This window comes from Chlorocebus sabaeus, chromosome 1, assembly GCF_047675955.1.
Source record: "Chlorocebus sabaeus isolate Y175 chromosome 1, mChlSab1.0.hap1, whole genome shotgun sequence".
Lineage (NCBI taxonomy): Eukaryota > Metazoa > Chordata > Mammalia > Primates > Cercopithecidae > Chlorocebus > Chlorocebus sabaeus.
In genome coordinates this window covers 1,298,674-1,437,688 of record NC_132904.1, presented here as the reverse complement: position 1 = coordinate 1,437,688, position 139,015 = coordinate 1,298,674, and the positions used below count along the sequence as shown (strand labels likewise).

Sequence of the window (139,015 nt, the reverse complement as noted above, 5' to 3'; positions counted from 1 at the left end):
GGGATTACAGGCATGTGCCACCACGCCTGGCTAATATTAAGACTTTCCATCCATGAACATGATATGTTTCTCCACTTATCCAGGTCTTCTTTTATTTATTTATTTTTTTGAGATGGAGTCTCACTCTGTTGCACAGGTTGGAGTGCAGTGGCAAGATCTCAGCTCACTGCAACCTCCACCTCCCAGGTTCAAGCCATTCTCCTGCCTCAGCCTCCCAAGTAGCTGGGATTACAGGCGTGCGCCACCACGCCCAGCTAATTTTTGTATTTTTAGTAGAGACGGGGTTTCACCATATTGGCCAGGCTGGTCTCAAACTCCTGGCCTCAGGTGATCCGCCCACCTCAGCCTCCCAAAGTGCAGGGATTACAGGTGTGAGCCACTGTGCCTGGCCAGATTGTGGACTTTTAAATGGACAAACTATATGATATGTGCATTTCATCTCAATAAAACTGTTTAAAAAAAAAAAAAAAGATATATGGGGGCCGGGAGCAGAGGCTCACGCCTGCAATCCCAGCACTTTGGGCAGCTGAGGCAGGCAGATCATGAGGTCAGGAGTTTGAAACCACCCTCCAGCACGGTGAAACCCTTTCTCTACTAAAAATGCAAAAACCTTAGCCAGGCGTGGTGATGGGCGCCTGTAATCCCAGCTACTCGGGAGGCTGAGGTAGAAGAATTGCTTGACCCTGGGAGGCGGAGGTTGGAGTGAGCTGAGATCTTATCACTGCACTCCAGCCTGGGCAACAGAACGAGGCTCCATCTCAAAAAATAAAAACTAAATAAATAAAAGACACATGGGGACATGTAGTAGATTTGACATTTGTCCAACTAGAGCTGAGAGAGACTCAGGAGAGGTGAGACTGGAAGAGTCTCCCAAGGTGGAAACTGGAACCCTTGGTCCAAGAAGGACGTGGCGTGAAGCAGGTGGAAGAATCAAATGTGCAAGCCAGCTTCCACAGCAGACATGGAAGGCCAGAGACTCAAGCTTCCACAACGGGCACGGAAGGCCAGGGACTCCAGCTTCCACAGCAGACACAGAAGGCCAGGGACTCCAGCTTCCACAACGGGCACGGAAGGCCAGGGACTCCAGCTTCCACAACGGGCACGGAAGGCCAGGGACTCCAGCTTCCACAGCGGGCACGGAAGGCCAGGGACTCCAGCTTCCACAGTGGACACGGAAGGCCAGGGACTCCAGCTTCCACAGTGGACACGGAAGGCCAGGGACTCCAGCTTCCACAGTGGACACGGAAGGCCAGGGACTCCAGCTTCCACAGCGGACTCAGAAGGCTGGGGACTCCAGCAGAGGGGCAGAGAAACTGATGGCAGCAACAGACGAAACAGTCGCTGGTGACGTCTTTCAAGCACTGAGGAATTTTGTGCCCAACCAAAGCATTATTCAAAAGTGAGGGCAGGCCAGGAGTAGTGGCTCACGCCTGTAATCCCAGCACTTTGGGAGGCCAAGGCAGGAGGGTTGCTTGAGCCCAAGAACTCAAGACCAGCCTGGGCAACTTAGAGAGACCCCATCTCTACACAGAAATTAAAATTAGCTGAGCGTGGTGCTTTTGTGGTCCCAGCTACTGGGGAGGCTGAGGAGAGAGGACGGCTTGAGCCCAGCAGCAGGAAACAAGCCACTTCCATGTGAAACCGCAGGCTGTCCACTGATGAATGCTTGAGACGGAACTTCCAGAGGATGTTTTCAGGAAGAAGGAAGTTGAGCCCGGAAGGAAGAAGAATGGTGTAAGCAAGAACCACGCCTAGAGTTGATAGTGGCTGTGTGGTGAGTTTATGCAAACACTGATTGTAAATAAACAATAATGAGCAATGTAGGAGGAGCTAAGACGCTAGAGAAACGCCCACAGCTGAGGTCGCAGGAGCTGGGCAGGGAAGGAGCTGTCCCAGCTCCCTGCAAGACTCTCAGCAGAGGAGGAAGAGAGGGCCATCACGTGTAGACAATGTTTTACTTAAAAATACACATGAAATGTATAAGGTTGCTGCTTAAAATGGGAATAGAGTATATAACTTCTAAGTCAGTCAAAGCAAAACAAAACAAAAACAAAAACAGAAGCTTAATAACTCCATCTGGCCAGGCGCGGTGGCTCACGCCTGTAATCCCAGCACTTTGGGAGGCCGAGGCAGGCAGATCACAAGGTCAGGAGATCGAGACCACAGTGAAACCCCGTCTCTACTAAAAATACAAAAAATGAGCCGGGCGCAGTGGCGGGCGCCTGTAGTCCCAGCTACTCGGGAGGCTGAGGCAGGAGAATGGCGGGAACCCAGGAGGCGGAGCTTGCAGTGAGCCGAAATCACGCCACTGCACTCCAGCCTGGGAGACAGAGTGAGACCGCATCTCAAAAAAAAAAATTAAAAAAATTAAAAAATTAAAAAAATAAAAACTCCATCTAAGAGGGGAAGGAATCTCTACCACAGGACGGTGAAATGCAAAGGGTGGTGGGGAGCAGCCCACATATGTCAAAAATCACAGCAAACCCCAGGGGCTTAGCGCATCAGGTAAAGCACAGAGACTCCAAAATATGGGAGCTTTTAAAGCAGCCCCACAGTAGTCACAAGACACAGCCCTCACCTGAAAGCATGAAGAAAGGCTGAAAGAAGCTGGATGAAAATGACTGCAGGAAAGGGAGGGAGGGAAGGAAGGAGGGAGAGACAGGAAGCCCGGATGGTAGCGACTCCCTATCCCACGCCTCCTGGCCTGACCCCACGTCCAGCAGACAGTCACGCACCCCGACACTCACAATGTTGAGAAAGTACAAAAAGAACAATGGAGAAAATAAAGATATGAGCAGAACTAAATAAAAATGTTTAACACACACAACAAAGAGAATCAACAATACCAAAATCTGGTCTTTTAAAAGACAAAAAAAATCAACAATATTTAGCAAAACTGATGAGAAAAAAAAGGGCTGGGCAGGAGAACGAGCATGTATAACACGAAGCAGGGATGAAAAATGGCAAATAGGCTGGGCACAGTGGCTCACGCCTATAATCCCAGCACTTTGGGAGGCCGAGGTAGGTGGATCACCTGAGGTCAGGAGTTCGAGACCAGCCTGACCAACATGGCAAAACCCTGTCTCCACTAAAAATACAAAAATTAGCCAGGCAAGGTAGCAGGTGCCTATAATCCCAGCTACTCGGGAGGCTGAGGCAGGAGAATTGCTTGAACCCGGGAGGCAGAGGTTGCAGTGAGCCGAGATCACATCACTATACTCCAGCCTGGGTGACAGAGCGAGACTCTGTCAAAAAAAAAAGAAAGAAAGAAAAGAAAAGAAAGCAAATAATGACAAATTTAGCAGCTATTAAAAATAACTAACAGGCTACTAAGCCGGGCGTGGTGGCACACGGTAGGGATTTATAGTAGTCAAATGTGTTAATTTGTAGTAGTCCCAGCTACTTCAGAGGCCAAGGATCGCTTGAGGCTAGAAGTGAGTTCAAGACTGCAGTGACCTATGATGCTGCCTGTGAATGGCCACTGCACCCCAGCCTGGACAACATAGCAAGATCCCATCTCCAAAAACAGAGGCAACTATGAAAAGTACATCCCAATACATTTGAAAAACTTAGAATAAATGACATCTATGTTAAGAAGAAACAGAAGGCCAGGTGCTGTGGCTCTCACCTGTAATCCCAGCACCTTGGGAGGCCAAGGTGGGCAGATCACCTGAGGTCAGGAGTTCAAGACTAGCCTGGCCAACACGGTGAAACCCCGTCTCTACTAAAAATACAAAAATTAGCTGGGCGTGGTGGCATGTGCCTGTAATCCCAGTTACTTGGGAGACTGAAGCAGGAGAATCACTCAAACCGGGGAGATGGAGGTTGCAGTGAGCTGAGATCACGCCACCGCACTCCAGCCTGGCAACAGAGCAAGACTCCATCAAAAAAAAAAAAAATCCAGAAAATTCAAAGAACTTCGGACACCAATAAAAATAATAATGATCTCGGCCAGGCGCGGTGGCTCTCGCCTGTAATCCCAGCACTTTGGGAGGCCGAGCCAGGTGGATCACCTGAGGTCAGGAGTTTGAGACCAGCCTGGCCAACATGGTGAAACCTCGTCTCTACTAAAAATACAAAAATTATCTGGGCGTGGTAGCACATGTCCGTAATACCAGCTACTTGGGAGGCTGAGGCAGAAGAACTGCTTAAGCCTGAAAGGCGGAGGTTGCAGTGAGCCAAAATCATACCACAGCACTACAGCCTGGGAGACAGAGCAAAACTCTCCATCTCAAAATTTAATAATAATGATAATAACAACTATCTCAATTTTGTAAAGTGGGCCAAGGACATTAAATAACGAGACTCGAACGCCGGGTGACCATATGGAAAGAGGGACGGCATCGCTAGTAACCACGAAGAGGGAGGATTAACCACAGTGACACACCCACATTAAGGGTGTAAGTTGACAGTTGCAAGTTTGTGTGGAGGTGCCAGGAAACAGGAGCTCTCTGGCAATGCTGGTTGGACAGCACCTGGCTGGGAGGACCCCTTGGGAGGACAGCTTGGTCACAAGAACCTTCTAACTTTCGGGCACCCACACCCCCAGGAGGCGCTTTGGGCAAGAAAGTTGCAGTTTGCTTGAAATAGCAACAAAAAGGAAACAAAATGTCCATCAAGTAAATAGGTAAGTAAATGTATATTTGGAGATGGGAGAAAATGAACTAGAACCATATGTATCCCCTAGAGAAAATCTCTTCAGCCTAGCACCTATTTTTTTCAAAAGCAATTTACAGAAAGAGAAATACAGCGTGATACCCATTACATAAAGTCTTCAGCATGTAAAACTTTTTTTTTTTTTTTTTTTTTTTTTTTTTTTTTTGGTGAGATACTGTCTTGGTGTGTCGCCAAGGCTCGAGTGCAATGGTGCGATCTCAGCTCACTGAAACCACTGCCTCCCAGGTTCAAGCGATAATCCTGCCTCAGCCTCCCGAATAGCTGGGATTACAGGCACACGCCACCATGCCTGGCTAATTTTTGTATTTTTAGTAAAGACGAGGTTTCACCATGTTGGTGAGGCTGGTCTCGAACTCCCGGACTCAATTGGTCCGCCCACCTCAGCCTCCCAAAGTGCTGAAATTACAGGCATGAGCCACCGCGCCTGGCCACAAAACATTTTTAAAGGAACATACATATTGAGTAGGAGTGTGAAGACCTTCATGAGACTAGTAAATTCCAAATTCACGAAATTAGGGCGGGACAGAAATAATATGGAAAGATGGATGAACGGAGACTTCATTTATTTACGCCATTTTTCCCACGTTGAGTGGGTTTATTCTTACTTTTTTTTTTTTTTTTGAGACGGAGTCTCGCTCTGTCGCGCAGGCTGGAGTGCAGTGGCTGGATCTCAGCTCACAGCAAGCTCCGCCTCCCGGGTTCACGCCATTCTCCTGCCTCAGCCTCCCGAGTAGCTGGGACTACAGGCGCCCACCGCCTCGCTCAGCTAGTTTTTTTGTATTTTTTAGTAGAGACGGGGTTTCACCGTGTTAGCCAGGATGGTCTTGATCTCCTGACCTTGTGATCTGCCCATCTTGGCCTCCCAAAGTGCTGGGATTACAGGCTTGAGCCAGCGCGCCCGGCCACATTTTTAAAATACATTACTCTTTATACCATCTGTTCAACTAAAATAGATGACTTTTTTTTTTTTTTTTTTTTTTTGAGACAGAGTCCTGCTCTGTTGCCCAGGCTAGAGTGCAGAGGTGTGATCTCTGCTCATGGCAACCTCACCTCCTGGGTTCAAGCGATTCTCCCACCTCAGCCTCCCAAGTAGCTGGAGTTACAAGCATGCACCACCACACCTGGTTAATTTTTGTATTTTTAGTAGAGATGGGGTTTTGCCATGTTGGGCAGGCTGGTCTTGAACTCCTGACCTCAAGTGATCTGCCTGCCTCGGTCTCCCAAAGTGCTGGTATTACAGATGTGAACCACCACACCCAGTTAATTTGTGTGTTTTTAGTAGACATGAGATTTCACCATTTTGGCCAGGCTGCTCTGCAATCCCTGACCTCAATTGATCCATCTGCCTCGGCCTCCCAAAGTGTTGAGATTACAGGTGTGAGCACCATGCCTGGCCTAAAACAGATGCTTTTGTAAATCCGATGTGACAGGGAGAGGCTAGACCCTTGGGGGCCTCCTTTAAGTCTGGACACAGATTCAGCAAGAGAGCTGAGGCCTGCTGAGCAGTCCATACACCAAGAGGCGGATTTCTAGGGGAAACAAGAAAAAGGGGCCCTAAAAATGGCACAAACAGGAACCAGGAAGTGACCATGTGCCCAGCCTCACACGTGACCCTGGGCAGGGATATAAAGAGCCCAGGCTCAGGGAGCTCCACACCTGCACCTGCCTCTCACCTGCTCCACCCTCAATCCACCAGAACCATGGGCTGTTGTGGCTGCTCTGGAGGCTGCGGCTCCGGCTGTGGGGGCTGTGGTTCCAGCTGTGGGGGCTGTGGCTCCGGCTGTGGGGGCTGTGGCTCTGGCTGTTGTGTGCCTGTCTGCTGCTGCAAGCCTGTGTGTTGCTGTGTCCCAGCCTATTCCTGCTCCAGCTGTGGCTCTTGTGGGGGTTCTAAGGGAGGCTGTGGGTCATCCTGCTGCCAGTCCAGTTGCTGTAAGCCCTGCTGTTCCCAGTCCAGCTGCTGCAAGCCCTGCTGCTGCTCCTCAGGTTGTGGGTCATCCTGCTGCCAGTCCAGCTGCTGCAAGCCCTGCTGCTCCCAGTCCAGCTGCTGCAAGCCCTGCTGCTCCCAGTCCAGCTGCTGCAAACCCTGCTGCTCCCAGTCCAGCTGCTGCAAGCCCTGTTGCTCCTCAGGCTGTGGGTCATCCTGCTGCCAGTCCAGCTGCTGCAAACCCTGCTGCTCCCAGTCCAGCTGCTGTGTTCCCGTGTGCTGCCAGTGTAAGATCTGATTTTGGTTTTGCAGGACTCTTACCATGGCCATTCCTGGTCAGGAGCCAGGGGTTCCTGCCCAGCCTTTACCTCCTTTTCCTGGCACCTAGTGAGCCAGACTCTCCTTCCCCACCCGCTGCCCTATCTCCCACCCTCCTGCCTTGCCAAGCATGAATACTTCTCTTTGACCTTCTACCAAGAAATGCCATGGGCCTCTGCATCCAAGAAGAATGACTTTCAAGGCCTCTCTTCCAGGCATCTGGAGACCAGCCCCTCCCTCCCCCCACCCGACACCTGCAGCAAATGCCTGTCCCCAAGCCCTGCCTGCTGGCACCGCATCCAGCATGGACATCCCTGCAGGACAACTCAGGGTGCTTGCTCACTCTGCAGTCACTAGGAGTTCAGATCTCTGTCCTTTAAACATCCAATAAACCGCTCAACCCAGCACCCCGTAGCTGTCTTGGTATATTTATCTGTTTATTTCCCTCTCGAGAAAGGTGGGGGGCATCTGTGGCTGCACTGGGTCCCCTGGGAACCATACACACCTGCCCTGAACCAGACTGGAGCTGCAAGTGGGTGCCCTGGCCAGCAGGGATCCTGGACACATGGTGGTGGTCAGAGGCAGGAGCACCAGCAGCCACCTGGCTCAGTCCCTCGCCATGCAGCCTCTACCACACCCTCCCAGCATCTGGCTCAGGGCGGGGGTGCCTTGCCTTGATCAGGCAAAAGCAATCACTGGGGGGTCATCATGGCCTGTTACCATGTGGTCTTATTCTCTTTGGGCTGATGTAACAGAACACCATGGACTGGCATGTACAACAGAAGTGTATTTATTTCTCAGGGTTCTGGAAGCTGGCAGTCTGAATTAAAGATACTGGCAGCCGGGTGCGGTGGCTCGTGCCTGTAATTCCAGCACTTTGGGAGGCTGAGGCGGGTGGATCACGAGGTCAGAAGATCAAGACCATTCTGGCTAACACGGTGAAACCCCGTCTCTATTGAAAACACAAAAAATTAGCCGGGCATGGTGGTGGGCGCCTGTAGTCCCAGCTACTCAGGAGGCTGAGGCAGGAGAATGGTGTGAACCTGGGAGGTGGAGGCTGCAGTGAGCTGACATCACACCACTGCACTCCAGACTGGGCTACAGAGTGAGATTCTGTCTCAAAAAAAAAAAAGAAAGAAAAGAAAAAGAAAAAAGAAGCCAGAAGAATGTAAATATGACATTCCAGAGGGGATGTATATGGAAGCAACCAGAGAAGGCCACATTAATTACAGAACTCAGATGGTAAAATTAAATAAATAAATAAATAAATAAATAACCTCAGGAAATCCTACCATATGTATCTTACCACAGTTTTTTGTTTTGTTTTGTTTTTTTGACATGGAGTCTCACTCACTCTGTTGCCCAGGCTGGAGTGCAGTGGCACGATCTCCGCTCACTGCAACCTCTGCCTCCTGGGTTCAAGCTATTCTCCTGCCTCAGCCTCCTGAGTCGTTGGGACCACAGGCATAAGCCACCACACCCAGCTAATTTGGTTTTGTTTTGTTTTGTTTTTTGCTTGTATTTTCAGTAGAGACGGGGTTTCACCATGTTGGCCAGGCTGGTCTCAAACTCCTGACCTCAGGTGATCTGCCTGCCTCACCCTCCCAAACTGCTGGGATTGATTATAGGCGTGAGCCACCGCGTCCAGCCCACAATTTTTAAATACTAGAAAAATGTATCTATAAAAAAGACACTGGAGAACTGTAGAAGCAACAAGAACCAGATGAAAACATTCAAAGAGAGACCTTCCAAGATGAACTGAATGTCAGCTTTTCTCCCTTTAGGGAATTAACCAGTGCTGAGTATGAGCTGAGCCTCGGTCCGACGGGGGAAGAGGAATTCTATTGGGAGAAATACCCAGCAGGGCTCTTGGCAATCACAGGGGCTGGGGTAGAAAACTGGGACATCTGCACATTTCTGGGGAGGCTAGGAAGTGAGGTCTGAGGCCTCCGCAGATGCACTGAAGTCTCGTGTAGCCTTGTGGAGCTTAGAACACAAAGCTTTTCTAGAGGAAGGGGTCTTGCCTCAGGCACAGGTTAATCTGGCCCTTAAGACATTTTCCAGATTTTGAAGCTGCCTGAGCAGACCACTAAAGAGCTAAGCCTGCAATAGCTCAGGGGAAGAAGTGGCTCTCTGACAGCCGCTCAGGGACGAGAAGACACGGACTGGCCAGACTCTTAACCAAAACTCCAGGAGAGTCACACAGAGGGACGAGTGACTGCAGTGGCCCAATTCCTAACCAGGTGGGCAGACGAAATGTTCAGCTCCTCTCCCTGTCTGCACTAGAGAGGGGGGCCACCCACTCGCTGTTGGAAGAGAGCAGCTAGAGCCCCATGGTCCTTAGATAGACTCCCACAGTCCTGAGATATAGACCTCCATGGTCCCTAGATAAAGACCCCCAGGGCCCTGAGATATAGACCCCCACGGTCCTGAGATACAGACCCCCACGGTCCTGAGATACAGATCCCCACAGTCTTGAGATACAGACCCCCACAGTCCTGAGATATAGATCCCCCATGGTCTGCTGAGGCATACCTCTGACAGTCAGGAAGCATAAGATATAGACCCCCACGGTCCTTAGATAGACCCCCACAGTCCTGAGATACAGACCCCCACAGTCCTTAGATATAGACCCCCACGGTCCTTAGATACAGACCCCCACGTTCCCAGATATAGACCCCCACGGTCCTGAGATATAGACCCCCATGGTCCTTAGATATAGACCCCCACAGTCCTGAGACACAGACCCCCATGGTCCCTAGATATAGACCCCCCCACAGTCCTTAGACATAGACCCCAACAGTCCTTTGAGGCATACCTCTGACAGTCAGAGAGCACGAGATACAGGACACAGCAGGAAACAGTGATCAATAACCATGCAAAAAGCTAACAGTCAAAGCAGAATACATATAAGCCACATATTGGAGTTAGGAAACAAGGGCTTTAAAATAACTATGATTGGGCTAGGCATGGTGGCTCACACTTGTAATCCCAGCGCTTTGGGAGGCCAAGGAGGGCGGATAACCTGAGGTCAGGAGTTCGAGACCAGACTGGCCAACATGGTGAAACCCTGTCTGTATTAAAAATATAAAAAGTAGCCAAGGGCTGGATGCAGTGGCTCACGCCTATAATCCCAGCACTTTGGGAGGTCGAGGCAGGCAGATCACGAGGCCAGGAGATCGAGACCAGCCTGGCCAACATGGTAAAACCCCATCTCAACTAAAAATACAAAGTATTAGCCGAGTGTGGTGGCAGGCGCCTGTAGTCCCAGCTACCCGAGATCATGCCATTGCACTCCAGCCTGGGTGACGGAGTGAGACTCTGTCTCAAAAAAAATAAAAAAGGAAAAAAAAAAAGAAGAAAACAGAGACAAGTTAAATAAAATGCATGCTGTTTAGAAAAAACAAACCCTAAATATCAAGATCCAGGAAGACAGAAAGAAAAAGAATAAAAAAAAAAAGGGTGAGGCAGGAGAATCGCTTGAACCCGGGAGGTGGAGGTTGCAGTGAGCCGAGATCGTGCCACTGCACTCCAGTCTGGGCAACAAGAGTAAGACTCCATCTCAAAAAAGAAAAAAAAAGTATCTGGGCATGGTGGCGGGCGCCTGTAATCCCAGCTACTCAGGAGGCTGAGACAGGAGAATTGCTTGAACCTGGGAGGCAGAGGTTGCAGTCAGCCGAGATCGCACCATTGCACTCCAGCCTGGGCAACAGAACAAGACTCTGTCTCTAAATAAATAAATAAATAAATAAAATATTTAATGTCCCGTAAAATTTTTTAACTTTGTGGAAGTGAAATGTATGACAACAGCATGGAAGTCAGGAAAGGGATACACAGAATGAAATAGTTGTAAGGTTCTTTCCTTGTTTACGAAGACACGAGATTGTTAACTGATAATATGTTATCGTAAGTGAAGATAAAAGGCATAATCTCTGGATGGGTACAGAAGCTCATGCCTGTAGTCCCAGCACTTTGGGAGGCCAAGACAGATGATTGCTCAAGACCAGGAGTTCAAAACCAGCCTGGGCAACATGGCGAAACCCCGTTTCTACCAAAAATACAGAAATTAGCCGGGTGTACTGGCAGGTGCCTATAGTCCTAGCTACTCAGGAGGCTAAGGTGGGAGGATCACCTGAGCCTGGGAGGTCGAGTCTGCAGCGAGCTGTGATTGTGCCACTGCACTCCAGCTTGGATAACAGAGACCCCATCTCAAATAAATAAATAAATAAATAAATAAAACCATCTCTAAGGTAGCCATTAAAGGATAATGAATACATAACCCGGAAGCTAACAGACGACAGAAATAAGGCCAGGCATGGTGGCTCATGCCTGTAATCCCAGCACTTTGGGAGGCCAAGGCAGGCTGATCCCTTGAGGTCAGGAGTTTGAGATCAGCCTGGCCAACATGCTGAAACCTCGTCTCTACTAAAAATACAAAAAATTAGCTAGGTGTGGTGGCACGTGCCCATAATTCCAGCTACTCTGGAGGCTGAGGCACAAGAATTGCTTGAATCTGGGAGGCGGAAGTTGCAGTGAGTCGAGATCATGCCATTGCACTCCAGCCTGGGTGACGGAGTGAGACTCTGTCTCAAAAAAAATAAAAAAGGAAAAAAAAAAAGAAGAAAACAGAGACAAATTAAATAAAATGCATGCTGTTTAGAAAAAACAAACCCTAAATATCAAGATCCAGGAAGACAGAAAGAAAAAGAATAAAAAAAAAAAGATATATTAGACAAACATGAATATTTTCAGAAACCTGGTATAATGATAGTAAGATCAGACAAAGTGGACTTTGAAACAAAACTATTATTAGAGATAACATTTCATGATGACAGGAGAGTTCCTGCAACCAAACAGAAAACAGTCCTGAACTTCCATGTGCCAAATAACAGAGCTTTAAAACATATAAAGCAAACATCAATGAAACTACCAGAAGAAATAGATAAATCCACAAATACAACTGGGACTATAATTGGGAATGTATAGGAATAATTGGGAATTTTAATGAATCTCTCTCTCTCACTAATATAACAAGGAGATAAAGCAAGTCAGTCAAGCTATGGAAGATCTGAACATCATGATTAACCAGCTTGACCTAACTCACATATATTAAAATCTTACAGAGTAAGGGCCTTGACATAGCGGAATCAAATTATTATTAGTAAGCGATAAGAGAAAGAAATGTTTTTAAAATCTCCAAATGTGAGAAAATTAAGTCATAGACTTCTAAATAACTCCTAAGTTGAACAAGAAATTATAGCAGAAATTTTTGAGTCCAGGTCCAGTGGCTCATGTCTGTAATTCCAGCTCTTTGGGGAGCCAAGGCAGGAGGATTGCTTGAGGCAGGACTGCATCTCTACAAAAAATAAAAGTAAAAGCCCGGGTGAGGTGGCTCACGCCTGTAATCCCAGCACTTTGAGAGGAAGAGGCGGGTGGATCACCTGAGGTCAGACGTTCAAGGCCAGCCTGGTCAACATGGTGAAACCCTGTCTCTACTAAAAATATAAAATTACTCAGGTGTAGTGGCAGGTGCCTGTAGTCCCAGCTACTTGGGAGGCTGAGACAGGAGAATCACTTGAACCCAGGAGGCAGAGGTTGCAGTGAGTTGAGATCACGCCCCTGCACTCCAGCCTGGGCAACAGAATGAGACTCCACCTCAAAAAAAAAAAAAAAAGAAAGAAAGAAAGAAAATATATTTTCCAAACATTTCATGAGTAAATGTAAAAATCTAAGAAAATTCAGCAAATATATCATGACCAGGGACGAAAGATTGATGGCACATTCAAAATCCAGTCCATGCAAGTTACCGACTCACAGAACAAAGGAGGGAAAATGCATGCCCATCTCAGTAAATGGAGGAAAAGCACTTCCAAAACCAACAACTCAGTACAAAACGGAAACAGAAATACAGCTGAGCTAACATCACGTGCTGCAGAGCTCCCTGACAGCCTGTAAAGAATGCCCCCACTGGCCGGGCGCTGTGGCTCATGCCTGTAATCCCAGCACTTTGGGAGGCTGAGGCAGGAGAATCGCTTGAATCCAAGAGGCAGAGGTTGCAGTGAGCCAAGATCGCACCACTGCACTCCAGCCTGAGCAATGAGAGAGACTCTGTCTTAAACTTAAAAATAAATTAAAAAAAAAAAAAAAAAAAGGCCCGGCGCAGTGACTCACACCTGTAATCCCAGCACTTTGGGAGGCCGAGGCAGGCAGATCACGAGGTCAGGAGATTGAGACCATCCTGGCTAACACGGTGAAACCCTGTCTCTACTAAAAATACAAAAAATTAGCCGGGCGCAGTGGCGGGCGCCTGTAGTCCCAGATACTCTGGAGGCTGAGGCGGGAGAATGGCGTGAACCCGGGAGGCGGAGCTTGCAGTGAGCCGAGATCACGCCACTGCATTCCAGCCTGGGCGACAGAGCGAGACTTGTCTCAAAAAAAAAAAAAAAAAAAAAGAAGCAGAGGCCCTGGGGGACCCCATAGATGGAGACTTAGAGAGAGGAGGAGAGGAGGGACCCAGCCACCCAAGTCAACACAGAGGGTGGCGACGGTCTGGGCACTGGGGCAGGGGCAACTGGTCATGCTCCCAGAGTCAGGGGCCACAGCCAGGTGGCTCCCACAGGCCCTCCATGCTCCACCCTGCTCTGCACCCTTGCTGTGTGGATTTCTACTCTGACAGCCACAGTACGGCCTGGCCGTGAGCCACTCCCAGGGCTGATGGAACCCAGGGACTGCTGTCTGCCGGGGAGAGCTGTCCCAAGCCTGCGGGTGCGGTTCTTCCCCTCTGGCCATGTCAGGGCACTCTGAGAGCTGGAGAGCGAGCCCTCACCCAAAGAAAGGCTGAGTGCTATCAGGACCCACCTCTTCAGAGAAGAGGACTCCACCGCCTCCCTTCTTAGTGCCCAGAGGCCCCGAGCCAGAGGCCACAATGATCCGGGGTCTAAAGACACCCTGGATGAAGCTAGAGCCCCCCAAAACCAAAGTCTCCACAACGCCAGACAAAACCAACCACAGGGAAGACAGATGCTCTCCGAGCGACCCGGCCACACTCCACTGTGGAGGTGCTACTAAACAGGGGCCCCCAAAGATGAGATGGGTGGGGCAAGCACCCGGGGAATCCAGCTCCCATGTGGCTATGGGAAGTAGCCAATGGCTACTCAGTGTCCTTTGAGACCAAAAGCTCCTCAGTGGTGCCAGACCCTTGTGGAGCGGGCGGCTGCCTTAGAACCGACTCCTCCTGGGCACCCCCCACGCACCGGCACCCCCACTGTGCTGCCCACACCCCTGTGTCCTGATCTAATGGCCCTGGGGAGAAGCACGAGGCTGGGGTATAACTCCCCAATGCGGGGTGCAGTGGCGGGGACAGGGACTGCGACTTCTATGGCTATTTGCATGCATGCTCCAGCGAGCCACCCAGGTGACAGCTTTGGGGCCAGGCCTGGAGAGCAACTTCTTCAAGCTGGGAAACTCTAGAATATTCCCTCTGAAGTCAGGAACAGAACAGAGATCCACTGTACAGACCCCACTTGCGTGTCTCATTTGCTTGGTCCTACGTGCTCCAGCCTTAGTCCCTTGCCTTGCTGCCCAGGGAGCGCCAGCCTGCAATTTGAACATCACATTCCTGCAGCAACCGGAGCTCCAGAAGCTTCTGCACAATGCTGCAGCTTACCCAAACCCTCAGACGCTCTGGCCTGCCCAGCAGCTGCCAAGAGGGGCCAGTAACACCACCCAAAGGTACAGGGAAATTAATTCTCTGGGAGAGCAACTCTGACCTATGACAGCAGAAGACAGGAAGGAGCTTGCAGAGAAGCTGTTCTCCCTTCCTCCTCCCTGTGGACTGTTCTGAGGTGCAGCATCGCTGTAAGGTCTTGTGGGAGAGGGTGTGCAGACACGGTCAGCTGAGCTGCAACTTCCAGAAAAGCCGCAACAGCTGAGTAAGAAGCAGCCTCGCCTCAGCTTCACCTCCTCCCTGGCTCGCTGTGTTCCTCCCTCACTCTTGCATCCCTAGGATTCACCCTTCCAGAAAACGTGTGCACTAAGCCTTGCATCTGGCTATTTTCTGGGGAACGGAGGCTGATTCCCACCATCACCCCGTCCACTTAGCATTAGAATGGTGATCCCAGACGGTGCAATACAACAAGGAAAAGAAACAAGCAATGTGAGGTCTGGAAAGAAACAGAAGTGATGATTCATAGATGATACGGCCGTCTACCTGGGAAATCCAAGTGAACCTACAGTCCTGCTTAAAGGAGTAAGAGAAGTCAGAGAGGGTGATCCACAGCCAGCCCACGACAGACAACAACACGTCAGAAATCGTGGCTTTTATAAGAGGCCTTTCACAACGCAACCAAAATCATAAGCTCAGGAGTAATCTACGCAATGGGAAGACCATAGGGCCTCCCTGGGAAAGATTATAAAGCAATACAGAAGGACATCTTCAAACTAAATACGGAGTCTGCATGAGAAGACACTCCAGTGCCCTCCTAGTCAGTCCATCAAGTAATGTAGCTATAATCAAAATGCATAAAATCCCAAGTGTTGGCATGGGTTTTATTGTATTTTATTTTGAGACAGAGTTTTGCCCTTGTCGCCCAAGCTGGAGTGCAATGGCACAATCACAGTTCACCACAACCTCCGCCTCCTGGGTTCAAGGGATTCTCCTGCCTCAGCCTCCTAAGTAGCTGGGATCACAGGCGCCCACCACCATACCCGGCTAAATTTTGTATCTTTTAGTAGAGATGGGGTTTCACCATGTTGGCCAGGCTGGTCTCGAACTCCTGACCTCCCACCCACCTCAACCTCCCAAAGTGCTGGGATTACAGGTGTGACACCATGCCCGGCCCTCTGCTGGCGAGGTATTAGAATTCCCCACTCAGGGCAACTTTGCAATATCTGGGGACACGGAAGGTGGGGGCAGAGGGCACTGTGGCTCACGCCTGTCATCCCAACACTTTGGGAGACCGAGGCGGGCAGATCACCTGAAGTCAGGAGTTCGAGACCAGCCTGGCCAACATGGTGAAACAAACTACAAAAATTAGCTAGGCGTGGTGGCAGGCGCCTGTAATCCCAGCTACTTGGGAGGCTGAGGCAGGAGAATTGCTTGAACCTGGGAGGTGGGGGTTGCAGTGAGCTCCGATCACATCAGTGTACTCCAGCCTGGGCAACAGAGCGAGATGCCATCTAAATACAACAACAACAACAACAACTAGGAAAGAAAATGATCCTGTAATCCCAGCATTTTGGAAGGCAGAAGGCTGAGACAGGAGGATTGCTTGAGCCCAGGAATTTGACACCAGCCTTGGGAACATAGTGAGACCTCATCTCTACCAAAAAAAAAAAAAAAAAAAAAAAAAACTTATGCTTTTTTTCTGAGATGGAGTTTCATTCTGTCGCCCAGGCTGGAGTGCAGTTGCATGATCTTGGCTCACTGCAAGCTCCGCATCCCAGGTTCAAGCAATTCTGGTGTCTCAGCCTCCCGAGTAGCTGGGATTACGGGCAGGCACCGCCACATGTGGCCAAAAAAAACCTTTTTTAATTAGCTGAACATGCTGGCACACGCCTGTAGTGCCGGCTACTCACGAGGCTGCGATGGGAGGATCCCTTGAGCTCAGGAGGTTGAGACTGCAGTGAGCTGTATTTCCACCAGTGCACTCGGTCTGGGTGACACAGTGAGAGCCTGTCAAGAAAGAGAAGGAAGACAGGAAGGACAGAAGGACGGAACGAAGGAATGGAGGAAATGGAGGAGAAAGAGAAGGAGAAAAGAAAGAAAGATAATCTGAGAAGTGTGTTATAAACATGTAAGAGTTGGGTGTGGTGGCACATGTCTATAATCCCAGCTACAGGGAGCTTGAAGCAGGAGGATCATTTGGGCCCAGGAAGAGTTCAGTCCAGCCTGGATAAAATAGTGAGACCCCATATCTTTTTTTAAAGCATATATAATAGGATGCTATCTGCTGCAGGTTTGTTTGTTTTTTGTTTTGTTTTGTTTTGTTTTTTGAGATGGAGTCTCGTTCTGTCGCCGAGGCTGGAGTGCAGTGGTGCGATCTCGGCTCACTGCAACCTCTGCCTCCTGGGTTCAAGCGATTCTCCTGCTTCAGCCTCCCAAGTAACTGGGACTATAGGCACCTGCCACCACACCCGGCTACTTTTTTGGATTTTTAGTAGAGATGGGGTTTCCATCATGTTAGCCAGGATGGTCACGATCTCCAGACCTCATGATCCACCCCGCCTCAGCCTCCCAAAATGCTGGGATTACAGGCATGAGCCACCGCGCCCGGCCTGCTGCAGTTTTTTATAGCCCAGATATGAAAAAATAATCTAATATGTAAAAAATAAAGAATTGGTTCAACTCTTGACATACACCCATGAAATACAGAACCACACAGACATTATCATCAGGTTGCGGGAAAGTAGCAATGTGGACGAATCTCAAAAGTAATTCCTTAAGGCCAGGCAAGGTGGCTCACGCCTGTAATCCCAGCACTTTGGGAGGCCGAGGTGGGCAGATCACCTGAGGTCAGGAGTTCGAGATGAGCCTGGCCAACGTGGTGAAACCTCATCTCCACTAAAAAATACAAAAATTAGATGGGTGTGGTGGTGGGTGCCTGTAGTCCCAGCTACTTGGGAGGCTGAGGCTGGAGAATCGCTTGAACCCGGGAGATAGAGGTTGCAGTGAGCTGAGATCGCGCCACTGCACTCCAGTCTGGGGGACAAAGACACCCTGTCTAAAAAAAAAAAGTATTTCCTTGAGTGAAAGATGCCAGGGGCAAAAGTCCTCTGTTTGTTTCCACTGTTTCCATTTCTATGAAGTGTACGAACAGACAGCAGTAACTCACAGCGATAGGTCAGAGGGTGAGGACGGGGCACCAGGGAACTTCCTGGGGTAATAAAGTTTCAAGGTCTCACAATGGTGGTGATAAAACTATGTATGTGGTTGTCAAAACCCATCTACTGGCTGGGTGCGGTGGCTCACGCCTGTAATCCCAGCACTTTGGGAGAACGAGGTGGGAGAATCACTTGAAGTCAGGAATTCGAGACCATCCTGGCCAACGTGGCCAAACCCATCTCTACTAAAAATACAAAAATTAGCCGGGCATGTTAGTGGCTGGCTGTAATTCCAGCTACTTGGGAGGCTGAAGCAGGAGAATCACTTGAACCTGGGAGATGGAGATTGCAGTGAGCTGAGATTGCACCACTGCCCTCCAGCCTGGGTGAGAAGAAGGAGACTCCGTAAAAAACAAAAAACAAAAAAAATCTACTTGAAATAATGGGTGCCAAGGGCTGGGGAGGGGGTTGGGAAGTTGGTGTCTAATGAGGACAGAGTAGAATTCCAGTTTTGCAAGAGTAAAACTCCAGAGATGGGTAGGGGTGAAGGTTACACACGAAGTGAATGTACTTAATGCACCAAATTCACCTTAAGATAGTTCATATGGTACATCGTATGTTACTACATGCTATTGTATTTTACCACTATAAAAAATAATAAGGTTTTTAAAGAAATAACTGGAGAGAAAGCCTACTTGAACAGTTGGGATGGGCATTTTATTGAGTTAGCTATGCCTTGACTTAAAAAAGGTTGGGAAAATAGTGGCATGGAGGTTTGCCACACATAATTAGTTGCAACAATTATATGCACATTAGCGAGAAAAGTGAACCCCGCTGTTCCTTCTGCACAACAAGGATGCTTTAAGAAACGACCTTGGACATCCTCCCTGCGGCAAGACGAGCTTCAGGCGGCAGAGCCTGCGCCGCGGCCTGCGGACGGCAGAGGGCGCGCGCGAACCGCCGGGCCGGCCCCTCTCGGCCTCCACCTGCCCTGCGCGGAGCGCGCGTCCAGCCCCAGGCTGCTGGACGCCGCCAGACCCTTGCCGCTGCCTTGGAGCCTGCCTGGCCCCTCGCAGGATCCTCCCCAGCCCCAGAGACCCCCGAGGCGGCGTCTACAGGCCCGGGCCGGGACTGACACGGCAGCCCCCTCCCTGGGTCGCGCCTCCCACCCCAGTCCACACCTGTGCCAGGAGGCGGTGCGGCCGCCGAGCTGAGCTGACCTGGTCGGACACCCAGGCCCCTGCGCCCACCGCCCGGGCCGGCACCTGCTGGGTGTAAAGGCAACGTGGAACCAAGCAGCGGGGCTGCAGAAAAGCCACCGTCCTCTCCGGGGTGCCACCTCCCTAGCCCTCCACCCTGGTTGGGGGCAGAACCGAACGCTCTCAGTGCTTATTTGCATGAAAATGACCACGAGGATTATAACAATCGCCGCCGAGGGCACTCCGCTCCCCAGGGACAGTCCAGGCCCTGCAGGGGAAGCTGTATTCCCCTCCAAACCATCCCCTAACAGCCTCCAGGAAGGGCTCAAGGTCGCTGCCTGCCACCTGCTCCAGCCTGGCCAGTAGCTGCCCAGGGTATAACCAGAGCTCTTAGGGGACAATGGGCACTCCCAGGCCACAGGCAGATGCTGGCCACATCCCACCTGGGCAGAAGACACGCCCGTCCTTTTCCCATCCGGCTCACCTGTGCCTGGCAGGGGGACAAGCCAGGTGAGGCTTCTCCCCAGGAGACAGCCCCTCTATCTAATGGCCAACAGCTGCCACGCCTGCGGATCCCAGGCCCTTCCAGGCCCGTGTGCCTCCTCAAGGACCTCCTTTGCCCCCTCCGGGTCTCAGCCTGAATCCTCCTGCCCCTCCCAGGGCCAAGCCTCCGCCACTTTTCAAACCCAGCAAGGCTGCATCCCGCAGCCTTACTCACCTGGCCCCGCATCCGGGTCTGGCACCTCCAGCCTCAGGATCCCCCTCCAGCCAGGGCCTCCCTTCTCGCAGGGCCCTCCCGCTTTGGGGCGCAGTCCCAACCCCAACAACCCCTAGGCTCCCAGGGCTTCCTTCCGGGACAGCCCCACTCCTGCCAAGGGGTTCGTTTGTGCTGTGTGCCAGCTCTGTGCCAGGAACGCACTCCACCGCCACCCCATCCCATATGGGCCACTGCCGCTCCCCTCAGGCTGGCCAGGGAGGGAAGCTGCAAGCGCTTATTAATCGCCAACTGTGTACTCAGCTCTGAGGCTGGCAGGAAGACTGAGTAAGGGGGAGCCCCGAACCCCGCTCAGCACCCCCTGTTGCCCACAGTCCTCCCCACCCCCAGCCATCACCATTCGCACCCTGAGCTCCGGGGTCCTGGCGCCGACTGAGGGTTCTGCGGTCGTTGCGCCGGTTTCATTTTCTGTGGCCCTTCATTCAACCAGCGACCGAAGCCCCCTTCAGAGCCCCAGGGTGACCCTGGGGGGTCCAGGCTGGTTGGGGTATCGGGGTCAGAAGGTGGATCCCCCACGCTCCCTGTCCACCAGGCAGCGGGGAGGAGGCCTTTTAGAAATGCCTGGGGTGTCTGGTGATACCCCTACCAAAAAAATCATTACCTTCAAAGACTCCCAGGCTCCTGGGCAGGGGTCTTTGTCCCCTTCCTCCGGAACAGCGAGGCCTCCCCGCCCTCCCCCTGCAGCGCGAGTCTGACCCCCTTGCTCCCGCCCAACACCTGCCCAAGGTGCAATTACCCGTGCGTTCTTCCTGCCACTGACTCGCCGCGTCCCGCCGCACGCGCGGAGGTGTTCCCACAGCTGTCGGCGGAGGACGGCCCCTCAACAACCCGCACGGGGGTCGTCGGGGCGGCTTTCCACGGAAGCGGGAGGGCGGGGGTCGTGGGAGCGGCGGCGTCCTGGGGAGCCCGTCCCCGGAGTTCGCGGATGTGTGACCCGAGGCAGCCGGCTCGCCTCTGAGGGTCCCCGGTCCGCCCAGGTGCAGGGGGCTCCGGCTCCGTCCTGCGGGGGTCGCGGCGGGGCGAGCGCAGCCGCTGCAGGTAAAACGCCGCGCCCGGGTCTGGGGAGGGCTCCCCCGCGGCGGCCCCGCGCCAACAAAGGCCGGGCGAAGTGGGGAGCGGCGCCGGCGCCTGCCCGGGCCGGGGGGAAGGACGTCGCGCCCGGGGTCGCTCGGCTGGACCGTCCGGGGTCTGTGCGACGCGGCTGGGGGCCCGGGTGACGCGGAGCGCGGGGCCGGGAGGGCTTCCTGGAGGCGGGGTCCCGGACGCCGCGTGGTCCCTTTAAGAGCCGGTCCCGGGGTGAGGACGGAAGGCGGCGGCAGCGCGACCCACCCGCACCCTGCACCCCGCCCCCCCGCGGCCACCGCCTCGGCTTCACCCTGAGCCCGGGCTCCGCTGACGTCACCTGCCCCCGAGCCGCGCGAGCTGATTGGCTGCAGGTGACGTCAGGGGCTTTTTTCGCTCGGCATGACCTCATCCCCGCCGGCGGCCCCGCCCTCCGCCCCGGGCCTGTCACTCGCGGCCGAGCGCGGCGGCCGAGCCGGCTCCCCCCAACACCGCCCCGCCGGACGCCGGACGCCCGAGCCCGAGCCCGAGCCCGAGCCGCGCCGGAACCGCCCGGCCGCGCCCGCCGAGTCGCGGGGCTGGGATGCGCGCCGCGAGCGCGCGTGCCCGCCCGCAGTGCGCGCGCCCCGGCCCGAGCGAGCGCTCCCCGCGGCGTTGGCGGCGGCGACGGCGGCGACGGCGACGCGGCCCGCGCGCTCCCCCGGCCCCTGCCCCGGCTGCGCGGGCCCCCGCCGGGCCCATGGACGGCGCAGCCGAGCGGGCGCCCTGAGCGCGGCGCGGGTCCCCGGAGCGCCCCCGAGGCGAGCGCGAGCGAGGTGAGCGGAGGCGCCGGCGGGGCGGGGGCGGGGGCAGGCGCCGGGGACTGGGTTCACCGGCCCGGGCCGGGGGGCGGAGGGCGCAGCGTCGGGGGCGCTGGGGCAGCGGCACCCGGCGGGCGCCCGGGAGGAGGAGGCGGCCCCGGAGTGAGCGGCCCCGGCCGGCCAGGACGCCCGGGACAGGGAGGCCCCTTCCGCGCCTTCCGCAGCGCCCGGCGGACCCGGGCCCAGCCCACGCCCGCCCGCCGCGTTGCCGTCCTTCTCCACGCAGCTCCTTCTTTGGGTGTGGAACGGGGGGAACAAAAATCCGGGACCCACCAGGGCCACCTGAGATCCAGCGCGGATCTGCGCGAGCCCCCGACGTCCCGAACGGCACCCCCGCGGGGGCCAGAACCGGAGCAGGCGGACCCTGGCCCGGAGCCGGTCCGGGAGGTGTGGAGCCTCGGCCGTGGGAGGGACGCGACGGCCTCTGGCGTGGGACACCCGAGAAGGGGCCGTCCCCTGTCGCAGAGGAGGGCTGCAGATCCATACCCCCAAATGTCCAGGCCGCCCCGCACCCCCATCCCGGGGTGCCCAGCCGGCCCTTGAGGGATAAAGCCCCTGCGCCCTTCCGCCTGCTGCAGAGGCAGCCGCGGCGCTGGGGGAGGGGCTGGCACAGCCAGGCTGCTGCAGCCACCTCGCTAGGCCCAGCTGCCCAGCCTGGGATGCGGAGCAGACCAGGTGGGGGTACCTAACAGTCTGGCTTGGAGGGGAGGGGGCAACAATAGGCCCAGCCCCAACAGGGTCACCCCTTCTGGGAGAATCTGCTTCCGTCTCCCTGCTCCGGGGTGTGTGTACGGGCCTCTGCTAAGGGGAATAGGGGCTCTGTGCTGCAGTGATGGGGGGCGGGGACGTTGTGGGATGGAGGAGAGGGTGGCAGGATGTAGTGTGGCTCCGCAGTGCTCTTGCTATGCAGCTTGGGGTGGGGGTGGGGTGCTGCAGGCCAGGGAAGCTCCTTTTGTGCCCCTGCGGGGGTTCCGAGGGGAGGTCCAAGCCCGGGCACTCTCCCTTGCCTCCCTTCTGGCACAGCCCACCCAGAGACACTGTTGCAGCTAGGCGGTGCAGGGGTGAATGTAGCACCCCAGGCCCCCAGCCCTCCACCAGGAGGACAGTCCCATGCATTCACTGCTAATAAGTATTGGATGCGGATGGCGGATCATATGACCCCAGCTGGAAGTTCATCCTGAAGTCTCGCTGAAATACCTCCTGCTTCAGCCAGCCTGGGGCTGCAGGAGTGTGGCTGGGCAGGTTCTATTCCCCTGGTGCCCTCTGTCTTCGGGGAGGTTTCTGGGAATAAAGTCCCATGAACAGAGGTACAGAAAGAAGCTTAGAGTCAGTCTCTGCTCCAGGACCTCTCTCTTCTCAGGCTGGGGCTGAAGTCAGGGCCTAGAGGCTGCCACTGGGAAGGTGTCTCGAAGGGCCTTTGGCTGGGGCCTGGTGAGACCTAGGTGTCACTTCTTGCAGAAGGCAAGGAAAGGGGCAGGCCCACAGCGAGAGAGGTGGTTCTGGACATGAGAACTGCACCGGCTGAGGCCCCCTCTGCTGGAGCTGCTCAGGGCAGTGAACCTTGGAAGCCCCAGGCTGGTCCTGGTGTTTAGCGTATGGCACAGTGACCAGGAGGAGGGACACAGGCCCAGTGGGAAGGGAGGGACCCTGGATATGTCCTCACGGCCCCCTGTGCCAAGCCCTCCCATCCCCTGCCCTACCCGGACCCTGTTCCTGGGATCGGAGGGAGCCCCCAGCCCTACCCCACTTTCTCCCAGGTCCACAGCTTCCCCAGGCCAGAGAAACAGAGTGCAGGCCAGCTTGGGTCCTGCACCACTAGCCCAGAGAGCTGAGGGGATGCAGGGATGAGGACATTTGGGGGAGCCCAATGAGGAAAGAGAGCTGACCTGCATGAGTGCAGGGTCCCTGCCTCCCAGAGTCGCCACCCACCAGTCTCTCCCCAACCTCCTTATTGTGACGATTTCTGCCTCCAGAGGCATCCGTGGGTGACAGTGAGCCAGACAGCTCAAAAAGCCTGCCTAGGTGTAAGGGGGAGACACAGTCCCATCCCCCCATGCTTGACAGTCCTGGCAGCTGTCTCTGAAGGTCATGAGTCCCCATTTCTAGGTGCTGAGCAGAAGGTAACGTGGCGAGGATGCTGTCAGTTGAGAGTTGGGGGTGGCCTGGGACTCCCTGGTCCCATCTGTGCTCAGGAATGTGCTGTGTAGAGGCGCTGGGAGTGGGAGTTCGTGTGTAAGGAGTCTGGAGCTGGCCCCCGGGGTACCGGAGTCCTGGGGTTCTCAGGGGATTCTGCATACAGAGAGCAAGGATGTGCGTGTATTCTAGTGTATGTCCAGCACCACGTGTGTGCACACATTCACGCGTGGGTACTTGCACACAGGACAGGTGGGTTGCGGGTAAGGGGCACCAGCCCAGTGTGTGTGGAGTGGGTGTGCAAAGGGGTGTGTTCTGGCACACCTAGAGGGCAGTGTGCACGCAGCACCGGAGCAGAGCCAGGCGTGCTGTGTCCCAGGGGAGGGTGGCTGCCTGATGCCTCCTGGAAGGTGTGGGCCTGGGAGGAGCCTTCTTGTGACTTTGGACTTGGAAACTGCTTCCTCCTGGGCTCAAAGACCTTTGAAGAGGGTGTATGGGGCTGTGCCAGGGGGCATCCTGTCCCCAGCCCTGCCTCACACCCCCCAGCCCCTAGGCACTGGAAGAGTAGGGCCACAGGTACTCAGGAGGGCTTGACATGTGGGGCCGTGAAAGGAGAGGCGTGGGACCAACACCATTCACGTTTCCTTACCTCTGTTCCCACATGGCCAGTGCTGGCCCCACTGATCTGCACCAGGCTGTCCTTAGTGTCTCTGTTCCCCACCCCACCCAACCTGCCCCATCCCTGGCATAGCTGGGCCCCGATCCTTAGCATCTGGGGAACCAGAGGTGAGGGACATGCCCCTGGGAGCTGTAGGTCCAAGGAGACCCTGTGAGGATGCTCTCCCGGAGGCCAGCACAGCACGGAGGCTTGCTGCAGGAGGGGGCACCTGGTCAACCCTTCACAGTACAGAAGGCCTCCGAGGGGGTGGGGAGTCAGTGAGCTGCAGGGATCATGCTGGGCACAGCAGGTACTGGGAGTGGGAAGGAAGGTTAGGACCAGGTAGGGCAGAGGAGCAGAGGGGCTGAGGACTGGGCTCTGCGCTGCCGGGCACCTGCCAGGGTGGGTGGAAGAGAGCAGGGAGGGGCGCGTGCCCACTCTGCAGAGGAGCCTGCTCCATGGTGGTGGCTGCCGCAGGAGCAGCGGTTGCCTGGCACCTCTGCCGTTGCCATGACGACAGTGGAGGTGCTAACTTGCTAATGAGTCCCCTTCGGCTGCAAATAACAATACTATTGTGGGTGATAGGCCCAGCTCCAGCTCAGGGTTGCTTGGGAGACAGAGCAGGGACAGGTAAAGGCCGGGACCCATCCTCCCGTCCCTCCCGCCCCTCCAGCCCCTGCAGCTGGACTTGCTGTCCTCCCTCCCCTCCCTCTGGGTCTCAGGCCTAGCTGGCTGCACCGAGTTTCTCATGGCAGTGTCAGGACTCAAGGCTGTATGAAGCCTAGGCCCTGGCTGCAGGGAGGGCGAGGGCCTCTTCTCACATCTGCCCTCCTCCCTGCACTGGGCGGTGTTTGCTTCCGTTGTTTTCAGTGACAGAGAATCCACCCCCACTTAACGGATGAGGACATTGAGGCCGGGGCAGCTCCTCGAAGGACCCCCAGCCCAGGCGTCCTGCTACTGTGGCCTTCTCGGGGTGCTGGGCCTCTGAGCTGGGCCCTTGGGTGTCGTATGGGGCACGTGGAGCCGCTGTCTCCCCAGGACCACACATCTGGGCCCTCGCCTCTCACCACCTGTGCAAGGCTCAGGTAGAACTCAGGAAGGACAAACAGCTCGTTGAGGCTCTTCCGTAGGCAGTCAGGGACCCCCTTGGCAGGCAGAGACCCTCCACAGCAGGCAGGCAGCAGGCTCTTTTGCTGTTGAACTTGCTGGGTCTGGCCCTGGGGAGGGTTCCCCACCCTGTGGTGGAGGCTGGAGCACCAGCCCAGGAACGGCATCTGAGTGGGATCCTGAGGCCCGGCTGACCAGGTGCCACCGCAGTCCCTGGTGTCAGCTGTGGGGTCAGCTGAGGCTGCCCGTCCACAGCCGGGTGTTTCGCTGGCCTCTGGCAGCAGGATGGGTGGTGGGAATGCACAGAGGCCTGGGCCTAGTGGAGGCGGGAGCGGCCAGGCAGGGGCCAAGCTTGCAGTGTCTGGAGAAGGAGAGTGAGTGTGAGGCTAGGGCTCCTGGGCAGGTATGAGCTGGGACCTGCCCCTCAGTGTGGAGTCGGGGCTGGGCCAGGGACGAGGTCCACACCAGCCTTGCACCTGCTGCTCTGTGAACTCTCCCATTGGCCCCCGCCAGTCTAGTAGCTGACCTGGAGAGTCCAGAAATGGTGATGGCCTCTGTCCCCAGCCTGCTGTTGGCAGTGCATGGGTGTCCTCAGGGTGGCTGCCCCCAGTTCCCCCTGTGGCTGTGGGCTGGGGGTCTGAATTGCTAAGGGTCCACTGCCCACCGTAACCCGCTCTGCACAGGGCCCAGGGTGCACCCATCTCCCAGCCTTCCCTCACTCCTGAGCTGGGTGGAGTGAACTTCCTGACTGGCTGGCAGCCGTGGGGGCACAAGGGAGATGACCTTGCAGGAACACCCAGTGCCCATCTGTGTGTGACCCAGGTGTGGCCCAGGTCCCACCTTTGCCGCAAGCCTCAGTTTCCCCATAGTTGAAGCAAACTCATCGTCCTTACACTGTGTGCCTCCTAAGGGCTGGGAGTCTAAAGTGGACCCAGAGGAAGGCCAGTCTTGACAGGTGACAGGGAGATGGGGCCCGGCAGTGGGGCAGTGACAGAGGCTTGTCACCAAGCCTGCAGGAGGGGCTTCCAGAGGCTCCATCCTCAAACATCCCTACTCCCCCTGCCCACCTGGCAGTCTGCCTTTGCAGGCCATGCCAAGGGCCTGGTCCCTGCAGGGTCCCCGTCACTGACCTTCCTCCTAGGACTGCCCCACCCCTCCCATCCTGGGTCCCATCAGCCCCTGAAGGGGCTCCCTAGACCCCAGGCTCCACTGGGGGAGGGGCACTCTGTGGGTGTGACACACCCCTGCAGGAGCTGGGCACTCACCCCCAGCAGGCACGCAGCGTGCACTAAACCTCAGCCTGCAGGCCAGGAGGGCAGCAGTGGCAAAGGAGTTGTGCCTCCGTGCTGGAGCCCCTCCCGCACCCTCCTGCCATCCAGCTGCCCCCCGGGAGCCCACTCTCCAGTGGAGGCAGCCCCAAGGCCACCATGCACCAGGGGCTGGATTATCGGCTTATGGAGCTGCCCTGGAGTCAAGTCTGCAGGGATTGGATTCCCTGGGGAGTCCAGGGAGGGAGGGGCAGGTGTGAAGACAGCAAGCCCGGTGGAGGGCAGAGAGCTGGACCATGAGGGAGGGTGAGGCGCCGTCCAGACCCCTGACTTGCTGGGGGTCCTGTGGTGGAAAAGATGCAGAGGTCACAGCAGGGAGATGCCTGTGTCCCAGGGATGAGATGGAATGTTCTGGAATGCCTAAGGGTGGGTGAACCCCAGGGCCCACAGGAAGAACCCCTGGCCTCGTCCAGCCCTCAGACCCTTTCCTGTGGGGCCCATTTGCCCCCCTCTGCCTTGTTGCATCCTGCTGCTGGCCTTGTGACCTCAACGGGGTCTCACCAGAGGGAAAAGGGTCCCCACGGGCACACGTTGGGCTCAGATGTCCTGGTGGGCGCAGGTCCCAGCTCCGATCTGTCCTGGGGAGCTTCTGGGTGCCACCCCGGGAACTGCAGCGCTGCTGACCGTCCCCCTGTCCCTGCAGGTCCGGCACCATGTGCTAGGTCACTCCCAGCGCAAGGCCACACCTGGGCCGTCGGAGCAGCCCCCCCTCACTTCAGGGGTCACCCTCCCCAGCACCCATTGCCCCACCATGGCCGGGGACCGGCTCCCGAGGAAGGTTATGGACGCCAAGAAGCTGGCCAGCCTGCTGCGGGGCGGGCCTGGGGGGCCGCTGGTCATCGACAGCCGCTCCTTCGTGGAGTACAACAGCTGGCATGTGCTCAGCTCCGTCAACATCTGCTGCTCCAAGCTGGTGAAGCGGCGGCTGCAGCAGGGCAAGGTGACCATTGCGGAACTCATCCAGCCGGCTGCACGCAGCCAGGTACCCAGCCCACTGCCCGCCAGGCGTGCACCACCTCCAGGGTCCATGGCTAAGGGGCCCTCAGCTCGGGCAGCACCCCCTCCTCTGCCCTCCGGTCCAAATTCGGCTCCTTGGGGTCATAGCCGGGGGCATGTGGAGCAGCCCCCCGGCACTTGCCTCTCACCATTGCCTGTTGCCCCTGCTCAGGGCACCCCCCCACATACCCCCGCAGCACCCCTCCCTACCCTCCCTCCAGGGCCTCCTCGCTCAGCTCCTACACGGAGATGCCGGGCCCTCCCCACGCAGATAGGACTGTGTGGCCGGGGCCGGCCCGGGTTCACAGAGGGGAGCCGTGAACAGAAGAGCAAGGTGTGACCACATGGCAGTGGGAGCAGCCCAGCTGGCCTACACGGGACAGGGACAGCTGTGTGGTCCACTCCCCTTGCTGTGAGGACAGGAGGGGTGGTCAAAAGGCACACGTGAGCAGTCGGTGTCCCTGTCCCACAGCTCCCCCCAGCCCGCAGAGTATTCGGGGACCCAGAATTCTCTCTGTGGCCCCCCAGGAATATCCTTCTGGGGAAGGACAGCTCATTCCGCCCAGGACCATCAGGTGCAGCTGGGGAGGGGCCAGCGGGGCTGTTGACCTGTGAAGGTGGCGGCACCTCCTCTTTCCACTGCCTTGCAGGGGGACGAGGGAGACAAGCTCTTGGCACTGGAGGCTTTGAGAGGGGTCTGGGTGGCTGATATGCCCTGTTCGGAGCTGGGACATGGGAGGACTCAAGTGGGATGGCCACTGGCCAGGAGTCCGCCTGCCCCAAGGCCAGAAACAGCTCCCTTTGGCTTCCAACAAGGGGAATCCAGTGATTAATGACCCCCAGCGAGGACTCCAGGCAGAGTGCGATCCCATTGGCTGCCGATGACGTCACCCCAGCCTGGGGTTGGCGGCTCAGCTGGCTTAAGGGCTGAGCGTGCTTTCAGGGCGGGGGCACCAGTGCTGTCTGAGCAAAAGCCGCTCAACATCTGGGCCGGCCCTTGGCGTGGGGGAGGAGGGCAGGAGGAACCCAGCTTCCAGCTACTGCCTCCGGAATTGGTGCAGGGGCCTGGGGTCCTGCTGCAGCCCTCTGTTTCTCCGCTGGGGGTTGGGGAGAGGATAGGGTGGGGAGCAGAATTGCTGGCTGCAGAGTTAGCCCCACTGAGAGCCCACACCCAAAGGCATCTGTCTCTGGAATCCCTGAAATGGGCCGAGCTTCCCTGTCCCTCCACCGTCCCAGGAACCCAGCCAGGTCCTATACTGGGCTCCCATTGCACTCACCTGTGTCTCCTCCACACGGGCCTGGCCCATAGTACCCGTGCCCTTCACCCGTGTGCATGGCATGGGGGCACAGCTGCGCAGGGCAGGAGCTCATCCCTCCCGGTCCCCATGGCCTGTGTGGTGTGGGTGTGTGCACCTGGGCATCTGGCAGATGGAGAGTGTGTGAGGTGTGTGTCCGCACCTGCCCTCCCCTCCAGGCAGCAAGGTGACAGCTGCCTGCCTCCCATCATCTGATGCCCTTACTATTCCCTTGGGCCAGTGCGGCTGGGACAGGGCCAGGGCATTGAGAGGTGGAGGCGGCATGCTGACCTCTGCCCCATGGCCCCCAGGTGGAGGCCACAGAGCCACAGGACGTGGTGGTCTATGACCAGAGCACGCGGGACGCCAGCGTGCTGGCCGCAGACAGCTTCCTCTCCATCCTGCTGAGCAAGCTGGACGGCTGCTTCGACAGCGTGGCCATCCTCACGGGTGAGTCTGGGACCCACGCCTCCCTGAGGCACTCGCTCGGCCAGCAGTGGGGCTGGGGCCAGGGAGGCGTCTGCTGGGCACAGGGGCATCTCCATCATACATCTGTGGTCCTTTTTTTTTTTTTTTTTTTTTTTTTTTTTGAGACGGAGTCTCGCTCTGTCGCCCAGGCTGGAGTGCAGTGGCGTGATCTCAGCTCACTGCAAGCTCTGCCTCCCGGGTTTCCGCCATTCTTCTGCCTCAGCCTCGAGAGTAGCTGGGACTACAGGAGCCCGCCACCATGCCCGGCTAATTTTTTGTATTTTTAGTAGAGACGGGGTTTCACCAGGTTGGTCTCGATCTCCTGACCTCGTGATCCGCCCGCCTCGGCCTCCCAAAGTGCTGGGATTATAGGTGTGAGCCACCATGCCTGGCCACATCTGTGGTTCTTGAGGCTCCACCATCCTCTCCCCAGGACCCCCACACTTCAGGACCCACCAATGAGTCTATCCTCAACACAGAAGGAAACCTCACAGTACAGCTGGGCTCCGGAGGTGTAGGACAAGGCATGCAGGCTGGGAGCCCATCCCCCTCCCGGGGCTCCTGTCAGAAGTGGGAGGCAGACGCCCCATCCTCTGGAAACTCTGTGGAGCCCTGGGGTCCTGAGGAAGTCTCCCACCCCCAAAAGCCCAGCTAAGTGCAGGTTGCCTGGCAACAGCCTGGCATCAAGGCTGCTGCCGGGGTCCCAGCAGCCTCCCTCCAGGGATCCCTGTGGCCCAAAAGCAGCCTGGGCAACTGGCCCTAAGCCCTGGAGGCAGGGAAGCCACCTCCCTACATACTGATGCACACGCGCACACACACTCATAACTCGCATACACTCACACACACACACAATACACTTACACAGACTCTCACACACACACACTCACACTCACAATACACTCACACACATACACACATACACACAGATACACATACACACAACTCTCACATACACATACACACTCACACTCATACACATACACTCATACACATACGCATACAAACACGCACACATATACATGCACACTCATACACACTCAACTCACGTACACTCACACATACACACACATACACACATACACATACAGTCACACACACTCATACACTCACACACTCATAACTCGCATACACACACACAATACACACACACACAGACTCACATACACACACACACTCACGCACTCACAATACAGTCACACAGATACACACATACACAACTCTCACATACACACACATACACACAACTCTCACATACACACACACATACACACTCACACTCACACTCATACACACACACATACACTCATACACATATGCATACACATGCACACTCATATACACACTCACATACACATACACTCAACTCACGTACACTCACACATACACACACACATACACATACAGTCACACACACACTCATACACTCACATACACATAACTCGCATACACACACAATACACTCACACATACACACACAGACTCACACATACACTCACGTACTCACACAATACAGTCACACAGATACACACACACAAACTCTCACATACACACAACTCACATACACACACATACACACTCACATACACTCACACTCATACACATACACATGCATACACACACGCACACTCATACACATGCACACATATACACACTCACATACACACACATACACTCAAAACACTCAACTCACGTACACTCACACACACACACATAGTCACACAACACACTCGTACACTCACACACATACACACACGCTCACACACATTCACATACACACTCACACTCACACATACACTCTCATACTCGCACACTCACATACACTCAGTCACACACATACTCATACACTCACACACACATACACATGCATACTCATATACACACACACACATACTGACACACACTCACACACACATACTCACACTCACACTCTCACACTCACACACTCAGAGGGCTCTTTCTTCCCTTGGGCTGTGACCTCTGGGCTTGGTCCCAGAGGGCTCTTTCTTCCCTTGGGCTGTGACCGAGGGTGTGTCTGTAGAATCCACTTCCTGGGGATGGCCCAGGTCCCAGAGCCGGGTGGAGCTGGCCTGTCCCAGGGACGTGCACCCTCCCCCACCCAGGTCTGGGGTCATTGTCTAGGTTCCTGCCACCTGGCCTGGGCTACCAGGGGCTGTGCCAGGCAAGCAGAGGGCATGGGGGACTGTGGGGTACAGGCGCGGTGGGGTGGGGAGTGGGCAGCCAAGCCAGGCCCTTGGCCCTGCGTCCAATGGAAGCAGGTGCCTTCAACCCAGCCTGAGGGTGGCTGTAGGCAGATGAGGGGGTAACAGCCACTTTGACCAGGCTGACCTCCCGAGATGCCATGTCCTGGGACCTTAAGGGCACCTGGAGGCTCGAGAGTGGTCCAGTGTCCTGGGCAAGAGCATTGAGGCCAGGCTCCCTCCCCACCTGTGTGTGAGTCCAGCACCCTGCACTGCTCTGTGGTCCTGGTCATGGTCAGAGGGTGTCTGTGCATCTGTACATGACGCTGGGCATCTGGTGACCAGCATGTCTCTGCGTGTGTGTATGAGAGCCTGTGTGTGCAAGTATGTGTGTGCATGTATGTGTGTACATGTACGTCTGTGCATGTGTGCGTGTGCATGTGTATATGCATGCATGTACATGTATGTACATGCAGGTGTCTTTGTGTATGTACTCACCTGTGCCTGTCGGGGTGAGATTTGGTTTTTGTATACATATGTGTGAACTCTCAGAACCAGAAGCCATAGAATGACGCACTCTGATCCAACCTTCATCCCCTAGGTTAAGTTTGAGGGCGGAACTGGTGGGGAGGGGAGGGGAGAGAGAGTAGTTTGGGGCTTTTTACAGCTCACCAGGTGTAACAGGACCCCTCCCAAGGGCCAGTTTGCTGCCCTAGCCAGGAATGGGAGCCAGGAGGCCCTTCTCGGAGGTTGCGAAGGGTCCCAGAGTGGCACCTCCCTACCCCCAGGCGAATCCCAGGAAAGTCCCGAGCCTGGAAGGGCCTGTCTCCCTCGAGGCCAGAGTGGGATGGTTTGCGGGGTGGGGCCCTCACCCAGCACTGGTGGGTGGGACAGCATGGCTGTGCAGGTGGATGTGGGTGTGAGTGTGGGTGTGGGCATGGGAGGGGCCGGGCCTGGGCTGGGATTTGCCAGGAGGGCACTCCCAGGGCCTGGTCATGCCCGCCCACTCTTGGGACCCTCTGAGCTGCCTTTCTGTGCTGACATCTGCCCTGCAAGGTTGTGGCCGTGTCCGCTTTTCTCCAAAAGCGCAGCTGCCAAGGAGCCCCAGGCCCCATGGTGTCGTGTGGGTTCATGGCAGCACCCAAGCCGGCCCGCGGGCTGTGCCCTCAGACTCCCTCCCTCCCTGTGGTGGGCACAGCCCCTGCTCTGGCTGGCTCTTCGAAGAACCAGGGAGAGTGGGAAAGAATATATTGGGTGGGGCAGGGGTGCTGCCCCTCACCCAGGAGAAAGGACGTTCCGGGATCCCGCAGCACAGGTGACAGAGTTCCGTGGCCCATTTGCGGGGACAGTAGAGGCCGGAACGTGAGGAACAAGCCTCTGTCCTCCCCACAACAGGGCAGGTTTGCGGGAAGCGGGAGAGAGTTGTGGGACAGGCTGTGCTGGGGTCCCAGGACTGCTGTGAACCCCACCTCCCCCTGCCACTCCTCTTCCCCCACTCCAGCTGTGCTGCTCACGATGCTGGGGGGCAAGCGGCACGGGATGGGAGAGGGGCCTGACCCTTTAAGCAGCAGCCCGCAGTCGGCCTTGGACCCTCAGCCGGGCAACTGCACTGCAAGTGGGTGCGGTGGCGGCCCCCGCCCTGGCGGGGAGTCCGGGGGTCACGGAGGTGGCGGGCAGAAGCGTGTCTGTAACTGTGGCCATAGGCGCTTGCAGGATCTCCCAGGTGGCATGGGGCGGGCACATGTCCTGGTACACATGCCTTTTTTCAAGTCTGGGATTTCATTGTGAGTAGCAGGTGAACTGCAGGCACCACCCCAGCAACCCCCGAGTCAGGGAGCAGGGATGCTGGGAAGGTGCCTTTGGAGATGCCTGGGGGTAGGGGTGCCTCCCCAGGGCCCAAAGAGTGCTGGGACCTACAAAGGGTCCACTGAACCCCAACACCCCTCACTTATTACTCACCCCCCAGAGCCTGGGTGGTTCTGACATCCCTGAAGCCTCGGTCCCTGCTAGGCCTGGCGTCCACAGTGGGGTCTGTAGGGACATCCACACTGCCTGCTCCACCTGGGGAAGTCCTGGGAAGCTTCCCGGGGAATTGCTGCCACAGCTGTCAGGTCTCTGCACCTGTCCAGAGACTTCCCTGCCTTTACCTCCTTTGGGAGAGGTGGGAGGGTTCTGATGGAATCCCCACCACCACCACCACCACCACCACCTCCTCTGGCCAGGCCCTGGAGAAAGCAGAGTAAGGCACAAAATCCCTGGGAGAGGCACGGGGAGGAGCAGAGGCAGCAGGTGCCAGAGGAGTCTGCAGGGAAGTGGTGCAGCCCCTCCCCCTCCCTGGGGCTGTCGTGCAGCAGGAACATCCAGGGCTCCCCCAGCTCAGAACAGTGAGTGGAAGCTACAGCGCCCAGCCCGGCCTCTGCTCAGGGGAACCTGCAAGCTGGGGTGTCGTTGGTGACAAATCACCTACCTGCTTCCCCCTGTCCAGCCAGCAGATTCCCACAGAAGGGACTGTTCCTCCAAGGCTGCTGCCTCAACCCACCCAGCCTGGAGCTTCTCCAGGCCCCAGCCCAGCTGCCTCAGGCTCTGCACAAGCAGGAGCTGGCTTGCCATGGGGCTCGTATCCTGGGAAGTGTCCCCGGGGTGGCGCTGGGCCGTGCTGGCACCACCCTCCCAAGAGCTGGCAGCCAGCAGGTGGGTACTGCCCAGTTTCTGGTCCACATTGGTGGTCACCCCAGCCAGGTCCATTCTCACCATGTGTCTTCGTGCTTATTATCTTCTTGGAGCCGCACGATGCCGTGCGGCAGGCAGGAGGAGGAAGCAGAGACCAGAGCCAAGGTGTGCACTGCCCATGGTCACTGAGTCAGACATCCAGGGATTCACACTTCAGTCTTTCCAGCTGGTGCGGGGCAGAGGATTTCCTCCCACCAGCCTACGGCCTCGGACTTGGACGTGTGTGGAAGGCAGCAGCACACGCCGGTCACATGTGCAGTGGGTGCCCACTGCCTGCCCCGCGTGCCCCCAGTGCCTAGGGCTCCTCCACTCTCCGTTCTCCCCTGCTGGGTGGAGTAGAGCCATAACCAGATGGCAAATGCCCCCAGGGCTGTGCCAGGGTGATGTCATGCCTGGGGGGGGGGAGGGCCTCTCAGAAGCCCTGGCCTCCTGGTCCTGGCACCTAAGCCCAGGCCTGGGGCTCCCAGCCAGCTGGAGGCAGGGAGGCATTGCATCAGCGCAGGGGAGGAGGAAGGCCCAGCTTGGCTCCAGGCCGTGGGTATGGGAGATGGGGGTGCTCACGAGGGCCTCTCCTCTGGGCTGTGTGACCCACACCCTCGGCAGGAGACTCCTGTGACCTCTGAGCCTGCCCCTGCCTGGGTCCAGCGCCTGCTGCGCTGGCCAGCCACCTCAACCCCACCTTTACCGGCATCATAGCAGCGTCCTCAGCTGGGTCAGGTCCTAATTAGCGTGAGGAGGAATGTGGGTGTAGGTGTGGGCTGTAAATGTGTGGCAGCACCCCCTCCCCCACCGCGGCCAGAGCAGGTGCGCTGCCAGAGGCTTGCTGGCTGGGCTCAGGTCTGAGCTGGGTGTGACTGATCCTCAGCAGTAGATGGGGTGACCTAGGTGGACAGGGCACCCTAGGCGGATGGGGAGGCCTAGGTGTTCTCTCAACCCACCTGACGGGCCTCCTCCTACAGGGGGCTTTGCCACCTTCTCCTCCTGCTTCCCCGGCCTCTGCGAGGGCAAGCCTGCTGCCCTGCTACCCATGAGCCTCTCCCAGCCCTGCCTGCCCGTGCCCAGCGTGGGCCTGACCCGCATCCTGCCTCACCTCTACCTGGGCTCGCAGAAAGACGTGCTGAACAAGGTGTGTGTGCAGTGGAGTTGGGGGGGTGGTCAATGGGAAAGGGGCAGGAGCTCCAGAGGCAGCTTGGCAGCAGAGTGGGGGATGAGGGAGGAAAGGAACTGAAGGCAGTGGATGAGCTGGGTGTGGGAGAAGCATGGGGGGGCCCAGCAGAACCCCAGGTTCCCCACCTCTGCCCCCGGCAGGACCACAGCAGGGCTTGGGGGAGGAGCGGGAAGCTGGCATGCCAAGCTTCGGATGTCACTGGGCCCCCGTCCAACTCTGAAAGAATCCCGTGTTTTAAAAATGGTGACGAGGGAAAAGGGTAAAAGCCACCACCCAGGCAACCATAAAATTCCTAGGAGCCCACCACCGGCCATGGGTGGGGCCTGCAGATGGAGGCCAGCCATGCCCCCACCCCCCACATAGGCCCAGGGTGCCAGGGTGGACCAGAGAGGCCTCCTGGGCCCGCCCCTGGATACACTGGGATCCGGGACAGGTTCCAAGGCTCCCAGGACCACCCCAGGATTCTAAAGGCCCTCCTGACGGCAGGGCAGGAAAAGCCTCCGCCTTCACTCCCACCCCAAGCTTCTCCCACCCCTTTCCAACCCGTCCTCCCGCTCCTCCAGGATCTGATGACGCAGAATGGAATAAGCTACGTCCTCAACGCCAGCAACTCCTGCCCCAAGCCTGACTTCATCTGCGAGAGCCGCTTCATGAGGGTCCCCATCAATGACAACTACTGTGAAAAACTGCTGCCCTGGCTGGACAAGTCCATCGAGTTCATCGGTGAGTCTGCCGTGGGCGGAGGGCGGGGGCCTGGCTAGAGGAAGGCTAGAGCTGGGCGTGGCCACAGGCACAGGAGGGGTCCCGGGGAAGTAGCCTGAGCTGTTGGCAGTCGGGCAGGTGGGGTCCCCTCCCTGGGCCAGGGAGACGCTGTGCAGGCTTAGCCCTCACCTGGCCCCCATGGCCCACCTGCTCAGATAAAGCCAAGCTCTCCAGCTGCCAAGTCATCGTCCACTGTCTGGCCGGCATCTCCCGTTCTGCCACCATCGCCATTGCCTACATCATGAAGACCATGGGCATGTCCTCCGACGACGCCTACAGGTACCGCCTTCCCCAGTCACGCACTTGTGACTCACTGCGTCACCTCCCTTCCCTCGGCTGCCCAGTTTCACCAGAATGGCCCCACCGTCCAGGACCCCTGGCAAGGGAGGAGGGCCTGAGACCAGCCTGGCGCACATGAGCTCATGGGTGCCCAGCAGGTGGCGTCAGGTGGGCAGCCTGGCCCTGGCGGGCGCCTGGGACTAAACCTCTCTCCCCCTACCCCACGCAGGTTCGTGAAGGACAGGCGCCCATCCATCTCGCCCAACTTCAACTTCCTGGGCCAGCTGCTGGAGTACGAGCGCAGCCTGAAGCTGCTGGCCGCCCTGCAGAGCGACGCGGGCACCCCCTCAGGGACGCCGGAGCCTCCGCCCAGCCCTGCCGCCGGGGCCCCACTGCCACGGCTGCCACCACCTACCTCAGAGAGCGCTGCCACCGGGAATGCGGCTGCCAGGGAGGGCGGCCTGAGCACGGGCGGGGAGCCTCCCGCGCCCCCCACGCCCCCCACGCCCCCGGCCACCAGCGCGCTGCAGCAGGGTCTGCGGGGCCTGCACCTCTCCTCGGACCGCCTGCAGGACACCAACCGCCTCAAGCGCTCCTTCTCGCTGGACATCAAGTCGGCCTACGCCCCCAGCAGGCGGCCTGACGGCCCCGGGCCCCCCGACCCCGGCGAGGCCCCGAAACTTTGCAAGCTGGACAGCCCATCGGGGACCGCGCTGGGCCTGCCCTCTCCCAGCCCGGACAGCCCAGACTCCGCACCCGAGGCGCGCCCACGGCCTCGCCGGCGACCGCGGCCCCCCGCCGGCTCCCCCGCACGCTCCCCCGCGCACAGCCTCGGCCTGAACTTTGGCGACGCGGCCCGGCAGACTCCGCGGCACGGCCTCTCCGCCCTGTCGGCGCCCGGGCTGCCCGGTCCTGGCCAGCCAGCCGGCCCTGGGGCTTGGGCACCGCCGCTCGACTCCCCGGGCACGCCGTCGCCCGACGGGCCCTGGTGCTTCAGCCCCGAGGGCGCGCAGGGGGCGGGCGGGGTGCTGTTTGCGCCCTTCGGCCGGGTGGGCGCCCCGGGACCGGGCGGCGGCAGCAGCGACCTGCGGCACCGGGAGGCAGCGAGGGCTGAGCCCCGGGACGCGCGGACCGGCTGGCCGGACGAGCCGGCCCCGGAGACGCAGTTCAAGCGCCGCAGCTGCCAGATGGAGTTCGAGGAGGGCATGGTGGAGGGGCGTGCGCGCGGCGAGGAGCTGGCCGCCCTGGGCAAGCAGGCGAGCTTCTCGGGCAGCGTGGAGGTCATCGAGGTGTCCTGACCCCTCCGCTGCCCTCCACTCCGCCCCCCGCAGCCGGGCCCGTTATAAATATATATTATATATAATGCAAAGAAAGGTAAATGGTTTTACTGGGATTTTTATCGAGAAGTAAATATTTCGATTTTTTATTTATTTAAGCTGTTCATTCTGGCAATGATTTGGCAACAGTGCGGGTGGTCCTCGAGCTCTATTTTTACTGTCTGGTATTTAAACTGAAACACACGTTTCTAAGCAATACGAGGCCACCTTCAGTCGCAAGCTGGGTGCCAGGCCTGGGGCCCTTCCCAGTTCCCCCGCCCCAGGAAACTCTGCTGACCTTTGCAAAAGCTGCCAAGCTTTCGTGCACTTTTTACATAAGAAAAAGGTGAAAAAAAGGAAAAAAAAAAAAAAAACTTCTTTGCCACAAACTGAGCCGCAGAACCTCCCTTCTTCCCCCACCCACCTCTCCTGCTCTCTCCCTTCTCTGCGCCAGCCTAGGGCTCTGCACCAAAGCCATAGGTTGGAGGAGCAGGAGCTGGTGTGCTCCGGAGCGGTGCGGCCAACCCTCCACCAGCTCCAGACGCCAAATCTTGGTGGCAGGGAGGGCACCCCACTGCCTGTTGCCCCAGAGCTGTTCCCTGGCAGGGGAGGACAGGCATTAGGCCCCATGGTGCCGGGGTGTTCAGAGAGGCTGAGGAATAGAACAGTGTGTGTAGGGGCTTGGGGCAGCGGGTTCTGGAGTGTCAGATGAGGTGGAGGACAGGGGAGGACAGGGGTGTTAGTGCCCCCACTTCCTGCCAGGGCCCCAGTCCAGCCACAGAGTGGCTCAGAAAGGCCATTAAGAGGGCTGCGGCCCTCCCTTCTCCCTTGCCCGTGCCCCTAGAGCTGCCTCTCGGGCAGGGCGGCACCACTGCAGCAGAGGAGCCTGGCCTCTGGGAGTCAGGCAGGAGGGGCCTGGCTAGCCAGTGCTGGCTCCACTGGGCAGGGAGCCCTGGACCCCCAGGTATGAGGAGGGGGTGGGCTTAGGGTCCTGTTCCAGGTCCGTCCCCCACCTATCAAGGCCCGAGGCAGAACTTGGAATTCAGGCTCACCTGCAGGCCGAGGGGTTCCCCAAGCAGGTGCTGCTCACACAGGGAGTTCAGGCGCCAGCCAAGCCCCTGTCCTTCTGTGGTAGGCCTGCTTCACTTAGGGAGCGCTGCCTCAAGGCAGATAAAGCTCCCTTGTTTGCCCCTACACCCATGGGGGCCTCTCGAGAGAGAAACTCCCGTTCACCCCTTTCCCAGGGCACTCACTCTCTAGGTGGCATGCCAGCCCCCACACACAGGTGGCTTTTGGGCCCAGGTGGGTCTGCCTGCTGCCCCTGCCCTGTACCCTCTCAGGCCGTTGGGACCCCTGCCCTTCAGACGTCCAAGGGTCTAGGAGTGGGGCCAGTCACCATGGGAAGAGGCCAGGGGCTTGGCAGGAGAGGCGGCCCAGGTAGGACCCAGTCCTGAGTCCAGAGCAGGGCCAGGGAGGCGCCCACCCCGCCCCGGCCAGCCGCCCTCTCTGTTGTTTCTTCTATTTGTTGTTCTTTTCACCCACAGCCCTGTGTTCCTGTCATCCCTCCTTTCAGCAAAAGTCCTGTTCCCGTTCCCTCTGTCCCCACCCACTCCTGTTCCCCAAGAAAATAAGCTATCGTTGTTGTATTTGCAATCTATGGATTAGAGGTTTAAGTATTTATTATTATTGGTTAATTATTATTAATTATGTAAATTTGCCTCCTGTCTGTCTGTTGCATTGGGTTTCTGAGGAGACCCTGGGTGAGGAGGATGCACTGGCTCCCCGCTTCTCGCCCCCCACCCCTGTGCTGTCCAGGAGGCAGTGGTCTGGGGCCACTGGTTGGGCCCCCCTCCTCCCCTTCCCTTGTCCCTTCTCCAGGCTGTGGGAGGGGGGGAGTCCTGTCTGTCTCAGTCTGTCTCTGCTCCCACTCTTGAGGCACTGGTCACCCCAAAGTGAGCTGCCAGGGTGGGGAAGAAGGTCCTGTGTTGACCACTGCCTCCTCCAGTGCTGCGGGAGGCGGGCTGGGGCCCCACCTGGTGGCTTTCTCCCCACTGGGCCCTGAGTCCTCTCCAAGCCTCTCCCTACCCCTCTCACCCGGCCACTGCCTGGCTTTGGGATCGCCCCACAATGGACCCGGCCCCTCCTGTTATTTGCTGGGAAGTCCAGCGGAGGAGAGGGTGCAGGTCCCCCGCCGAGCCTCCAGTCTCTGTGGACTGGGCTGCCGGCCCTTCCGCACCCCCTTAGAGCCCCTCCCGCCGCGGCTGCACCTTCCGCTCCGGGCCCCTCCCTTTGTATTTGGAGACAATGTGTTGTAATAAAGCTTAAAGTGGATGTTTTCCCCACGACTCCCTGCCTCTTCCTTCAGACTGGCGGTGGGCAGGGTGGGGGCAGAGGCTGCTGGGAGGCAGGCCTGAGGCCAGGAGCTTGTGTGTTGGGCCTGGAAACTTGCCCCAGGCTCACACCGTGGGTGGGCTCAGAATAGTCCCTGAGGGCCAGGCATGGGCACAGGTCCTCAGCTGCACCCTTAGGGTGTAAAACACACTTTTTTGGTTGTTACATGCTACTAAAAGCTTAAATAACTTGAAACAATATAAAATCTCAGTGTTACCCACAACTCCCCTCACTCCCACAGTCCCAGTGTGAACAGCTAGAGGCTTCCCTCCCGGCCCCTCCATGTGTGCTGTGTGCATGTGTGTGGGTGCATGTACGTACCAGCAGAAATAGGGGTCTAGTTACGTTTAGTGTCTCCAACCAGCGTTTTTTTGTTTTGTTTTGTTTTGTTTTTAGATGGAGTCTCGTTCTGTGATCCAGGCTGGAGTGCAGTGGCGCGATCTCCACCTCCCGGGTTCAAGCAATTCTCATGCCTCAGACTCCCAAGTAGCTGGGATTACAGGCATGTGCCACTACACCTGGCTAATTTTTGTATTTTACTTTAGTAGAGATGGGGTTGCACCATGTTGGCCAGGCTGGTCTCAATCTCCTGACCTCAAGTGATCTGCTTGCTTTGGCCTCCCAAAGTGCTGGGATTACAGGTGGGAGCCACTGTGCCTGGCATCCAACTAGCTTTTCAAATCTTAAGTAATGTGCACATCATACAAGGATCAAAAGGACACCAGGGTATGTGGTAGAAAGTACTGGTTTGTCTCCCCCAGGCTTGTCCCCAGCCTCCAGGGTCCTCTCCCTGGAGGCAGCCCCAGCCAGACCTGCAGAGCCCCCCACCCCGAGGGCAGACCTGGCTGCTGCAGGTGCCACAGGCTGCAAAGATTCACAGTGTGCGTGCAGCCTGGAGTGAGGCTTGTCTACACTGCCGTGGAGGATACCAGATATGTCCTCACCACACAGACCTCTGGTTCATGCAGCTTCTTCCAGGTTTAGTATACCTATCCCAGGGACCCCTCCCAACGAGTGACGTTGTCCAAACCATGTGTGTGTGAGCGCTCATGAGATGGGAAGAAGAGGAAGCAAGACAGGGGAAGAGGAGGGGACCAGCCCCTCCTTGGGGGCTGCAGGAGGAGGTAGGGTCCTTGAATCCTGCATCTTTAAGAGTCCTCAAAAAGGAGGAAAGCTAGAAACATAGTCTGATGCTCCCACAAGGCTATTTTTGGCTCAAGAACATCTATTTATAACTCTGGCAGCCCCTAGCAGTCAATAAAACCGAGGCCTGGAAAGAGCTGATGGCTGACTCAAGCGGCACTGAGGTGCTCCCCTACCCCTTGTGCACAGGAGCACCTGCAGCTCCAGGAGGTGGGTGACAGGGCCTCTCCTAGGATGCCCATCTGGGGCACATAGGTCTCAGGACCCTGGGGGCAGTGTAAGACTCCAGATGGAAGGAGGGGTCTCATTTACCAACTCAATCAGGCTCCTAGAGGTCCAAGAGCTGCCCAAAGTAGGTGGTAAAGCAAGAGTGAACACTGGTGGACAGCCTCCAATTGCTACAGAGTCCCCTAAAGGCTTGATGCCCTGTCTGCACTTGTGTCTCCCCCCAGGACAAGAGCTTTAGTTGCTGGATAGGTCTTGGATGGGTAGGTAGATGGGTGGATGAGGGAGGGAGACATGGATGGATGGATAGGTGAATTTATGGATGGGCAGATGGATGAATGGTGGATGAATGGATGGATGGGTGGATGGATTATGGATGGATGGCAAATGGATGAATGGGTAGAGGGATGAGGATGGGTGGGTAGATGGGCAGATGGATGAATGGGTAGAGGGATGAGTGAGGTGGGTGGGTGGGTAGACGGATGGATGGATCGATGAATGGGTGGATGGGTGGGCAGATGGATGAATGGGTAGATGGATGAGTGGGGTGGGTGGATGAATGGATCAACAGGTGGGGGGATAAGTGGGATGGATGGATGGATGGATGGATGGATGGATGGATGGGCAGATAGATGAATGGGTGGAGGGATGAGTGGGGTGGCTGGGTGAGTGGATGGATGGATGGATGGATGGATTATGGATGGATGGATGGATGGATTATGGATGGATGGATGGATGGATGGATGGATTATGGATGGATGGCAAATGGATGAATGGGTAGAGGGATGAGGATGGATGGATGGATGAATACATAAATGGGTATTTATAAATAGACAAGTGGATGGGTGGCTAGTGAGTAGAAGGACAGGAAGGTGGACAGATGGATGGATGGGTGGATAAGTGCGTGGATAGGAGGTGGATGGATGGGTAAATGAGAGGGAGGGAGGGAGCGAAGGTGGGTGGGTAATAATATTGCATTAGTTGCACTTCTGTTAGTCTTATATTAAAGCTGTGTGCTCCATTCTCCACTGGACTGCAGACGGCCACCTGGTCTTTGCATACAGAAGGCAGTGAATGTCCAATGAATAAGCCACATAAGCCACATACTAACTGTCTTGGAGCGGGACATCAGAGGAGAGACTCTCTCCAAGGCCCAGGGAGAGGAACAGGCTTGGTCAATGTCCCTTAGAGGGTCACGGGCCACGTTGGGGCTGGGCTTGGTTCCTGGTCTCTCAGGCACCATTCCTCTGCCTGCCGAGCAGTCCCTGGAAGTGAGCTGGAGGCTGGTCTCAGTGGCACCCCTGCCAGCTGCCACTGTACTCCTGTGGATGGACTTATCAAGGCCCTTCCAGGGCTCAGAACTGAAGAGACTCTGAGCAGGAGAAAGGGCTGAGGGCCAGTTCTCAGGAAGACTTCCAGGAGGAGAGAGAGTTTTGGCCTCTGAAGGCCAGGTTGTGTTTGGAGGGGCTGGGGGCAGGTGGGGCAGGAGGACGTTGCAAAGGTCCACAGCGTGGGAGAAAGGGCAGAGGTAGGAGCACCCTGCGGGGAGCCAGGCAGAAGCTGAAGGCCTCTGGCCAAGGCAAGGCCTGATGGGAAGAGGGTGCAGCTCGATGGAGCTCTGAATGGCAGGTAGGCCGCGGGAGTGTCTGAGATGAGTGGTTCTTTGGGGGCAAGATGAAGGGAGGACTTGCTATTAAGGGGAAGCTATGGAGTCTTTGAGGGGCCTATACAATGGACACCAGCAGAGGGTGCCCCTACCTCCCCGGAAGGGCACAGGGCACGGGGCAGGACCTGGACAGAGGGTGGGAGAGGAGGGACTGATTAGGAGCCTCTCAGCAGAGCTTCACAACAAACGCCTTGTATCGGTGGTGGGAGCACATGGGGAAACTCAATTATCCCTGCAGGCAGCTGGGGCTCCGGGGCGCAGTCCCTCCAGATAAAGCACAGCCTTCTGGTCCGGGGTGAGGGCCAGAAAAAGCTACATACTATCTTGGAGTGGGACATCACAGGAGAGACCCTCTCCAAGGCCCAGGGAGAGGAACAGGTTTGGTCAATGTCCCTTAGAGGGTCAGGGGCCAAGCTGGGACTGGGCTTGGTTCCTGGTCTCTCAGGCACCATTCCTCTAGACCTCTAAGGCAGCCCACAGTCCCAGGCCCCACTCCTGTCCCTGAGAATAGGGCTCCTGGCTTAGGAGCCTCTGTGGAAGACACTAGGCCCTGAAGGTGTGATGACGGCTTGTGAAACGAGCGGACCCTGACTGTGAGGACCAGAGCTTAGAGGGGATCCTGGTGGGTTGAGGGGAACATGCGTGTGCCTCCCACCCCCAAGCAGGGTGATGCCAGGGCAGGACTTCGCCAAACACTAGGCAGGTGCATGGATGGACGCCCTTGGGTCCTTCCAAACTGAGCAGGGAGACTTCTTGCTTCAGAACCTTTCAATGTTCCCCTCCAGAGGGGCTGAGATGGGGGTGGCCTCAGGCAGGGAAGGGGTATGGGAGCTGAACTGGAGTTGAGTGAGAAGGCTGGGGAGACAGAGGCCTCAGTAGGGGGTTGAGAGGAGAGGAACTCAGTGAAGGACCTTCATTCTGGAAAGTGGGGGGCAGGGGACGGGTGCTAGGCCCAGGGGCATCTCTCCCAGTCTTTGCAGACACCACCGTGAAACCAAGGAATAGTGGCCTGTCCCCAGGGAGCTCCCAAAAGGAAGCTCTGGGAAGGAAAGGGGAAGACGCACTTACCCCTTCCCCGCCAGGAATTCTGCTCTCCCCACCAAGTCCAGTGCCCTCCCACTTTGCCCCAGCACCTGCACCCTCAAGCCTGAGAGCACCTGCAGAAGGCACTCCGGCCCCCCACACACCTGGGGCCTCCGACCAGGACCTCGCAGGGCAGGTGACTGCCCGGGAAGGGTAGGGGGATGTGGGGGGACTGGTGGCACCGATGGCATCGCCAGTCGAAGCCTGCCCCTGACTGATGCAATTGCCTGACCGTCGCAGCTATAAATAGCCAAGAAGAGCTGGAAATAGAAGCCAGGGAAGGGCCAGAGGCGGGTGGAGGGAGGAGCTTGGACTTGAGCACCTGATGCCAGAGGAAGAAAACAAAACTCCATTCTAGGGCCCCCCTCCCCCATCCCGCCCCAGCCTAGAGGGGCGTTTGCACCCGGAAACGTTTGGGGAAGCAGGGTGAAGTCAAGAACCTGCCCGACAGTGGGCGGGGCCTCCCTGCCGCGAGGGTCGGGGCGGGTGGAGCCCGCCCTGGCCACAACCACCAGTCTTCTGCTCTGGGTCATCTGCAGGGCAGTGGCCCCTCCTGATGTCCGCCCGCCCCCTCCCCCAAGCAGAAAGAGATGCCGGTGCCTCTCCAGCCTCCCCACCCCACTCCCTCCGTCAAGCTCCTGGCCCAGGAGACCCCTGACAGCCCTGGAGCACAGGCCCGATTGGCGAGATCAGTGGACACTAGGCCTGCCCAGCGCCTGGCCGGTGGGGGCGGCGTCCTGGGGCAGGAGGAGGGCTTGTGGGGCAGTTTTTGTGTCTTTCTCGCCCAACCCGACCCTCCGGCCAGCAGCGGGAATGGGGCTCAGAGACTTTGCCGCCCTGGGACAGGGTGCACTGCAGCCAGTGTGGAAGCCAGACTGGGCCCCGGTGCCTGGTTCTGCTGGTCACCTCTTGCCCACCTACCCAGCGGGTGCTCACAGGCTGGGGGTCCAAAAGAGGAACAGAAAACCACAGGACTGGGGGCGCTTTGAGGCTGAAGGGCGCAGGCTCTTCGCGGACACCCCTGAGCCCTCCACCCTGAGCCCCCAGCCGCGCCAGGGAGTGACTTCAGTCCGGATTCCCACTGTGGAGCCTCCCCCTCTGACAGCGCATTAGGGCTGGCAAGGCGCGGCCGATAGGGCCCTTCGCCTGTGTGGACCCTAACAGGAAACTCGAGGAGGGGCAGGACTGAGGGCAGTAGGAAGGGGTTGGAGTGGGCGAAGGGAGGTTTGGGTCCCCCCACCTCTCCGTACAACTGGTGGCGCCCCGCCCTCCCTGAGGACAAGGACCCCGCAGCCGCGAGGACGGCGGCTGCCGGCCAGTGTGGGGTGGGCACGGTCCCATTAGCGGGCGCGGGGTCCGCCAGGTTGGGCGGTGAGGTCGGCCCCGACGTAGGGGGCCCAGAGCATCGCTGGGTGGCGCGGGTGGCGCTGGCATCTGGGCCGCCAACCCCGCAAGAAGCGCCCAGTCACAATCCCGCCCCAGGGCTCCCCCCCGCCCCGCCACCTGGAGCCCAGAACCTGCCCAACCTGCGGGCGCAGCCGGGGGCTCCGAGGACCGAGAGGCAGGCGCGGTGGGTGCGCCCGCTGCTCGCGATGACCTCACGCCCGGCGGGGCCGCGCCCACTCCCAGACCGCCCTCCGCGGCGCTCTCCATCCTCAAAGCGCCGCTGCTCCTCGGCTCCCGAGTCCTGCGCGCCCCTCGCGGGTCCGGGTCCCCAGGCACTGCTGGCGTGGAGGGCGGGCGCGGGGAGCACCTGCTCCGCTCCGAGCACTTGGGCAGCGCGGCTCCGGGTCCGGGGCCCGGGTGGGCAAATACCTGTCCCGCAGGGGCGGGGCGAGCGCCCCTCCGGAGCCTGCCTGCCCCGCCCGGGGGCCGTAGTGTGCGCTCTTCTCCCGCCTCGGGCTCCGACCTGGGCTCGCCGGCCACCCCCAACCGACGCTCCCCGAACCCGAGGCGGAGCGCAGCCCGGCAGCGCCATCTGCTGCCCACGCCCGCCGAGGCTGGGGCCGGTTCTCTGGCTTGGGGCCCTGCACGCACGCCCACCCGTTGGGGACCCACCTGCTGGGAGGAAGGCACAGCCCTGTCTCCACCCTGCGGCCCCCGCCCATCCTACTTCTAAGGCCCTCCCCTTGGTCCGTCGGCTGCTTCAGCTGTACCCACAAACTGCACCTGCTCTGGGCCTGCCGGTCCCGCAGGAAGGTCGCCCACACCGCGGCCCCAGGGACGCACGCAGTCAGTGACCAGATGTGTCTCCAGCCAGGTGTCCTCCCTGTCCTCCAGACCGGGCAATGCCAAGCTGCAGCGGCCACCTGCATCTGGCTGGGCCCCCATCCCAACGCCTCCAACCCCCTTCGCGGCCACCCCTCCTCCTCAGGTAAGCAGCTCACCTAGCTGCTGTTCTTGGCTCTCCCGCCGCCCACCCTCACCTGGATGGTTCCGCCAGACCCCGCAGGCCCCTTAGTCCGCCCTACCCACCTGTCTGCAAAGAGCATTCCTGGAAGGGCCCCTCCCTGCTCTGCGGATGTGCTCTGCGCTCCTTCCCCAGCCCAGGTGCAGGGCGGGACTCTGAATCCCCTACCTTGCAGAGGGCAGGTTCACCTCGACCCTTGACTTCCCAGCAGGGCCTGGCGTTGAGGGTGCCGCCCTGGGATATTGTGTGTGGCCTGAGGCTGCTGGAGCCAAGCACCGAAAACCAGGCGGCTTCAACAGAAACCTCTCTCCAGCCCAGCGCAGTGGCTCACGCCTAGAATTGCAGCACTTTGGGAGGCTGAGGCAGGCGGATCACCTGAGGTGAGGAGTAAGACATCAGCCTGGTCAACATGGTGAAACCTGGTCTCTACTAAAACTACAAAAATAAGCTGGGCGTGGTGGCAGGCACCTGTTATCCCAGCTACTCAGGAGGCTAAGGCAGGAGAATCCCTTGAATTCGGGAGGTGGAGGTTGCAGTGAGCTGAGATCACACCACTGCACTCCAGCCTTTGTGACAGAGCAAAACTCTGTCTCAAAACAAAACAGAAAAAGAAAGGAAGAAAGAAGGAAAGAAAGAAAAGAAAGAAAGAAAAGAAAGGAAAGAAAGAAAGAAAAAGAAAGAAAGAAAAGAAAGGAAAGAAAGAAAGAAAAAGAAAGAAAGAAAGAAAGAAAGAGAGAAAGAAAGAAAGAAAGGAAGGAAGGAAGGAAGGAAGGAAGGAAGGAAGGAAGGAAGGAAGGAAGAAAGAAAGAAAGAAAGAAAGAAAGAAAGAAAGAAAGAAAGAAAGAAAGAAAGAAAGAAAGAAAGAAAGAAAGAAAAGGAAAGAAAGAGAGAGAGAAAATAAAAAGAAAAGAAAAGTCTCTCCAAGGTCTGGAAGCCACGAGTCCAAGATCCAGGTGTAGGCAGGTGGGCCCCTCCCTGTGGCCTCTTACAAGGCCATCCACCCACCCTACTCCAGTGTGGCCTCATCTTAACTAGGTTCATCTGCAGTGACCCTAGTTCCAAATAATGAGGTTACATTCTGAGGTACTGGCGGTCAGGACATTGACATACGAATGTGTGAGGCTCGACCCCACCCATAACAGGTATCGGTGGGAGAAGGAGGCGTGCACACTCTGTGGCCACCACCGAGAGCCCTTCAGACTGCCCTCACCACACTGCAGGCAACCAGTCCTGGAAACGGGCTCCCTATCGGTAAGTCTGCAGAGCCGGCGTCCCAGGAGGCGAGGGCCTGCATGGGTTTGAAGAGCAAAAGCTGTCAGGCTGTCAGGGTTTATCTGGTCCGGGGATTCCCACCCTCCTGCCCTTCAGCATTGCCTGGGGGGGATCTTTAAATGCAGGTCCCTGGGCCCTGCCCAGACCTATACAGCCAGCCTCTGTGGGGGCAGGTCTCAGGGATCTATATTTCCAAAGTTTCCCTAGGGAGTCTGCTGCACCTGTTGATGAGACATGTACATTTGGGGACCTGTAATCTAGGGGTCCCTACCCAGTGGATGGAGGGGACAATAGTGAACCCCAGCTGGCTGGAGACAGAGCCAGGAGGAAGGCTGAGCCTCCTGGCCTCCATCTGTAGTTTCTGTATGGGTGCATCCTCAAGAGGCTGAGGCCCTGCTCCTTCACTGCTCCCTGACCCTCCACGCCTCCAGGCCATGCTTTGGTCATGTGCACTGCCCACCCTACCTCCCAGAGCATGGGCTCCCGCAGGGACAACTTCTCCCACACTCCAATCTAGCTCCAGGCTCTGCATGGCTTGTGGGGGCAGCCACAGCTCCCACTGTACCCTGGAGGGCAGAGCTGTCCTGCCAATACCGCGCCTGTGTCATGGGCCTCAGTGTCCCCATCCAGGAGAGGGAGCTGGAGCAGTCCTGGTGCCTCCTTCCCATAGGGAGATGGGGAGCCTGTGCACAGGCTGGCTCTGTGGGGGCCAGTTCCACACTGTGCTGCACCCACTGGGCCCTCTGGGGCCTCTGGGTCTTGTCTGCAAAATGGGAACTGGGGAGGGGTGGAATGTCAGTAACTTACTTTCCTGTTCCTGCTTTTTGTGGATTTTTTTCCATTAACATGTATGGAAGCCTTCTGTCTGGTGCTGGGGATGGCCCCAGGAGCCCCAGCGCATGGGAAACAAGCCTTTGTTGTCACTCTGAGATCAGCAGTTTATGTGACAGGTATATACAAGAGGTGGCCACCACTCAGGAAGAGGGCGGCACAAAGGCTGCCAGGAGGAAGGGGGCAGCAGGAAGGCTGCCTGGAGGAAGCGGCATGTGAGAGAGGCCTTGAGTGACAAGCAGTTCTTGCAGAGGAGCTCCTCCTTCCCAACAACAGCAGCACGTTTGAAGCCCCCACAGTGCAGGACAGCCCACAACTGCAGCCACGGGAGCCCCTGACGGACCACACACCCACCCTGGGCTGGGCGCTCTGCCGAGTGCATGGGATGGAGACGGACCACGCACCCAGCCTGGTCCTGGCGCTCTGCCAAGTGCACAGGATGAAGTAGTTCCTAGAGGTGGGGAGGGGGCAGGGAACGGTCAGCTCCCAAGGATCTCAGACTCTGTCCCCAGGGCGAGGGGAGCAAACCTGCAGGTCCTGCCTAAAAGGGTGGTTTGTTAGGGGCTGGCACCACTGGCCGTAAGGGTGGTTGGAAGGATCCCGGTTGGGTGGGGGTGGCAGAAAGGGTGGTCACTGGGGACAAAAAGGGCAAGTTCCCAACTCCCCAGGTCAGTCATCTCTTTGCTTCAAGGAATGGCCTGCAGGTGACCCTGGGTGTCAGGGCTTCAAGGAGCAACCCACAGCAGCCTGGACCCTGTCTGCCCTGAGCGCTCTCTGCCCAGGTCTGGACGAGAACTCTGCCCACCCTGCACTCACCGGCTGGCAGGTGGCCTGCGTCCCAGCCTCAGGCCTCATCTGCATTTGCAGATCACCGGCACCTCTCAAGAATGATTCCCATGGGAGATGAGGGTGAAGAGCGATGGAGGTTGGGACCTCAAGTCCTGGTTTTGCATGGGGAACTCTCCCTCTCTTGCCACCACCTTCCTGAGTTGCAGGATCCAGGTTTTCCCCTGGGGTCCCCATCCCTCCCCAAGCCTGCTACCTCTGGCCACTGTGCCAGGCAGCAACTACTGGAAGGGTTCTGCTGGGATGGGCACCTCCTTCCCCAGGTCACCCCTACCCCCTCCTGGGAATGGAAAACAGGAGCCCCTTCCCGTCACTCTCCTGCCCCCTCCTTCTCTCTGCAATGGGTGGGGCCCCAGAAGAGGGGGGCAGGAAGGCCCCTTGGGGACTTGGGCTATACGAAAGTGCCCTCCGCAGGCCTGTCAGGCCCCACGCCCCTTCCAGCTCAGCTGGGAGTTCCAGCGCGGCTCCCCCTGCCTGAACTCTGGTCTGGAATGGGGGTCCCAAGACCAGGGCAGATGCTTGTGAGGGAGAGGAGCTTTGGGCATCACCGTGGCTCTGAAGTGGGCGTCTCTGTGAATTTTGCACCCTCCTTGAGACTCATTAACAGCTCCATTCGAAATCCAGCTTCACCCAAGTGCCAGCCTGTGCCGGGCCCAGGGAGCTGTCCTGTGTACCGGAGCACAAGGCCTTGAGCCTGCCCCCTCCAGTCCGTGCTGGGGACACGCAGGCAGCCAGGAGCTGGAGCACGCTGGCAATGCTGCACAAATGGCTGTGTATTCACCTTCTTCTGAGGAACAAGCAGATCTGGGGACACTGAACCTGGGCCCTGCAGGGATAGCCAGCAGGAGACCATTCTGCCCTGGGTTGCCTTCTGATGACGGGACGCACAGGCCCCACTCTCAGTGCTCATCCACTCACCTCCTGTCCTCCAGCACCCTACAGACATCTGTGTGTGAGGGCCTAGAGCAGGAGGAACTTAGCTTCCTACCGTGCCAGGCTCGAGAGCTGACAGCCAGCAGAGCCGACCATGCAGCAGAAAATGTCCCCTTCTGTGCTCGAGAAAACCCACCCATGACCTTTGAGGCCCATCCCAGTAGGTGAAGGCCCCCTCTCCCCTCTGCTGTAGGAAAGCCAAGGAAGCAGCAGTGAAGCCCAAATGAGGGCTGAGGTTAGCAAAACTTTTGAAAATGGCCTCTGAAGATTCACACGGGTGGAGTCCACCCAGCTGGGGATGGGTGAGAAACAGAAAGCTCTGCCTTAGGAGTTACCTCCTCCTGAGAGAAGCCTGAGCTACCATTCGGGAAGCCAGGGTTTAGTTAACACCAAGTCATGGTGAGCCCAACAACTCAGGGAGGATCGATAGCTGAAACTCGGGATTCAGGGAGCCCTGTCTCAGCCTCAGGAAAAGCACACCCCTAGGCGCTTTGAATCATGTGGCTGGTAAATGCACCTGTTACAAGTTGAATTGTGTGCCCCAAAAAGATATATTCAGAGACGGGGCGCAGTGGCTCATGCCTGTAATCCCAGGACTTTGAGAGGCCAACACAGGAGGATCATTTGTGCACCCAGGAGGTTGAGGCTGCAGTGAGCTGCGATGGTGCCGTCGCACTCCAGCCTGGGCAGCAGAGCCACACCCTGTCTCAAATATATATATAAAAAATATATATAAAGTATGCATAATATATAATATATAATATATAACATACTATATATTATATATAAAATATATAATATGTAACATAATATATAATATAATATATATAATATATTATGTAACAAAATATATATCATGTAACAAAATATATACTATGTAACAAAATATATAATATATAATTATATATTATGTTACATTATATATAATATATATTATATATTATACATTTTGTTACATATTATATATAATATATAAATATATCATTATTTTATATATAATAAATTATATATAAAAAATATATAAAATATATAATATATAAAATATATAATCTATTATATATAAAATATATAATCTATTATATATAAAATATAACATATATATAAAATATAAAATATATAGTATATATAATATATAAAATATATAATATATATCATATATAAAATATAGTGTATAAATATATAATATAATATATATTATATATATTATATAATATATAAAATATATAATATATTATATATAATATTTATTATATATAAAATATATAATATATTATATATAATATTTATTATATATAAAATATATAAAATATATATACACTCACATATATACACACACGTGTGTACAAAATAATAAACATATATATACGTATATATATACACACACATATATATAGTTTGGAGACAAAGTCTTGCTCTGTCACCCAGGCTAGAGTGCAGTGACACAATCTCAGCTCACTGCAACCTCTGCCTCCCAAGTTCAAGCGATTCTCCTGCCTCAGCCTCCTGAGTAGCTGAGACTACAGGCATGCGTCACTACATCTGGCTGATTTTTATATTTTTAATAGAGACAGAGTTTCACCATATTGGCCAGGCTGGTCTTGAACTCCAGACCTCAGGTGATCCACCCTCCTCAGCCTCCCAAAGTGCTGGGATTACAGGCCTGAACCGCTGCGCCCGGCCAGGACACAGCAGCTTTCCGGGAGCAGAGGCTCCAGCCCTCCCTCTGCTGGACCTCAGTGGATCCTGGCTGGAGGAAGCTTTGATGGGGGTTGTTGCAGCTGCCTGCAGGTCCCAGGGGAGGAAGTGGCCTGGAGGGTCCTGTGTGAATGGGGAAGTGACAGCCCTGGATGTGGGGAGCAGCACCCACCAGAGATGAGCAGGAGCACCCAGCCCGCCTCCCTGTGGTGCTGCCGTGGCCCGGTTACTTAGCAGCACCTGAAGATAGGAGGCAGAGGGCACCTTCTCAGAGAGCACTGGCAGCTGCTTTGGGTCATGCACACGGAGCCCTCGGCTGCACCTGGCTCGTGGGAAGGCCCCAGCCATAATCCCAGGAGACATTGATTATCAGCCTCCCCATGCCCTGCCTGCATTCCGGTCACCCCAGGGGCAGCAGGCCCCCACGGAGAGCTAAGCCAAACACAGGGGCTGTCCTGGCCTCTGGAGGGGAGGCAGAGACGACTGAAGCCTGAAGAACACTCGCCAGCCTGCTCCCAAGGGTGACCCACCTTGACTGTTTTCTCAAGACCCAGGGAGGAGCGTCCCTTTGGGAGGCAGGTCACGGTGGGAAAATGGCGGGCTTGAGAGCAGATGTTTCTGGAACCCCAGCTCCCCACCTGCTCGCTGAGTGACCTCGGAAAAGCCTCTGGCCCTCCAGGAGCCTCGGCCTCCTCCCTGGATTGTCAGTGCCTGGGGATTAAGTGAGGGAGCAGCAGCAGGACAGGCGGTACAGTGCGATCAGCAGGAGGGTGTCTGAGGCGTTGGTTGAAGGTTCAGAAGAGCTGGCGCCTTGGGACTGGGAGGCAGGGCCGGCTTCTGCGCCACTGTCCCCAAATCAGACCCTGTTCGGGTCTAGGAGGTAAAGGGAACGCTAAACCATGGGGGTGCTGGGGACGGAGGGTCTGCCCAGACAGGCGCTGGCAGCTGTGGCTACCCTCCGCCTCACTGCGGACTGAGCCAAGCACAAGAACCAGCTCCTAGGTGAGAGGGAGCCATTGTCCTCCAGGCTCTGCAGTGTGGGAGAATGTGCGTGTCACGAGGCCCACCCCGTGCCAAGGCCTCTCAGCGGCGCAGCCTGGGACAAAGAGGGGACGCTGAGCACCAGCTGCATCCCCTGCTGGCCCCGAAAGGCAATGAGCGGGCCCTAGAGAAGGACAGACAGGGTCAGAGCAGAGTCCATGAATGACGAATGACCCCGCAGGGCTCAGCCTGCATCCTGGAGTCAGCGGTTGACTGGGGAATCAGCTCTTTCCCCTGAAACATGCCATGAGGTCATCCTTATCCTGGAAGCCTGGGCTTTCCACCCCACCGTGGAGGACAGCTGCCCGAGGATCTCCGCACAGGTCCTGTCTCCAAGGGGTCCCCAGCCTAGATAGAAGCATGATTAGGGAAATCGGGCCCCTCTCTTCTCTAGCCAGGAACTCCCAGTGGGCACAGCAGCCCCCAGAGCCACTCTAGAGCCAGGCAGAAGGAAAGAGCCTGATTAGAAAGGGCAGGGGCTGTCATGAGGTGGCTTCAATCTGCAGAAATGAACTGTCTCTCAGTCCTGGAGGCCAGAAGTCTGACATTGTCAGCATCACCAGGGCTGGTTTCTTCTGAGGGCTGTGAGGAAGGGTCTGCTCCAGGGGTGCCTCCTCAGTTTGTGTTGTAGATGACCTTCTCCTTCCTGTGTCTCTTCACACTGTCTTCTCTATGTGAGGCTGTGTCCAAACTCCCCGCTACCCGATCCTTTTATTTATTTATTTATTTATTTATTTATTTATTTATTTATTGAAATGGACTCTCTCTCCATATCCCAGGCAGGAGTGCAGTGGTGCGATCTTGGCTCACTACAACCTCTGCCTCTCGGGTTCAAGCAATTCTCCTGCCTAAGCCTCCCAAGTAGCTGGGATTACAGCCACCACCATGCCCAGCTAATTTTTGTGTTTTTAGTAGAGATGGGGTTTCACTATCTTGGCCAGGCTGGTCTCGAACTCCTGATCTCAGGTGATCCTCCTGCCTCTGCCTCCCGAAGTGCTGGGATTACAGGCGTGAGCCACCATGTCCGGCTTAAATTCTTCCTTTTTATAAGGTCACCAGTCATATAGGAAGCCTCCTACTCCACCAGGACCTCATCTTAACAAACAACATCTGTGGGTCACGCGCGCGGTGGCTCACGCCTGTAATCCAGACCATCCTGGCTAACCCGGTGAAACCCCGTCTCTACTAAAAAATACAGAAAACTAGCTGGGCGAGGTGGCGGGCGCCTGTAGTCCCAGCTACTCGGGAGGCTGAGGCAGGAGAATGGCATAAACCTGGGAGGCGGAGCTTGCAGTGAGCTGAGATCCGGCCACTGCACTCCAGCTTGGGTGACAGAGCGAGACTCTGTCTCAAAAAAAAAAAAAAAAAAAATTAGCCAGGTGTGGTGATGGACACCTGTAATCCCAGCTACTGGGGAGGCTGAGGCAGGAGAATCAACTGAACCTGGGAGGCAGAGGTTGCAGTGAGCCGCCATTGCACTCCAGCCTGGGTAACAAGAGCAAAACTCCATCTCAAACAAACAACAACAACAAAATGACATCTGCAGTGACTCTACTTCCAGATGAGGTCCCCTTCGGACCTTACTGGTACTGGGGGTTAGAACAGCCTCTTATCTTTCCAGGGGACACGTGTCAGTCCATGACACTGAGCGTACCGTGACCCTGTCCCTCGCTCTCTTTACCCCAGGGTACTAGTCATTCTGGAATGTGCTGCCTACTTTATTATTTTTTTCACAGACACTCTATAGCTCCTCAAGGGCAGGTTTTAGTCTGTTGTGTCTACTCCTGTTCTCCAGGTGCCTTACAAGTGCCTTGTTCTTGTAGGTAGTTGGCACTCACTACTTATTTGTCAGATGAATGGGTGAGTGGAAGGAGGAGAGGTCTGAGTGGGAAACCCTACAGTTTACTTTCCTGCCAAAACCTTCAACCAAAAGCAAACCTTCATCTCCAGAGATACCCAGAAATGGGTGCCACCCTCCCAGACCCCAAAGTTGCAGAGAAGGGGCCCTCTAGGATGCCAGTCTCACTCCCACATCTTTTCTGTGCGGAAGGCAGAGGGTGTTGGTAATTGACGGTGGACTGAAAGACGTAATTATTCCAACTGCAGCTGTTCTTCCAGATGTGGTGTCCTTATTGGAGCCAATCAACAGTTATGATTCATCTATTGATCAGGCAGTCACACCCACCTCAATCCCAGTAAACAGAGAACATCAGAAGCAGGGAGTCTTTATTTGGAGAGATTGGCAGTATACCTCCCCACTTAGGCCTCAGGGTCCTACAAACTCGAATTCGCTCTGCCACAGTTTCATCCACACAGACATTTTTTTTTTTTTTTTTTTTTTTTTTTTTTTTTTTGAGACAGAGTTTCACTCTTGTCACCAGGCTGGAGTGCAATGGCGCCATCTCGGCTCACTGCAATCTCTGACTCCCGGGTTCAAGCGATTCTCCTGCCTCAGCCTCCGGAGTAGCTGGGATTACAGGTGCACACCACCATGCCCAGCTAAATTTTTTTGTATTTTTAGTAGAGAGGGGGCTTCACCATGTTGCCCAGGCTGGTCTCCAACTCCTGACCTTAAGTGATCCACCCGCCTCAGCCTCCCAAAGTGCTGGGATCACAGGTGTGTGCAACCACACCCAGTCTAGTTTTTTGTTTTTTGGTGTTTTTTTTTGCATTTTTAGTAGAGATGGGGTTTTACCATGTTGGTCAGGCTGGTCTCAAACTCCTGACCTCGTGATCTGCCCACCTCGGCCTCCCAAAGTGCTGGGATCACAGGTGTGTGCAACCACACCCAGTCTAGTTTTTTGTTTTTTGGTGTTTTTTTTTGCATTTTTAGTAGAGATGGGGTTTTACCATGTTGGTCAGGCTGGTCTCAAACTCCTGACCTCGTGATCTGCCCACCTCGGCCTCCCAAAGTGCTGGGATCACAGGTGTGAGCCACCACACCCGGCCTAGTCCACACAGATTTTGACTGTCTCTCAGGACATCATATCATATGAATGATGCCATGTTCACAGGCCCCAGAGCCGAGGACCTGGATACTCTAGATGCTAAATAATACACGTGTGGCTGGGTACGGTGGCTCACGCCTGTAATCCCAGCATTTTGGGAGGCCGAGGTGGGTGGATCACGAGGTCAGGAGTTTGAGACCAGCCTGACCAACATGGTGAAACCCTGTCTCTACTAAAAATACAAAAATTTATTTTTGCGTGGTGGCGCATGCTTGTAATCCCAGCTACTTGGGAGGCTGAAGCAGGAGAATCCCTCGAACTCAGGAGGCGGAGGCTGCAGTGAGCCAAGATTGCACCACTGCACTCCAGCCTGGGCAACAGAGCGAGACTCCATCTCAAAAAAAAAAAAAAAAAAGAAAGAAAGAAAGTAAAAGAGAAAAAAAATACATGTGCTTGCCAAGAGATATATCCCATGAACATTTAGGGGCTTGGCAACATTTTGGGTATCTAATGGTCTGAGAATATGAAAACCTTCTTTTCAAAGTAAAGGATGGGCTATTGCACCTCCAGCACCATGACACACTGACGGATGTGTCGTTTAGACAATTGTCTTTTCCTTCAAGTAGCAGAAATTCGGGAGAATGATGATTTAATCCATATTTCTTTTCAAAAAACGTCAGCACCTTGGTAAGAAAATCAGGACTATCGTGGAGGGTTCTGAGTTTCACAGGAAACTTTCTGCTCTGCCATCATCACTTCCTCATGCTCCAAGGTGGCTGCAAGAGCTCCAGCCATCATTTGTTTTTCTATTTTGGTCAGAAAGCAGGAGACTGGGCCAGGGTTGGGGTAGACAGGAAGGACAGAAAGGATTTCCTGGAAGCTAGGCAATAACTTCATTTTACATCTCGTTGGCCACCTTGCCTACCTGGGAAGCTGGGTAAAAGAGTTTTTCCTGTAGTCATATTGATCAGCATTTAATTAGTAAGTAACAAGAGGAGGAGGAAGAGGGGGAGAAGCAAAGAGAAGAAGAAGGAAATGGAAGTAGACGTGGGGCAACTAACCTACCCTCTCTGACTACTGCTTACGGAATGTGCTGTTCTTAATTAATTAGCAAGAGACCCAAGAGTGCACAAAAACTTTAAATGTGCCCCAGATTGAGAACAAGGTTTAGCTGGGGCTGCAGTACAAGCGGTTCTGTCCCTTTCCACCTTTTTTTTTTTAAGTCTCATTCTTGTTGCCCAGACTAGAGTGCAATGGCATGGTCTTGGCTCACTGCAACCTCAACCTCCTGCGTTTAAGCGATTCTCCTGCCTCAGCCTCCCAAGTAGCTGGGATTACAGGCGCCTGCCACCATGCCTGACTAATTTTTGTGTTTTTAGTAGAGACAGGGTTTTACCATGTTGGTCAGGCTGGTCACAAACTCCTGAGCTCAGGTAATCTGCCCGCCTTGGCCTCTCAAAGTGCTGGGATTACAGGTGTGAGCCACCGCACCCAGCCTTTTTCTTTTCTTTTTCCTTTTTTTTTTTTTTTTTTTTTTTTGAGATGGAGCCTCCCTGTGTCACCCAGGATGGAGTGCAGTGGTGTGATCTCAGCTCACTGCAGCCTCTGCCTCCTTTTTCCTGCATCGGCCTCCTGAATAGCTGGAATTACAGGTGCGCACCACCACGCCTGGCTAATTTTTGTATTTTTAGTAGAGACGGGGTTTCACCATGTTGGCCAGGCTGGTCATGAACTCCTGACCTCAAGGGATCCACCTACCTCGGCCTCCCAGTGTGCTGGGATGACAGACGTGAGCCACCACGCCTGGCCACTTGTCACTTCTGATTCAACAGATCCAGTGGTGCCCCATGTGCTGCTGCGTGGAGATGGTGGCAAGCTCTACCAGGAGGATGAGCTAGGAGGGCCCCAGGGCTTTGGAGCAAAGCCCTATCCTCTTAAGAAATAAACATGGTTCTTAGAGATGCACGTTCTGGCTTGCCACTGGGCTCCAGATCAGACGATATGTAACACCATGGGATAGCACACAACATGTGATCTGGGCAGGACACATGAAAACATGCGTGGGGTGCGCTGGGCAGCACACCATCCTCAGGGGAGGAGGGGTGGGCTGAGGCAGGAGAGCTGCCTAAGCCAGGGGCCACGCACCCAGCATGCCCACCCGCTCCCCCATGGCTCCTCACCTCTGCCTGCACCAGGGGCCTAATGACAGATTTCTTAGGACAAGCTTGCTAATATCATTCCCGTTCCACTAAAAAGGAAGCTGAGGCACAGGGACATTAAACAACCTGTCCAAGTCAGGCAGGCTGTCACCAGGATTGCTGGCACTCAGTGGGGCTGGAAGGAATGTGGATGGAACCCGGGGAGGGGCTGCCAGAAGCACCTCCCTAGGACAACCACATTCAGGGGAGCCGTTACTGGAAGAGGTCAGCATCTAGGAGCAGGCAGGGCCACCAAGGGTTCCTCGTCATCAGAAACGACAGGTTGGGTCACTCTGCGAGGTAGAGATGCAGCCAGCTGAGCCAGCGGTTCGTTGAAGTAAAGTGAGCGTGGAGCAGGGAGAAGGAAGTCATCAACCTCGGCCACACAAGTAAGGTAACCTATCCTCTCTGACCAGTGCTTACGGAATGTGCTGTTCTTAATTAGCAAGAGACCCAAGAGTCCACAAAAGCTTTAAATGTGCCCCAGATTGAGAACAAGGTTTAGCTGCGGCTGCAGTACAAGCAGTTATGTTACTTGTCCCTTTTTTTTTTGAGTCGGAGTCTGGCTCTTGTTGGCCAGGCTAGAGTGCAATGGCACGGTCTCCGCTCACTGCAACCTCTGACTCAACCTATGACTCAACAGTCAGACCTTGGTGGCATGTGTCTGTCTTTTCTTACTTCCTGAGATGCCGTGTGTTAAATGCGTGTTCCTCCTCTTTGTCTTTCCTCACTACTTTATCTCTGGTGGTTTTTGCTGGTTAAGTCTGCAATGTTCACCCACGAGCTTTACAACCAGGAAAGCGACGCAGCAGGAGTGGACGCCTCCCAGACTCCTGGCCGTTGCTGATAAGCTGTGGGCTAGGCCCTGGAGGGAGTGGGGGTTCACCTCTACAAGGTTTGGCTGCACTATGACGGCGGTAAGGGGAGGTGTGGGCAGAACAGTGTTTGTACAAAGCAGCAAAATAGAGGGACTGTTGTGGGTCGTTTCGTTCTTCACCGTCTAAGCATATTAACTTCCTGGAGAAACCCCTCCTTAGGAGGCCAGGTCTGCCTTGCATTGGAGAAGCTGCCAGCGGCGGTGCAGACAGACCCCTCAGTTTCAGCAGCACCTGCCCAACTTGGAACAGGAAGCGGCATGCACGGCCCATGCTAGCAGCAGCAGCAGCAGCGCTTGGACGGCGGTGGCTGCATCTCCAGCACCAGCACTCAGGGATCCCGGACGCTGGCGCCCTGTGGTTGCAGCAGTGACGCCTTTACTGTCCCAGCTCTGTGCTCACACATCAGGCAGGAAGAGGCTCGGCTGTGACCGGCAGAAATTCCAGGGTGGGCCTGCATTTCCCGCATATCGAGAGCTCCGGAGAAGGCAGCCCGTGGCTGGTGCAGCTGTTTTTTGGAGTCATCTAAGTCCCAAGCTCTTCCTGTCTTCTCGGTCCTTGTTTTCTGTCAATGTCTCCCACCAAGGCAGTTCCATTACCTGGTTCCCGCCCTCCAGGTATCCTGCCCGTGCAGAAGCAGAAGTCAAACCGCCTCCCTGCGGAGGCGTCGTCCTCTCATTGGGACGGGAAGACTCCCTGGCTTACTTCTGTTCTGACTCCACTGACCATAACCACGCCACGCAGCCTCCTGCAGCAGTGGGTGTCTGGGATTGAAAGGTTTCACTTGCTGGTCTCAACTGTGGGGCGAAGCCGGAGAGAAGGGACTAAGAACGGAGGCCTCTGTGACCGGAGGTGTTCCCAGATGCATGGTCTTAGAAGTCCTCGAGCCTTCTGGTCAATGCCGTGAGCTACCCAGGATCTGTTATGAATTCCTTTTCACCTTAAGCCTTTCTCTTGATGGCAACTGAGAGCCCTGCCTGATGCCTAAGCATTCTCAAGCCTGAAGAGAGGCCAGGTGGCAGGAGGGGACCTGGGGAGAGCGGGGAGGGGGCGCGTCCCCGGCTGAAAACAGGGCGGCAGGCGGAACTGACCCCGGAGGGGGCGAGGTCAGCTTTCCTGATGCAGCCACTTGTCTGACGAGCATGGTGAAGTGACACAGCCGCTGGGTTTCAGACAAGTGACCCCATCAGGCCAGCCGACTTCACCCCCTCCGCGGTCAGCCCCGCCGGCCGCCCTGTATCCAGCCGGGGGAAGCAGTCCTTCTCCGGTCTCCCCCAAGTTCTGCGTTCTCCCTGTCCCGGTTCTGAGCTCCTCTGAGCATCTTCCCCGGGGGAGAATGGGGAATCCGGCCTTTTGACAGGCAGTCACTGAGTAACTGCTGTGGGCCGGGCCCGGGACAGAGTGGCCAGGAGGTCAGATGCCCAGGGGACATGGGGACACCCAGGGGCTCGAGGGGAGAGTCAGGGATGGGGGAGGGACAGCCAAGAGCGAGGTGATACACAGCCCACCGAGCGGGGACAGCGCAGGGAGCGAGGAGCGGGCCAAAGGAGGGAGAGGACAACCGGAGGCGCAGGGGGACAGCCGGGGAGGAAGGGGACAGCCAGGGTGCGAGGGACAGTCCTGTAGCAAGGGGAGCGCCAAAGGCGGGAGGTAACCGTCCAGGGCGTGGGGGACAGCGCGGAGAGAGCCCAAGGGGGAGAGCACAGCCGGGGCGTGGGGAGACAGTCCAGGTGCGCGGGGACTGCCCATAGAGCCAGGAACACACGCGGGGCAGGAAGCGCAGGGTGCGAGGCCGGGACTACGCATCCCAGCAGGCGGCGCGCGGGCGCGTCACTTCCGGCGGCGGCGGGCGGCGCGTGTGGGAGCGAGCGGGCGGGCGAGTGTTTACTTCCGGACGCCGGGGCTGAGGCCGAAAGCGTCGGGCGGCGGGCGCGGCGGCCCCGCGCAGCCATGGACTGGCTCATGGGGTGAGTCTGCGGCCGGGCCGGGCTCGGGCGGGCGCCGGGCGGAGCGGCCGGGGCGCGGGTGGGTTGCGGGGCTCGGTGCGGGCACCGCCGCTCAAGGGCATCGGGCCCGGGCGGAGCGGACGCGCCTGTCCTGGGCGGGCCGGGCCGGGGCGGGCGTCTCGGGGACAGCCCGGTTCTGGTCCCGTCAGAGGCCTGGCCCGGCCGCCCCGCGCGCCCGGCTGTCGGTGGGCCGGGGCCTCGCAGGTTGGGCTGCCCGCTCCGCTCCTTGCGCGGGGCTCGCTTCTGGACCAAGTAACTTGAACACCGGTAGAGACAAGTTCCTTAGGAAAAAGGAAAAAGAAGTGAAAGACCCCCCGTTTCCTGAGGTCCCCGCGGGGCCGTGGCCGGGGAGGGGAGCGGGACTGGCTGTTGCGGGCTGCGGCCCCGCGGAGGGTCCCGGCGAGGCGCAGATGTTGCTGCGGTCCACGGGCGGCCGGGGCAGGAGGGTGGAGTAGGAAGGAAGCCGGAGAAACTGCTCACTCCTAGCTGGGGAGCCGCGGCCGCCTTCCCCTCCCATCCGCTTCTGTGTTTAGCTTGCGGGAAACCGGAGGAGCGGTACAGCGGCTAAAGCGTCGCCGCGTTGCCCGCAGCAGTTATTCTGGCTAAAGTGGTTTTTTTTAAAAAAAGAAAAAAACTTTTTTGCTTTGTAAGGACAATAAGGACAGGCATTTTCACCCGACAGCGTGGTCCTTGCGCGTCTCCGCCTGTGCCTGTAGCTTCCCCTCTGGTGCCTGCCCAGAGCCCGCGTCCTCGTTCCGGGGGCCTGGGGTGAGAGTGGGGAGCCGTTGCTCTTGGTTTTGGCCGGTGGAAGGGCTTGGGTAGACCCCGAAGTTCGGAAAGTGAGGTGAAAGGCTTGATGGGCGTTTCGCTTCAGTGTCTCTCAGGCCCTTGGGAGTCGAAGGGCGGCGTGGGGGCGCGGGGTCGGTGCGGGGTGTTGTCAGGATAACCAAGGAGAGGAATTAGAACCGTTCTTGGCATCGCGTTGCGTGGACTCTAGTGACAGGGAGACCAGGGAAGACAAGCAGCATGGGATGAATCAACAGACCGCAGAAGTGCCCGGTGCAGCGGGGATCAGCCTGGAGCCAGAGTGCCCGGGTCAGAGCAGCTGTGCTGGTGGCTCAGGGGACCAGCTATGGGGTGGGAGGGCTCATGGCTTTTTTTTTTTTTTTAAGGCAGAGTCTTACTCTGTCGCCCAGGCTGGAGTGCAGTGGCGCGATCTCCGCCTCCTGGGTTCCAGCAGTTCCCTGCCTCAGCCTCCCGAATAGCTGGGATTACAGACTCCCGCCACCATGCCCGCCTCATTTTTGTATTTTTAGTAGAGACGGGGTTTCACCATCTTGGCCATGTTGGTCTTGAACTCCTGACCTCGTGATCCGCCCGCCTCAGCCTCCCAAAGTGCTGGGATTACAGGTGTGAGCCATTGGGCCCGCCGGCTCATGACTTCTTGAAGAGGCAGCACTGCTGTTCCAGCCCTGCTGCTTATTAGTGGTCATTATAAGTGCTTGTAAGTGGTCACTTCACCTCTTTCTTTAAATCACCTGCTTTTAAAACATCACCCGTAAGTCGGACACCGTACGACTTGCAGTACATGGTTGTGGAGGGAGAGACCAAGGTAAAGGCTTAGCACAGCGCTTGGCATGTGGTAAGTGTTGGCTACTGTTAGTGTGGAGAGGTGTTTCGTGCAAGGCCTCTGAAGCCCACGGACGCTGAGACTCGAGGCCACGCAGCTGTGTGTGCTTGATTCCGAATCATAGGCGCTTGCCTGCTTTCTGCATTTACTGGGGGGGACTGCGTTGGAAGCACCCAGGCCTCGGAGTGGGAAGTAGACTCTTGAGCTGGTGAGTTGAACCTACAGGGATTCGTGTCAGCGGAACCAGCCCAGTCAGCCGGGTTCCTGATGAGGCAGCTGGCTGCGTTTTGTGAATGTGTGATTATTGCCTGTGTACATTCATGAGTAGCAGGTACTTTGTACCTGGAAGCTGACCAGCAGTCAGTCTTTTTAAACTCACTGAGGTCTTTGCTTTGTGGATTTTGCTGTCATCATTGTGAATATTGGGAAATTAACCACTACCAGGCTTTCAGGGGACTGATTCTTTTTTTTTTTTTTTTGAGATGGAGGCTCACTCTGTCGCCCAGGCCAGAGTGCAGTGGCACGTTCTCGGCTCACCACAACCTCCGCCTTCTGGGTTCAAGTGATTCTCCTGCCTCAGCCTCCCAAGTAGCTGGTATTACAGGCGTGCACCACCAGCCCAACTGATTTTTGTGTTTTTAGTAGAGACGGGGTTTCGCTGTGTTGGCCAGGCTGGTCTCAAACTCCTGACCTCAAGTGATCCACCTGCCCTGGCCTCTTAAAGTGTGGGGATTACAGGTGTGAGCCACCGCGCCCAGCCTGGGGGACAGATAGATTCTCGTGACCCTTGTTAAGACTTTGGTAACCAAGTAGTCTTCCAGGGAAGGACGGTGGTGCACTCATCTCATGGGCCCCAGGCTGGGTCTGGGTGCCAGGGGAAGGCCAGCGAGGACCTTGGAGCTGCTGCCTTAGAGGGCCCTGGCCAGGGAAGGGGTGTCTGCCGCTGCCTGGCTGTAAAAGTGGGCAGTTCCAAGAGTGCAGTGAGATTTAAAAGTGGGATTAGGGTGGAGTGCAGTTATCTTTGCATACGTGGTTTTAAATCTGTTGGACGTTGTGAATCATGAATTCTTCAACAATTCCTTAAATATGTGCTGCTTTTTTTGTTTTTGTTTTTGTTTTTTTTGAGACGGAGTCTTGCTCAGCCACCCAGGCTGGAGTGCAGTGGCACTATCTCGGCTGGCTCACTGCAACCACTATTTCCTGGGTTCAAGTGATTCTCCTGTCTCAGCCTCCCGAGTTGCTGGGATTACAGGCACCTGCCACCACGCCCGGCTAATTTTTTTGTATTTTAGCAGAGATGGGGTTTCACCATGTTGGCCAGGCTAGTCTTGAACTCCTGACCTCAGGTGATCCGCCTGCCGTGGCCTCCCAAAGTGCTAGGACGGGCGTGAGCCACCGCGCCTGGCTGTGCTTCCTGTTTTAGGTGGTACAGTTTAGTGGTCAAGTACTGCTTTTCCTCCAGAGCCTGTTTTTAAGCTGGTATCTAAGGGTGCAGAGCAGGGAGGGCCCAGGGGCTACTCTGTCTCTCTGCTCATTTCACATGTTTATTGAGCATCTACTATAAAAATAAGTTGTAAAAGCTGAAGAGTGAGCGAGCCGCAGAGACCCACAGGTCTCTCTTATTCGCTCGCTGAATCGGGCTCTCCCACTGGAAAGGGCTCAGCGGTGAGTGAAGGAGCTTGCTTCTGTCTGAGCAGCTTTTGTGTGGTCGTTGCCAGGGCTTTCGTTGGCCATTAATCCTTCAACTAGGTGTCAGTCTGGGGTTGGGGAAATGTGTTATTTTTGACTATTTCTTGATATTTTTAATTAATTCAAAGCATTCATTGTCAGTCAAGTAGTTAGTTTGGAATACAGGTCTCTAATGTCTTAAAAGGTTTTTTTTAAAGAAAGGATTTCTTTGAATTAGTTCATCTCAGATGACAAAGTGTGGACTCGACGGTAGCAGCAAACAGTGCCTTTGCCTGCTGTGTTCTCTTCTGATCATCGTTAGAACCGGAAGAGTGTTCTGTAGATGTGCAAGTGAAAAGCCACGTCTTCCTTGTCACTGGGAGAAGAGCTAAGAACCTGGCCCGCTGAGCATTCTAGCAGCCTGATCATCAGCGCTCCTGAGGAAGGGGGGTGCCCTGCAGGGAAACCTGCTCGGGAAACCACAACAGAGCCCAGCACCTCAGGACTGGTGATGATGAGCGTGGCTGGGGCTTTTCTGGAGGTTTGCAGGCATGGCTCTCCACCATCTGTTTCTCGTAGGTTTCCTTTGCTTGGCATTGCTTTGAGTTTGCTGGTGAAGTAGCTGTAAAGGTAAACTTTTTTCCTCTCTCTTTCTTCCTTCTATGAAGAGTCATTCGTAACTTGAAAAAAGTTTCCACTTTTTGTAGACAAGCTCTGTTCCATTCTGGGCAGCCAGTGACAGGACGTCATCCCTCGTCACTGAGCTGTAGGCAGGTGGAGAGGAGAAGCTTGAGCTGCGGTGGTTTCCGTGGAGGCTAGGGGAGGGAGGAACCCTACCACACAGTGTTTGGAGTGTAGGAGAAGCTTTTGTTTTGTCTTTAACTGACAACAGGCATTTGTGAAAAGGTGTGTGTGCAGTCAGTGTTACCCAACAGAGGGCACAGCCCAGGAGCAGCTGTGCATGCGGGAATACACGAGAGGAAGCACACTTCCTCCCCTCCTGACTGATGGGAACGTAACTGCCCTCCCGTGGGCCCTGCATAGGGCCCGGTGTGGTGGAGTTTGTGGGGAAAGGCCCCTCTCCTGCAGGCAGCTTCACCAGCTGGCCACTGCCAGGGCAGGGGGGCACATGTCTCCGGCACGCTTCCGTGGGGCTCTCCTTGCTCCTTCTGAGGCTGCATGATGCCTTGACACCAGTGTCCTGGTTACCCTCCAAGCAGCAGGTGAGCTGTGGGTTAGCGGACTGGGGCTGTGGCACCACAGTGCTGGTGATTGAAGACAGGCTGCAGGTGAGTGGGGAGGGCCTCTCCGAGGCCGCTGGCCTGTGCTTACTAACTCAGCTCTGATTGAAGACAGGCTGCAGGTGAGTGGGGAGGGCCTCTCCGAGGCCGCTGGCCTGTGCTTACTAACTCAGCTCTGATTGAAGACAGGCTGCAGGTGAGTGGGGAGGGCCTCTCCGAGGCCGCTGGCCTGTGCTTACTAACTCAGCTCTGATTGAAGACAGGCTGCAGGTGAGTGGGGAGGGCCTCTCCGAGGCCGCTGGCCTGTGCTTACTAACTCAGCTCTGATTGAAGACAGGCTGCAGGTGAGTGGGGAGGGCCTCTCCGAGGCCGCTGGCCTGTGCTTACTAACTCAGCTCTGATTGAAGACAGGCTGCAGGTGAGTGGGGAGGGCCTCTTTGGGGCCGCTAGCTTGTACTTACTAACTTGGCTCTCCCAGCTGCCTTCAGGTGTCCTCCTCTCTGACAGATAAAATCTCGTGAGTGTGTGTCTCTGCAGGAATGTGAATGGAGTATTGACAACTTTGTTTTTCTTCTTTCTTTTCTTTGCTACATGGGAGGATGTTACTGGTGGGTTGACAATTGATTCTGATTATGAGGACACCCAGGCTGAACTTGCTTGAATCTCTAGAGTTCTTTTAGCAACCTCATTGAGGTATAATTTACGTACCATAAAGTTAACTTAAGTTTGTAATTAAATAATTTTTAGTAAAATTACAGGGCCGAGTAACCATCACCACAGTTTAATTTGAGAACTTTGCCATCGTGCCCCAGAGAAGCCTCATGTCCACTGGCGCTGCTCCCCATCCCCACCTTCAGCCCCGAGGCGGCCACCAGTCTCCCGCCATCTGTGTGGATGAACTGACTCATGTGAATGGAATCCCAGTACGTGGGCTGTGTGCCTGGCCCACGCAGCGCAGTGTTGCAAATGTCCATCCATGGCGTTGGATGTGTCTGCAGCTCCGTCCTCTTCACCAAGTGCGATTCCGTCCTGTGGAGATGTGCACCTGCCACTCTCCTTCCACCACTGATCCACGGTTTGTGACCGTGACTTTTAGGACAGTGAGCTGGGCCTCTTCCTCAGCCGGGGACCCCAGGTTCCTGAGTTCATGGGCTGCGGGGTACCAGGCTCTGATGGGGTGAAGGTCCAGAGATGGAGACACAGCCATTCCCGCTTTCCTAGAGCTCTCAGGCTGGTAGAGAAGGGCCACAGGCAGCAGGAGAATTGACTGGGTGAGTGCAGCCGAAAGCAGGGGGCTCGGTTAGAGCAGGTATGAAGGACTTTTCCAAGAGGAAAGGAGGAAGGAGGTGGCCCAGGAAGAGGCAGAGGCATGAGCAGAGAAGCCGTGGCCCAGGGCCTCTGTATCTCCAGCAGGCAGCCCTGGAAGGTCTGGTTTCAGGAATAGCCTCTTCCCATCAGGGCTCCACCAGGGAGCTCTTAGGCCTGGGTTTCAGAGGTGTTTACCTAGGGTGGTGTTGCATTCAGAGTTGTCTTTTTCAAAAAAAAAGTTCTCTATCACCCCCTCCTGTTTCCAAATTCCCCTTAAAAAGAGCAGTGGTCGGCCAGGCATGGTGGCTCACGCCTGTAGTCCCAGCGCTTTGAGAGGCCGGGGCGGGCAGATCACGAGGTCAGGAGATTGAGACCATCCTGGCTAACACAGTGAAACCCCGTCTCTACTAAAAATACAAAAAATTAGCCGGGCGTGGTGGCGCGTGCCTGTAATCCCAGCTGCTTGGAAGGCTGAGGCAGGAAAATCACTTGAACCTGGGACGTGGAGGTTGCAGTGAGCGGAGATCGCGCCACTGCACTCCAGCCTGGGTGATAGAGTAAAAAAAAAAAAGCAGTGGTTGTGGATACATGGAGCCCTTTTTAGAAGGAGCCTCCCCATAAACCCCCTAGGAACCCTTGCACACGTGTCCTTGAAGCTGGGGGTGAGCCCCCCAGGGGAGCTGCAGGCGGCGTCCGCGGGTCGGGGGCTGGTAAACAGCAGGACTGCGTTTCTCATCGTGAGTGTATCTGAGACAGTGCAGCCCCCACCTCTGGTCTTTGCTTTAGTGTTGCCACCACCAGGTGCCACCCTTGTGTCCTGACTCATGAAGGCCTCCCCCAGCCCTAGGAAAGCCAGCCACACTAGAGGTCTGCCTGCCAAGTGCTGCTGTCAGCTCGAACAGGGGTGTGGTGCACCAGCAGACCCCCCTCCGGAGGCAGCCGTGGTCTCTGCTGTGGTCATCCTGTATGGTAAGAGGGGCGTTGAGGCCACTGTGAGGGAGGACCCCTGTGCTGTGCCACTGTCACCCCAGTGTTTCCTTTGTCCACACAGTGGTGTGGGTTAGAAACATCAGGGCCCACTGCAACTTTTATTAGGGCCACTGAGTGCTGGTTGGGAGCCGCAGGGCCGTGGCCTTTGTTTCTCCGTGGTGACTTGTGTGTGTGCAGCCTCCTGCCAGGGCTAGACCTGTCTGGAAGGGAAGGGCGTGTGCTGTTCCCGTCTGTCTTGGCCAGAAGGGCCTCCCATTCTTTGCCTTCACCGTGTTTGTTTTTTCTCTGCACAGGATTTCTCCTGGCTGGGGCACACCCATTGGTGTTCAGCGGAAGTAGAAACAATTGGTACAAACATAAAATGTGGAAGCTTAAAGGGAAAAGAAGGAGATGGCGGGTAGGGCTTCCGGGCCACGTGTGATCTGTGGCATTGCTTGGCCCATGGACTGTGGCCACACTCGCATTGCTGTCCCTGGCTCCCTTCTCTTTGAAGCTCCCTGGGCTGGAATGTCTGTTCATTCATCCCTGCAGTTGTTTGCGGATGTCCCGGGGCTAATGTGAGGGAGCTAAGTGCCACAGCTCCTGTTTTTTGCCCTGTCTGGTGGTGATTTTGGTCTGTGTCATCGAGCATTTTGCTGTGGTGGGCAGGGAGGCTAAGAGCTCCCACAAAGGTATTCAGCTTTTCCCTGCAGAAAGCAGGCGAGCTGGAGGGTTGGAAAGCACAGAGGCACCATGCTGTTTCCCTTTTGCCTGTGACCTTTGCAGGGTTGGGAGACTTTTCTTCCAAGCACCCTTTCAGCAGCACCTCTTTCCCTCCAGACATGGTGGCTGTGCAGGCTGTGGGTTGGCAGACCCTATCCCCACAGCAGCATAGTCTCAGGAGCCCACGTGGGGCTGTTGTCTCGGGGTTTGGCCTGCACCATCTGCGGAAGCTCCTAACTCCTGCTTTGCTGGGATTTGTCCTCAGCCCATGGAAAGGCCTGATGGTGCCAGGTGGCCCTGAGGAGCCGGATGCCTGAGCCTGGGGCCAGGCCTGGGCGTGAGCCCGGGGAGCATAAAATTAGCTTGGGCGTGGGTTGAAAGCTGCTGGTGTGAGCATGGCTTGTCTGTGTTGAGTTTGTCATGCACAGCCTTGGCCTCTCCCCACAGTCTGCGGCCGGCCCTCTACATGGGAGGCTGCTCTGGGTTCCTCCTCCCAGCATGTCTGCCCTTCTGCTGCGTGCCCTGTTCTTTATGCCACATGTGACAGGACCGGTTGTCATAGCAGCGGTGTCATGAAACACAAGAGTGTGGGCCTGAGAATCTGGGTTGAGTCAGGTTCCTGTTGGAGACCTGCATGTGTGCAGCCTGCTCTGAGCGCTCGGGACACGCTAAACAGAGGCAACAGGGGCCACCCCTGGGCAGCTTCCCCACTGCCGAGGGGGACGGGAGTAAGGAGGTGTGGGATGCGGTGCCTGGGGGGTGTGTGCGGGAGAGCCGCGGGGGACGGGAGTAAGGAGGTGTGGGATGGGGTGCCTGGAGGGGGTGCGCGGGAGAGCCGAGGGGGACGGGAGTAAGGAGGTGTGGGATGGGGTGCCTGGAGGGGGTGCGCGGGAGAGCCAAGGGGGACGGGAGTAAGGAGGTGTGGGATGGGGTGCCTGGAGGGGGTGCGTGGGAGAGCCGCGGGGGACGGGAGTAAGGAGGTGTGGGATGGGGTGCCTGGAGGGGGTGCGTGGGAGAGCCGAGGGGGACGGGAGTAAGGAGGTGTGGGATGGGGTGCCTGGAGGGGGTGCGCGGGAGTTCCGAGGGAGACAGGGGTAAGGTGTGGGATGCGGTGCTTGGAGTGGGTGCACAGGAGAGCCGAGGGGGACGGGAGTAAGGAGGTGTGGGATGGGGTGCCTGGAGGGGGTGCGTGGGAGAGCCAAGGGGGACGGGAGTAAGGAGGTGTGGGATGGGGTGCCTGGAGGGGGTGCGCGGGAGTTCCGAGGGAGACAGGGGTAAGGTGTGGGATGCGGTGCTTGGAGTGGGTGCACAGGAGAGCCGAGGGAGACGGCAGTAAGGTGTGGGATGGGGTGCCTGGAGGGGGTGTGCGGGAGAGCCGAGGGAGACGGCAGTAAGGTGTGGGATGGGGTGCCTGGAGGGGGTGTGCGGGAGAGCCGAAGGGGACGGGAGTAAGGTGTGGGATGGGGTGCCTGGAGGGGGTGTGCGGGAGAGCCGAAGGGGACGGGAGTAAGGAAGTGTGGGATGGAGTGCGCAGGAGAGCTGTTTGAATAGGGGCTCTAGAAGGCCTCTTTGAGAAGGTGCCGTTGAGCTGAGACCTGCGGAGGTGACGGAGGGTACTCGCCATGCAGGCCTGTGGAGGGAGCCCTGGCTCCCTGGTGCCTTGTCTCAGAAGGGCTGCCTTTGCCTCCTCCCCCTCATGGTTCCACGGACGTGTGGGGTTTTTTAAATTTGATATTTCTCAGTCGGGTGTCGTCTTTAATGATATTTTGATGAATGGGGTGTGTCACATTTAGCCAGCAGGAGTGCATGTGACTCAGCTCCTGTATCAGTTGAATAGATGAAGGGGCAGGGAGGGAAGCCTCTGTGAGCAGAACCAGTGAGCCTGGCTGTGTATCACCTGGATTGCCTCTGAGCTGAAGAGCTGTGCCAGCAAAGCCCTTGGGCATGGGGGGCCGTCTGAGGACGGGAGGAACAGCAAGGAGACCTCAGAGTGCGCTCAGGAGGCTTCGGCGGCAGGTCACATCGCCCTCACAATTTGGCAACCATCTTGTGGATATTGTGGGTTAAAAGAAATAATCAGTGTCACTGGTAGCCAAGTTTTTAGTGTTAAAAAAGATAACAATATAGAATAAAATGAACCCCTGCAGGGTTCTGTGGGGAGTATTACTGTGAGGCGTCATTTGGTGCGTAGGCTTCGCTCCCTGCCAGCGGTGGGCTTCCCAGCGGGCGGCCTCAGCTCTGCATGTGACATGCTAGGCCTGCAGCACCGTGTGCCCTCCTGAGCGGCTCTGCTCTGGTTGATGCTCTCAACAGAACACACGACTTCATGGTCCCCGCTTCTGCCCCTGGCACGGGCAGTGCGGCCAGGGTGTAATGTGCATCCCACGCCCACAACTGGCAGGCAGGCCGCATGGTCAGCCACCAGGGTCAGGTGTCAGGCGCTGCACCAAACGCACAAGTCTCTGATCTTGGGCGTGGCTCAGCAGCCCCTGGCTTGGCTGTGGGTGGGTCTTGCTTACCTCTTTCTGAGTAATCAACCCTGGAACTGCTGGGCCTAGAATGAGGTCTCATCACCTTTCCCGCATCTGTGGGCTGGTGGGTGGGGCTTTGGCCCCACAGGTTATTCCTGCACTGCCACCAGTGGTGACGGGGCTGGCAGCCCTCAGGGGCCTTGCTGCCGTGGCTGTCTGCTGGGGTGCCACAGTCCCCCCATGGATCTCTCCAGGGGATTTTTATGTCCTCACCCTAGGGCAGAGTTTTTTGACTTCTTGCTGTCAGGACCCCTTAAAGTCCTTGTTGAGGCTGGGCATGGTGGCTTGTGCCTGTAATCCCAGCACTTTGGGAGGCCAAGGTGGGAGGATCACTTGAGACTAGGAGTTCAAGCCCAGCCTGAGCAACACAGGGAGACCCCATCTGTACAGAAAAGTAAAAATTAGCCCGATGTGGTGGTGTGTGCCTCTAGTCCCAGTTGTTTGGGAGGCTGAGGCGGGAGGATTGCTTGAACCCAAGAGGTTGAGGCTGCAGTGAGCTCCATACCACTGCACTCCAGTCTCAGTGATAAGAGTGAGACCCTGCCTCTAAAATGAAAAAAAAGTCCTCATTGAGTTTACATGAGTTGAGCTATTAATGTTCATCTTTTTAGAAATTAAAATTTCTAAATGAGAATGTAAAACAACTTTAATTCATTTAGAAAGAATTAAAAACCCAGCATATCTTTTTTTTTTTTTTTTTTTTTTTTGAGACAGAGTCTCGCTCTGTTGCCCGGGCTGGAGTGCAGTGGCCGGATCTCAGCTCACTGCAAGCTCCGCCTCCCGGGTTTACGCCATTCTCCTGCCTCAGCCTCCCGAGTAGCTGGGATTACAGGCGCCCGCCACCTCGCCCGGCTAGTTTTTTGTATTTTTTAGTAGAGACGGGGTTTCACCGTGTTAGCCAGGATGGTCTCGATCTCCTGACCTCGTGATCCGCCCGTCTCGGCCTCCCAAAGTGCTGGGATTACAGGCTTGAGCCACCGCGCCCGGCCAACCCAGCATATCTTAACATAAGTATCATTTAAAATTTTTTTTAAAAAACCTGTTATCTTCTAGCATCAAACAGAGTGGCTTTACTTTTTGCAAATCTCAAGAGCTGGATTCTGTCAGGTTCTGTGTTTATCCTGCTGTAATTTTACAGGCCAGGTGGCTTCCACAAGGCTTTGGCACATGGCACCTTTGTGTTATTGTAAAGAGAGTGCTAACCTCTTGGTCCCAGGCCACACTTTGGGCTCTAGGGCTCCCCACCGTGGCCTCTCTTTGCCTCTGCCAGGAGGGCCTTCATCCCAGGAGAGCCATCGTGGAAATGGCTGGAAGACAATACATTCTTTCAGCCACTTTCTGTTGGTCAGGGAGTCACAGAGCCACCTGGATCTGGGGGTGGGAGTGGGTAGGCGTGGACAACCTGCCTCTGGATGGAGGAGGGCTCCAGGAGGCCCTGGTCCTCCTGCCTCCTTCAGGAGGCCCTGGCTGGCCACCCCAGACACCCAGGCTTTTTCTCTCTCCCCCTAACTTCTGGGCAGGGCTCAGCCCTTGTCCCGTGCTAACTTCCTCTTCCTGCCGTTTAGTTTTCCTCCCAGGGCATACGGCCTGGCACCACTGTGGGCCATGGGGTTGTGCAGGTCGGGTGGGTGCTGTCTCTAGGTGCCACCGAGGGCCACTGAGGCAGAGCCAACACTGGATAGCCTGTGCTTCCATTGCTGAGCTTTCGTGGTGCCCACTCAGGTGAGTGTCGGCCTGTGCAGGCCGTGGCCCGGCATGTTCTATGGCTTCACCCAAGCTTTCAGCTTGGTGCAGTCCAGTATCACTGTGACAGGGCTTCAGTGTGGCCCGGGAGATGCCTCTAGGGAGAGGCTGCTCAGGCAGCCCCTCGTTTAGGAGGAGCTCCTGAGCCCTAGTTGCCGGTCTGAGGAGTTGTCTGTACTCAGTGCTGGCCTGGACCGTGCTGGGAGGTATGGGGAGCACACCCCAGAGCCCACCGAGCCACACTGCCTGGGACTTACCAAGCAGCAGCCTGGTCCTAGCAAAAAAGAAAGGCAGAAATCGTGTAAAACAGGCTGTGAGCAGATAAGCTGCTCCTGTGTGGTTGTGTCCACAGTGTTTTAAGAAGCCGCTGTTTGTGGGCTTTTGTCCTTTCTCGTGTTTGGTGAGGCTTCTCTGCGGAGGCACTACACGCCCTTTCACCGGACGTCTCTCTGCACTGACAGTGGTCTCATCAGCCCTGGGCGGGTTCCTTGGCTGCTCAGCAAGACAGACCCTATAGGGCTTCCCAAGTGCCGTTCTCTGACTCAGCGAACGGGAACTCAGCATGGGCCCAGTGGTTCCCAACAGAGAGGGAAGGGTGCATGGGAGGTGAGGTTTACTGAGTACAGTTTCCGGCCCCACAGGGTGGGGCAGAGAGGACTGCGGGCAGGGACAGCAGGACCCTTCCCTGTCACTGCAGCTCCCTCTGGGCTGGTGCTTTTATAACAGCGGGCAGCGCCGGCTGATGGAGTCCAGGAGTGGTGCTGAGAGTGGGACTGACCCGTGCCTGCCTCTGGCTCCGCAGGGCCTGGCCTCAGGTGGTTGTGCTCAGCAGCCACTCATCTGCCCAGGACCCATTGAACCCTGCTGGTGTCCTGTGTGCCTTGTGCTGGGGGGACCTTTGGAAGAAGGACACGTCCCTGCTCACCTGGGACTTGGTGTTATGTGTCCATTGTAGAGACACAAAATACAGGAAAAAAAAAAATCTAAAGCAAATCCTCCTACCACCCGGAGACAGTCTGCACTTGACATTAAAACTGGCCTCACTCTGTAGTGGGACCCTTGCTCCCCAGGGCCAGTTGTCCGCTGCTCCCCTGCCGGTGGGAATGGGGATGTTCCCAGGCTGTGTGATGCTTCCTGAGCCCCTGCAAAGAGAGCGTGGGGTCAGTGCTGGTGTTTCCACAGGTCGGTGCCCACCACTAGTGTTGGTCTTTTCTGAAGAAGATCTTTGCCACGTTGACAGGCGGAGAGTGGTGCCAAGGTTTAGCCCGTGTTTCCTGTGGGAGGGCTGGTGTGGCTGACGCTTCTGTGCACAGTGGGCCATGCCATCATCTGCTTGGTCTTTGCCTACTTTGTCTCGAACTGGTCCAGTTTTCTTATGACTGACTGGCATGGGTTCTCTTTAAGGGCATTAATCTTGAGTGTTAAGATTTTCGAGCTTGCTCTTGAAGAGGCAGGTAAAAGCCCAGGCGGAAATGCTGGGAAGTGCTGGAGCCTGCGGCAGTGTCTCCGCAACTGCCCTGGGCGCAGAAGGGCGGAGGACAGGTACGCTGGGCGTCAGACCAGAGGGCCAGGGAGAGCCTGGGCCCAGGGAGCAGCCTGGGAGGGCGAGTGCCAGGAGACCTTGGGCCCCTGTTGGCCCTGGGCCCGCTCCTGCCCTTGGCTGGTGCCTGAGGGATGCTCTTCTTTTCACCAGCCCTTTTTTTTTTTTTTTGAGACGGAGTCTTGCTGTGTCGCCCAGGCTGGAGTGCAGTGGCGTGATCTCAGCTCACTGCAAGCTCCGCCTCCTGGGTTTAAGCATTTCTCCTGCCTCAGCCTCCCCAGTAGCTGGGATTACAGGCACCTGCCACCACAACTGGCTATTTTTTTTGTTTTGTTTTGTTTTTGTATTTTTAGTAGAGATGGGATTTCACCATGTTGGTCAGTCTGGTCTTGAACTCCTGACCTTGTGATCCACCTGCCTGGACCTCCCAAAGTGCTGGGATTATAGGTGTGAGCCACTCCGCCAGGCCTATCCCTTACTTTGTTTTACAGCCTCCCACCTGCCCCCTTTCCAAGTGGCTGGAGCTGTGCGCTGGTTAGTTCCTCCGTCAGGAAGAAATCCAGGCCACACTGGCACCCGACACCACTGACCTGTTCAGGACCTCGGTGTGGCCTGGTGCAGGTTGGGACCATGTTTGGTCACTGAGGCGCCACAGAGCATGGAGAGGGCAGTGGGCACAGGGTCACGCAGAGGGCTTAGGGCCATGTTTCTCACCATCTCTCAAGAAATGCTAGTCCTCCTAGACAACCAGGTGAATTCGGGAAGCCCTAGGTGAAGACTGAGGCCCTCTTGGAAGCTCAGTGGACGGCAGTAGTTATGGGCTCTGAGCAAGGGAACCGTGGTTGACTGTGTGACCTGTACTTTCCACTCCCTGGCCACTGCCATCCACTGTTGCCACCCAATTCCTACTCCCGTCGCCTGCCCTCAGCCTGTTCTTAGCTGTCGGAGGGGATGGTGGAACGTGAAGCCGCAGATGGTCCACAGGCACCACCCCTAGTGCTGACGGGGATGCAGGCCTGGTGTCTGCTCGGCTGTACTCCAGAAGTGATTTGACTTCCCCGCATGGGGTGTCGGGTGTTATGCCCTCAGAGATACTCTTTTCATGCCATGGGGCCTCTGGGATGTGCGGCCTGAGACTGCCTGGAGCTGGGGGGATGACTGTGCGGCGGGTGCGCAGTTGAGGCTTACTGCTTCCTCGAGAGCAGAGTGGGCACCTTCATTTCCCAAAGGTGGCCATCTCTCCCTTCGTGACAGCAGCATTTTCTGCTGAATGGTGTCCTGTGTTCTCCTTGCTTTCTTAAATTTGTAACAAATTCTTCTGTTTTGGTGCGGGCTTCATCTTCTCCACAGACCCACACGTACCCCTGCTGTGCCTGGCGTGCCGAGGGCAGGAGAGCTCATCTCATCTCCCTGAGATGAGCTCTGCATTGGGATGCAGAGAAGGGATTTGCTTCCTCTCGTACTTGGGGTCTTGGGAATGCTTTTTTTTTCTCCTGAGACAGGGTCTTGCTCTGTCATCCAGGCTGGAGTGCAGTGGCATAATCACAGCTCACTGTAACCTCTGCCTGCCTCCCGGGTTCAAACGATTCCCATGCCTCAGCCTCCCGAGTAGCTGGGATTATAGACACATGCCACCAGGCCAGTGTAACTTTTTTTTTTTTTTTTGAGATGGAGTTTTGCTCTTGTCACCCAGGCTGGAGTACAGTGGCGTGATCTTGGCTCACTGCAATATCTGCCTCCCGAATTCAAGCAATTCTCCTACCTTAGCCTCCCTAGTAGCTGGGATTACAGGCCACGCCACACCACACCTAGCTAACTTTTGTATTTTTAGTGGAGACGGGATTTCGCCATGTTGGCCAGGCTGGTTTCGAGCTCCTGACCTCAGGTGATCCACCCGCCTTGGCCTCCCAAAGTGCTGGGATTACAGGCGTGAACACCCGTGCCCAGCCAAATTTTCCTATTTTTAGTAGAGGTGGGGTTTCACTGTGTTGGCCAGCCTGGTCTTGAACTGCTGGCCTCAAGCAGTTTGCCCACCTCAGGCTCCCACAGTGCTGGGATCACAGGTGTGAGCCACTGTGCCCTGCCTTGGGAGTGTGCTTTTTGACGTTCACTCCTGCACTGTCAGCGTGGAGACCCAGGGGCTTTTCTGGAGGTGGCTGCTGTCAGGAGGTTTAGAAACCCTTTGTCATTAAAACCTTTATCTTCAGGAACATTCTGTTATTCCTGCTGGGAAGGCCTCCTACCTTTTTGGCTGAAGAAGTGCTGGGCCAAGCTGAATTGTGTGAGGGTTCCTGGGTATTTATAATTCATGTGAAAATAAAAGCGTTGTTTTCTGTGATCCCATGCTGCTCCGAGGCCCTTCCTCCAAGGCAGACCGAAGGCAGCTCTGTGCTGATGACGCAGGATCCTGGCCCACAGCTGTCCTCAGAGACTACTTCTTGGTAGGAGTGGTGGTGTCTGAGGTGCTCTCCTTGCCCAGCTGTCTTGCCTCCTTTGCTGCCTTCTCCTTGTTGGACACACAGGTTCTAAGTAGCAGCATTTGTGGTTTGTCGACTCCTGAGCTCTGCAGTGTCCCCAGGAGTGCAGCAGGTCCCAGGGTTCACTAGCAGAGTGTCCTGGCTCCTGAGCTGCCCTGGTGGTGGAATGGGGACTTGGGGCCTGGGTGCCCCCGGAAACCTTTGTGGAGCTCATATCCCACTCCCACGAGGGTCTGGACAGGCCTGGGTCCAGGGACTTGCTGTGCTGTGCAGTGGCTGTCCGCGAGTACCCTCTGTGAAGGTGGGGCAGGAGGCCTGTTCTGTCCAGGCCCACGGTGCAGCATGGACTTGAAGGGCATCAGTCTGTACTATGCTGGGGCCTGCGGCCACCTTCCTTGCCCTTCCCCAGCAGGCTGGGGATCACCTCAAGTGATCCACCTGCCTCAGCCTCCCCAGAGTGCTGGGATTATAGGCGTGAGCCACCATGCCTGGGCAGGTCATTTCATTTCTAATCAAAATAACGAAATGGTACCCGGTGGCTCACGCCTGTAATCCCTGCAGTTTGGGAGGCCGAAGTGGGTGGATCCACCTGAGGTCAGGAGTTTAAGACCAGCCTGGCCAACATGATGAAACCCCGTCTCTACTGAAATTACAAAAAATTAGCCGGGCTTGGTGGCGCGTGCTTGTAATCTTAGCTACTCAGAAGACTGAGGAAGGAGAATCACTTGAACCAAGGAGACGGAAGTTGGAGTGAGCCAAGATGTGCCACTGCACTCCAGCCTGGGTGACAAGAGCGAGACTCCATCGCAAAAAAGATAAAAATAAAAATAGATAAATAAAATGTCCCCTAAAATGACATGTGGAGGGCTCTAGGGTGAGGGTGGAGCCCTTTCAGATAAGACCTTTTGCGTGGGTGGGTCCCATTACAGAGCCTGAGTTTACGGTGGTGGCCCGTGTGTCCTGGGCCTCGGCCTGCTGCTCGGGAAGGCCACGCTCTGCCGCCCTCACACCTCGCCATCCATGCCGCCGTGCTCCATCCAGAAGCCTGTGAGGGTTTTGCTGATTCCCTGAGCAAGCCCGCGGTTCGCTGGGCTGAGGCCCAGGCTCTCATAGCCATAGGCACCTGGTGGTGGAGGGGATGTGTGTCCTTATCTTTGACTCCTGCTCCACCACAGCCACCCGAGAGGACCCACATGTCATCCTCCTATACACAAGGCACTTTGGTGGACCCCCATTGCCTGTGGGGTGAAGTCCCCTGTCTCTCTCCAGCCCCACCCTGTGTGGCCCGCCTGCGCTTCAGCCCTGCTGGCCCTCCACTGTCCGCATTTCTGCCGAGACACCTGGCCTGTGTGCACGTGTGTCCTTTTTGTGGCTGTTGTCAGGTCTCTGAGCCTCCTTCCTGCCACCTGTTATGGGCACAGGGCTGTGACCTGCCGACTCCCGTCTGTCTTCCTGACCCCGTGCAGGCTTCTCTGGCTGTGGTCTCTCAGGCACTTGAACTCCAGCCTCCCTTGTGTCCCAAGCCTCAGGTCAGGCACAGGTGGGGGCAGGTGGAGCTTTCTAGTCACCGTCTGGAAGATGCTTGTCCTTCCTCCTCTTTGTCCCTTCCTGCGGCTCCTCGACAGCGCTTGGCGAGAATGCAGGACTGCCCCACAGCCCGGGGCCCCAGGAAGGTGCTGGAGAGAGAAGTTCGACCCTGCCTGGGCTAACACCAGGGAAGGACCTGGGGCCTGGGACGGTGGGCCTTTGTCCCAGCAGCTCAGCTTGGCCGTACTCACAAGTCAGCTTGAAGATCTCAAAGCCAGACTCACACATTTCACCTGACAGGAAGAATAGGGAACCCACCCCTGACAGGCTGTGTGCCTCTTTACACACGGATGGAACATTGACCAAAACCTCCGCTCATCTCAGTGAACTGAAGTCCTCCGGATCATGCTCTTGACCCAAATGGAGTTAAACTAGAAATCAGCAAAGTGATACTCCTAGTATTTAGAAATTAGGAAGCACACTTCCAGGTAACCAGTGGGACAAAGAAGAATTTGTAATGGAAATTAGAACATACTTTTTAGCTGAAAGATAACAAAAATATGCCATGCCGAGACTTGCAGGGTGCACGCCAGCCAGGAGCCGTTCACAGCCCTCGGGCATTCGTCACTCTGGGAGCAGTAGCCGAGCCCAGAGACGGTGTGTGGAGGGAAATGAGGCTGGAGCGGAAGTTAACAAAGTAGAAAGTCAGTCTTCCACAGAGATACTCATCGAGGCCAGAGTTAGATTCTTTGAAAACAGGAGTACAGTGGAAAATCTGGCAAGAGTGATCAAGACAGGAAAAAAGAGATGGCACAGATAGCCAGTCTTTTCCATAGGTCATGGTGGCCAACCAGGTATCCATATTTGAAAAAACCTTGGCCTGTGCCTCACACCCTACAAAGAATAGTTGAGCCTAGTAGAATGTAGGTCTAAGTATAGAAGGTTCTGGAACTGCTGTCCAGCACGGCCTCCAGCCATGTAGCCAGGCAGCCAGGAGATGTGCTGAGTGTAAAATACACTAGACTGAAAAAAATACAGCGGCACTTTGCATTTCTGTATTGATTGTAAGTCGAAAATATTTTACATCCATTGGGTTAAATAAATAAAATTAATCTTGGCTGTTTCTTTTACTTTTCAGTGGGGCTATTAGAACATTTAAAATTATATCCATGGCCCAGATTATGGCTTGTGTTATATTACTTTTGAACAACATTGTTAGAGAAGATGCTATTCTTGACCCATGGGTTAAGAAAAGTTTTTTACACAGGACTAGAAAGTATTCATCATAAAGGAAAAGATAGATAATTTGGTTTACATTAAAATTAAGCAGCTCTGTTTATCAGAGATACTCCTCAAAAACTGAAAAGGCTGGCCAGGGATCGTGGCCCACACCTGTAATCCCTGCACTTTGGGAGGCCGAGGCTGGAGGACTACTTGAGCCCAGGAGTTCAGGACCAGGCTGGGCAACATAGTGAGACCTCATAAATAAATAAAAATAAATTAACTGGGTGTGGTGGCATCCACTGCTCAGGGGGACTGAGGTGGGAGGATCCCTTGAGCCTAGGAGGTTGGGGCTGCAGTGAGCCATGATCTCACCACTGCACTCCAGCCTGGGCCACAGAGCAGGACTGTGTCTCAGAAAAAAAAAGCAACTTTTGCAGGGGAATTTACCGTACCTAGAACTTACCGGAACTCAGATCCAGACTTCCCCACGGGCTCCAACAAAGAACAAGAAACAGCTCGTCCCGTAGAAGACGGGCAGAGGCTTGAACAGATGCTTCATGAAGAAGGACGTGCAAATGGCCCCAAGCCATGGGAAAGAGCCCTTGGCGTCTGCCTTGGGGTAAGCCCGGGAAAACCCCGAGCCTTAGATGCACCGCACGTGATGGCAGGTGTCTACTGAACACCGTGCCAGCCAGGCGGGTGTCAGGTCGCCTTGCTAACCCTTTCCACCTGGTGTGCTCGCTGCTGGATTAACTCCCATCTTGCTTGCGCTTTTGATCTTCCCATGCTTTATTTGGATTTCTTTTTATTTTTTAATCATCCTTCTTTCAAATTGCCTTGGAAGTTAGGTACTTTCCTGTATTTTATTTTTTGTAGAAACAGGGTCTCACTGTGCTGTTCAGGATGGTCTCAGACCCCTGGCCTCAAGCCATCTGCCCACCTTCACCTTCAGAGTGCTGGGATTACACTGTGAGCCACCGTGCCCATCCCTCCTTCAGTGGCTTTCTTACAGCACACCCTAAACTTCCAGGGTCTGATGCTGGTTAACAGCTTTATCCGCCTCCCCGAAGTACCCAAGATTCTAGCCCGCTTCTGTGCACTTCCCCTCTTGAGTTGTAAGCGCTTGATGTGCTTTAAATTCTGTACACTTTAGACCCCCCGCATGCTGCTGTCTTGTACGTCGGTATTTATTTAGGTTGGCTGGTTTTGTGCTCCATCTCTTGGGCTGTACCCTCTCCTTCCTCCTCCGTCCTTCTGGTTTTGTCCTTGCGTCTGTGACCAGTTTTCCTCCGCTTGTGCTGCAGCCTTGAGCTTTCTTGGATTTTCTTTCAGGTGACTCTGCTGGGGGTACCCTCTCAGTCTCTGTCTGAAAATGCCTTCAGTTGTCCTTCATTCTTGGCAGAGCTCTTCACTGTGTGTCGTTTTCTTGGTTGACTTTCTTTCAGCCCACTTTGGACATGAGGCCGCCGACCTCCAGCTTCTGGCGTTGCCGTGGAGAAGCGGCCGTCAGGTGCACTGCTGCTCCCTCGGGCGTGTCTGCCACCTGGCCCCAGCTGCTTCTGACGTTTACATTTTTAAATTTTTACATAATTTCTTTTTTTTTTTTTTTTTTTTTTTTGAGACGGAGTCTCGCTCTGTCGCCCAGGCTGGAGTGCAGTGGCCGGATCGCAGCTCACTGCAAGCTCCGCCTCCCGGGTTCCCGCCATTCTCCTGCCTCAGCCTCCCGAGTAGCTGGGACTACAGGCGCCCGCCGCCTCGCCCGGCTAGTTTTTTGCATTTTCTAGTAGAGACGGGGTTTCACCGTGTTCGCCAGGATGGTCTCGATCTCCTGACCTCGTGATCCGCCCGTCTCGGCCTCCCAAAGTGCTGGGATTACAGGCTTGAGCCACCGCGCCCGGCCAATTTTTACATAATTTCAAAGTTAGAAGTTGCCAAAGTGTAAATAATTCCTGCATACCTTCTCCCAGATTGGCCAGTGTCAGCATTTTTGCCGTATCTGCCTTATCATTTTCTCTCTCAGTACATGCACATGGGTCTTTTTCTCAGCAGTTTGAGAGTGACTTGCTTCTTTATCCCAGCATAGAATAGAATGCATTTCAGCAGGGAAACGCTTGGGTGCACCCACACAGAAAGAGATGGTGAAGGGGTCAGACTCTGCCCTGTTCAGGATAAACTTTGAAACCGGCTCAGAAGTCACTTTGTGTGAGACGCAGGGGAGACACAGAGGCACAGTGTGAGCCAGAGTGATAGCAGATCAGGCTTGCTGCGTATTGGGAGGGGGACTTTGGTGGAAATGGCCAGCACAGAGCAGGGCCATGAGGATGGAGGGAGCCCGGGGGTGGCCAGCCCAATGGCCAGTGTCTCAGTGGCATCTCCCTGGGCTGCAGCCTGAGAGGGGCAGGGCAGCAAGCATGGCTGCTTTCTGGAAGCCCCACTCTCATTATTGACGTGCAGGTTCACAGTCTAGTTCCTGACATCGTGGAGACCAAGCCCTTCCCTGGGGACTGGAGGAGAGACTGGGAGCAGAGGGAACAGAAGATGATCCTGAGAAGCTGGGGATCTGACCCTGGGCAGCAGAGTGAGCTGCAGAAATAGTGGGCAGTCCCCACATGGCCTTCTTACAGCCTAGATTTCTTACCGAAATAGTTTTTTTTTTGTTCGTTTGTTTTTTGTTTAGGGACGGGGTATCACTCTGTTGCCCAGACTGGAGTGCAGTAATGCAGTCACAGCTCACTGCTGCCTTGACTTCCTGGGTTTAACAGATCCTCCCACCTCAGCCTCTGGAATAGCTGGGACCACAGGTGCGCACCACTGTGCCCCACGAATTTTGAAAAAAATATTTTGTAGGGGCAGAGTCTTGCCATCTTGCCTAGGCTGGTCATAAACTGAAAGACTTTTAAGGCGGTCTTCGTTAATGAAAATTAGCAAGACTCTGTTTTTCATTTCTCCACTGATTCAATAGTAGTTAGTTTTACGTTGTTTAAAAGGAACATTAAATCACTTTTGCTTCTCCTTTGCAATCATAGTTCTTGATTTCGTATTACTGAATGGTTGCATTAAAATCCCTTTCGACTAATTATGAGGTTGGAAATTCTGAAGTCTGTTGAGCAGACAGCTGGTGTCAAGTGAGGCAGCTGGTGATTTCTGGACACTCTTGATTCCATCTGAGCTTCCTTTTCCAGCACAGCCTTATCCTGAACACCTGATTTCGGGGTAACTTCTTATAAAGCCCACTGTGTGTTATTGTGGACATGTTCCTTCTGGTGTCCCCCGTGTGGTGAATGTGGTGAATGCCTTCGGGTTTCCAGCACTCGCCGCCCTCGCTGGTGTAAAGCTTACCGCTCTGTTCCATGTCCTGCGTCTCTGATCAGCACCACAGTCTGTGTTTCCTGTGCTTCTGCTGGGGTGGCCAGAGGCTGCCCAGAAATGACCCAGATTCACACCCCAGCCTCCTGCTCCCCTGTAGCATGCTGGGTTTCTGTCCTCAGTAGCGTTTGCCGGAAACGTACATGGTTCCTTTCTGTCCTGTCCTTCATTCCTTCACTTGCTGGCCTTCCTTGGGAGGCAGGGGCAGTGAGTTCTTGGGTTTGGTGTCCCAGGGCAGTCCTGGGGCAGGTGTCCAGTGGATGGATGTGTGCTGGGTGGGTGTAGAGGACCCTGCAGAGCACGCATCGAAGCCCCTCTGCTATACTCACTCACCCCCAAAGGGAGTCTGCTGCGTGCCGGCCCCGTGCTGCTGAGAACTGGGTGCACACGACCCCACTTGGTCCCCATTGCATCTCTGCCCCAGAATGGAGGTGCAGAGAGGTCAGGTGTGTGCCTGGCGCCGTAGGGCAGTGGTTCCCCAGGTGGGGTATGGGCACCAGCAAGGGCAGTGATAAAAGAAAAACTTAACGTGAAGGACTTTAATTGAACAACCTGCGATTCTTGGATTGACAGCCTCTTGAGCCAGAGTAGACTCATAGACTCCAGAGCAGCCCTGTGGTGGGAGAAGATTTATGGATAGGAAAAGGAAAACGGAAGAAAGGCACAGAAACAGCCGGTTGGTTACAGCTCACCATTTGCCTTATTTGAACACAGCTCCAACAGTTAGCTACACGTGATTGGCCAAAACTTGGTGATTGGCACAAGTATAGGCTATGATCTGTTTACACCTCTACTTGTCATAGTTCATGATGCACAAAGAAACCTTTAGGTGGAACTTAAAATATATAAGGAGGCAGCTGTAGGTGAAACTAGATTTACCAGTGGGTTGCTTGGCTTGGGACCTTGTTAGAAATGCACGTCTTGGGCTCCACCTGGAACTATTGCTGCAGAGACGAAGAGGGGCCTGGCTGGCTGGCTGTGCAGATGAGCCCTAGGCAGGCAGCTCCAGGGCCATGGGGGCCCAGCTCCCCCCAGGCTTGTCTGGCCCGGAGCTCCTGCTCCCCCTGCTGTCGCACACGTGAAGCCGTTCCTGCGCGCAGGCCAGTCTCATAGGGGTCGCCACGGAGCGTGTGCACCACACTTTCCCCGTCCCTTGATTCATCATTGGGCCTTGAGGTTTTTCCGTGTCTTGGCTGTCGTACCTGGCAGCTCTGCGGAGTAACTGCTGCGGACACACAGTATGATGGGATGGAGAAGCCATTGCGTTTCACCCTTTCGTGGCCCTTCCTTTCCCCTTCTGAGTGAGCTCTTTGAGGTGAGCCGTGGAGGGCAGCGTCCCTCTACATCCTGTCTGGGGTTGTCGAATACAGCCAGGTGGACTCCAACGGAGGGAAGGGGTGGGGTGGGGGGTGTCTGTCAGAGCAGGCAGCATCTTCCTGCTGTCCCCAGCCCCTTGTTTCTCAGCCTCTTCCGTTCTCTGTGGAGGTTACGTGGCCAGTTAGAGTGACCTCTGGCTGCGACACCAGGCAGAGTCACAGCGAGCACAGTGCAGGCACAGGTGCTGGCGTGATGGGCCCTGGAGCTCTGACTGTCCCCCTGCTCACCGCCACACCCTGCAGGACGCTTACCGTGACCCTGTTATGTAGGTGGCAAAATGGAGGGACAAAGTGGTAGGATCCTGCCTGAGGTGCTGAGAGGTGGGAGTTGCGTCTGGCCCAGCCGTGCTCGACCCTTCCAGGGTGCTCTGGCCGGTAACGGAGGGAATTGACAAGCCTTACTCTGGGGAGGGAGGTGGTGGAGATGGCGGCCAGGTGTCCCTGAGCAGTTGTGGCGGGGCATCGTCTCTGGAGAGATGGCAGGCGTTGGGGGCGCCTCTCAGAGGCAGACATGGTACCTATGTCAGACATCTCTGGACACAGTGAACTGGAGGTGAAGTGTCTGGTATGCCCTGAGCGTGTGCCTGGGAGAGCCAGAGGCGGGGGAAGCGTGTGCCTGGGGGAGCCAGAGGCGGGGGTAGCGGTGACAAGAGGAAGAGCTGGTGCAAGAGAAGGAGCTGGAAGGAACTGTGGTGGGTGGCTGCTGGGGAGGCCATGATCAGCCTCCACAGGTGCCTGCCCCTGTGTTACAGGTTTGGGAATTGAGGACATGGCCAGCTGAGGGTGGCCTCAGCCAGAGTTGTTTGTGGCATGGCGGAGGTGGTGGAGAAGGAGAGGCAGGGGGTTGAACCCCCATAAGGTGAGGGGGTGGAGCCAGCACATTCGGGTAGTATGTGCCCATTGTGGCTCTGGAGGGTGGGAGAACACTGCTGGCTGAGGAGGTGGCACATGGGTGAGCGCCCACCAGGGGAGGTGGGGCTGGGCGGCCTGGCGCCCAGGCACTCTCTGCCCTTTGCATCCTATCCAGTGAGGCTGGGGTCGTGCTGGAACGGGCCACAGAGGCTGGGCGCTGGCCCAACTGTCCTGGCGGGGCTTGTCCTAGCTCTGTGTTTTATTTTTGGTTTACGTAATGTTTTTTTTCATTATTGAGAAAGAGACTATAAAAGTAAAGTCACATGCTTCACCTTACAGTGGTGAAAAGTAGCACGGAAGCCTCCATCCCTCCCCACGGGGGCCTGTGTGCTGGACCTGGAATGCCTGTCTTCCTTTCTTTTTCTGAAACAGAAATGGGCTTCTCCTCTGTTCTGGATCCTGCCTCACGGCACCACCTGCAGGCCCTGCATTTGAACGCAGCCCTGCTGTGAACAGGACTGGACTCCGATTTCTCTGCTTGCTGTCTGTGAGTGGCGGTCCACTCCACCCCACCGTGCAGTGCTCGAGCAGCAGGGCCCATGCTGGCCCGTCTCTCCTGTGCTTGTATCTGAGCAGGGGCACCCATCCACCTCTGGCCTGATAGGTTTCACCACTGTCTAATTGTCCCCTTCCCCCACAGGGCGGGTGCCAGCCTTTCCCTGCCCCCGCTCCATGGGTGGCGTGTGGTTTCGCATGCATCGGGCTGCTCTGGTTGTTGGTGAGGCCTATTCGTGTCCTCGTTACCAGCTGTCTACTGTGATTGGCTCACCGTGGCCTCAGGATGCCGTGCTTCCAACTCATGTGGCCACCACTGAGCAGTGGGTGTTTTGGGTACTGCCCTAGGGGTAATAGGAGAGGCGTAGACCTAGAAAGCAGCCAGTACTTGGCAGCTTCTGTTTGCACAGCTAGAAGATTCAACTTCTCCGTGGCCACTCGGAGCAGAGCTTGCCACAGAAGTGCCTTTTTTCTTGTCACCTTGGTTCTGTTAATTCTGAAAATGATTGCTCAGATGGTGTGTCCAGAAGCAGTCGGGTCACTGCTGCCCCTGTTGGCATGGTCACTCCTTTTGGGCCGCTGGGAGGTGACTTTGCTGGTCTTGCCATGCTCAGGAGCATCCAGGGGTGTCCAGGGGCTGGTGTTGGATTCCCCAGGGAGGGCCACAGTCTTCCACCTGCTCAGGACATGCTGGAGGTCAGCATTCCCGTTTAATAGGTGGGAAATGCAGAGAGGTGATGTCCCTGGCCAGGGCCCGCAGCTGGGAATTGAGCTCAGGCCCTCTGGTTGATGAGTGGCAGCCCCTTCTGCACCAGAGCCCCTCGTGTGTCTGTGAAGGCTGTGCCTTTGAGGAAGGTCCAGGCTGATCCCCTTCTCTGCTCCCAGGAGCGCCCCTGAAGCCTGTAGTTCCTGGAGAACCAAGGAGTGCAGGTGTGGAGAATGGGGGCCAAGACCGGGGCACCAAGGACCCTGCCAGGGCTGATAGACAGAGAGGGGCCTTCTCTAGGACTTGGGGACTGGATGGGCCACTGCAATGGGAATGCAGTGCCGCGGAGGCCAAGCCAGTCTCCACCAGAGGGCGCTGCTGGCCACTCGGAGGGAGCCGGGCGCTGGGCCCAGCCTGCAGGGTCCTGGCTCTGAGCACAGTGGTCGGGGTTCCAGAGTGGAGTGAGTGTGACTCCCTCTGTGAGGTCTCTCGTGCTGCTGTGGGGTCGAGCCGGTGAGCACCGGGGAGTGTGCACATGTGCCTGAGGAGCTGGACATGCACGACTGTCCCTTTATCAGGCATGTGGTGCAGCCGCAGCGGGAGAGCTTGTGTGCTCACCTGAGTAGGCGCCGGCTGGCATCAGCACCTTCACCTCTGACGGTGAGAAAAGGTCTTGTCTTAATCGAACCCCTCTGTCCTGTTTAACCTCCCTGCCCCAGTGCGGGAGTCTTGTGTGAGGGCTTTCTGGCACCAGTCATGTCGAGGGCCCGGGATTGGTTCCCCTACCGAGCTCCAAGCCCTGGAGGCTGGTAGTACCCATGCCTGGTTCCATGCCCAGCTCATGATGGCCAGTGTTTGAGTACCTTTTCTGAAGGGGGCACCAGGAGGAGGTCTGTTTGCCCCAGGGTCGACCCTGGGTTAAGTGTTCACTTGTCAGGTTCTCTCTGAAGGTAGTGCCCTGCTCAAGGACTGCCGTCCACCGCTGCCCCCACTCTTAACGGTGCATGGGGACCTGGAACTGGTCAATGCTGAGATTGGGGCTCCCGGCGGCTCTCCCTGTCGGGGTGGGACTCTCTGAACCTCACGAGCTTGTTCCACGGTTATTGCCAGCAGACGCATGGCTGAGCTTGCATGCAGGCCTGGACTTGGGCCAGCGCACTCTGTGCTGTGGCTCAGAGCTCCTGCTTGGCGGGACTCCTCATGAGCCCACTGTGTGAAGAGAGAAGCAGTGTGGGTGTCGCTCAGCAGCTGTGGGTGGGGGCCTCTGGGAAGGACAAGCCCCGTGGCCTGCGGCGACGAAAGTCTCCGCGTCATGGTGCACTTGCTGTTCCCTGGGCGCTCCCGTCCCACTAGCACGCTGAAGAGCAGAGAGACAGGGTTCTGACTGACGAGCACCAGTGAGCCTCTGTGTTGGCCCTGCTTCCCGACCCCACTTGGATAAGCTCCCGGGAAGTTTCGGAGAGGCAGAAACCCACAGGAGCAGAGAGTGCAGAGGAGACAGGAACGGACACATTTTGGAAGTTGGAAAGCTGAGGCTCAGGTGGAATGAATGCAAACTCAGGAAACCTGAAATCTGACCAGCAGGGGAAGTGTTTTCATGGAGAAACTGTGGTGGAGTCTGGGAGCCCCTTGGATGGCGAAGCTGAAGACAGCAGAGAGCTGGCCTGGAGGCTGGAAGTGTATTTAGAAGCAGCTGGACACCCCCTTCATGTCTGATCTGAGTCTGGAGGATTAGTCCGAGCATATGGGATCATAGCACTGTCCACTGAGACCCAGGCGCAGTGGAGGGCGTCATCCTGCACACGAAGCCTTGACAGCTTTCCGCATCCACTGTGGATGTCCCCTTCTGCCCCTCCCACACTGGGTCCTCAGGACCCCAGCAGCTAAGGTCCACCCTCCAGGCAGAGAATGGGAGTCTCCCCAGCCAAGAGAAAAAACCCTCCCCGAGTGGGGAGGATGGGCTGCCCTGTGTCCCTTGGTGTTCTGAAATGTCGGTGTGTTCCCTGATGTGGCCTCTGCATTCAATGATGTGGATGCTGGGTGAGTCCCTTTAATCTGGTAAGTCGTTTCCTGTGATGCTGGAAAGGTGTTGAATACAGCCAGACTCCCCCAGCGTAGTCCCCCTCCGTGCACCTGGAGCCGTCAGCGAGCTCTGCAGTGCCTCCTGCCACGTGTGATGTGAGGGCTGGGGTCACCAGATAGACCAAAGCAGATGAAAAAGCAGGAAGCCAGCCCAGACCACAGAGTAAAGCAGAGCGTTCGTGAGTCTCCTCAGAGTTGTAAAGACCGAGTAGCAACAGCAGACGTGTACAGAAAGGAGCGTCCGGCGCACAGCAAAGAGTGCCTGAGAGAGGAGGATCAGACAGCCAGTGAGGCGTGGGAGATGGTGCTGGGCGCCCTTCCCAGCAGGCAGACCGCGCGGGGCAGGGTATCAGGCGCAGACATCAGGAGCGCAAAGGTACGAAAACCGAGCATCAGGCAGGGGTCGCTGTAGCTTGGTAGGAGTTCCAGGAAGAGAAGGAAATAGAAGGGAGGAAATCGTCAAAGGAATGCCACAGTTTTCCAGAAATGAATTCACAGATGAAATTGGCTCACACAGTGTCCAATGCAGTGAATGAAAAGGCGACATCAGAAGATGCCAGGGATAAAGAACGTGTGTTTAAAACTTCCAGAGAGAAAAAGCAAAACAAAACCCCTATCGTCTGTTTGTGCTGCTGAAACGATACCTGAGACTGAGTGGTCTACAGAGAACTGAGGTTTATTGCTTACAGTTTGGAGGTTCGGAATTCCAAGATTGAGGGTCACATGTTTGCCCAGAGCCTTTGTGTAGTGTCACCTCGTGGGGAGAGGTGGAAGAGCCGGAGGTGGAACTCAGAGCCCCAAGCCCTTTCAGAATCACATTAATCCATTTGGAGGGCAGAGCCTCCCCCATCCCTAAGCACCGCCCACCAGGCCTCACCTCCAGCCCTACCCCTAAGCACCGCCCACCAGGCCCCACCAGCCCCACCCCTAAGCACCGCCCACCAGGCCCCACCTCCAGCCCCACCCCTAAGCACCGCCCACCAGGCCCCACCTCCAGCCCCACCCCTGAGCACCGCCCACCAGGCCCCACCTCCAGCCCCACCCCTAAGCACCGCCCACCAGGCCCCACCTCCAGCCCCACCCCTGAGCACCGCCCACCAGGCCCCACCTCCATCCCCACCCCTAAGCACCGCCCACCAGGCCCCACCTCCATCCCCACCCCTAAGCACCGCCCACCAGGCCCCACCTCCAGCCCCACCCCTAAGCACCGCCCACCAGGCCCCACCTCCAGCCCCACCCATAAGCACCGCCCACCAGGCCCCACCTCCAGCCCCACCCATAAGCACCGCCCACCAGGCCCCACCTCCATCCACACCCCTAAGCACCGCCCACCAGGCCCCACCTCCAGCCCCACCCCTAAGCACCGCCCACCAGGCCCCACCTCCAGCCCCACCCATAAGCACCGCCCACCAGGCCCCACCTCCAGCCCCACCCATAAGCACCGCCCACCAGGCCCCACCTCCAGCCCCACCCCTAAGCACCGCCCACCAGGCCCCACCTCCAGCCCCACCCCCAAGCACCGCCCACCAGGCCCCACCTCCATCCACACCCCTAAGCACCGCCCACCAGGCCCCACCTCCAGCCCCGCCCACCAGGCCCCACCTCCAGCCTCACCCCAATCACCGCCCACCAGGCCCCACCTCCAGCCCCACCACCAATCACCGCCCGCCAGGCCCCACTTCCTAGCGCTGCAGCACTGGGTGTTCCTTTTCCGGCACATGCTTTTTGGGGACACATTCAGAGCATAGCACCAGGTCCTCTACAGTGTACTGAGAACCAGAATATGAATTCCAACTTGGAAACTAGAAGAAGGTCTTCAAAACGTGTTCAGAAAAGGATTTCCAGAGTAGACCTCAGCATCAGTTAACCCATCAATCCTGTGAGAATAGAATGAGAATATTTTCTCATGTGTGAGTTCTGAAAAAGTTACTTCCCAAGCACCCCCTTCAGGAAGTTCTGAGGAGGTCGAGTGTGAGGAGAGAGGAAGGGTCTAAGGATGTGGAGAGAGTGGGCAACGGGTGTCAGGACCACCGTGTGTGGCTGTGCCGGCAGTGGGGAGTCAGAGATGAGACTTTGTCCCTTGTCAGGAATCGCTTGGAGCCTCCCAGGGAGGCCCAGGGCTCTTCCCCAGCAGTGTGTCACTGGGGGGCCACCTCTGCCACCCGTCTTGCCTCCGGCCCATGTTGGGTCTTCCACATTCCAAACAGGCTGCACCTGGCTTCAGTGTGAACAACTGGAGTGACAGCGCCTTGCCCGAGACTGGTGGAGGGGTGCCTGCTGCCGGCAGTCCTGAGACACACGTGTTCGTGGTGCCTGCCCACGCTTTTCATTCTCCCTGTTCTACGTGCAGTGACAGCGCCTTGCCCGAGACTGGTGGAGGGGTGCCTGCTGCCGGCAGTCCTGAGACACGTGTTGGTGGTACGTGCCCACGCTTCTCATTCTCCCTGTTCTGCGTGCAGTGTCTACTTGTTAAAGACTTTTTGAGGGGAAACCATTTCCCTTTGAGGGAAAACCAGTTTACTTCTTAAAACGGAGGTAAATTCAACCCAAGCCCTGTGTTCCATCCTGAAGAGAGTTCTAATGATGGAGTGAGTTGTCCTGACTGTGGTACCAGCCACCTAGGAGCCCACCTGATGGGGGTGGCCACAGCCCCCCAGCCTGTCTCCACAGCTCTCGCCTTGTTTGTGCCTCAGCAGCTTCTGCTTGAATTGGAGAAGCTGGGCATTTTCTCTGTAGGCCTTTTCACTCTTCCCGAAATTAAAAGTTTTTTTTCTTCTGATTGTAGTGATGATGTATTTTGACATGGAAAATTCCAACAATTCATAGAAATATAAAGAAAGTAAAATACACAGGCTTATCCCTAAAGCTCTGGAGGTATGTACCTTCCAGCTGTCACCAGGCAAGCCTGGCTCTGGCCACCCAAGTGCCCTCACAGCCCTGGCTCTGACTTCCCAGGTCCCCTGCAGCCCTGGCTTTGACTTCTTGGGTCCTCTGCTGCCCTGGCGCTAACCGCCTGGTACCCTCATAGCCCTGGCTCTGACCTCTTGGGTCCCCTGCAGCCTTGGCGCTGACCTCCAGGTCCCTGCCTGCTGGGCTCTTCTCCCTCTTTGATGACTGCGTAGCCAGACTTGCTGAAGAGGCCCTGTGAGTGTGTTAGGCAGTTTCCAGCATTTTCTTTCATGAGCAATGCTGCTTTCAGGTTTATTATTCGTAGTCATTCAGAGTTTGAATACTTGAGATAAATTTGCATTTTACATTCTCAACGTTCTGAGGAGCTTCTCTGCCAGGGGTGCCTAGCACTGGCTGCCATTGGAAGGTCTTGTCTTCAGTTGCTTCTAAATTAGAGAAGTTGATCTTCTTATGGTTTTTGACCATTTGTGTAATTTTCTGCCTGTGGATGGTTTTTTCTTTGTCATCCCCAGATGGGGAGGGGATGATGGTCATTTTGCTCTTACTGGTTTGCAGACATTCGTATTTGTATATGAGGAGCTTATTCACTCAAACGCTTTCAGTTCCACCTGCTAGCACTGCCCCTGTTCTCAGCCCCCAGGACAGAGCAGAAAATCCCTGCTGTGCTCCCGCTCCTGCTCCCGTTGGACTGATAGGACCCAGCAAGACACAGAGCAGATGGCATTGCTGGTTGAGGTGGAGGCTGGGGTCTCCTAGGTGACATTGGGCAAAGGCTGGCAGGAATGACGTTGGGGGTGGGAGGAACACTCTACGGGCTCCTGGGGCTGAGGACTCCGGGGCAAGGCTGGCCTGAGGGGGCGTGTACCTGACCCTGAGAGGGAGAGGCAGGCCCTGGTGACTTGGTTTGAGGAGGGTTCTCTGACTGAGGCCCGAGGCTGGATCAGGGCTGGCTGGGTGGCCAGTGCAGAGGCTGCGTGGAACTCTCTGTGCATGAGGGACTGGGCTGCCAGGCCACCTTGCCCTGCCGGGGGGACAGCTGTTGCACCCCTCTGTTCCCAAGGGTGCCCGGTGCCGTGTCCCCTCCCTGCGCAGCCTCGGCCATGGACCCCCACTTGAGGAATCTGAAGTATGGGCGGTGGCACCTCCCACTCTAGTTTTCCCTCTTGCCTTGTGCCTGTCACCCTTGGAATGTGGGGTACTCCTACATATGACGCATTTTCTCCAGTTTCAAAGACGAAAACAGCATTTCCAATTAGAGGGGAATGTGCCCCTGCAGGAGCAGCCCACCTGCCTGCCCGGTGCCTTTTTCCCCTGGGAGTGGGCTTCCAGGTCTTCAGTTGCCTTCCTCTCAGCCTTCTGGAGCCCACCCTGTAACCCCCTTTACCAGACACCTCGGGCCAGAGCCCTGCCCCAGGTGCACCCCACACCCAGCGTCCACAGCAGGACAGGGAGGATGGTGTTTGTTTGAACTATCACCTCAGGGGGGTCTGTGCAGTGACGTTTGACCACACCCTTTGCAGTGTAGCCGGTGTGTGCCCAGAAAGCTGCCCTGCCCACCCAGAGCCACCTGCACGCACATCAGGAGTGCCCGTTCTCCCGCAGGCCTATGGTGGGTGGCTTTGCTGAGTTCTGTGAAGGGGAGGGCAGGGCACCAGTCACCTCTATGCATCTCTCGGGGTTGTGTCCGTCTCTGGAGACTCCCCCACCGTTCCAGAGCACAGAGGGGAGGGCAGGGCACCAGTCACTTCCATGCATCTCTTGGGGTTGTGTCCGTCTCTGGAGACTCCCCCACCGTTCCAGAGCACAGAGGGGAGGGCAGGGCACCAGTCACTTCCATGCATCTCTTGGGGTTGTGTCCGTCTTTGGAGACCCCCCACCGTTCCAGAGCACAGGGGCACGTTTCCATTTCTTTCTGGCATTTTTCTAAGGAAAAGCTGTTTCTTGACTGATCTCAGTATTTTTTGGGGAAAAAAATACTGACAAAAACATTGATTTTCAGTTTTTCTGTTTGAGTCCCTGCAGGCCAGATGGCCATGGCAGGACCTGGGGTCTGACCCGTGACCGAGAGGGTCCCCACACCCAGGGGTCCTCAGGGGTCGGCGAGTGGGCACTTCGGGCTGACTTCTCACTAGCTCCCGGGGGCCATGGGGTGGGGGTTGTGCTCTCACAGGCCACTGCTCCTCCCTTGTGGGGCTCCCAGCTTCCTTCCTGTGGGACTCAGGGACTCAGCCTGGACTAAATTTTGCAGCCAAGGTTTTTATACCACCCAGAGAAGGGTGGGGTGGCCTGGCAGGGCTCCACCACCCTGTTCTCAGGCAGCCTGGGCCCTGGCTGCCTGTGCTCAGCGCCTGCTGGGCTTGGTAAAGCTGGGAGTGGGGAGAGCGCAGAGTGACAGAGAGGCAGGGTCTCACCTGTCCCCTGGCTTTTCTGAGCCTGTGAGCTCCTGAGGGATCATGAGCGCTCTTGTTTGTTTTAACTGTCAGTCCACGCCCCTCCGCCTTGCCGTGAGCAGGTGAGTGTGGGGGCTCCTCCGCTTTTTTCAGTGGCATGATAGATGGGGGCCCTTAAGTCCTGCTACCTGTCCCCCAGCCCAGGGATTTTCCTGGATGAGCGAAACGCGGGCTTCAGGAGGGAGAGGGGTCAGAGATCCCTGGAGGCCCCTGCCCTCCCGCAACCAGTGGTTGGCTGGGGGCCAGGAGAATGACTAGGCAGGCTCAGGCTCCAGTAGCCACTTTAGTTGTTCAGAGTTTGGCTTGACTTGAACTTGAAATGGACAGTTTTGGAGGTGCAGTGGTACATTACTCTGCCTTCTAAATTTATACTGAAATCTTGGCCCCCGGCCCTCCTGCTGATGGCTTCAGGCAGTTCTTTCTGCGTGACCTTCACCTGGCTCCTGGCTTCCTGGCAGTCTGTGATCACCCTCACCCCAGGAGGACACTTGACCCCCAGCCCGGCCGCCCGTGTCTTCCTTCCTGGATGTCCCCGGGCCCACGGACTGCGCTGTGCTTCGAAGGCATACTGTCTGAGGGTACGAGGCCTGTGGCGCTGCCTGGGACTTCTTTCAGGGCTAGGATGACCCTGGCTTGCTTCAACCCATCTCTGCATGCTGGCAGCACCACAGCCTGTCCATGCCCATGGACGTTGGCACCTCCAGGTCAGCTGTGGAAGAGAGGCCCATTGCACTAGGAAGAGAGGCTATCACTGTCTCCTGCTGGCGTGGCGTGGAAGAAAGCTGTTGTGTTTTGGGCATTTTCCTCCTTTGTGCAAGGCTTGTTGGCCAGCTTGCTAGGAGCAGGGATGGGTTTAGGGTAGACTTGATGGCACTTTCTCCTCCTCTGCCGACTGGGCTGTGGGCCCCCTTGGGAAAAGGAGATGAGCCAGAGTAGGATGGGTTTGTGCTTTGCTCTGGGCTGGGCACGTAGGAATAAGCTCTTTCCCCTTCCACACACTGTTCTCCTCTCTTGGGGGACAGTTACGTGTGACGGAATGACCTTGGCTGCTGTGTGAGGGGAACTGCGGGGCTTAGGGGGCCCTGTCCGCCCCTGCACCAGTGGCTCTCCATGCAGAAACCTGCCCCATCCACACATCCCCTCCTAGTCCAGACTGCATCTTCCTCATGGTCTGTGGTCTCCTTTTGATTGGTGTTGCCGATGGACGCGTGTGTCCTGAGCAGTCTCTCCCCAACTCCAGCATGGGTTTTACTTGCTTGGCAACTCCAGTTTTCCCTGCCTCTGACGTTTTCCCTGCCTCTGACGTTTTCCCTGCCTCTGACGTTTTCCTGCCTCTGATGCGCAGTATGGAGGCTCCTGGTGGGGGTTGACTACTGTGACGTCCAAGGCTCCATGCAGCGCTCCTGACTGTCCGAAGTCACAGAGCAGCTTTTCTCAGGTGGCTTCTGAGACGTTTCTCTTTTTTTTCTCTCTTTTTTGAGATGGCGTCTCACTCTGTCACCCAGGCTGGAGTGCAGTGGCACGATCTCGGCTCACTGCAACCTCCACCCCCCAGGTTTAAGCAATTCTCCTGCCTCAGCCTCCCGAGTAGCTGGGACTACAGGCGCCCACCACTATGCCTGGCTAATTTTTTGTATTTTTAGTAGCAGATGGGGTTTCACTGTGTTAGCCAGGATGGTCTCGATCTCCTGACCTTGTGATCTGCCCTCCTTGGCCTCCCAGAGTGCTGGGATTACAGGCGTGAGCCACCGTACCCAGTTGGGTGGCTCCTGAGATGTTTCTATCACCAGGAGTAGCGACTTCTCATATTGCAGGGGATGAGCCTGGTGTATCACCGACCTTGCCTCCTGGGACTATCTGAAGCTGCTGGGCCGACCTTGCCTCCTGGGACTATCTGAAGCTGCTGGGCTTCTGGGTGTGGTCCCCCGTGGGTGTGTTCACTGGGGGTTGTGGCTGGGCGTGGGGTTGAGGACCCCGGGCCCCAGGCCCTAAGGATGGTTTGCCCCCCCAGGTGGCCCTGGGCCTTCCCCATTCCTGACGTGTGGCTTTCCTTCCTTCCATCTTGAAAACAGGTACAGCTTCTGTGATTGTGAAATCCTTCATTTAAAAGCAACTGAGGCCAGGCATGGTGGCTCACACCTGTTATCCCAGCACTTCGGGATGCCGAGGCGGGAGGATTGCTTGAGCCCAGGAGTTGGAGACCAGCCCAGGCAACATAACTAGACCTTGTCTCTACAGAAAAAAAAAAAGAAATTAAAAATTAACTGGGTGTGATGGCTCACGCCTGTAATCCCAGCACTTTGGGAGGCTGAGATGATAGGATCACTTGAGTGCAGGAGGTGCGGGCTGCAGTGTGACCTGTGATCGCACAACTGCACTCCAGCCTGGATGACAGTGAGACCGTCTCAAAAAATAAACAGCAAAAAACAATTGGGAACTATGCAGTGAGCACACAGTAAGCACCATTTAGCAAAAATAAAGCATCATGAGCACAGCAGCCCTCTGCTTTAGAAACATTGTCGAATGTTTCATTTTCGGATGTTAGGTGTGAAGCGCACACACACAGGAAAGCATGCGGTGAACCCGCACCAGCCCGTGTTATGTCGTGGGAAAACCAGCAGCCCCCGGGGTCCCTGCACCCGGCCCGTGAGCTCGATGTCAGTGGAGTCACGAACCGTTCCCCGCCACGTTTGCTGTCTCCGTTCACCGTCATACCTGCGGGGTTCACCCATGGTGATGTGTGGGCCCGTCCTGCACATCAGGAGTCCAGGGTTTCTCCTCGGGCTGTAGATTCTGTGTGTGTGTCTGGCCAACTTTCTAGAGGTGTGATTTATATCCAGTAAAATTCACCAATTTAAAGCGTGTGTTTTGTTGTATGTGTAGGTTATACGCAATACCGCGTACGCTTCGGTGTGCTCTGACAAGTGCATGTAGCCTCATACGCACCCCACGGTCACGATGCACGATGCTTGAAGGCCCCACGTGCCCCTTTGGAGCCAACCCCTTGATGCGCCCTCAGCAACCATGGGACGCTTCCAGCGCTGTCATTTGGGTTTTGCTGGAATTTCACGTAAATGCAGTCAGAGTTCCTGCTTTGTTTGTGTCTGCTTCTTCCACTTAGCTAGATGCTCTGAGATCCATCCGTGTGTGTGTGTCAGAAACTTGTTCCTTGCTGTGTGGATAAGATACAGTCTGCTTGTTCCTTCACCGGTTTGTGGCTGTTTAGGTCGTCTCCAGTGCTGGAGGCACGTGCTCAGTCAGGGCTGTCTACAAGGCTGTCTTCTGCTCTTGACCTGCAGAATTGCCGGGTCCCACGGGAGGCATGTGTGTGACGTGGGACAGTCTCCTGAAAGTGGCTGTGGCCTTTCTGCCCCCCAGCGGTGTGTGAAGGCTCCAGTTTGCCCACCACCTCTTGAGCCCTTATGGTTGCCGTAGGTTCCTGCCATCCTGGTGGGTGTGGCGGGCTCGGACGGTGGCCGTGACTCGCATGCCGCGCTTGGTGGTCCTAGCTGGTCCTGTGTCTCTGGGGGAACATCTGTTAGAATCTTCTCTGTTTTTCCCTAGATTAGATGCCATCTTATTGTTGAGTTTTGTGAGTTCTTTATTGTGGACTTAGTGCCTTACCAGCTGTGTGCCTTACCAGCTGTGCGATTTGCAAATGTTTTCTTCTGGTCTGTGGCTTGTCTTTGTTTAGTGGTGGCCACTGAAGTACAGGTGTTTTCATTTTGCAGTGCTGCTTGTGAGTGCGTCTGTCTGCACTGTGTCCTAGTGGCTGACTTCCACATGTAGGGTCCCATGTATTTGCTTTGCTGTTCCTGGGCTGAATCTTCACTTCCTCGGTTTGTCTAGGGCTGGCCCCTGGGGGGCTGGGTGTCAACATTTGAGTTTATTTCTGTCTTTACTGGTGGGACAGCAGGCATGAACAAGGTGGGGCAGGAGACAAGTTCTGGTACCAGCCCATGCCCCAGGTCTGAAAATCTTGAGTGTCCAACACTTGGGGGCTGGATTTGGGCTTCATGGGCCCTGCCACTGGCTTGTTCATCCTCCTGGGGCCTGGAAGTGCAGTGATGGAGACGCTCCAGGCTGCCCCGGGGCCAAGCTGCTGTCTGGAGCCTGGGTGGGCAGTCCTCTCGTGTGTGGGATCAGGCCTTGCCCCGTGGCTTGGAGATGTTACTGCGTCTTGTGCCAGTTTTACAAAAATGAGAGGAAAGCGGACAAACGGTGGATAGGTCCTCGAGCCTGATGGTGGGGCCCTCCCCACAGCTGGGAGAGCAGTAGGGGCCTAGACTGCTGTGCGGATGAGACCCCGTTGAGAACACGTCCCCATGCTGGAGGCGCCCTCGGAGCCCTTTGAACGTTGCGTTGGGAAGCTCCCGGGGAAGGGGACAGTGTGAAGGTACAGCTTGAGCTCACCAGAAACACCTCTGGGTCCCCACCCCGGTGCCAGGATGGGTGTAAGTGCTGGGGTGTGGCCGTGAAGGAAGCAGGTGAAGCCCTGGTTTCCTGACGTCACCATCTGGTGGTGGCGATGGGGGCAGGGTGGAAAGTAGACGGAGTCTGTGCCAGGTGGGAGGATGGGGCCTGCTGTGAGCAGCAGGAGTGAGGCCGGGAGGTTGAGGGTGCAGGGGGAGGAGGCACCTGACCAGCGAGGGGGTGTGCAGACCCTAGAAGATGCTTGGAGGGAGAGTGGAGGAGCCAGGGTCCGGCCTATAGTGGGTTTGAGTTTGTGCACCTGTGGCTTGCTCAGGGGCCTAGGGGACCGAGAGGAATGGGGGTCACAAGCTGGGGGTTGGGGGCAGGGAAGGAGCAAGAAAGAAGGGAGAACAGTTGCCAGACAACCAGTTACTCACACGCACATGCACGGATACACAGATACACTCACACTGGCAGAGGTACACACAGGTACACAGAGACACACACAATTTCCATGGGAGCCTGAATGGAGCGGGGCTGATTCAGGGGGCAGCTCTGTTAGGATTGTTCTTTGTAAGAACAGTTATGAACTTGGGTAGATGAAGTGCTGGAAAATCTCTTTGTCCACTCAGCTGGAGGCAGGTTTGTGTCTGTATGTGTGTATAGGTGGCTGCCGTGTGCCATGCGACCAGGGCTGGGGAGCTTTTTTATCATGCATTTTCCCATGTGTAAAATGGGTGTGGAAATAACCTGCTCTGCTCCTCTTGCAGCGTTAGGAGGCTCCATCCAGATACTCGGCGCGAGGGTGCGGCGTGCGTCCTAGAGACTGTGTTCCATTGGGCTCCCTCTGCAGTTGCCAGCCAGTACAGGTGTTTTTTTTTTTTTTTTTTTTTTTTTTTTTTTTTTTTTTGAGACAGACTCTTGCTCTGTCGCCCAGGCTGGAGTGCAGTGGCGTGATCTCAGCTCACCGCAAGCTCCACCTCCTGGATTCAAGCAATTCTCCTGCCTCAGCCTCCTGAGTAGCTGGGACTACAGGTGCCCGCCACCACGCCTGGCTAATTTTTGTATTTTTAGTAGAGACGGGGTTTCACCATATTGGCCAGGCTGGTCTTGAACTCCTGACCTTGTGATCCACCTGCCTCAGCCTCCCAAAGTGTTGGGATTACAGGTGTGAGCCACCGCGCCCAGCTGGATTTTTTTTTAAACCTTCTCTACGCCTGCCGCTACAGAGGTTGTATTCCGGGACGCTAGCGAGGCTTGGAACCTCCAGCGTTACTTTTCAGTGTTTGTACAGGGTCTGTTTTCTAGATCTGAAAACGGCGTTGGCGGTGCCAGGACCCTGTGTGAACACCCTGTGGAGCTTGCATCCTTATCAGTAAAATGGGCGGGGGCAGATCTGGGGGCTGCCAGTGGAGGAACTTGAGGGATTCTGAAGCCTGGTTATTCAGAGCCGGCTGGAGCGCTGTTCTTGGACTGGCTGTTCTCAGAACCCAGCTGCTCCCTTCTGTGGGCAGGCCCTGTAAGAGCCCCCCGATCCCCTTCAGATCAACCTTCAGCTTGATGTGAGTGTGGTTCCTTTCTGGGTAGTGTTGCCCATCCCTACCTTGGGGTCTGCTTGCTTCAAAAGCCATTTTTGTGGGTCTTGGAACCAAGTTCAAAGGCAGTGTATTTGTTTCCTAAAATGCACACTTGTGTTTCCTTTATCATTTATTTACTTAGACAGTCAGGGTCTCATGCTGTCACCCAGGCTGGAGTGCAGGGGCGCAATCAGAGCTCACTGTTGCCTTGAGCTCCTGGCCCCAAGCCGTTCTCCCGCCTGAGCTTCTCAAGTAGCTGGGGCCACAGGTACACCATGCCAGATAATGTTGAAGATTTCTTTGAGTGGGGGTCTCCTTATGTTGCCCAGGCTGGTCTCAAACTTCTGACCTCAAGTGATCCTCTCACCAAGGCCTCCCGAAGTGTTGGGCTGGGTGGCTAAATTTGTTTTTTCTGCAGCAGGACCATGCTTTAGAGGGAGGCAGCCTTGATTTCCAATCAAATGACTCCTTAGTAGCGGAGGGTCTGGTGAGGCTGTGGCGTCTGCTCCGGCTCTGCCCTGCAGAGGCCTATTGGCTGAATTTGGGGTGCCTGGGACGCACATGCCAATGTTCATGCGGCACCCGGCACTTAGAAGGTTCTCCATGAACGAGGCTCTTTCCCTTCCCTTGCACGTTGTTCCACGGTTCGCCTAGAGTCTTCTGACAAAGCCGGCCATTTGGCGTCTGTGCCCATGTGGTCCCCTTCCCCTCAGTTCACCCTCAGGTGACTGCTGGGCTTGCTCTGTGGTCGGGAGAGCAGGTCCCCAGCCTAGCCTAGGCGCTCTGTGCCGCAGATGTCTTGTGACACAGCTACTGCAGAAGCCCTGGGGGTCTTCTGGGAGTCCGAGAGTGCCCTGCCCTGGTTGTCTTGGATTTGCGTGAGTGCAGACACAGCGTGGGTTTCTCCCCGCTCGCTGCAGCCTCCACCTCGAGTTCTCTGGCTGGCTGAGTCTACTCTGAAGGGAGCTGTGGGGGAAGAATTCACACACGGGGCTCTCCTGTCACCTGGGGTTTTTCAGTGCCAGTTGTTTGACAGTCTTAGCTTCTGGAGCAGCTGAAAGTGTAGCATGGGTGCCAGTAGCCGCCAGCCGTGCGGGCCGCCCAGTGGGCGGGTGCTGTGAGACCTTCCATGGACGAGGCCCTGGTGGCCCCAGAAAACTGCCTCCTGAGTCCAGACCTCCTTTCTCGCCCTCCCAGGGCTGACATCCCCCTTGGTGCAGCTGTCGTTGTGATTTTCGACCTCATGGGCCATTTCTCAGCTATAAATTGTGTAAGCTACTGAGAAAGGGTGGGATACTGTCTGGAGTGCAGCCGAAGGCTGCCCCCTCCCACCTCCTTGCCCCTGCCAGTCTCCTCCCTGTTCTAGGAGCGCCCTGCTCCCATCACGGCTGGGGCAGGAGGCAAGCCTGGAGGGACGGGAAGAGCCGCAGATCTGACACTCGCTGCCTAGCTGGCCGCCCTGCCACGGGCCCTTTTCAACCGTACCAGATCCCACGTTCAACAGACAGGGCACGTGACTGGCTCTCCCCCAGTCCCTTCCCTTGGCGCAGGTGCCACAAGTCCCGAGGTCCGCTCCCCCCAGATGCTGCCATGGCCAGTGTTGGGGCTATGGTTCACTTCTAGTTGAGTGCTCGTTTAGTGCTGGCGTCCGCCCTGGTGTGAGTGACTGAGCCCTGGCAAGCGCCGGGCCAGAGTGTTTCACGCAGACGTCACACCTGACTGGAGGGCGTCAGTGCCGCTGAGGATCCTCTGGCACCCTGGGTGTTGGCATCGCCCTGGATGTCACTGTGCAACTGCAGGGCATGGGCATGGACTGAGAAACATGAGTGAGAGGGGAGACAGGTTTCATTCGCTTGCCCTCCGCTCACCCATCACCTCTCTGCTTTGAGAAACATGAGTGAGGGGAGACAGGTTTCATTCGCTTGCCCTCCACTCACCCGTCACCTCTCTGCTTTGAGGGTTGCTTCCTTGCTCTGATGCTGACTTGGCATTTCTTCTATTCATTTAACAAATATTGACTGCCTGTTGTCCCCCTGTTCCGGGTGCCAGGAGTACAGTGGACACAAGACTCCTGCCCTTAGAGGCCTTACATTGTAACAGGAGTGCTGGACAGATGTGCCTGTCTGTCGCGGACTGAGGAGCGCCAGGTAGGGCGGCCAGAGACGTAGGAAATGAATGGCTGACCAGAACATGGGATGTCTGAGGAGGAGCGCTCCGGCCACAGCAAAGGGCAGGTGGCTGGCCCCACAGCGCGGACATGCTGGGTGCCCAGGCCGCAGAGGAGACTCGAGGGACTAGAGTGAGGGGCGGTGGGGAGAGCACAGAGGCGGCGTGGGGAGCACTCAGGCTCATTCGCTGCACGGCGCAGGAGCCGTGAGGGGCTTTGAGCAGCTGGGGGTGGGGTCAGAGCTGACTTGCCGAGATCACACTCACAGTCATGTGGAGAGTGGATTGGAGGGTGGGGGCACAAGGGGGCCTGCCTGAGACCATGGTAGTGACACAGGAGGCCTGCGGAGGTGTGTGGGTAGGGGACGTGGGGGGAAGAGTCACCTCCAGGCGTGGTTTGTGGGCAGAGCCGTGAGGACCTGCTGATGGATGGAGGTGGGGTCTGAGGGGGTCTAGGGAGGACTCCTGCATTCCTCTGAGGCAGTGGGAGGATGGAGCAAGTCTCCCTGGAGTTGTGGAGGACACCCAAGGAGCCAGTTCTGGGGGGAATGCCCCAAGTCTGAGATGCCCATTAGTCTAAAGCAGGACAATGGGCAGGCACTGGGCCAGGAGCCCAGCAAGGAGCTGCTTTTCTTTTATACCTTTACTGCAGTCTGCTTGACATACAGCGAACCACCTGTGTTTAAAGGGTGCAGGTTGACAAGTGTGGACATGTGCATGTGTACCCCTGAAGCCACGGCCACAGCCAGGGAGAGAGGAACACACCCATCGCCCCGGGGTTCCGGTTTCCTCCTGCCTTTCTGGGACAGTTCTCTCCCCACTTCCTAGCTCCCAACCACTGACAAGCTTCCGTCGTTGTGGTCACACCTTTAGTTTCCTGGAATTTCCCGTGAACGGAATCACAGTGTGAACCTGATGTTCACCTGGCCTCTGTCACTCAGCACACTTGCTGTAGGAGTCTTCCGTGTTCCACGTGTTTCCCAGGCCACTCCTGTCTGTGGCTGAGGCACACTTTGTGGATGCGGAGGCCACGGCGTGTTGCCTCCCCACGGTGGGCGTGCAGGTCCTCTCCTTTCTGACCAGCACACTTGCAGCTGCCGTAAACATTTGTGTGCGGCCTCAGTAGAAACGTGTGCTTTCCATGAAGTAGCTGCGAGTGTGGTGCCCGGGCCGTAGGTGGGCATAGGCTTGATGCTTGTAGAAGCTGCCCAATGGCATTCTAAAGCAGTTCCAGTGCCACCATTTCGCATCCCCACCAGCAGCCTCAGAGCCCTGCTTCTAGGTGCGGTGGCGGGCACGTGGCATGCCCATCCCGTGGTCATCCCGCAGGCATGTGGCATGCTCATCTGTGGTCGTCCCACGGGCACGTGGCCTGGCCGTCCCGTGGTTGCAGCCATCCCTTGTGTGGCTGCAGCATCCTGTGCTTGTGTTTGGCATTTCGCGGATGGCCAGTGATGTTGAGCATCTTTTCGTGTGCTTCATTTGGCTAATCATCTCTCTTCTTTGAAGTTTCTGTTCAGTCTTTTGCCCATTTTTTATTGGGTGACTTGCCTTCTTGTTACTGAGTCGTAAGAGGTCATTATCTGCTTTAGATAGAAGTCCTTTATCAGATCTGTGTGTTTGAAAGATATTTTCCAGCCTGTGGCTTGTCCTCGTTAGGTGGCCGGAGCTCAGGCATGGGCTGTTCATTTTCAGTCCTCTTCTGCTCTGTTTTCCTCTGCGGAGTTGCCGCTGCTGTGTCTTTGAGTTCAACCACCTTGGCTTTGCAGCGGCCCACATGGTGCTCACCTCAGACATCCTCATGCCCACATCTAGAAGTCCAGTTTGGATTTTAAGAAAAATCTTCTTTCTCTCTGTTTACCACGTCTCATGTTTCTTCTGGCTTTCTAGATGGATGGGATAGAGTTAGCATGACTTAAAATGTCGTTTACTGATTCTGCCATTCGACCATTTACGGGACTTTTCCTGTGGTTCGATTTGACTCCAAGGAAGGGATTATTTTCCTTTCTTCCTTGAACTTGTGATCTTTGGTTAGAAGTAAAACATTGTGAACTCTTGTTTTGTGCTGCATGCACACATGCACATGCATACACACACACGTGCACACACAGAGTTTTGTGAGCTAGCAGTGCTGTGCCTGCACCCTTGCTGAGAAGAGCTCGCATCCTCGAGCCACACCTGACTGTCGAGCTCTTCCATTGTGGTCCCGTAGTGCCCCTACCACGGCTGCAATGCTGGGATGGAGCATAAATCGCTCAGCTCAGGTAGCTCTGCTGTTTGGAGGAGCTGGGAGAACCGGTGGAAAGCTGCCGTTAGGAAAAAGACTGGTTGGGGTGTTCATGGGGCAGCATCTCTCTGGAGAAATTCTGTGCGTTTCTTTGATAGAGGTTGGATTCATGGACTGATTTTAAAAGAAGGGTAAGTGATTTTGGTGGGTACACGTGTTCAAAGCCATGTGTTCAGGCTCACACCCAACTCAGTTGTAATTTTCCCTCATCACCCAGATGATTTGGAAGGAAATTCGGAACATGTTTCATCCGTGACTGTTCTCTGTATGTCTATAAAGAGAGGGATTCTTTTCCTTAAACATAAGATGTCTCCTTATCATACCAAAAGTAGTGCTTTCTTCGTAACATTGAGTATCCAGCCTTTATGTTTCTCTAGTGTCTCATGACTTGTATTTAGAGAGTTGAATGTGGATTCAAATAAGGCCCATGCATTGCACTTGGAAGACAGATTGTGAAACTCTCTTAACTTTATATTTTGAAATCCTTATAAATTCCTAAGAAGTTGCAAAAATAGCACAAATTCCAGGGCCGCCCTCAGCTAGCCCCTACAGGAACAGCACCTTAGGCGACATTGGACCAGAGGTGACGGCTCGATGCCGAGTGGTCTGCAGGCTGCAGGCTCCGCCCCATGTGTCTGGATCCACTCTGCCCTTCCTGTTTGGTTTTTCCGTCCACTTACTTTGTTAATGGAGCCTGCCTGCTCTTCCTGTGGTGTCTCCCAGGGTCTGAATTTTGCTAATTGCATGCTGTGGTATTGTTTAGCATGTTCTTTTGTATTTCCTATAAATTGGCAGCTACATTTAGACCTTGATCGCATTCATGTTCTTCTTCTTTGGAGGCCAGTTGGCTCCGCTGGTGGCTGTGTTCTTCCAGAGGAGGTGCGTAATATCTGGTTGTGTTTTTGTGGTGTTTGCAGCTACTGCTGACCTCTGCCTAGAACCTTCCTCTCCATATAAGGCCAATAATCCCATCCCGAGGACCCCACCCTATTTCATGACTTCATCTAACCCTAATTACCTCCAATGGCGCCATCCCCAAATAGCATCACAGCACTGGGGGTACAGGCTTCAACCTGTGAGTTCGCGGGAATTCTGTCGATGACAATAGCCTTCTGATTTAAAGTGTTACTGGCATCTAATGGAAATACAATTTTCTTTCCTTTGTATGCAAACTTACCTTTTATCAAAGGACTTTCTGTTTGTCATAAGTCTAGTAATATTAGTAGAACACCTTGGTGTGGGTTGGTCTGAGATGACATGTGCGTTTTCCTGCGTAGTTGCAAGTCTTTTTTTCCTTTAATTTTATCTGCCGCTTTCTCTTATATGCTTTCTCTCTTTCCTCCTTTGTAGAAACTTAGTTTTTCAGAATTGACATATAATTTACAAACAGTGAAATGCACGGATCTCAAGTATACAGTTAGGTGAGTTTTGATGAATATGAATTCCCCTGTAGCCCACACCCCTGTCAAGATGCAAAATGTTTCCATCTTCCCGGAAAACATCACCACGTGCCTTCCCAGTCAGCCCTTGCTGTTTGCCTGCCACCTCCCTCCCAATAGGCAACCGCTGTTCTGATTTGTTTTCATCAGAGACTGATTGAGCCTTTTCTAGAACATCGGATACATGGAATCAAATGGTCCCTGCTCTTGTCTCTGGCGTTTTTCCCCAGTATCACATCTGTGGGGCTTAGCTGTGTGTTGCATCTTAGTGGTGGTTTTATGCTTTGGGTTGCTGAGTGGTGTTCTGTTGTGTGAATATACTGTCGTTTGTTGAGCTGTTCTTCTGTTCGTGGACTTTGGGTTGTTTTCAGTGTCTGGCTATTGTGAACACTGCTGCTATAAACGTTCTTATAGGAGCCTTTATGTGGATGTATGTTTTTGTTTCTCTTGGGTCAGTACTTAGCCACGGAATTATGGAATCCTACATACACATTTAACTTTCTAAGAAACTGCCAGCCCTTTTCCTCAGTAGTTGTGTCTTTTTCCTCAGTAGTTCCTAGCCCCATCAGTAGCGCGTCAGTCTCCTGGTTCCTGCCTCCTCCATGCCTTGGGTGTTCTCAGTCTGTGCAGGTTTAGCCATTCTGGAGGGCGTGGCACTTGCTCTTGTACTTAGTGGCCATTATTTGTCTTCCTATGTAAAATGTCTGTTCTAGTCCTTTGCCCTTCTTAAACATTGAGCTGTCTCTTTTATTGTTGAACTGTAGACCTGCTTTCTGTAGTTTAGCTAGAAGTCTTTTGTTGGATATATGCCATCCGTGGTTTGCCTATTCATTTTTCTTAACAGTATATTGAATAGAAGTGTGTGTATGATTTAATTTTGATGAAATATGTTTTGTCACTTTTTGGTTAGTGCTTTTTGCATTCTAGGAAATCGTTGCCTACTTTGAGCTTGGCACAGATACTCTCCCATGTTTTATTGTAGAAGCATTGTAGTTTTGCTTTTATGTCTGCATTTCTGATCCATCTTGGTGTGAGGTAGGGATTGAAGGTTTTTTTTTCTTCAGAGATACTCAGTTTTCTCAGAACTATTTATTTAAAACATTTTCCTTTCCCCGTTAGATTGATTTCCCACCTTTGTTGAAGTCTAGTTGACCATGTAAGTGTAGGGCTAGTTTTGAACACTATTCTATTTATGTTTATATTGGTGTTTATATCGGTGTTTAATACTGTAGCTTTAAGGTAAGTCTTGAAATTCGTGTGAGTCCTGCTACTTGGGTCTTCTTTTGCAAGAATGGTTGGATCCTTCAAAATCCTTTTGCATTTCCACGTGCATTTAAGAATCCTCTTGTTAGGCCAGGCGCAGTGGCTCACGCCTGTAATCCCAGCACTTTGGGAGGCTAAGGCGGTCAGATCACCTGAGGTCAAGAGTTTGAGACCAGCCTGGCCAACATGGTGAAACCCCGTCTCTACTAAAAATACCAAAAATTAGCCGGGCATGGTGGTGGGTGCCTGTAATCCCAGCTACTCAGGAGGCTGAGACAGGAGAATCACTTGAACCTGGGCAGCAGAGGTTGCAGTGAGCCAAGATCAGTCACATCACTGCACTCTAGCCTGAGCAAGAACAGCGAAACTCTGTCTCAAAACAAACAAATAAGAATCTTCTTGCTAATTTCTTTTTAAAATAAGAAATTATTCTGGGATTTTGATAGGATTGTATTGAATTAAGAAAATTGACTTCTTAAGAATATTGAGTTTTCTAATCCATGGCCATGATAAATTTTTTCACGTGTTTAGGTCTTTAATTTTTCTCAGCATTGTTTTGTGAGAGGTTTTGTACGTTTGTGTTAAGTTTATTCCTAAATTTAAAAATTATATTGTAAATAGCAGTTTTATAAATTGTATTTTCCATTTATTTGTTGCTATTGTATAGGAATAAAATTAATTTTCTATATTGACCTTGTGCCCTGTGATGCCACTAAACTTACTTATTAGTTCTAGCAGACTTGCCAGTTTCCTTAGACTTTTCTGTTTACATAACCGCGTTACCTGCCAACAAGATGACCTTTTCCATTCCAGTATTTATGCCTTGTGCACCTTTTTGTTGCCTCATTACAGTGGCCTCATTGTGCCACTGGTGTAAGAGTGGCACCGAATAAGAGTGGTGAGAGTGAGAAATGCTCAGAGCCCCTGCCTGGTTCCTGATTTTAGGGGGAAAATCTTTACTCCATCAGCAGCGTTTGATGTTAGCTCTAGATTTTTTTATAGATGTCCTTTCTCAGCTGAGTGTGGTCCCTTCTGTTCCTGGTTTGCTGAGAGTTTGCACGTGTGTTTTGCCATGTGCTATGTCTGCATCTACTTGAGATGGCCATATTTTTTTCTCCTTTCTTTAATGTGGTGAATGACATTGATTTTCAAGTGTTAGCTGAGCTTACGTTACTGGGTGAATCTCTCTTGGCTATGCTGTATTATCCTTTCAATGGATTGTTGAATTAGTTTGTTCCTATTTTCTTACGGAGTTTTGTATCCACGTTCATGAAGGATATGGGGCTGTAATTTCCCTTTTCTCGGAGAGCCGTGTCTCACTTTGGCAGCAGCGTTATGCTGGTCCTCCTCCGCTATTTTCTGAAAGAGTGTGTGTGGTCAGTATCATTTCTTATTTATATCCTCGGTAGAGTTCATCCGTAAGTCAGCTGCACCCGCCATTTCCTTGTAGAAAGGTTTTTAATTATAAATTCAGATTTTCCACTTCTTCGTATGTCCGTTTTGGTAGCTTGTGTTTGTGAAAAATTTGTCTGTTTCATCCACATTTTCTCTTGGCATTTAGTTCCTTGCAGTGCCTTGTTACCCGCTTAATATCTGTAGGATCTGTAGGAGTGTCCTTTTCATTTCCGATCTTCCTTTCTTGGCTTTCTGTTTCTTTTCTGCTTAGTCTGCTTGGGAAATTGATCAGTTTTTGTTGTTGTTGTTGTTGTTGTTGTTTTGAAGTTTTCCAGGCTAACTTTGTGTTTAATTCTTCATTATTTGCCTATTTTTCATTTGGTAGATTTCTGTTTTTTCCTTCCACTTTGCATTTAGTATGCACTTCCTTTTTCTAGCTTCTTAAGGTGGATGTATGAATCACTCATTTTAAGCCTTCTCTCCTAATATGAACATTTATAGTTATAAATTTCTTCCTTAGCCCTGCTTTAACTGCATTCTACATATTTTAATAAGTGATGTTTTTATTGTAATCTTCTCATTAGCACTGTTTGATGTTAATTTTATCTCATAAAAATTTCACTTTGGATGTATTCTTCAGTTCCAGGAATTTTTGTTTATTCTTTTGTGAAGTTTGCGATTTTTTGAGAGCCCTAATTGCTTTGTTTATTATGTCCAACCTTTCCTCTAAATCTTTGAATATATTGGCCGGGCATAGTGGCTCACGCCTGTAATCCCAGCACTTTGAGAGGCCAAGGCGGACAGATTACTTTAGGTGAGGAGTTTGAGACCAGCATAGCCAACATAGTGAAACCATCTCTACAAAAATACAAAAATTAGCTGGGCTTGGTGGCGTTCGCCTGTAATCCCAGCTGCTCTGGAGGCTGAGGCAGGAGAATCACTTGGGAGACTGAGGTTGCAGTGAGCTGAGATTGCACCACTGCACCCCAGCCTGGGCAATAGAGGAGACTGTCTAAGTAAATAAATAAATCGTTGAATATATTTATTTCATTCTTTTAAAGTCTTTGCTACTTTCATTATCTTTGTTATCTCTTGGCCTGTTTCTGTTCACTTATTTTTCCTGGTTATGAGTTACCTTTTTCTGCTTCATTCTATCTAGTGATTTTTTTGTAGGCTAGGTGTTGTGGTGCGGGCTGGGTGTTGTGGTGCGGGCTGGGTGTTGTGGTGCGGGCTGGGTGTTGTGGTGCGGGCTGGGTGTTGTGGTGCGGACTAGGTGTTGTGGTGGCGGTGTTGTTGAAAGTCTCAGTTCTGTTTTCCTCCCTTAAAGAGCAGTGTGGTTTGTTCTGGCAGGCAGTTAATTTGCTGTTGGTTAACTAGGACCCATCTGAGGCTTGTTTTTAAGCTTTGTTATGCCAGGTCCAGAGAGCCCCTCACTCTGGGCTATTGTAGCCCAGTCCCCATGGCACAGCCATTGTGGAATCTCTGTTGAATTTGTTCACCCAAGGTGTCTCCAGTCTGGGTGTGGGAACATGTCTGTCTCCTGCTCTGTGTGACCTCCAGAACCTCTCTTCCTCATGCTTCCCGGAGCTGTTCTCTGCCGGGCCTTGCGGATGTTCTCTCTGACACCCTCAGCTGTTTGTCCAGAGGCTTCCTTGGATCGCTGATGATGTTTTTGGAGTCCCTTCTCTGTGCAGCTCCATCCTGACTGCATCCTCATCCTGCAGGTTTCAACAGCTCAGCAGCTTGAGACTTCCATCCCTGCCACCTCAGCTTCTCCAGACTGCAGGCCCCGTGCGGCTTCACCGTCCCACCTACAGCCTGGGAGGCTCCCACGCACTGCTTGTGCGCAGGGGCCACCATCCTGCACGGCGGTATCGGGGGTCTGAAGCCAGGAGCTTCATATAGTCTACCCAGTTTGTAGTTGTTGACAGTGGAGGTGAGGTCCAGTTTCAGTTACTCTGTCACGAGTGGAAGCAGAAATCTCTTTCCTTTATTGTTTTAAGAAATTCTTCCTTCCTATCTTCTACTTGGACATCGTGGTGGTTTTGTATTCTTTCTAATTTAGATGTCATTTCAAAAATGGTTCATCCTCTCATTCCTGATTCTTATTTTGCCTCTTTTTTCAAATATTTTTCTTTTCTTTCTTTCTTTTTTGTTTTTTTGTTTTTTTGAGACGAAGTCTCGCTCTTGTCCCTCAGGCTGGAGTGCAATGGCGCAATCTTGGCTCACTGCAACTTCTGTCTCCAAGGTTCAAGCGATTCTCCTGCCTCAGCCTCCCAAGTAGCTGGGATTACAAGCGCCCGCCACCACGCCTGGCTAATTTTTGTATTTTTAGTAGAGACGGAGTTCCACCATGTTGGCCAGACTGGTCTTGAACTCCTGACCTCCACCTGCCTCGGCCTCCCAAAGTGCTGGGATTACAGGTGTGAGCCACAGTGCCCAGCCTCAAATATTTTCTTAAATCTCGTTGTTTACCGGTCTTATTGGGTTATAGTCTTCATCTGTGTTGTGTGTCTTCGTCTGTGTTGTGTGTCTTTGTGTTATGTGTGTGTCTTCGTCTGTGTTGTGTGTCTTCATCTGTTGTGTGTCTTCGTCTGTGTTGTGTCTTCGTCTGTGTTGTGTCTTTGTGTTGTGTGTCTTCGTATGTGTTCTCTGTCTTTGTGTTATGTGTGTGTCTTCGTCTGTGTTGTGTCTTCGTCTGTGTTGTGTCTTCGTCTGTGTTGTGTGTGTCGTCTGTTGTGTGTCTTCGTCTGTGTTGTGTGTCTTCGTCTGTGTTATGTGTGTGTCATCTGTTGTGTGTCTTCGTCTGTGTTGTGTGTCTCCCTCTGTGTTGTGTGTGTGTCTTTGTGTTGTCTGTCTTGGTCTGTGTTACATGTGTGTCTTTCTGGGATATTTTAATTGGCAGTGGGGGTGTTACTCTCCTCTTTATTCTTTTTGATTTTCACTAGACACAACCGTGAAACTTTTTTGCGCTTGCTTTTAAGTGACCCCACTTTCCCTGTGTCTTTGTGAGGGTGCCGGGGCATTGCTTTGCTGCTTCCGTAGCATTTGAGCTCCTCTTCTGTTGTTTTCACAAAGTGATTGAAAACACGAAGCTCTCCAGGAGTCTCCTTGTTGGAGAGGAGGCTACAGATGCGCAGGTGTGGTTGTCTGGCCAGTGTGGTCGAGGCAGTGATGGCTGCAGGGGTGGGCTGGAGACCTCAGGGGGAACCCCTGCTTAGCTTAGTGTAGGTACAAATGTCACCACATAGGTGGACATTGAGGCGTCTGAGTGCATGTGTGTACACATGTGTGCCTCCGTGTTCGTCCAGATGAGAGGGCCTGGAAGCAGTGACACCCACTAGCAGTGAGCCCACCCAGTGCTCTGATCTTAGTGTTTTGTTTTTCATTTGTGTAGACCCAGGCTGGAGTGCAGTGGTGTAGTCACAGCTCACCGCAGCCTCCAGCCTCCTGGGCTCAAGCGAGCCTCCCACCGCAGCTCCTCGGTAGCTGAAACAACAGGCACGTGCCACCATGCCCAGATAACTTAAAAAAATTGTTTTAGGGATGAGGATCTTATCTTGCTGTGTTGCCCAGGCTGATCTCAAACTCCTGGCCTCAAGTGACTCACTTACCTGGGGGCCTGTCAAAGTGCTCTTGAGATTCCAGATGTGAATCAGCGTGCCTGGCTGGGTCTCAGTGTTTAATTCATTCACTCCTTTTCTGTGGCAGGGTCTCGCTCTGTCACCCAGGCCGGAGTGTAGTGGTGTGATTCACGGCAGCCTCCACCTCCTGGGCTCAAGTGATCCTCCTGCCTCAGCCTCCCATGTAGCTGGGAACACAGACACTCACCACCAAGCCTGGCTCATTTGTACATTTTTTGTCAAGATGGGGTCTCACTTTATTGCCCAGACTGGTCTCAAACTCTTGGGCTCAAGTGATGGTCCCTTCTTGGTCTCCCAAAATACTGGAATTACAGGCATGAGCCACCATGCCTGGCCAGTTTTTAATATTCTCCAATGAAAAAGAACCAGGGCTCCTTGGAGAAGGGGCTGATTCCCGGGCCAGGGCAGGGAATGCAGGAGGAACCTGGAGTGCCCTACAGTGCCAGGAAGTCAGGACGTGCCCCAGAATGAAAAGTCTGTTGATGGGGGTGCGTCAGGGGACCCAGCAGCCGACGGCAGGAGCTCCCCAGGGCCAAGGATGGACAGTGTGATTCGCAAAACAAAGCAGTGTTGTGTTCTAGCTCAGAGTGCAGCCTCCATAGCCGTGACTTCATCCCAATATAAACAAATGGCTGAATAAATAAACGAGTGACTGAGAAGAGGCCGCTCGCTGTCTGGTGCAGAACTTCCAGTAATTCCCGTAGCTCCCCCTCCTGTCAGGGTGGTAAAGGGTGGTCCCTGCCCCTTCAGGGTGGCTGCGTGCAGCAGTGTCCTTCGAGAGTGCAGTGCGGGACGGGAGTACGAGAGCATCTTTGCATGGGGAGACCTGACAGTCACAGCCTCAGCCAGGAGGTAGGGCAGCACCTCCCGCGACAAGCCGCGCTGACAGGACGGGCCTTGGTACGGGGCGACGAGAGGGACGTTTCCCTCTGTGCTCTTCCTCCCCACACCCACAGCCCAGCCTCATCATGAGGAGAGCAGCACGTGGATCCAGTCAGGTGTGGACCTTGCTGCGTCCATATGGATTCGTTCATTGTTAACGGACAGGCCATCCTAGTGTAAGGGTTAGCAATAGGAAGAGTGAGTGTGGGGCTGTGGGGATTCTGTTTGCAGCTTCTTTGTAAATCTAACACTTTTCTAAAAACTAAAAGCTTATTAAAGGTAAAATAACTTCCGACACAGACACATGACTCGTGCCCCCGCCCCATCCCGCCTTGGTTCCGACTGCTCCCCACTGCGTGGTGCCTCTGCCCTGCTCCTGTGCTCTCTGTTCCTGGCCCTGGCTGTGCCCGGAAGGTGCTTTTGCTCTTCCTTTTCTGGGATGGCGGGGTCAGGCCACACCGGCACCTGTCACTGGCCTGCGGGCCTCTGTGGCAGCTCCCCGTGGAGTCTGCAGGGCCTGCTCTGGGTCTGTTCCTCTTCCCAGCGTGGTGTCTGTAGCTCAGTGTCTATGGGTTCCGGCTGGCCCCCCCTCCCTCCACACCCCCTAAGTTTTGATCAGTAGGAATACCTGCTCCCTGCACGTGTGCCCCAGTGAACACACACAGAAGAATGTGGACATTCCTCCACATGCCAGCCCAGCCCTCTCAGGACAGTGGCATAAGCCACAGAGCTGCCATGTGCTGACCAGACCCACTGGGCACATTTGATGTGCTCTGCCCACCCTACCCGGCACCTTGTCCTGTTTCCCTTCCCCCATGCCACCCTCACCACTGCCTTGCCTCGTTTTCTGGCTTCTTGTGCCCAAAGCTTCCACCATCCCCAGCGTGCCTTGTGTTGTGCCCTCCAGTCCCCAGCAGCTCATTCTCCCTCTCATGGGCCTCTGCATGGCCTCCTCTGTCCAGGTCATGCCTCCCGAGAGTGGGCAGGTCTGCGTCGTGCACCTTCTGGTCCCAGCCCTGCTACTCACAGGGGCCTCCCCACACCCGGAGCCCGCTCTTCCTGTGGCTCCCTTTGCTGCTTGGGTGATCTGCCAGCACCTGTGTCCCTACTGTTGGTGGAGCCCCTGAGGGCAGACTGGCAGCCGTGAGCATGGTGCCTGGGTGTGTGTGGCACCACAGGGCTGTGGGATGGCCTTGTCAGGGCAGAGGAAGGCCCATGGGCACGTGGACATCCTGAGCCTCACCGGGCTGTTCGTTCTGTAGAGACGAGTTCCGCACTGCTCAGAGCGTGGCTTAGGGACTGGCCTAGTGGGGAAAATGAAACTGCAGCCTCTTGGGCCTGCTGCTGCTGCTGCTGCTTAGGGAGGGGGGGCTGGCCTGGGGCCATCCTCCTCCGCCGTGGCTCCTGGAGAGTGTGTCTGTGCTGGTCGTCTCCCCGTGCGCCCAGGCTGTGTGTGTGCACGCAGTCGAGACACCACAGCTCCCATGGTGGCTGGTGTTGATAGGGGTGAGCCCTGGCTGCTTTCCTGATGGCTGTGTGCTCCCCGCAGCAGCCGGTGCCGCGGGCTGTGTCCTGACTCCTGCAGGGCTTCACACCGACAGAGGTGCTGGGACAGCTTCTGAGGGGCAGTGGCTGGAGATGCTGGGGTCTCTTGATTGGCAGGAAGCACAGGAAGTACGGCTCCCATGTGGGTGGGTGGGGCTCCCGATGAGCCCGTGTTGTCGGGGGCTGTCACTGCCAGTGGGGTCCACACTGACTCAGGACGAGGAGACAACATTGTCCTCTCAGGTGTTTGCATTTTTGGGACATGACGGTCTTCTGTGTGCAGACCAGCCAGAAGGAAGGCCAGGGCCATGCCCCTCCATGTGCCCCCATGGGGAGCTGCTCTGGGCATTTCTGTTGGGCAGGGTGCCCTGTGGCCCTGGCTGGCCGCAGCCTCAGCCCAGCACCGTCCAGGCACCCCAGAAGCTGGTTGGCCCCTTCTCTCTCCAGGGCCATCCAGTGGGAGAGCCACTTTGAGTGCCTCCAGCTGTGTACACACTGCAGGGCAGGGCGGCCCATCTTGTCTGTCTGTCCCCAGCCCGAGCAGTGACTGGGCTGGGCTGGGCTGGACAAGGGTGAGGGGGTGCCATCAACCTGGAGCTCATCAGCAGAGCTGCTGCCTGTGTTCAGAAGGGCTTTCCTGGGGGCTTGGCACCAGAGGACCTTGAGGTGGACCCTGGGACCTCTCTGATGGGTCCTTCTTGCAGGCCGAGGACGGCCCTGTCCCTTCCCTTCTGGTCCCACCCCCACCGCCTTTTCTGACAGCCATGCCACTTTGGAAAGGCCGATTCAGATGCTCCCTTATTTAACCAGCCTTGGCCGGCCCTTGCCTCTGGAAAGGGAGCAGCTGTTTGTCTCTGCCAGGCGTCCCATTGGTCAGGGAGTGAGGGTGGAGGGCCGAGAGAGGCTGCAGGGCCCGGCAGCAGGCACTTGTGAGTGCTGGCCAGCCGGCACCCCGCCCCACCTCCCCGTCCCACCTCCCCTCCTCACCTCCCCTCCTCACCTCCCCTCCCAACCTCCCCATCGCCCACATCATGCTGGGAGACCACTGCAGTCTCCCTGAAGACCAAGCCCTGCCCAGTCAGTCCCCGCAAACCGGACTCTGCTGCAAAATGGTGCTTCAGGCTGTCAGCAAAATGCTCAGGTAACACCTGCCGGCCTGACCGGGGGAGGGGTGTGTAGGACATCTGTCTGTCTGTCCTGTTCTTGCCCCCAGGACGTCAGGCTGGGGAGGCAGCGGACTGTGTCCATGGCTGCCCTCCCCGTGTGGCCAGCGGCTGTGCAGCGAGCTGTGCTGGGCAACCGGCATGCTGTCCAGGGCAGAGGCAGCTGTGCAGTCCCGGGCCAGCCTGGCGGGTTTGCTCTGGAGCCCTGCCGAGTCGAGCTTTACTTAGCCGTCTGCACTTCCTGTTGCTCTGTGGGAGAGGAGCAGGGCTTGGTGTCCTCGGCCTTCGGGGCTGACCCATCTTGCCAGCACAGGAGCCTGCCGTGTCCGCCCGCAGCCCGCAGGGTGTGGTGCCTCCGCCACCAGCAGGTGTGCCTGTCTTTGTCCCAGCCCTCGGCTGTTTGTGCCCTGGGCAGGGGCTTCAGCCACTCAGGCAGAGGTGACCTGGAGCCTGTCCTTGTGTGGCCTTGTCCGGCCTTGTCCAGAGAAGTGGCATGGGGCTCCTGGGCGCCTGGTTTTGTGCTGGCTGCCATAGGGATGTTGCCGGAAAATCCATTTTTGACACTTTTCTTACCTGTACTTTCTCTGACCTGCTGCAGGGGTGCCTCCCTGCCTACACCACTCAGCTGGGTGTGTGCATGGGTGTGTGTGGGAATGTGCACCCCTGTGTGGGAGCGTGCACCTGTGTGTGTGGGGATATGCACCTACCTATGTGTGGGCATGAGGGGCCAGGGGAGTGGGGCAGGCACAGCCAGCTGCAGCAGTGGGCGTGTCCTCCCCGGTGGGGTTGCCTGGTGGGGGTGTGAGGCAAGCGTGGCCTGCTGGACGTGCCCTCCAGGGGCGGGGGCTGTGGCACGCGTCTGCATCTCCGTGCCTCTGCCTGTCCCTGGGCGCCCGGCTCCATCTTTCTCTTCATGGGTTCCTTCCCTGTCTCCTGATCACCTGTGCATTCCACACAGAGGAGGACTCCACAGGTAGACGCAAGGGTGCCTGCCGGGGACCCTGCCGAAGATGTCCTATCTTAAGGTAAAACTGGGAGGTTTTGGAAATGTGTGGGCAGGTTGGCAGAACTCGTTGAGTTCAAATCAGGAACGGTGCCTGACATCAGTGGTGTGAGGGGACTGGCATGTGTGCATGTGTGTGTGCCAGCGTGTTTGTGTGTGTCTGAGGCCAAATGCTGAAAGCAGCTCCACAGGAAACACAGAGGCAGGCCTGGAGCCCAGCCAGGCCCTAAGGAAGACGGGCGGAGTCCCTTCCCTGGGGCTCAGGAAGGTTTCAAGGGAAGCGATGGGGAAGCCACCCTGGCTGGGAGCCGGACGCGTGGAGGGGCCGAGGCGCAGCAGAGCATGGCAGCCGCGTGGGGCTGAGGTTCTAGAACAGCAGCAGCACCTGCCTGTGTGGACGTTTGGTCTGAGGTGTCTGCAGGCATTCCTTGTGCCATCTTGGCTTTTTCATTCTCAGTGGGCCTCTCTGCAGAAGGCACAGTAGGCTGGTGAAAGCTCGCTTTGTCTGGGGCTGCTGACCTGTTTGGGGGGGCAGACAGTTAAACTCAGAAGAGAAGAAGTCATACTCCACAGCTTCTGGCTGGCCGAAGCCTGTGGGAAGTGCAGGCTGTGCTGAGAGATGGACAGGGGCTCCGGGGGGCCTTCCCACCCCTCGGCCTGAGGCCCTGTGACGGAAGTGGGGTTAGCACCCAGGGAGAACTCAGGTTAGATCACTGTATTAGAAATGTAGTTCTCAGACCCCACCCAACATCCAGAAGGCCACATCAGAAATGTAGGGGTGGGGGTGGTGCCAGGCACCCCAGCATGTGATGCCCTCCCCTGCATGTTGGGGTGACAGGAGTCGCCTGTGGCATGCACCCTGGGCAGCAAGGTGTGCTGAGCCCTGGGTGGCTGCTGGGTGCTCTGCCTGGCCGGGTCTTGGGGAAAGGGGTCACTGGGAGCCTTGACTTTCAGACTCTGGGCGGACCAACCAGCACTGACACTCACCCCAACCAAGGAGCGTGAAGGGCCTGGTGCAGAGGCTGAGTGGGGTCCAAGGACCACACCCTGCTCGGAGGCGGTGCCTGCGGGCCTTTCTCTCTCCTGCACCCCACACACTGCCTGGTCACCATATTTTTCCAGGCCTGGGCTTGGGGACTTGCATTTCTGGGCCCCTGGTGCCTGCCCCACCAATTGGCATTGACCTGTGGTGGGAAGTGCCAGACGAGGGCCACCTGCTGCCGCCGCCCACCCACCTCAGGGTCTGCAGGCTTCTCTTGACTTTCATAGCAAGCGTGCTCTGGGTGAGTGGGGGTCTCTGAGCCTGGGAGCACCCCATTCCTGTGGGCCGTGGGGCCTGGCCAGGGTCCCGTCCCTGTGATAATGAAGTTGATGCTCGTGGCACAGGCACGGGGCACTTGGTTGTGCTGTCCTCGTCCCTCAGGGTGGACAAGGAGTGGGCAGCTCCCAGCCCACTCCCCAGCTCCCCCTGCCTGTGAAGCAGTGTGCACCTGCTGCTGGCAGGGCGAGGCCCCCTGTGTGGTGACTGTGTGACTGTCTGTGTTCTCCACAGGAGCTCAGCAGCACTGATGTCTCCCTGTGCCCCTTCCCCTGCCCACCAAATTCGTGTCCAGCAGGGATTGCCTCTCTTCCCAGTAGGGATCGGTTACGTGCTGGGTGACAAGGAGGCCGACTGGCACAGTGTCATGGGTACCACTGGCAAGAATGGGGAGGGTGGCATTTGACAGGCTCTTAAAGGACCAGAAGTTTGCCAGGCCTGGTGTAAGATGGCCAAGTTGGCAGAGCAGCAGCTGGTGCCCACAAGCAGGGTGCAGACCCCTGTGGTGGGCAGGGCAGGGCATCTGGAGCAGGGAGGAGGGTGAGTCTGGTGAGTGTGTGGGAGGCAGGAGGGAGGTGGTTCTCTCCAGCCCAGCCCCTCCCAAGTGCATGGTGCCTGCCAGGCGGGACCCAGACTCAGAGCCCACCTGTTGGACTGGGAACAGTGTGAGGGACTTTGTTTTGGGGGTTGCGCATGCACCATCTGCCTTTCTGCTTCTTCCAAGTGGTCGCAGCAGCCCTGTGGGTGGACTGAGGTCCAGTGTCCAATCCCTGGTCCCTTCAGTGCCATCTCTGTCCTGCCTGTGGCCGGGGCCTGCTCCCTTAGTCCTCCCTCCACATCCAAGGGCTTGGTCTTTCTGTGCCCCCAGGCTCCTGGGAGCAGGGTGCAAGGCCTCGGCACTTCCCTGGGTGAGGGGCAGCTGGGCCACTGAGGCCGTGACTGGGCAGACCCCTGGGCCTGGATGGCACAGAGCCTGTTTCAGAGCCTGTGAGCCTGTGGGGCGGCGCAGCAGAGTTCTGTTTTCTCCGCTGGGCAAAGCCAAGAATGACTAAGGACGAGGAGGGCGCTGCAGGGGTGTCCTGTGCTCTAAGGCCTCCTCGGCAACTGCTGCTGGCTTGGACCGAGCAGTGGGCTGCCTCAGGGTGACTGCTTCCTGCCTGGGCCTGGGCCTTCGCTGAGAGCCTGCTCTTCTGGGAAGGAGGGCACTTGAGGTCAGGGAGACGTGGGTGCCGCCAGGCGTTTGGGGCTCTCCTGTGGAAGTCCCTCTGTTGGAGCACGCACAGCCCTTCCTGGAGCAGAGGCCGTGTCCTGCGCATCCCCTTGGTCCTACTACCTTTGGGTCAGTGCCTGTCCTCCTGCCCCATTGGAATGAGTGACCGGGTCCAAAGAAGGTGGGCTTGCAGGAGGCTTGTCTCACAGTGCAGCAAGCTCCGGGGCCCGGCCAGCCCTGGGTGCTGGGGACAGGGTGAAACTGGGGGAGCAGCTTGGGGAGGCCCAGCCTGGAGGGCCTGGTGCACACTTTTCTTCTGTGTGCTAGGAGAGCAGGTGCGGACGGGAGGAGGCAGGGAGGCTGAGGTGCCAGTGCTGGTCACTCCTGACCACAGCCAGAGCCTGGGAGAGGGAAGCCAGGTGTCCAGGCTCCGCCCCTGCCCAGCCCTCTCTGAGGACCAGAGATGGATGGTAGCCCCGGCCTGGAAGGCTGGCGAGAGGGCAGGAACTGTCAGTAGGGCAACTTCCCTGAGCAGGCCCTGGGGCACACCCTGAGAGTGAGCGAGCTGACAGCTGCTCCTGCTGGCAGCCCTGCACGACCGCCAGGTAACCACCACCAGGAGCTTGCCGGTTGACACAGCTCCTAAGACACAGAGCAGGGAGATGGCTTGTAGCCCGCTTGGCAGCCTGGGCCCCACTGCAACCCACCCCTCCAAATGGGAAGGCCAAGCCCCAGGCTGTCGCTGCCTGGGAGGGGTGTGGTCTGCCGTGAGCGCTCAAGGCAGGGAGGTGCAGGCCTGCTTCCTGGTCAGGGCCAGGCCCAGCGTCATGGGGAGAGCCTTCCCTGTGGTGGACACGCTGGCATGGCCTGGCAGAGGCTGGTGTGGAGTCTGGGTGCCTCGCTGTGCTAGGGCGAGGGGCTGTAGGCTACACGGAAGCTCGAGTCCCTGTCTGTCCCACCCCTGTACCATGGGGACCCCGAGTGCCTATGCTGCATGTGGCCCATCCACACCTACACCTCCTCTTCCTCAGACCCCACGCCCTGTGTTCTGGAGGGATGGCGGAGTGGGAGCACCGGGGCCCGTGGGCCCTGCCCCTGCCCCTGCCCCTGCCTGGCTCTGGCCGCTCCAGCACTGCCCCCAGAGGCCTGCGCTGGTCGCCTTTTAAGGCGAAGATCTGCTGTGAGAAGCTGAAGGGAAACATTTCCCTGGCAGTCAGGGAGCATTTTTCTCTCTTAAATAAACCATTAGCAGCTTTTCAAAACAAGAAAGGAAAAAAATAAGGACAAGGGCAGGTTGCCGCGAAGACCTTTGTCTCCCATCCCCATCACCCTGTGGCCTCCCCAGGCCTGGTGGACAACAGGACACTGGAGCTGCAGGCCAGGCTGCCGCCTGATGCCGGGGCCCTGTGCTCCCAGGCCAGCCAGGAAGGCAGGTGCCCTTCACAAGGCCTGCGGTATGTTTTCACCAGGGCCACCAGGGGCAGGGGCAGGGGCAGGCCGGCCAACTCAAAAGAAGCCAGGAGTGAGAGGGTTTGCTTCGCCTGTCCTTCCAAGAGCACTGGAAAACTGGAAGGTGGGCGATGGGGGCCCTAATCCTTGGCCCCTCCCTGGTTGGAGGAGGTGGTGAGGGGTGAAGATGCCCTCTGTGCAGGGGCCCGTGGTGGCAAGTGGGAGCGCCAGCCCTTCTTCCTAGGAGGCGCCATGCAGGGCAGCTCCACTGGCTCCTCTGCGGAGCAGCCTCACCGTTGATGTCCCGTTGGTGTCCTTTGAGCCTGGCAGGGAGGCAGGGTTGCCCCGATGGGCTCGGGCAGCTGCCTCTACACCTGCGCTGGCCAAAAGTGACCCTATGGGCAGGCCCTGGGTCTGATGGGCATGCAGTGACCACACCATGTCTCCTCTCTTGGCAGGAAGTCCAAAGCCAAGCCCAATGGCAAGAAGCCCGCTGCGGAGGAGAGGAAGGCCTACCTGGAGCCTGAGCACACCAAGGCCAGGATCACCGACTTCCAGTTCAAGGAGCTGGTGGTGCTGCCCCGCGAGATTGACCTTAACGAGTGGCTGGCCAGCAACAGTGCGCAGGGGCCTGGGGGCGGGGTCCCCTTCCTCCTCCCCGCTCCTCCTCGAAGCCCCTCCTCAAGGAGGACCCCCGCAGCTGTGCTCAGCAGCCCTCTGCCTTGAGGGGAGAGAGTGGCTGTGGACAGGCGGAGCTCACCCAGCCGAGCTCCTGCACCTGTTGCTGGAAGCAGGGTGGATGGGGTGGCTCGGCTCTGGGGTTTTTCCCATCTGGCTCCTTCTCTTCTCTTCCAGCCACGACATTTTTCCACCACATCAACCTGCAGTATAGCACCATCTCGGAGTTCTGTACAGGAGAGACGTGTCAGACGATGGCCGTGTGCAACACGTGAGTGCTGCTTGGCTACAGCCTGCTCCCTCTTGGGAGACTCGGTGGGCTCTGAGCCCGCACTGCCCCAGGCTTCTGTCCTCTCAGACTCCGTGCTCACCTGGAGACCCTGAGAAACCTTGGCACAGGCCTTCCACAGCATTCACCTTCCTGTGGGTGGGCCATAGACGGGGCCAGTGGCCCAGCCACCGGGGTCCCCAGTGGGGCCCAGAAGGTGCAGGAGCTGGTGGGAGTTGACGGGCTATGTTTCTAGGGACAGAGACGTTCCCAAAGGGAATGCCCTAAGATTGCAGAGAGCCCTTCTCCACCGGCTACCGTGACAGCTCTGGGTGGGACAGTGAGGGCTAGGCTGGGCAGGCCATAGCTCCTTGCTCGGCCACTCATTTCGTGGGAGCTCAGGTGCCTTCTCTGTGACCGTCCAACACGCCCGGTGCTGGTAGCTCTCTCCTGGAAGCACTGCGCCCTGATTTCCTCAGTAAGTGGGTATCCCTTAGTGGCCCTGAGCTCGCCACTTGCGTAGCACGGCGGGGAGCGCTGCCAGGCCTGGGTTGCTGGAGGCAGCCTTGGAGGTTGCAGGCAGGAGGAGGCTGAGTCTGCTGGGCTTGGCCTGGGATGTGTGTGGCTGAGGAGGGCGGAAGCTTTTCCCTGATGTCCCGTTGTTGTCAGTGCACACAGGTCAGGGACAGAACATGTGTTGTGAGCGCGTCCTGAAAGTCACCTTGCCCACAGACATGGCTTTCCTGGCCCTGGCACAGGGAGACATGGTCTCCAGACAAAGCTGAGTTCTGCCTTCAAGAAGCCACGGGGAGCTTCTGCACAGGCAGGTGGCAGGCGTCCCCTTGGCTTTAGCCCTGCTGGGCGCTGCCCTCATGGCCCAGATGGGTCACAGCTTGGTTTGGTTGTGGGTGACACAGGGGCAGATGCAGACAACAGCTGGCTCCACTCTCTGAATTCCCCAGGAAGATGAGGCGTCACAGCCAGGCATGGCCAGGAAGATGGGGACAGTGCTTACGGCCTTGAGAGGAGCAAGTTCAATGTGAGACGGCAGTGGCCTCTGTGGATCAGGCATGGAGACGGGTCCTGAGGTGGCAGGGCAGCGCCCGAGAGCTACACGAGAGCCTTGTGTCTGCTGTGGCTCTGGAGCCACCTGTGGCCAAGCGCTGGCTCAGCAGCTCTGCTCCTGGGCAGGTGGGGCCTGGCACCCTTCCCAGCGGCTCTGCTCCTGTGTATTCTGTGGTACTGGGTTTGTTTGGAAAGGGGGTCCTTGGAGGAGCATAGGATGTGGTGTTGGGCAGACCTGCGTCCCTTTGGAGGGCCTAGGCCACCTAGATGTGCCTCTCAGTCCTTCTCATCTGCAGCTGGCATCACGGTGGTGGTAGATGTGTGTGAACCAGATGTGCCTCTCGGTCCTTCTCATCTGGAGCCGGCATCACGGTGGTGGTAGATGTGTAGATGTGTGTGAATTAATTTCACGTAATGCCTTCCCAGGAATCCTTTCAAACCAAGGGACAGAAATCCACTCAAACGAAGAGAAACACGGAGGCTTCTCAGAGGGCCTCAGGGCCACTTGCCACCCAAAAAACCAGCAAGTCTGCCTGGGTTGTGTGAGGGCCCTGGGGTTGAGGCGTGTGTCCTCCCTGCTGGGGCCTGTAGGGCAGTCCCAGAAAATCTGATGTCTGACTCTTAGGCAGAGGAGAAAGGGGGCGGGGCCAGAAACACATTGCAGCCGTAATGGCTGAGAACACAAAGACACAAACCTGCAGACTTAAGAAGCTGAGCAAACCCCAAATAAGGCTCACAGACACTTGCAGATGCACGCAATCAAACGCCGAGAACTGGGGGCGAAGAAAAAACCCTTGGCAGCTGTCGTCTGTCAGCAGCCAGACAGTGTTGGTCCAGTACTGACAAGAGATGCCTCAGTGAATGACCGTGGCGCTTGTTAGAAACCTGGGAGACCAGAAGGAAGAAGGAAGCCCCACACATCTTAACAGTACTGGGAGAAAAGAAAGTTCACCCCAGAATTCCACATCCAGCCAGTGTCCAGAGTCACTCAAAACCAAGAGCCCTCACAGCCAGCAGACCTGCTCCAGGGGCTCCCTGAGCCGTCTCCTGACAGGAGGGCCTCCTCCCGCTGAGTGTTTGTGGAGACGCCAGTGATGGTGCAAGAAGACGAGAGCAGCGTCTGACAGCCCTTGCAGCGCCGTTCCCAGGGCAGCTGTGGCAGCGGCGGGGCGTGTGGTGGCGGTGGGACTGTGGGCAAGAGAGCTGCTATGCTCCAGTGGAAGCGCACGTGTGGGTGCCGTGGAGAGCACATGGGGTTAAGGTGCATGTTACAGCCCTTTGAGCAGGCCTTGCAGAGCTTGTGTGAAGAGACACAGTCGGAATCCGAATAGTTAAATTTAAATGAAATATAAAAACATTTCAATGGCCCAAAAGAAAGCGGGAAAGAAGAAACACCATAAGGAATGAGAACCAGAGGCAGCGAACAGCAGGTAATGGAAAACCTAAATGCTAACAGAACAACAGACGGGACTGGTGCAAACACACCAGTCACAGGGCAGCCTATAAGAATGGATTTAAATAAACCAGCTTCTCTGGTCTCTACCAGCAGCTCATTTGTCGTATTTCATTCGGGACGCTGCCACGGAACACAATAGGCTGGGTGGCTTGTGGGCACCAGAATTTTCTTTCTTGCAGTTCTGGAGGCTGAAAGTCCAAGGCGAAGATCCGCTGTGGACCAGCAAGGGGTCACTGACCACGTCCCTGGGTCTGATAGCCAGATTCAGTGTCTGCTGAGGGCCCCTTTCCTGGTCCACAGACAGCACCTTCTTGCTGGAAGGAAGGCGGGGTGAGGGAGCCACCAATTCCGTTCATGAGCGTTTGCGACCTCATCACCTCCCAAAGGCCCCATCTCCAGATACCCTCGCATCTGGGGTTAAGCTTTCAACGTAGGAATGTGGGGCACAAGCATCCTGTGTGTTGCGCCACTCTGGACGCTGTGGTGCAGGCAGGTTAGAAGTAAGAGGACAGAAAATGGGCTGAGAAAGCACGCTCCAAGGGAAGCGGAAGTGGCCGTGTCAGTGCAAAGGAGACTCCGAGCAAGGAAATGACCAGGAACAAAAAGGTTGTCTATTTAGAAAAGGAGCAGCTCCTGAAGAAATCCTGCCCAAAATGTGTGCACCAGACAACAGGGCTCTCCACCAAAGCAGACGGACGGACTGAACTGCGCGGAGACCTGATAGCCGGGCATTGCAGCCCTCCTCTCAGTGATAGAACCCCACAGACAGCGAGAGCATGGAGCCCAGTGACCCACCGGTCGGCTGTGTTGAAACGACACACACAGACACTGCAGCCTCAACAGCAGAACACCCCGCTTTTCAACTTCACAAAGGTTAGCCACCAAAATGGAGCATACCTGTCACAAAAGAGCCCTTAACAATTTTAAAAAATCAAAACCATACGAAGTAAGCTTTCTGACCATGGTGGAGTTAACTGGAAATGAGGAACAGAGAACAGGAGAGTCTCCAAACACTTGCAGATGGACACATTCTGAGTAATCCACGGGTCCGAGAGGATGCTTCAAGAAAAAAACTTTAACAGACTGCACAGGAAGATACAGCACGTCAGAATTGGTGAGACATAACTCAAGCAGTGCTTAGAGGGGATTTATAGGATTAAATGCTTTCTTAGAAAAAGAAGATGACTCAATAATCTGAAGTTTCCAACTTAAACTAGAAAAAGAGCAAAATAAATCAAAATCAAGCAGAAGAAAGTAAATAAGAACAGAAAGCAGTGAAATTGATTTTTAAAGCAGTAGGGGAAATGAGTGAAATCAAAATGTGATGACTTGGAAAGATAATAAAATTGGTAAACCTGTAGTAAGTACAAAGATAAGAGAGAAGAGACAATGATCAGTAAAAAGGAGTGAATGTCACTAAACCCTGTGGGTGTGAAGAGGAGTATCACTGTAGACCCAGTGCATGTTAAAAGGATAAGAAGTAAGTATTGCAAAATAACCTCTGTGCACATTAATTCTATGGCTTGGGTTAAAGGGGCCAACTCTTTGGAAAGCACAGTACACCAAAACTCGCCTAAGGCAGTGCCGTAAGGTAAGAAGAAAGAATAAAAGGCATCCAAATTGGAAAAGAAATAAAACAGTAGGCCCCCTTCTCTACAGTTTCAGTTACCCATGGTCAACTGTGGTCTGAAAATAGTGAATGGAAAATTCCCGAAATAGACGACAAGGTTTAAACTGCACGCTGTTCTGAGCATCGTGATGCGGTCTCCACCGTCCTGCTCCAGGTGTGCGTCCTCCTCCCTCGGCCCAGCTGTGCCTCGGCCCCCGTGAGCGATCCACTGCTGCAGTGCCAGGGTGCTCGTGCTCAGGTCGCCTCTCTGTGACCTGAGGCGGCCCAAAGCACAGGAGCTGGTGCTGGCAATTCAGATACGCCAACGAGAAGACAGACAGTGCTTCCTTGACCTAAAGATGAAAAGGTGAAAGTTCTTGAGTAGAAAGAAAAAGATTGTGTGTGAAGTTGCTAAGATCTAAGGTAAGAACAAATCTCTTCTTCATGAAATTGTGAAGGAGGGAAAAAAAAGTCAGGTTAATTTTGCTGTGTCACCTGAAACTGCGAAAGTGGTAGCCACAGTGCTTGTCGAGTACTTGGATCTGTGGGTGGAGGAGGTGAGAGGATGGGAGCAGCAGCGTGTGGCCATTGAGCCAGCAGGAGGCCAGCAAGGGACCCCCTGAGATGCGACACCAGCCACTCACTGCGGCTGATTGTCCTGTTTATCAGCTACCTTGGGCGTGGTGGCTCACACCTGTGATCCTGGCTACTCAGGAGGCTGAGGCAGCGGATCACTTCAGGAGTTCAAGACCAACTTAGCAACATAGCGAGACCCTATCTCAGTCAGCCAATCAAATTCGCCTGTCTTTATCTTAGTAATGTATGTACGGGAGAAAGCGCAGCATATACGGGTTTGCGGCTCTCGGAGGCTTCAGGCATGCCCTGGCGGTCTTGCGGTGCATCCCCTGTGGATGGGGGGATTGCTGTTTCCCTGTGCACACATAGTGTGATTGGGAGAACCTCAAGGATTGTAGCTAATAATAATAATAATAATAAATTTGGCAAGGTCAGCACATACAAATCAGTCATAGGTCTGGATATTAGCAGTGTGAAATTGAAAACTGAAATTAATATTTAAAATACCGTTTGTAATAACTCCAAAAACAATGAGATCCTTAGTTATAAACTTAACAAGATATTCCCAGGATCTGCACCTTGGAAACTACAAAATGCTGATGCAGAAAAATCAAAGGTCTGTGTAAATGGAGAGACGCACTGCGCTTATCACCTGGAAGATGACTGCAAACCCAAATTTTCACCCAAACTGATCTGTTGATTTAGTGCAGTTCCAATCCAAATCCCAGCAGAGTTCAAGTGTATACCAGTTAGTTCTAAAATTTACATGGAGGGACAAATTAGCTGAAATAGCTACAATGATTTTGAAAAAATAAGTTAGAGGAATCTCACACTTTTGAGACTTACTGTGAAACTCTAGTAATTAAGACAGTGTGCGGTGTCGAAGGAACGGGTACACAGCTCCATGGAACACAGTGGAGTCCAGAGATAGAGGACTGTCGATAGAGATGGAGAGTCCGGAGACAGAGGACTGTCAGTAGAGATGAAGAGTCCGGAGACGGGACTGTCGATAGAGATGGAGAGTCCGGAGACGGGGGACTGTCGATAGAGATGGAGAGTCCGGAGACCGGGGACTGTCGATAGAGATGGAGAGTCCGGAGACGGGGGACTGTCGATAGAGATGGAGAGTCCGGAGACGGGACTGTCGATAGAGATGGAGAGTCCGGAGACGGGGGACTGTCGATAGAGATGGAGAGTCCGGAGACCGGGGACTGTCGATAGAGATGGAGAGTCCGGAGACGGGGGACTGTCGATAGAGATGCAGAGTCCGGAGACGGGACTGTCGATAGAGATGGAGAGTCCGGAGACCGGGGACTGTCGATAGAGATGGAGAGTCCGGAGACCGGGGACTGTCGATAGAGATGGAGAGTCCGGAGACGGGGGACTGTCGATAGAGATGGAGAGTCCGGAGACGGGGGACTGTCGATAGAGATGGAGAGTCCGGAGACGGGGGACTGTCGATAGAGATGGAGAGTCCGGAGACGGGGGACTGTCGATAGAGATGGAGAGTCCGGAGACGGGGGACTGTCGATAGAGATGCAGAGTCCGGAGACGGGGGACTGTCGATAGAGATGCAGAGTCCGGAGACGGGGGACTGTCGATAGAGATGGAGAGTCCGGAGACGGGGGACTGTCGATAGAGATGCAGAGTCCGGAGATGGGACTGTCGATAGAGATGGAGAGTCCGGAGATAGACCCACGCAAACGGGGCCCTCAGAGTTTTGACAAAGAGCAAAATAAATTCAAGGGAGAAAGGATAGCCTGTTCAACAAATGCTGTTGGGAAGAGCAGTCATTTGTGTCAAAAACCAAACGCTGACCTAACCCTCATGCCTCATGCAAACATCTAAAACTACAAAGCTTTTGGAAGGAACCATAGGAAATCCTCATGACCTGACATTAGGCAAAGAGTTCGTGGATTGACACCAAAGATGCGATCCATTGATGGAAAAGAACCAATGAATTGGACTTCATCAAAATTTAAAACTTTTGCTTCAAGACACTTTTAAGAGAAAGAAGACAGACTCCAGGCTGGGAGAGAAAACATTTGCAAATCACACATCCCACAAAGGACTAATATCCAGAATACATAAAGAACATATACAACTCAGCAATAAGAAAACAAAACAGTCCAGTTAACTGTCAGCAAAAGAAATGAGCAGACAGTTCAGCAAAGAGGGTGTGAGGATGGCAGCTGGGGCAATCGTGTGTCATTGGCAATCAGAGAAAGGCAAACTGAAGCCAGCCTGCTCACATGCCGGTTGGGACACTGGTGCTGGCGAGGGTGTGGCCACCTGGCACTGTGTTCTGCTGGCAGGGACACAGGTGAATAGATGAGCACGCCATGTCCGTCTGCAGGGGCAGCATCTGGGCAGTGAGGAGCCGTGGACGCCCAACACTTCCGCCACGTGACTGCATCCCAGGGACCTCCTGTGTGCAAGAGGGGCCCAGATCGGGAGGACCCTCGTGGTGCGATTCCTTCCTGCGGCCCATTCCTGAGGAGCCACCCCCGGGGTGCTGGGGACAGAGCAGTACGGCCGTGAGTGGCCACGTAAGCCACTGCGTGTCCTGATTGTGGTCTTGAATGCGTGAGTCCATGTGTGGATAAAATTCATAGAACTATATACCAGAAACGGTTTACTGATAATTCAAAAAGTACAGGAAACAGTGGTGTTCCATCTTTCAGAACAGATGGGACAATCTGCAGTGTCCCTCAGTTGCTACTTTCTGTTGGTTTGCATCCTGGGAAAGGGTTTCCATCTCTGACCTCCACTGTTTTGAGACCTGTTGCATTCCTGTGGCCAGGTGTGTCAGATGTCAGCAGGCAGTGTCAGGGTCCCTGGAGCCAGTGCTGACTCCTGCAGACTGCTGGGCCGTGCTGGCTGGGTCCTCGTGCAGTGTCAGGGTCCCTGGAGCCAGTGCTGACTCCTGCAGACTGCTGGGCCGTGCTGGCTGGGTCCTCGTGCTGTGTCAGGGTCCCTGGAGCCAGTGCTGACTCCTGCAGACTGCTGGGCCGTGCTGGCTGGGTCCTCGTGCTGTGTCAGGGTCCCTGGAGCCAGTGCTGACTCCTGCAGACTGCTGGGCCGTGCTGGCTGGGTCCTCGTGCAGTGTCAGGGTCCCTGGAGCCAGTGCTGACTCCTGCAGACTGCTGGGCCGTGCTGGCTGGGTCCTCGTGCTGTGTCAGGGTCCCTGGAGCCAGTGCTGACTCCTGCAGACTGCTGGGCCGTGCTGGCTGGGTCCTCGTGCTGTGTCAGGGTCCCTGGAGCCAGTGCTGACTCCTGCAGACTGCTGGGCCGTGCTGGCTGGGTCCTCGTGCAGTGTCAGGGTCCCTGGAGCCAGTGCTGACTCCTGCAGACTGCTGGGCCGTGCTGGCTGGGTCCTCGTGCTGTGTCAGGGTCCCTGGAGCCAGTGCTGACTCCTGCAGACTGCTGGGCCGTGCTGGCTGGGTCCTCGTGCTGTGTCAGGGTCCCTGGAGCCAGTGCTGACTCCTGCAGACTGCTGGGCCGTGCTGGCTGGGTCCTCGTGCTGTGTCAGGGTCCCTGGAGCCAGTGCTGACTCCTGCAGACTGCTGGGCCATGCTGGCTGGGTCCTCGTGCTGTGTCAGGGTCCCTGGAGCCAGTGCTGACTCCTGCAGACTGCTGGGCCATGCTGGCTGGGTCCTCGTGCTGTGTCAGGGTCCCTGGAGCCAGTGCTGACTCCTGCAGACTGCTGGGCCGTGCTGGCTGGGTCCTCGTGCTGTGTCAGGGTCCCTGGAGCCAGTGCTGACTCCTGCAGACTGCTGGGCCGTGCTGGCTGGGTCCTCGTGCTGTGTCAGGGTCCCTGGAGCCAGTGCTGACTCCTGCAGACTGCTGGGCCGTGCTGGCTGGGTCCTCGTGCTGTGTCAGGGTCCCTGGAGCCAGTGCTGACTCCTGCAGACTGCTGGGCCGTGCTGGCTGGGTCCTCGTGCTGTGTCAGGGTCCCTGGAGCCAGTGCTGACTCCTGCAGACTGCTGGGCCGTGCTGGCTGGGTCCTCGTGCTGTGTCAGGGTCCCTGGAGCCAGTGCTGACTCCTGCAGACTGCTGGGCCGTGCTGGCTGGGTCCTCGTGCTGTGTCAGGGTCCCTGGAGCCAGTGCTGACTCCTGCAGACTGCTGGGCCGTGCTGGCTGGGTCCTCGTGCAGTGTCAGGGTCCCTGGAGCCAGTGCTGACTCCTGCAGACTGCTGGGCCATGCTGGCTGGGTCCTCGTGCTGTGTCAGGGTCCCTGGAGCCAGTGCTGACTCCTGCAGACTGCTGGGCCGTGCTGGCTGGGTCCTCGTGCTGTGTCAGGGTCCCTGGAGCCAGTGCTGACTCCTGCAGACTGCTGGGCCGTGCTGGCTGGGTCCTCGTGCTGGAAACATGGGCCTCCGCCTGGCCCTTAGGGGTCTGGGCCACCCCTACACCATCTGGGAACCCCGGGACAGTGGGGATATGTGTGTTCTCCACATGGTTCTCGAGGAGCAGATATTGAAAGGACTGTCGTCTCTGCATTCTCAGAGGGTCTGACAGCCGGTGGCGATGCCCACGGTGAGGCCTACAGCCTGGGCAGGTGGGCGCGAAGGTCATGCAGAGCTGCCCCAGGGCGAGGATGGCACCTGAGAAGCAGGTGTGGGCACTGCGTCCCCCTCCTCATGGTCTGTCCATTTTGGGGCCACACTTCCCCTTCGGGTGGCCTGACTCAGCCCCACACAGGGCACACGTGAGAGCTGGTTTGCGTTCTGGAGGTGGGTGCTGGGAGGGGGTTGTCCTAGGGCCCTGGTGGTGCTGGGAGGTGGCCTGGTGGCTGTTTCTCTTGCAGAGGGCGGAGTGCTAGCATGCAGGGCTTGCAGTGTCATCCTCTAGCCTCTTGGTAACTCTGGTGACCCCCCTGGTATCTGCAGTGCACAGGCTGAGGGGCTTCTTGGACACAGCAGAGGGGTGCCCAGAGACACCAGAGGCCCTTTGTCCAGAGACACCGGAGGTCCTGTGTCCAGCTGGAAGGATGGCTTCTCTGGCTGTGCGGGAAGTGGGCGAGCCCCCAGTGGCCCTGTCTCAGCCCTTGGGGCATCTCCCCAGCTGCTTGGTGGGCTCTGGAACCCAGGGCACGATGCTTGGAGCTGGCTAAGAGAAGAACGGCCTCCGGAGTGGAGCCTGGATCCGTCCTTCTTGGCACTGCCCCACCCAGGGCCATTCCAAGAGGAACCGTGGCTGGATGAGGAGGGTGGGAGCGGTTCGTGTGGAGCCCAGTACTGGGAGGCTGCCCGTCGGTCTAGCTGGGGCGGTGGAGGCAATGGTGGTTGTGGTCTCGGTGTGGAGGGGCGTTTGCCCAGTGGCCAGTGCTGCCCTGTGCTGTGTGGCCCATTCCCACCTGGGGTGAGCTGGGAGCTGGTTCTTGGGGAGGAAACCCCGACCCATAGTGTTGGCCGTGTCTCAGGTGGGACCACTCCCAACACACTCTCCACTGCCTGTGGGTGCGTATTGGCCCCAGTATGCTCTGGTTCAGGCCTGCGGGGGCAGCCGCTGTGGGCACAGCCTCGGAGGACTGAGGCCCAGCACCATGGCAGGGGGAGAGGGGTGGTGGCCACCAGGTGGGTGCCCTGGGTCTTGGTTGTGTGCTGGGGCTGGAGGGGTGTTAGGGGCTGGGTGTCACCTTATGTTTACATGAACTAGAGCACACCCTTGTTGTCATGGTTGTACCCAACAGTAAGAGGCAAACCCAGGGTGTCCATGTCCCTAGGATGCTCCAGCCTGCTCTGGGACCACGAGTCTCACATGACTGGCGGCCCTGTGTACAGGGGCAAGAGGAGGCCTCGGGGTGGGCCTTCCGGGGCCAGGTCCCTGTCCTGGCCAGTCTGTTGACTGCAGGTGCCACAGAGACCACTGCACTGCCTGGTTTCCCCGGAGAGGGACTTGGCTTCTAGCAGTCAGAGCGGGGCGCTCCCAAAGGGTGGGGCCTGGCTGACAAGCCACAGCACAGCTTCCTGGGAAGAGAAGGAGCCTCTGTGCTTTTAAAATGCAACAGAAAAACAGCAGCACACATTTGTGTGAATGAATACAACTGAAGCCATTTAGAAGTGGAGAAAATGAAGATGAACCCTTTCTTTTAATCACACGCGTGTACAGCCGTGTGACTGGCAGGGTCCCCAGCATGATCCTGGCGTCGTTCTAAGTCAGCGCAGGCAGACCCCTCCGTGGAGTGCAGTGTGGTCCCCGCAGACGGCGGGGACAGTGTGTCTGCCCGAGGAGGGAGATGCCTGAGTCTGCCACACCTCTGCTGCTGGCGCCGCCTCTGCCTGCAGATGACCCGAGCAGGAGGGACCCACTGGCTGGGTGGGTGTGCAGCAGGCACATGCCCTGACCGTGTCTCTGTCCCCACAGACAGTACTACTGGTATGATGAGCGGGGGAAGAAGGTCAAGTGCACGGCCCCGCAGTACGTTGACTTCGTCATGAGCTCCGTGCAGAAGCTGGTGACGGATGAGGACGTGTTCCCCACAAAATACGGTTCGTCTCCCCCAGCACTGGGCGGTCATCCTCGCGGGGGTGCAGGGAGCACTCAGGACCAAACCCCTGTGCTGCGAGGGGCAGAGGCACGGAGGGCGGCAGCTGCACCGCCCCAGCCCCTGCTCAGCATGGAGTCACCTGGGCTCTGAGGTGAGGCCGGAGCCCTTGGGCAGGAGTCAGCCCAGCCAGGGCTGAGGGCCGTCTCCCTGGCCCTCTGGGCCATGCCGCTGCTCTGGGCCCCTCTTGGTCTGTGCCGCTCACGCAGAGACCACCGTCCACCTTGTGGGGGCTTGGGCTGGGGATCAGCTGCGGAGCCTGTGTCCAGATTTTGGTGGGATGTGGTGGGGCTCCACGCCACTCCCATGCTGCCAGAGGGACAGCAGGGGACAACAGGAGAGGCCTGTGCCACCATTGCCACCTCCATCCTGGCCCGAGAGAGGGCCCCAGGTGTCCATCAGGGAGACACGGGGGCCCAAGTGCCCAGTCACAGGCCCCTCCCTGAGGAGGTGGCCAGGATGGCCCAGCGAGCACCCAGCCCTCAGGGCAGGTGCAGCCTCCGGAGCCTTAGCTCGCAGGGAGGTCTCAGCAGCCCAGACCTGGGGTTGGCAAGTCCCTGTTGTGCCTGCTGGTGGGCAGAAGCTATTGCTGTTGGGACTTTGTAGGCCCCGAGGGTGGCAGGGTCAGGATGTGGGTGGCAGGCACCAGACCCACCAGGATGGGTGCCAGGGGCCTGGCCTCTGTTGGGGCCAAGGGACATCTGCAGCTTGTGACACAGTGGCCTCCCCCAGGCAGAGAATTCCCCAGCTCCTTTGAGTCCCTGGTGAGGAAGATCTGCAGACACCTGTTCCACGTGCTGGCGCACATCTACTGGGCCCACTTCAAGGAGACGCTGGCCCTGGAGCTGCACGGACACTTGAACACTCTCTACGTCCACTTCATCCTCTTTGCTCGGGAGTTCAACCTGCTGGACCCCAAAGAGACCGCCATCATGGACGACCTCACCGAGGTGCTATGCAGCGGGGCCGGCGGGGTCCACAGTGGGGGCAGTGGGGATGGGGCCGGCAGCGGGGGCCCGGGAGCACAGAACCACGTGAAGGAGAGATGAGCCACCCGGGCTGGACAGGGGCGCACGTGTGCAAAAAGACGGTGGTGTGTGTCCTCTCCTGCATCTGCGTGTGCACACATGTGCTTGGCACGCGTGTGGTGAGGTCTGAGAGGGCCCCGGGCTGCGCTGGTGTGGGCTGCACAGACGCAGACAGCCCCGGCCATGTCCTGCGGCCCCTGTCGGATGGATGCGTGCCGTTTGTAGAGAAGAGCCTTTGGGCCCATTCGCTCGTTCAGCAGACACGCATGGGACTGATGCTTTGAGTTTTCTTCTGTGGGGTTTTCCTTTCTCTGGTCTCCGTGCAGCCCCTGCCCTCCCTCGGGTGCTGCTGGCCTCAAAGGAGGAACTTGGTGGGGGCGTCTCCCCCGGAGGGGTGATTTGCAGACTTGGGTCTCTGCTCTGCTTTGGGGGTGGGGCTTGCTTTCACAGAGACCCTCCTTCCCTCTCACCCCCTCCTCTCCTGGCCTTGCCAGGAGTCTTGGCTGTTGGCAGCTCAGAGGTGGGGGAGGCCTGTGGTGCAGAGTGCCCTGCACCTGCTCCTGTCGCCCCTTCCTGCTGCCTCCTCCATGCCCAAGGAACGCCCATGGTGCAGTCCTCAGGCAAGGCCAGGACGGGGCTGAAGCCCTGCGTGGAGATGCTGCACCAGCAGAAGGCTGAGACCCGCTTACCTTAGTTCATCTGTTCACTCGTAATAAAAAGAATTCTCTCAGGTCAGAGCCTGTGTGCGTCTCAGCGTCTCGGTTCCCCCCCCACACACACACACACACTGTGGGCAGCCCGGCCACTTCCTTGGTGGGCAGCCTCAGGAACAGGCACCTCGGAGGCTGCCCCGAGAGGGGGGGTCAGAGCAGACTCGCCCCTCACTGCCTGTGAGGGTCCACAGCCAGCCTGCAGGTGCCGTGGGGGAAGCACAAACCCCGTGTCACTCACCCTCCCCAGCCACCTCAGCCACCTGCCTCTCCCCATGCTGGTGGCGGGGACCCTCAAATGTGGCCGCAGTCAGCTGGGAACATCTTCTCCGAAGGGCTCTGGGCCAGCCAGCCCGAAACAGTGGCTCTGCCGCAGGGGCCCTTCCTGGCCGGGACAGTGTGGCCCAGGGGCAAGCAGGTTTGTGTCCTCAGCCTGGGAGTGGGTAGGCACGTGCTGCAGGGAGAGGGGCCCTACACTGAAGCCTGGGGCTTATCGGGACCTGAGTGGGCTGAGAGGTGGGAAGAGGGGGCTTCCCGGGTCAGGGCCTAGTTCGTACAGACCTCAGGACTATGGGTCCCTGCCAATGGCACCTGCTGCACAGTGACCTCGTGCAGCCCCCCGCCCCCTGCTTAGCTAGTGGGGCCTGTCCAGGTCATGGTGCTCCTCTGGCCTCGGGCTCAGCCTGCATGATGCACCTGTGCCCAACAGGCCCGTTCTTGGCTTTCCCAGGGACCGAGCTGCAGGTCAGAGTCCCTTCCCCTGCCCTGTGTCTGCCTCCCACTTCAAGAACTGACAGCCTTTGGGTTTCTCAACATGGCTGGAGTCAGCTGGCGGCATCTCCGACATCCACGCCCACCACCTCCCCGCGAGGGCCCACACTTGACTGTGACTCTGGGCCACACAGTGAGTCAGTGCCTGGAGCCACACCCAGTTCCCAGAGGGAGGCCTGCTGGGTGCCACCCACCCTTGTCTCCTGATGCTCTGCGTGGACCCCCAGAGTGGAGGCCCCAGGACACCCACAGAACTTGACTGAAGGGGCTGAGTGTAGGAGCCCGAGGCAGGGACCAGCGCTGGCCTAGGCAGCAAGGTCTCCCGGCAAGGGAGGGCAAGAACAGAGGCGGGTGGCCTGGTGGGGCTGCCTTCTCTGGCTAAGGCTCCCGGCTGGGGTGTGCATGGAGCTCCTGGCTGAGGCCACAGGGAGCCAACCGGGCACACAGCCTGGGTCGCTGTATGCTGGCAAGCCTGGGGCCTGGCTGCCGAGCGGAGGCCAGGAGGAAGGTTGGACTGAGAGTGCTGTGGGCACAGGGGCCTAGGGACCGGCTCCACAGGGGCTGGAGGGGCTGGGAGGACACTGGGATTCCAGCAGGAGCCTCAGATGGAACGTGTGTGGAGCCTGCGGGACGGCCTTAGGAGGTGTCCAGGGCACGCATTCCTGCCGGTCTCACACTCAGGATGCAGCTGCAGGGTCCCCAGGGCACGTGGGAGTTGTGGGCACAAGTTCCTTTGGGAAGGGTTCCTGGGATGAGGTCTGGCGCTGGGTGTTGGGGGCGCCTGCTGCTAGGCCACAGTCTGGTGGACCGTCCCGTCCCGCTCCTGGGCTGAGGGGACTGATGTGCGCCGTCCTCCGCTGGGAAGGGTTCTTGCTGCAAGACCTGGAGTCCTGGCCAAGCCTCCTGCCTCTGCCTCCCTTTCCTTCTGTGAACGGGAGACCTGTACACTGAGGGGGGTCTCAGTGGTGCGGGCTCAGCCCTCACCCCCCAGCTCACCCAGTCTTTGAGGTCTCTGTTCTGAAAGGTAGAATGATGGTCCCCAAAAGAGATCCGTGTCCTAATCCTGAGAGACTGTCTCCTTAGACAGCACAGGAGGATGGAAGCCGCAGATGGAAGCGGGTTCCCGATCACTGACCTGGGGATGGGGAGGTTATCTGGATGGGTCCAGTGTTGTCAGGACGGCCCAGGGCACTGAGCAGGAAGCAGCGTGGGAAGGGCCTGAGTCAGCAGTGCAGGCAACTCCTAGAAGCTGGGAAAGGAAGGAGCCCAGAAAGCAGCGCCCCTGCTGACTCACCTGGTGAGGCCCGTTTGAGATAAGTTCGTTTTGCCTCCAGCCACGAAGTTCATGGCAACTGCAGCAACAGGAGATGAGGGCAGATTTTGGTTCGAGGCATGAGGCACTGCTGTAGCAAACACCTAGGAAGGTGGAAGTGGCTTTGGAATCGGGCAGAGGCTGAAAGAATTTCGAGGGTGATAGAAAAAGCCTGTGATGTTGTTAAACAGGTGGTAGAAGGATGGAGGCAAGTGGGGCTCCAGGGGCTCGGAGGAACCGGCCTGGGCTTTGAGAAGAGTCACAGCTGCTGTGACCCACCTGTCCTCAGACATGTGGGGTTAAAGGTGCAGGTGGGAGCTAGAGAGAAAGGACGGAACGGGAGCCAGGGAGAGCCCTGTCGATGGGGGTAGAGGCACAGCTGTACTCTGTCCCGTTGCCATGTGTGGGCTGCACTCGCGGGCGGTCAGCCTGGCCCCCTTTCGCTGCTGAGGTCAGCCAAGTGAGGGAAGGACATTAGCAGAGGGGTGAGCACCCTGCCGTCGGGAATTCTCAGCTAAAGATGCTGATGTCAGGGGATTCACTGTCAGGAATGTGTGCTTGGAGTAACGGCCACACGAGGAGCTCCTGGAGGAGGGCGAGCCTGTGGCTGGTGGATGCTCCGGGTCACCCAAGCAGATGCTGAAAGCAGGGACAGCTGTGGGAGGTCTGTGGACGAGCCTCGGGTCTTACGGAGGAAAGCCCTGTGGGAACGACGAGGAGCTCTTACACCATCAGAAGCTTGGCTGGCTTGGACTGAGGCAGAGGGGATGTGATGAAAGGCTCTTGGGCCCCCAAAAATCAGCAGGCAGGAAGCAGACTAAACTGTTCAGCTGCAAACACTTGCCACATTTCATACAAAGAGAGCGTGGCCCTGAGGGTGGAGGTGTCAGCACAGAGGCAGAGTCTGGACCCACAGAAGGAGTTCCCAGGCCTTGCCGGGACCCGAGGGAGTATGCCCAGCTGGATTTTGGATTTCTTGGGAGCAGCGACACAGGCACCTTGCAGGTTTCTCTGTCACGTGGGTGGGTGTGTGTGTGTGTGCACGTGTAAACGACTGGGTTTCACCGTCACCCAAACTGGAGCGCTCACTGCAGCCTCAGACCCCCTTCAGCCTCCTGAGCAGCCAGGACCACAGGTGTGAGCCACCATGCCTGGCTGGTTTTGAAATATTTTGTGGAGGTGAAGTTTCACTACTAAGGCTGGTCTTGAACCCCTGGGCCCCGGTGATCCCTTCTGCCTCAGCCTCCCAAAGTGCTGGACCAGCACACCCAGCCAGACTGTCCTTGAGAACAGGAATGTCTGCGACTGGCATTCCGCGTCTGTTCTCCGGTTGTATTTTGGGAGCAGGTAACTGGTTTTCTAGCTTTTGGGGTCCACAGATGGAGCGGAAACTGCCCCGGGTGGAAGGCCCAGAGTGTCACCCATACCTGATCGGGGTGGCTTAGAGGGTGCGACTTGGGACTTGTAACCTGATGAGCTGAACATGAGGTTTGGGACGGGACTGGGTGCCATGTTCGGTGGAGACTGTTGGGGCCGCGAGGGGAGGGATGCATTCGCACGTGGCATGGGTGTGAAGCAGGGGGCACGGGAAGGTACTGTGGTCGGCCTAAGACATCCCTCACCACCGGCTGTGTCCACATCTAGTCCTGTGGAAGTGAACGTGCCCCCCGGCAGCAAAGGGGAATGAAAGCAGCAATGGGATTAAGGCAGTCAGCTGACCTTG

General features: G+C 56.1%; 3 protein-coding genes across 9 annotated transcripts; all 3 read left to right on the top strand.

The window, feature by feature from the left end:
- The first annotated feature begins 21,480 nt into the window (after positions 1-21,480).
- DUSP8 (dual specificity phosphatase 8) lies at positions 21,481-38,463 on the top strand. Of its 3 annotated transcripts, none has more exons than XM_073005411.1 (7): positions 21,481-21,591; positions 27,506-27,802; positions 29,465-29,603; positions 35,509-35,675; positions 36,281-36,440; positions 36,635-36,758; positions 36,988-38,463. In XM_073005411.1, the coding sequence occupies exons 2-7, from the start codon at positions 27,614-27,616 to the stop codon at positions 38,054-38,056; spliced, it is 1,848 nt and encodes a 615-aa protein (XP_072861512.1). In that variant the 5' UTR covers positions 21,481-21,591; positions 27,506-27,613; the 3' UTR covers positions 38,057-38,463. The 3 variants fall into 3 exon arrangements, with proteins under 3 accessions (XP_072861512.1, XP_072861491.1, XP_037854725.1); XM_073005390.1 differs by having other exon boundaries at positions 27,506-27,844; XM_037998797.2 differs by lacking the exons at positions 21,481-21,591; positions 27,506-27,802; positions 29,465-29,603 and adding an exon at positions 29,726-34,807.
- A 239-nt stretch (positions 38,464-38,702) lies between these two features.
- On the top strand, positions 38,703-40,412 carry LOC103241812 (uncharacterized). Its single transcript, XM_008009359.3, is given in 6 exon segments — positions 38,703-38,741; positions 38,998-39,122; positions 39,124-39,277; positions 39,279-39,510; positions 39,513-39,530; positions 39,533-40,412. Coding segments are annotated over 6 exon segments (741 nt in total). The 3' UTR covers positions 39,706-40,412.
- A 21,061-nt stretch (positions 40,413-61,473) lies between these two features.
- Positions 61,474-135,234, top strand: MOB2 (MOB kinase activator 2). Of its 5 annotated transcripts, none has more exons than XM_007999911.3 (5): positions 61,474-61,598; positions 121,728-121,888; positions 122,125-122,218; positions 133,291-133,415; positions 134,204-135,234. In XM_007999911.3, exons 1-5 carry the CDS (start codon positions 61,582-61,584, stop codon positions 134,518-134,520), a joined length of 714 nt encoding a protein of 237 aa, XP_007998102.1. In that variant the 5' UTR covers positions 61,474-61,581; the 3' UTR covers positions 134,521-135,234. The 5 variants fall into 5 exon arrangements, with proteins under 5 accessions (XP_007998102.1, XP_072861452.1, XP_037854721.2 ...); XM_073005351.1 differs by lacking the exon at positions 61,474-61,598 and adding an exon at positions 69,585-69,912 and having other exon boundaries at positions 134,208-135,234; XM_037998793.2 differs by lacking the exon at positions 61,474-61,598 and adding an exon at positions 69,734-69,912.
- The last annotated feature ends 3,781 nt before the right edge of the window (positions 135,235-139,015 follow it).

Bases quoted from the DNA above. Each gene is read 5' to 3' on its own strand.
- DUSP8 (XM_073005390.1), top strand. From the start codon at position 27,614: ATGGCCGGGGACCGGCTCCCGAGGAAGGTTATGGACGCCAAGAAGCTG. The intron at 27,845-29,464 runs GTACCCAGCCCA...CATGGCCCCCAG, and splicing joins AGCCGGCTGCACGCAGCCAG to GTGGAGGCCACAGAGCCACA. The intron at 29,604-35,508 runs GTGAGTCTGGGA...CTCCTCCTACAG, and splicing joins CAGCGTGGCCATCCTCACGG to GGGGCTTTGCCACCTTCTCC.
- MOB2 (XM_037998793.2), top strand. From the start codon at position 69,749: ATGAAACACAAGAGTGTGGGCCTGAGAATCTGGGTTGAGTCAGGTTCC. The intron at 69,913-121,727 runs GTGTGGGATGCG...CTCTCTTGGCAG, and splicing joins AGGGGGACGGGAGTAAGGAG to GAAGTCCAAAGCCAAGCCCA. The intron at 122,219-133,290 runs GTGAGTGCTGCT...CTGTCCCCACAG, and splicing joins ACGATGGCCGTGTGCAACAC to ACAGTACTACTGGTATGATG.